Source organism: Nothoprocta perdicaria, unplaced genomic scaffold (genome assembly GCF_003342845.1).
Source record: "Nothoprocta perdicaria isolate Ctin4 unplaced genomic scaffold, notPer1 scaffold_69, whole genome shotgun sequence".
Lineage (NCBI taxonomy): Eukaryota > Metazoa > Chordata > Aves > Tinamiformes > Tinamidae > Nothoprocta > Nothoprocta perdicaria.
In genome coordinates this window covers 3,496,175-3,640,353 of record NW_020455965.1, presented here as the reverse complement: position 1 = coordinate 3,640,353, position 144,179 = coordinate 3,496,175, and the positions used below count along the sequence as shown (strand labels likewise).

Below are 144,179 nucleotides of genomic sequence, written 5' to 3'. Positions count from 1 at the left end.
ATGTTTAAAATATATGTTGCATCTACAAATAAAATGGTGAATCTGGCTGAATTTGATCAGTGGCTGAAGAGATCTGTCCATTTATGATCTAAGGGCAAAGATAAAATTTATGGTGCTATAAAAACCTTCTGAAAGACTATTAAGAACCCAAATATATTAACAGTGATATGGCTTGTTTGTAAGTACAGTTGGAGAAGGCTTCCACCTCCTTCCCTGCAAAGTGGACAGAGGGAGATTTGTCAATATTTGAATCCAATAGTATATCTTACTAAGGAAATTTTTTTTAAAAAAGTCAATTTAGCTCTTTTTTTAAAAAAAATGTATATACAGTCAGTATAGAAGAGCATCGGCTGGAGAAGTTACATAGGCTGAGCATAGGCTGTCCCAGTTACTTTTCACACTTAAACTGGGGTTCCTGGTGAATGAGAACAAAGCCCATTGAATTCAATCCTCTGGGGTTGTCTCTAAAAGTAACCTCTACAAGATGTACCGAAAAATTTGTTTTAGATTAAAAGGTCAGATGAATAGAAGATCTTTGGAAGGAGATTCTTACAGAAGCACAAGCCTTTCTGAGGACCTCTGGAGTTTCAGCATGGTCCCATGCCCTTATTTCACCTCCAGTCTTGAAACTGCAATGATTAATACTCTGCAGCCTTCAACTCTCCCCTCAACTATCAAGTCCCAATGTATAACTTCTCTTGGCCTCATATCTGATCTTCTGCAAGAATGAAGTAGCCCTCTGGTCTTATACTAGCTCTCATGCAGCAGTCATCCTCCAGCAGACCTTGGTTTCTCAATTCTGTTCTTGTCATCTCCCATTTGTGAAACATCCAAGTTGTCCTGAATCCTGTGCCATCTCACCCAAATCCTTTCCCAATTTGCTTACTTCGTCTGTTGTCTGAGGGCCATTGCAGTGGGAATAATGTGAATAGGTATGTTCTAAATCAACTGGTACTGGGGTGATCCATTCTGTAGTTTTTTTTATGCTGCCTCAAACTCCACTTTAAACTTAATGAATCTCATTCCACCTCAGATGCTGACTTTTGGAGAGTCTATACATCTGATGTGATCTTTGGCCAATGGGTACTCTCATGTCTGATATCATCTGGTAGCGGTTGGCTGAAAAAGGTTTTTTTCACTTAGAGGTCTATTGCAGTTAGACATGCTGTTTTAGCTGATAAGGTCAGCTTAAAAATCCTGATTTTTTTTTTATTCCATAAAAAGTTAACATTTAAAGCCTCATTGCAGGGCATGAAGGGACCCAGTGACTCAAACAAATTGAGTCACTTGTTGAATATACTGAATTCTTGCTATGTCTGTTTTGCTGGTGCTGGACTTGTCATAGTACAAACATAAATGGGTGAATTGATATGGTATGTCTGAAGTTGCTTTTTTTTCTAAAGAATATTCCTCTAGGGCTTTTATGCATGTCTGATCTAATCAGGTCTGTGAGATACATAAGTATCTCTACTATTGTGCCACTTAAAACACTATTTGTTGATTTATAGTCACAGTAATGAGAATTGAGTTTGAATATATCCATTGGGAAAGGTTATAATTGTTAATCTGCATTTCAGCTCCACTGCAGCAATAAAAGTGGGATAAAAAATATAGATTTTCAAACTAAATAGATTGTTTTCGAGTGGCTTAATAAATAATATTGCATGAACCTTGGAAACTTTAGGATTCAGATAATACCTCATATTTAATTCTATACTATGATTTAAAAAAACTAGTCATATAACTGAGTGGGATAGGGAAAATAAAAATGATATCCTGTCAGTCCACAGCTCTAAAATTAAACCTTAAAATGTTTATATTTTCTTGATATCCTAGTGAGTAGGGATCTTTCCTTTCTCAATCTCTAAAAGATAATAGTAATCAAAGTACAGACAGATTGTAAATCTTACTCGGGGTCAGAGCGAGAGCAAGGATTAGAATTTAGAAGTTCCTATTTCTCATTTCTCAGGTTACTTTTTAGAGTATCAACAGTAAATAAGCTTTGCCAGCAGGTATTTTGCAGATGTATATCCAGTTCTCTCTTATCTCCTGTCTATTTATTCTTTTGATAAACTTATTTGTTCTCAGTGCATCTTTCTTTCCTGCTAATAAGATATTCGATGCTGTGTCCAATACTCCCCTGCTTTCATGTGTGGTGCTGTTTTCCACAGTGGTATCACAGAGAACATAAGACTTCTAGCTCTGGTTACCAATACAGTTGGATTTTAATGCAGAGACCATAGTGATAGTTCACTGTCTCCAGCTAAATCGACTCATCATGAGCTATTAATCCAGAATCATTGCATTAACCTCCACTAAGAGCTGTTGTGTAAATATTGTTCTCATAATAAAATCTTACGGTAGGCTCAAACAAAAATAAATCTTGGAAATGTATAGGCAAATTCTTATTCTAGGAGAATATATTGTAGGTTGGGAGAATATTAAAAATAAAATTTAGATGGCCCCTTTAAATGACCAATTTAAACATGGCTGTGCTGGGAGATAGAAGAGATATATTGACAGTGTATCTCAGTGTATTTCAGAAGGCTTGGTAGTAGATAGGATGAGCCAGAAAGGCAGAATGATTGGTGGACACGTAGAGATTTGTTTGAATTTCTTATGCAACTAGCTGGGTCACTAAATACGTTGTCTTCTAGAATGAGGAGGTCAGTTAATGAAGTTGGAATTTCCCAGATATTTTAATGTGTGTGTTTTAATGAGTTTTCCCAGTGTTTTGAGATGTCATGTATGGTCCTCACTATGTTAGCAGACTCAGTCCCTGTGTGGATAGGTGAGTAGCTGTGCATCAAGTAACCTGGCAAATACTAGAGGTAGAACAGAAACCTCAGGTGCATTCCTGGAGATCTGAGGGTTCTGTAGTTCTATTGCACCTTCCCAAAGAAGATAAGACTTCAGGATTTACTATCCGCTTCTCTTGTTCAAGGAGAGTTGAGAGGGGCATTCAGCTGAGCCTTGCAGAGGCAGTAAAAAGCTTCTGGAAGAGCTTAGCACACGGGGTTCACTTCTGGGGTAGCTTACGCACTTCATGTTTAAACTACATGAAATGTATCCTGCACCAATTTTGATCAATAGACAGAATGCAGTCTGGCTTTATATATTAAGGTAACTTTATGCTGAAGGATGATGGGGATGTACCTGAAGGTGAAGACTCCTATTCCTATGGCACTGCCGGTTGGAGGTTACGCTTGGAGTTGTACAGTGGAAAGCAGCTGTACATCATGCTATACATCCCCACTATGGTCACATCTGGTGGCCTTTGAGCCTTCACAGCCATGCTTCGATAAACACCTGGCCGAAACTATGCTGGTCATGCAGAATGGAGTAAATCACTGTCAGACATGCATATACCTTTTTTTTAAGGTAAAAATAAACTTCAAAAGTAATTAGAGCAGTATTTAAAATAATCCTTGATTGACTGCAGCTTAAGTTACAAAGCTTATGTCTTTCTGAGCTTCCAAGCATGCTGTGTGGGTTCTAGATGTTTACAGAGCCCTGAGCAAGCTCTTTGCTAGCTAGGTGCTAGTGTACTCTAAAAAATACATGTAGCCTAGACCTTCTCAGTTTTTACTAAACAGTATAGCTGGATCTCCTGGGAGAAGTTTTTGAGGAAGATTTGAGTTGAGGAAGCCAAAGGAATGGAGGGCAGGAACAGAGTTAGTCTTGAAGAAACTTGCTTCCGTGTTTGTTCTTTTGATTGCAAGTGAATGAGCTTTCCTAACCCACTTATCTTTGAACTTCTGTTAATCTCTCCATTTCTTTTGGCTGCTCTGGCAAAATTCATCTCCATAGCTTCAGATGTGTATATTATAAGATACATCAACCTACAACTCTCTGCAATTTGTGAAAACAGGTGTTTATCTGCTCTGCTTACCATGTCTGCCTCCAGGTGAGATGAGCTCTGTCCTAGCAGTATCTGTTTCACATCTTTGATTGTTGTGGGAGTCCAGATGTCTCATACTGATGCAGGAGTGTCCATCATTTATGTGCTAGTCAGAAGAACTTCACCCCTTATTTGGATAGCTTAGTTATTTGACTCAGTTGGTTAAGATAATCCTTGTAGGCTTTAATACGGATTATATCAAAAGTCTTATAAGATAATGTTTTGCAACTTAATAATAGATTCCTATTTTTACCATTGGCTTTTGGTGTATTAATAAATAGCTCTAATTCCTGCTAGGCATAAACTTGCTTGTTCTTCTCCACAGCTCTAAAGCCATTGCTGGAGGCATGACAGTGTGCAGTGGTGTTCCTACTGCCACTTTTTTAGATCAAATACTTTTCCCTTTTAAGCAAAAGGCTGCATTTTGAATGCCCACAGGAACTCTGCCAGTGTTACAAATGACCCTGAACAGCTGGTGGGAGAGATTTCGGCAGAAGCTCCATTCAACCTTTGCGGTTCTGGACTGGAGATGCTCGGTCCAGATGGAATCTGCAAATTATTCAGCTGCCAAGCTCAGATAAACCTTTAGTGAATATGTGTAAACTGGGACTTTTCTAGGTTTGGAAACTGTCAAAATTTTGGCAGTTTTTCCTAGAAATAGGAAAACTTTAGCACCATTCCAAATAATTCAAAAAATAAGCAGACAGTAGAACTTCTGAATGTGTCACCTTGAAAGAACCTAATGTGGATGGCAAAACAGGCCTTTTCCTTATCGAAACAGCTATATGGTTGTAGGAACTCTCCAGAATTCGATATGAGGTAGATGCCCAGCAGGGAAAAGTCTCATAGCCCAAACAGGTGAAGATGTACAGGCCAAGTTGTGCAAAGGGAAATATCAGATACAGGCAACGTAACATGCACTGATTATACTGCGGGTGGTGCTGCCTGTGAGGATGTGCGGCTCCTCTCTCGTAATGCTTGTTCAGATTAAATAGGAGTTGCTTGAGTTTCCCTCTGCACGTTCACAGGTCCAGGACCTGGGGCTTTTCAGGCTTTGTCCTGTACCTGCAGCTTCTGCAGGAAATCTGCATATCCTGAGTGAATGCTAGAGTTTCCCACTGGAGTCTTCCATACCCTCTGCTCTTTCAAAAATGTGATAGGTGTAAATGAAGGCATAGGAGCACACGTAAGCGAATGATCTTTAGGACATCTCATGGCAGCTGGTGGTCATAATCATTTATGTATCTTAGTGACTGACACGGACTAGGCTGTTGTGTGCTGCGTGTGGTTGGATGTGAAAGCTGGCTGTGCTTTGCTGTGGTGTCATCTCCCTGGGTTAGGTGGGCATCCATCCTGTGCCAGGAAGGCAGTGCAGATCCCACCCGTGGGTGGCCAGGGTTCAGTGGAGAGGAGCTGCTGTGGGCTTGGGACAGGATCTGGGCAGTCATAGGGAAGATCTATTGTGTTTGCTGAGATGCCATTTCTCCTGCACCAAGTTGCTTTGTGTCCTTTGATGGATACGTGACTGACTGTATGGACCTTGCTGTCGATTTGTCCTGCATAAAAGGATTTGCGAGTGCCAGGGATGTTAAGGAAGTTTTGAAGATGTGATGAACTCTTCTGTAAGGCTGCATGACTTGGAGACAGCATCTTCCTGGGATATTGCCCTGCAGACCAGATAAGCACTTGGACCGATGGTGCAGTGTGGGATGCAGCGTAGCTGGAACCTGCAGTTTCCCAGCATCTTTGTGAGGAGGTGTGCTGACAACAGAAGAAATAGGGAGACCTTCTCCCTAGGGCCTCAGTCCTTATCCCTTCTCTGCCCTACAACATGTTTCCTGAAGCAATGTGTATATATTATAAATGTCTTCCCACTGTATTGCTTAGCTTTTTTTTATTGTGTGCAATTGTAACACTTTCCTGCACTCAGGGGACAGTGATCTGCCTGCAAATTACTTGGCTGCTGAGGAGAGCCAGGCAGACTGTCTGGTCTAGAAATAAAAAGGATGTCTGGAAGGAAGGGTAAGCTGGCTTATACATATATTTATATATATATATGTATATATAATTATTAAACCTAGCTTTTGCAGGAATAGCAAGCTACAGCTTGAGCTGTACTTTCACCATCACTAAGTGCAAATGCATACATTGAATGGGCTCTCGACTGCAGCCATGGCCAAGCTCTAGTGCCCAACAGCCTGAACCTGGCTGTCCCTGGCCAGGTTGTGACCCCTGGCTATGACCAGGACTTTCCACCTCTCTTGCATTGCTGCCAGGGCTCGATTTTGTTTGCAATCGCTCCCAGTAAATCTCTATTATTATGAAAAAGCAGCCTTCAGGTTGGCTGTAAGGTCAGTGGGCTGTATTGCCAAGCTGCCTCCCTGGCAGCCCCGTGTCCTTGTGCTGAGGTCTCCTCCAGGCGCTTCTGGTGATGCTGGTGCTGAGGCAGCCCCAGTGGTACCGAGGCTGCGCTTGCTGTGCTGTGGTAGCTAGTCCTGAAGGGTGGCTCGAGGGCCATGCAGTCCGTCTTAAGAGGAGCATTCCAAAAACAATCATTTACCCTTTAATTTCCCACTTCCTCACTGGTTCATTTGAAAATTTGACAGTTCTTATATTTAGAGATCTCTTAGCCAAAGCCAAATCAGTCTTTATGTACAGTTTGATTGCTTCTGGGGTGGCATTGGCACCTGAATGTAAACAATCTTGTGTGCCCTGGAGGCAGATTTGTGGTATATGTCACCCTGTTAAACAGTCTCCCACAAGACTAGAAATTATAAAAAGGCAATTGTAACTCGGAGCAAGTATCAGCCTAATTATTTGTGATAACATCTGTCATGTGTTTAAGGCAAGCCCCTGGAATAAGACAACAGTTTGATATTTTTTATCTTTTCTTATACTGTTCTTTTGATATTCTTGACCTCTTTGGTCAGAATCAATGAAGACATTGAAAAAGTGGAAAGAAATAAATACGCAGGGCTTCATGTTCCCCCCGAGATGCTTGTCTGTAGACTGACTTTTGAGGTGAGGCTGACTGACTGTAAAGATATTTTTCTTCAGGCTGATAACACTTAAACGCAGTGCAGGTTTCATGATGTATTTCACCTGCATGTTCATGCCCACTCACACCCCGAAACCTCAGTCTGAGGCCGAGGGTTTTCTGGAAGGCTGTTGTAATGAAAAGGAGGCCATGCAGTTTTACTGCCGCTGCGCAGTCAAGCACGGTTCCATCAGAGCCTTTTATCGGGAGTTCACAAGCGCAGCGTTACAAATGAGCTTGCTGGCAGGGAGCTGACCCCTCACTGTGGAAAGCAGAAACTAGTTGTATAATTCAAAGCATCGATGCCTGCCCTTGTGGGATTTCCACCTGAAAAAAGATTCTGCTTGGAAAGGGCTTGGAGCAGATAACTCTGCTGCATGCAGCACAGTTCACCCTGCCTGGTGGGCAGAGCCGAGTAAAGACCCACTTCATGAGGGCAACCAGACCTCCAAGTCACACGTGGAAGTTTTACCTCATAAGCTTTGCAGGGAGAACTTGCTAATTATCCCAAGTCACCACACAGCACTTGAAGGCTACAACCAGTGTGGTTGCATTTATGTGTTATGCTCTGCCTGCACTGATAAAACTTCACTCAAAATTAGGGCTTGCTGGTTGAGCAGAGCACCGGGGGCTGCAGCTACAACCTCCAGACCTGATCTGGCTCAAGTGCCTCTGCTCTTCTGCATCAGGTTCCCTGAACCTACGATTAGCCTGCTCGCTTTTTGTCAGCATAGGCATGACCTTAGTCCCTTCTTGTGTTAAGGGGAATGGTGTCAAATCATGCACAGGACCAGAGTCCTTTATTTTTAAAGCAAAGCACTTGAGGGTATAAGTTGCATTTAAAGGCACTGGGAATGTTACTAAATCTGAATTTTTGGAGGGGAAGTATGGAGGCCCACTGCTCCAATAGAGAATTGTAAGTAAGGAAAACAAAAGGAATGGAATAAACCTGAAAAGCAAATGTTTTCCTGGGACAGGCAGAGTAGAGCAGTGCGGGGAAAGCAAGACCAAGTAGCCTGAATACAAGTGATAGTCTGAGCTGTGGGCTAACAGTTAGTGACAAGTGCAAGCAGAAGGAAAGCAGAGTGTTAGGGGGTTTGTTGTTGCTTTTTCTTCATCCACTTTGGTGCTGGTATAATGGACTACAGCGCACAAGAAATGGAGAATCAGATCCTTTGTGGGTGGCAGAGTGACACACGACTATATCTGTTTGCAAGACACATATGCTCAATTCCTTGTACCTTGCTTGTAAGGTTTTTTGTTGTTGTTCTTTTTAGTAAGATGTTGCTAGAGATTTTTTTAACTCCCATGCAGAACGGATAGACCTAAGCGTTTCAAGTTTTCATTACAAATAGCTAAAATTCCTGGCTGGGAATTAGCTAACAGGTCCCATGAAAAGCCCCCCTCCTGTTCTCCATGACCTTTCAAAGGTGATGGGGGTGATATCTGCTTAGCAGCAGTAACACTGCCAGCTACCCCAGCACTTATGGGTGCATCCCATTGGGGCCCCTGGATTTGTTGGGGTGTCATGTTTGTCTGAATGGTGTCTAACCCAGTCTTCCTTGACCAAGGGAAATTCCTCCTTTCTCCAGACTTGTTCCCAGGGCTGAGGATTGCTGAGGGCTGTAGCAGAGAAAAGGTTGAAGGAAGAAGGCATTCGAAAATGCTGCCTTCCCTGTGTCGCTTGTCACCAGGGCACCCACCCATTCAGCAGTGGGCCTGGATTTTTCCTAGCATTCCTTTTGCTGCTGATGTATTTGAAGAAGCCCCTCTTGCTGTCCTATTTATTTTTAAAGTTTTCCAACTTTAAGTTTTAAAGTTTTCCCCTGGCAGGTACACAGTGCCCAGAAAGTGTCTACATTTCTGTGAGCTGAACTGTGTGTGTGATGCAGCACTGACTGAATAGCAATATATTTGTAATTCTCCCTGTGTATAAGGCAGGCATTTCTCATTTCATACATCAGTAGAAATTTGCTGCTGTAAATCTGAAAATCCAGATAACCGTATCTTACTTTTGAATGTTTATTATCACAAAGAATTTGAATGCATTCAAGTTTTGTTTAGGAAGTTTTCTTTCCAGCGCAGGCTGTGTATGTGGTGGTGCAAAGAGCTTCCAACTTCTGTGTTCATTTTGAGAGCCACACTGGATACAACCAAGGTGCTTTCTCCAGCTAGCTTTCAGATGGTTGCAGATAGGCAACAGCCCACAGAGGCTCAATTGAACAAGGATTCTGGGTTGGGATTTGAGCAAGGAATTTGTTTTTATTTATAGTGTAAGACTGGATCCTCAGCTGCAATTAGCATCAGTTTCTTGAGATTTACAGAACCTAATCTTGCAGAAAGCAGGAGAGGCTTTTATTCATGATTTGTTTTAGAAAACATTGCGTGCTGGAGGGGAAGGATCATCTCCTTCTCCCACAGCTCTTAGAGCCCGTGTCTCTTTACACCGTTACAGTGGAACTGAATTGGGTGTTTCTGCCTCCAGCCCTGGCTTTATTTATTTATTTATTTATTTATTTTGCATAGTGAAAGTATAAAAAAGACCAGTCCTGTTGTTTGATGCTTTAAGCCAACTGCCTCATTGTCAGTGTTCCCTGTCCCTGCGGGTGACCAGGTTTGTGAGACATTTCAAGCTCTCTGTTCCATCCTAGCTTTCTCCACCTTTAGCTAAAACTGGTCGTGCCTCTGCCCTGCTCCTGACCTTCCCAACATCAATCTTCTGGGGCAGTGATAGCCTCCAAAAACATGGTATTGTAGCTAGGCTTCTCTTGTAAGCGTACTCTAACTGTTCCTTCCTCCCCTGGCAGTGGTTGCTGCTCTGTCTTCTGGTTCTGAATGAATTAGCTTCACTGAATTGACCTACTTGAGCTGTCTCTCCCTTGAAGCATCAATGTGTTTCTCTCCTAACCATCCAGTTCTGCGCTGGGCAGTTTAATCTCGTGCTAGCAAGGCTTTCCATTCAGATATTTCTGGCTTATTATAAACACAGGAGAGGGGAAGAGCGGGACGGATTCATTCATGTTGTACAATCCTGTGGTGACGAGAGGGATGCTCTGCATCCTTCCTCATGGTTTGACCCGAGCAAACGCTGCCATGAGGGGCCATGGGGGGATGCAGGACCTTCCACCAGGAGCAGTTAACAGGACCATGCCCTAACAAACTGCTGGCGTGGTGCTGATGGGACTGCCGTGCTGTATTTCATCTTCATCTTTGTCATCTGCCCGCTTTTCCCAATCAGTGATATTGCTTGTACTAAGCTCTGTGACAGAGGAATCCTTTATGCTGTTCTCATTTGCCGTTGTATCTTTAAGTGGAGAGCACTGATATTTTTGTCCCATCTGTATGATCATAAGATTGAATGACAGCTTGATCTTGAAATTTTCTGTATTTTAGAGGGTCATATAAATATTCTTTAGTAACCAGCAGTGCTGCTACATTTGATTACCAGTCAAAGGGATCTAAACTAATGAAATTGGATGCTTTTAGTAAATCTATTTTGTGCAAAATCGAGTGCATTTTTAAAGTATACTTGAATATAAAGTACAAAATTTTGCTCTTACATGAAAGTATGCTTCTTGCATCACTTAATTCGACATTTTTAGGAAGACATGTTTTAATTTAAAAGGGGAGGTGTAGTAGCAGGGAGGTATACAGCAAGAATATGGAGAATTATGTCTTGCTAAAGCACTTACATCTGTTATGTTATTTTGGATGAGGTACGCTGTTCAGTTTTCACCAACTGTGATCAGAGATAATAGCTATCTTGAAAAGAAACATTACCTTAAGCACAGGATCTCAGATCACTTGATTTACAGTAAGTAATAACATAACAATAAACTGAAGATACTTAGCAGGGCTCAAACACAAGCAAGAGATTACAAAAGGTCTGTTCACATGATTCAAATGAAACACTGGGTCAATGTACCTAACTTGGCCAATATTGCAACAGAATGCAGAAGCTTTGCAGGGTCAATACTGTATTGTGGAAATTAAAACACAGTCTTATGCTCTCCAGGCATGATTTTTTTCCCTCTACTATAGAAGATATAGCTTAGAAACACACCAGATTTTTTTTTTCCAAAGATTGATAGAAGTATGGCTAAAGGGGTTGGCAAGAGAATGTGCTGTTATTACTTGAAAGAGACCCATCAGCTCACATGATGCCTTGTGATTAGCAAAAGAACCCAACCTCCTGCCCTCGCTTGCATGCAGATGGGACATCAGCTAAACCAAGGGGGGACTTCTGTCAGGAACGCTGTCAGAGGGCTGATTCACACCCAAAATGGGTCTTGAAAATTTCAAGAAAAGGGATTGTATGTATGATCTGGCTGCTAAGATCCCAAATGATTGGGATCATCTGACTCACAGGTCAGTGGGCAAAAGGCATCTCTTCCAACATCCAGAGGAGAAGATATGTTCAGGAAAAATGTGTAAGAGGATGGAAAAAAAAAGGAAAGAGTAGTGATTTGGATACAAGGACAGAAGAGTAAGCCTGTCAGTTATAGCCATATGTTCATACGATTTCATTTGTTTGTCCAAGATCAATGAAGTTGAAATCTAAGAATGATGTTTCATTGCATTTGAGAAATGTAGGAGTGGTGGAAGGCAGCAGATAGTCTCCCTGATTGATTACCATACTGCAAAGGATCTAAAATACAAAATATTTTACCCTCTCTCCAACCGAATAACTTCTCCTTTGGGGAATTCCTCCTTTGGGGACCATGCAGGATAGGGAAAGACGGAATAGATTTTATTGTATAAAGAAAGATTCAAGTTAGCTCTCTAATTCACTGCCATTGAAGTACATGTCTGAGTTTCAATTTGATGTTTTATTGCTCAGTGGGGTGTTAAATGATCTGTCTAGCCACCACAAAAAAAAAAAAAAAAAAAAAAAAAAATAGTAGTTAAAGAGTGATATTTGTCTTTAAATGAAGAAAATAGAGCCATTTTAGTGAAGGTTGACTTTCCTTTTATAGTAAATGCAGCATCACAGATGTCTTATGATAGATGGATGCTAGGAGAACACACTCCCTTCCTTGGCCCAAACTACCCTCTTCTGTCAAATTTTATTGTACTACAGGGAAGAGTGTCCTGGACAGCACTTGTTGCATAAGAATTTCCTTTACAGCTGTTGGTAGGTAAAACATTGCTTGTTGCAACTGTGTTTGTGCCTCCCTGAAGACTCATCTGCTCTAGATTCACCCAGAGTTAACTTAACTTTGATATCCAGTAGTCATTGCATAAATGACACAATACCAGTAAGCAAAGCAAAAAGACAGTCACTCCTCCTGTTTGGTTCTACCCTCAGATGTAAATCTCTGCCTTGAGACTGCTTCTGTACATAAGAATCTCCATAAGGATCATTACTTTATTTGCCAGTCTCCCAACAGCAAATTAGACAGGTTCTCTATAAACTGTGTGTGTTTTTTAATGCATTTTTAATTTTTTTTCCTTTCGTTCCTTTCCTTTCTTTGCAGCCAACCAACAAAACTGGGATAAATTAACCCCCCTCTTTTGGATGCACAGGAGTGTGTGGAAGGGAGTGTGTGGAAGTTCAAGCTAATTTGCTGACTTGTACTTCACAGAGTAGATGGCTTAATTTTTCATTCCTTTGCCTCTGTGGTGTTTTGTCATGTTAGGATGTTGGACACATTTATTTCAAATACATTTTCCTATTAATAAAGCATGAGACCCAAACCACTATTATTTCAGGGCTGAAACTGTCATAATTATTAAGCAAACCTCCTGCAGAACGTTGAGAAAGAGGTCATTTTGGAATAAGCTGCCATAAATAGTTGTGATGAGAAAAATGACATTAATCGGAATTCACTAAATGCAGTGACTGAAGGAATCATCTAACATTTCTGTGCAACTGATGAACCTCTTCTGTCAGAGCTAGGCTAAGTTTCCTACTGAAAAGTTTTCTCAATATATTATAATCCACCTACTTCTATTGGCTTTGCTGTGCTTCTACATCCTAACCTGAAATGAGCTAATGAGGCTAATGTTTCTTTTCCTTTCAGCACTGGATAAGATGAGGTTTCTTTATTTTTGACTAAATCCTGCCTATACTAAGGCTTAATTTTGTTAAATTTGCGTCTTACCGCTTTCTGGGTTGTTTTTCATGTCCTAAAAATGCTTTTACAGAGTCCATAACAATATCTAATATTTTATGTATTTTGTAAATAGCTAGCAGGGGAACTAATCTATAGAAAATAAAAAATAAAAGTATTTTTAATTATTTTCTATTAGTTTTATCAATGCAATAAGGGAATAATATTCCTATCCTGTTCACAGGGACTAATTTGCTTTAGGAACTTGTCTGCACCATGTAATTTACTGGAATAGCTATTATAGCAAAATGTATTCAGGGATGACTATTCTAGAAGAGCTCCCCTGTAAACACTTCTGCTTTATTCACGTGGGAGATATTCTGCCAGAGCTACTGTGCTGTGCCTTCTTATTGTACTTTAATCTGAAATAATGGTCCCATATACACAAGCCATAAGTGCAGTTTGGGTGTTCAGGTTGAACTGCCCTGGTTCCATTGACTCTAATGAAGTAATGGCATTTTATCTCATCTGAGAATTTTTTTTTCCTGGTGCTAAATGCAAAACTATGGAGCCCATATCCTCTTTTTAGACTTTTGAAGTAACTCTGCAACCTGGTTTGAAAAATGCTCCTATATCTTTCCATGGGCTGAACCAGGACTCCCCAATGCTGTATGGTCAGAACTTTTTGGAATAGCTGTGGTCTAAGAAGCTAAATCTGAATTTCGTGTTGGACTTGTCCCTAAAACTTGTGTCATCTTAACCTGCTGTGGGAGTTCTGTAATGCATTGGCTCTGGACGGGCAAAAGAGAAAAATCACAGAAGGGCTGAGGTTGGAAGGGACATCTGGAAATCAACTAGTCCACTCACAGAACGGCTGAGATTGGAAGGGAGCTCTAGAGATTTAGTCCAACCTCCCTGCACAAGCAGGAACACCTAGAGCACTGGCACAACATTGTGTCCAGGTGGATTTTGAACCTCTCCAAAGGAGACTCCCAACCTCTCTGGGCAGCAGCCTGTTCCAGTGCTCTGTCTGGGGACAACCCTGTTCCTTTCTCTTATCTGTCTCTCTAGCCATTACCATTACAGAAAACGTTACGACTCCTTTTCCTTTCGGCCCCTGTTGTGGGCACTGGCAAGTGTTTTGCCTTTGCAAGTTGGGAGCTCCTTAGTCTCCAAGGTTATTGATGTTTGGTGAGAGGCAGCTGCTCTGCATTTGCTTCACCTGCAGAATAAAAGGTAGATACATGAATATAGATAAACATACACACATGCAAGAATTTCAGTCTTTCATTTTTTGCTATTCTCTTGCTCTTCCTGTTTTTCCCTCTCTACCTCCCATAAAAGATTTAAAGTACTTGTGCTTTGCTTGTATAAGAGAAAAATTGATCAAAACTTGTGAGTGAAGAACAAAAGATTATGATGTGTATTACAGAAATGTGGCTGCTAATAAATGTGGCTCCTGGTTAATGCATAAAGGTGTATAGGGCTTAAGCCAAATTCAGGATTATTGACAAGACTGCCAAAGACAGCGTGATTTCAAAGCTGACATCTTGATTTAAAGTCAACTTAAGCATGCTTAAAGCCCCTCTTTATAGTGCTGCCAGGAGGAAGGCACATCCTGGAGCTATTCTAAATGTCAGCCTTGCATACTTGGGTTGCTTCAGCTGACAAAAACTTGATGGCCACTTGGAAAATTGACATGATAGAAAACACAGGAAAGGATACAGCCACGGCTCAATTAAACCTAAAAAATCTTTCCTGACGTGATTGCTGTCGTCTTTTGTACTAATAGAGAAAAAAGAAGAAAAGAGAAGGCGGGGCTTTTATATTCACAGGTTCATCAGTAACACTGGACATAATCCAAGAAGGCATGGCAGCAGGGCTTTTCTGTTCTCCAAAACAAATTATCTATGAAAAACTTCCAGACTACTACTTTCTAGCCCCTTGCCTGCCTTTCTCCCCTTTTCTACCTTCCCAATTGCTATTTTTTTTATCATCTCTCCTCTGTCATTTTACAAAGGTCTTTTTTTTTTTTCTTTTACTCTTCCTTATATTCCCTTTAATTTAGAAAGCTCTTCTAGTACATTTGTACCTCTCAATTGCTTTCAGTCATAATTAAACACATGACTTTGTACCTCTAATTTGTCTGGTACAAACAGCTCACGTGCTTGTCGGAGAGGACTGACTCTCTTTTTTTTTAACTGCATTTGTAAAACCAGCCTTGACTCACGCTGGAAGGTTTTGCTGGTCCTTTACCCTTGAGCAGGAAATGACATGAAGTTCTGTTTGAAGCATTTCATCTTAAAGCACAGCTATGCTCACATGGGCATGGTAGAAAGGAGTGGAAACACAAATCCTCAGCCTTGGAAAATGAACTTTCCTCCCAACAGGATAGCAAAGAGTGCACATCCCAAGGTAGTTTGGTTAGTGCTTGTCTTCTGCCCAGCAACCAGTTCTTGCAGAGGACTTGTCTCTGCATTCACACACAGCCTCTCATGGAGAAGCAAGAGAAACTTTGCACAAATTAACTATAGTCCAAAATGGCATTTAACATATAGAAGCCATGGGGAAAAACATGTTCTCTTGTGAGTGGTATAATCCCTTTGTAATGCACAGAAATACTTTGTTGAAGATCTTAATTCTAAATTTCTAGGAAATTATGAAATATTTACATGTGGTGAACATTGAATTTGAAGAAAATATAGCATCTATATTCTATAAATATAGATAATATACATCTTTTGTGTATATGTTAAATATAACATCTTGTTTCCAAAACTACTTTGATCAGTTTGATGAGAGTAGAATAATAGACTTGGGAGCTGGTTTGAACTCTCACAATATTAACGTGTTCATGTTGATTTTATGTATTTTGTTACTGGTATGGTTGTAACTTGTGATTACTCAGTGCATTGGTGGAAGACACATTATATCCACTGCAAATCCACTGAAAAGACAACTAGCAAAATAGACAGGAAGTGATCGGCGCTTTTTTCCTACAAAGAACTGATGTTAATTGGTGATGAAATATATTAGCATGTATTAATGCAGATTCCCAATCACAGATGAATATGAGTTGATGAAAGACACTGCCAAAACAGCTTATTTTACAGTAATTTCATTTCATTAAACTATGTAGCCAAAAGGTTACATAAAAATGCTTAACAGTCATATGTTCAAAATATAATGGAGGGAAGAACTGGATTATAATTAATTTAGTGTTTGGGTAGCTTGCTAGCTCCATAGTATAGATCTCTGTGCCTTACTGCTACACTAGCAGTGGCCTCTGTGTAGGTTTATTTTTGCAGTGTACAGCAATACTGCCCAATAGGTGCTCTTGTCTTTCACTGTATGGCGATTCTAAGATTGTTAGATGGCCTGGTCTCTTCCTAGATTGTGAGTTCAAGCTCTGCTTACAAAACAACCTTCATGGCAGTTATGTCAACAGTTATGACAGTTGTTTAGTTACTAACATCCAGTTTTATCTGAGCTTAACTTGCAATACATGCTTTCTCTGCATCTAGGATTTAATGTGCTAATTCTTTTAAAATGAAGAATGGAAACTAAGTTTTTGGTTAGTTTAGTCCCTGACTCACTATGGACTTCAGTAGCTTTATGGTAGGGACTAATTTATTCTGTTCAGTCTCATTGGGTCCTTACATTCTTCAGACTGTGCCTCTTCCTGCTTCTCCTCTGAACAGCAGAGCAGCAGATGGGAATCTGTCATGTAGAGTTCTCAAGGCAGCTAAAGCCTCAGTGAAGTGATCCAGACCCGTAATGTATGTTACAGTCCATTTTGTGTGAAACTCTAATCTTTTCTTGAGATGACCTTAACACGATAACTGATGTCCTTTGTATAAGTTCTATTCTACTTGCTTTATTATAGTCTCTTATAGTTGTGAAAAACGTAGGGTGGTGAAAAGACTCTCCTGCCCTACCCCCTTTGCACTCGGAAGTCAGGAAAGCCTGGCCAGTTCAATGTCAGCAACAGAAGATGATTAATTTGAAAGTCCTTCATCTCTCAATCAGGAAGCTTCTTTCATTGTTTCCTGTCTTCCACTTCTTCAATGCTGCCACTCAAATCCTCCATGACAGCGTTGTCTCTTCACATAAGAGTCACCCTGAAAAGTCTGCTTTTCCAAACAAACTTGTACTAAACGTAGACTTATCGAGGGATAACTCTTCTGACAGTGTCTCATACTACAACTGTTGATTCATTTTGGGTTGATATAGGAGTTATTACAATATATTTTGGAAAGTTAATGACTTCAAGAGGCAACTGGTGTCCTTATGGCTGAACTGATGTGTGATGTTTGGGCAGGCTCATTCAGCAACCGTTTGGGCTCCCACCTCACCTGGCTACGTGCTTGAGGATCTCGTTTCACATGCATAGATCTCGTAGGGGATCTAGTATTTGGCTTTTCTGTAAAGCAAGAGCAAAGAACATCTCCCCCTTATGTTTCTGAGAGATGCATCAAGAACTCTGAAGCACTTAAAAATCTGTAGAGGTATTCAAAAAATAGTTTATAGATGTATTATGTAAAATAGAATCAAAATGTTTAAGTGACCGCTTGTTTTCATATATTGCCCTCCTTCAGATCTCCCCACAGTAACCCCTTTCTAAAATACATGGCCTTGATGTGCCTTTCAAAGGTGAGTCCATGCTACAACCTGGTGTTATTTGTTTTTAAATTCCTTTATTATATAATTAAAGTGTATAATTACTCTCATTTAGAGTGCACCTTAATAACCATCATAATGAAGAATAATTAAATACATGAATTACCTTACATATTCCAATAACTGTTAAAGCGACAAACCATCAATTATGCTGAAATACAACCAGCCCCAAACACTGAGGTAACAATGTTGAATGGGTGACCCTTTTTAAAGGGTTATCTCATCATGCCAGTGTGAAGTTGATGGTCATTAATCGACTAGTAAATGTGATTTCAGGCTTCCTTCCTGACAGAATAAAAGTTCTGAGCTCCTGAAAAGAGCTGTCAAGTTAGACCCCTGCTATGAAGAAGCCTGTTCTGCTCTTTAAACTACAGAGAAAAGCTGCGTGTGTTAACACTAGGATGGGTCAATTGGTTATTCTTTCCCTGTTAGGAAAGTGAGGACATCAATATCAATGAAGCTAGTTAGTGACAGGCAAAAAAAAAAAAAAAAAAAAAAAGAGGAAGTTATTCACAATGCATTTATTGAAATTCAGGAGCCCTTTGCCAAAAAAAGGGTTACAGAAGCTAAATGTGTTTACAGATTTCCAGAAAAAAAGTCTTAGTAACTCATGGAAGAGAACTTCCTTCAGGCTTATTAGGAAACCTTTACTCCTGTCTGCAGGAGAGTAGCTAGAACCTGAATAATCTACCAAGGGAAGTATCGAAGTATTAAACTATCATATATAGTTGCTGAGTTCCCATGGTCTTTTGTAGATGCAGCTTCTGTGCAGTTGGTTATGATCTGGGCAATGAAAAATACACAAAGTGAGAAAAGAGGATGAAGTAATAATTGGAGGTTTTAGAAAGCACAAGTCTGAGGTAACAGAATTAATTCTGGAGACCCAAGAGACTTGGAAATCACAAAAGAAAAGGTTGTTTTAGTGCACATAACTAGTTTGCCTGAGGTAAGGGATTGATAATTTGAGAAACAAAGTGAGTAGGAAGACAGAAAAGGGATTGCACAGTTTAGAGGAGAAATTATGAAGGAAGGAGTATGTATCCTGAGCTCTGCTGAGGATCCTGACCTCAGTTCAGATTCTGAAGTAAATACTGAGCAAGAGATCAGCATATTTCTGAGTGGTAACCAGTTAGATGTAACATAACATGCTACATTTGCAGCTGGAGCAAATGAAAAACACTCAAGTATTCAATTACTGGGTTTAACTGATGCATTAATTACCTGTTAAGAACTGTTAACCTGTTTTCTTGTGATCACTGTGGTATCAAACAACAGAGTATATCACAGGTGACCATGAGCTTACAACCCTGATTCACAAGGGCAAACCCATCTTTCTATACCATGCCAAATTTGCACTTATTTTGCATTAAATTTTCCTGTTTGCAATGAAGGAAATGAAGATATATTAAGCAGTACCATGGTCAGGCATATCTTGTCTTTTTTGTTATTGTTGCTGCTGTTATGAATTCTTATTGGGATCTTAAGGAAAATATAATAATACCCAAGTACCATCTTTTAAGCCTTGCTTCACAAATCTGAAACAAATTGTCAGCAGCCTTTGGAGATGTTCAGGAGGAAGTCAGCTCTTGCTTTTCTCCAAAAGCCTGAAGGAAAGGTTGGTGTCTCCCAAGGAAATAAATATCCCTTGTTCCACAGATTTTTGAATACACCAGCACATGTGGAAAATGCCTGACAGTCCATATTCATGGTTCATGAAACATGACTTTGAACTGCAACAGCAAGCAAAAAGTTACTCAAAGTCTCAGCAAAGTAAAATAGTAAACGCGATGACTCTGGCTTTCTTCTGTGGCATTTTTGGAGCTAATTTGAAGCCGTGCATTCCCAATGCAGCCAAGGGCTACAAAATCTTAGCCAGCGTATTTTAAATGAGGCCTTTCCATTTGTGATAGTCCCTGTGTTGCACTCAACTGCAAAATGATTGACTGCATTTGCATCATTAACTTGCACAGAGCTCAAATAGCCAACTTACAAAAATACTGTAATAATGAGAAAAAGAGAAGTTCAAAGAAAGAGCCCTTAATTCTTGCTACTAATGTGACCCTATTTTCCCAGTGGGATCATTCCTTGAAACTTCTCTGGCATTACTCTGATTGCTGCATGGGAGTTAGATCAGAATTAGACCAATGCTGGTCCAAAAAGCAGAGTACTGTTAGGTGTGGATGAGCTTTGATCCTTCTGATCTGTTTATTCTCGGAAACGTTTCTGGTTTTGGGTACCTTTTGAATAGAAAGGCGAAGTGGACAGTTATTTTGCTCCTGCACATGGTCTTCACGTACATGTTGAATCTGAGCAAGTACCTGAGTACTGCAAGTCAAACCCATTGCTTTTCCAGAGTTGTCATTCTACCAGAATATCTAGTTATTAGAGAGATTTTCAAGGTTTCTTAGTAGTATGATAACACTTCCTATTTTAGCAGTGCATGAGGACCATCTGAGAAGAGCTGGTGCTGGGCTCACAGGTTTTCCAAGGAACTTGGAGTCCCAGCTGCCAAAACCAACATGGCAGGGGATGGGAGGGCTGAGTAGTCACTAGCAGAGTGAACATCAGGTGGCACAAATTGACTCCAATTTTTATTGTTGCTTTTGACTTTTTTGATTGGCCTGAGCTAAGTAAGGAGAGAATTGAAATGGAATTCAATCCAAAAGATGAATTTGAAAATACAGTTGTGTGAATGATTAATTTAACCAATGTTAGCTCGTTGTTGACATAATAGCACAATATAATTTAACTAGCGGATATCTTTTATTGTACACTTGCATTTTTTGGTTTTGTATTCCAATAGATTCAGGTACTGTTGCTTCACAGTGACCTACATAAATCTCAAAGGAGACTTTATGAATGATTGGTTTCTGTGTCCTGATACGTAAGAAAGAGTAAAATGTCAAATTTATGATATCACTGCTACCCCAAGATGTCAGTTTTGTTATCATTCTAGCCATGTTTGCCAAACGCATTTAAAAGTGCAGTTACATTTTTATTATTGTGAAATACAAGATTTATCTCTGAAAGATGTTAGTTGTGCTTATATATTTTTACATGCATCCTCCATTAAATAGATTATCTAAAATAATCTCTCTCTGCAAAGCTAAATGATGTTATGTAGTTACCAAATAATGCATAATAGTTCATTAGTGAAACTCTTGGCTTCAGGACACATGCTGTAGTTCCAGTGTAATGTCTGGAAAGTGGCACTCCAGTGTCCTAGCAGTAGGGAGCAAAACCTTTTGCTTTTCTCTTTGGCTTTCTGAGAGAGGATGGTTCACTTAATATGGAATAAACTCAGTGGTCACTCTGGTTAGGGCAGCTACCTTACAAGCCCTCATTCTATAATTAATTTTGACTTCAAGAGCTGGTTATTCCTTAAGGTTGCTTAAAGAGAAGCAAGCAAACAGCTGAAGAGCAGCAAAAGGGTGTGAAAAGAACAAGACTGGAAAAAAATGAGGAAAAGAAAGAAGAGGAAAAACACAGTTGTGAACTAAAAGAAGCATAATGGAAGGGGCATTGAGATTTTGTTTTGTTTTGTTTGTTTTGCTTTTGAACAAAGAAAATCTAGAGGTTTTGGAAGTTAGTCATCAAAGAAGCTCTAATTGTGTCCCTGATGATGATTGCCTTTGTCAGAGCACTGTTTCACCTCTGTAATTGAAGAGATGCTGGAAAAATGTTTAATTGCATCATCTCAGTGATGCTCAGGTGAGCATTGTGGAATGTGTTTATGCGGGATAGGATCCCAGGCCTGTATTAATACAGGTGCTCCTATGTGTTTTGTGGTTCCAGGTGCAGAACAGAGCCTTCCATTTTTTAAGTTGTTCCTAAGTATATGAATCTACCACATTGAAAGCATAAAATTCCTGTGTTTGGTACCTTCCCTAAGGTAATACTCCCCCTTAAAACCTGCTTTGAAAGAAAGTTGGAGAAAGACAGTTTCTCCATTTTACCAGGAATGGAGGAAAGTGTGATTTTGGTACTGGAGATAAACATGGCATTATAATGCAGCTAAGCAGACGGGTGTAAAAAGAAGTTTGCTTCTTGGTTGAGTCCTTGGTGAAATTCTCTTGTCCCTTGTTACTGTCACTGTGCCGTGTTCTGTCTCAATGAGGCACTTCCCTTGTCTGCACCCCTTCGTGCAAGGGATTGTTTAGAAACATGCCAGATACATGAGTCTGTGAATATTATTTCCTCAGATTTTGGGAGAAAAGGCACAACAAATTGTAAATATTGTTGGAACTGGTGATCAGGTGATGAAGGGCTGAGCAAACTGCTTTTGTATGATCATCCAGTGCTTTTGGACCTGTACTTCTCCAAGTAATTAGTGCCCAATATATTAGATTAATAGGCTCTCCTGTCCCATAACTTTTTTCATAATCAAATCAGCTTCCAGAAAAAAAAAATCAATTTTTTTTTTAATTTAAAAGCTTTTAAAAAGTTAAAGCTTTTTAAAAAGAGTTCTTTTTAAAAATACTTTAAAATGTGTACTTAGGAGGCAGTCACTGGATTTCTAGCTTTTGGGTTAGACAATTTGCCAACAAACACACCAGTTGAAACAACACATTTAAGTTGAATTTAAGTTGAATTTAAGTTGAAACAAACAAATTTAAGCATATCATGATACAACTTGTCAAAGGAGGGGGGAAAAAGAATTGTGAAACATGAAATAGGACATTTAGATAGGTGAATGACAATAGATGGATGAAGAAATCCCAGTTTCTAACACAGAAAAATTCCACAGAGGAGAGCAGGAGCTTGTGATTGTTGCCTCTAGAAGCAGGCTCTGAAATGCACTCAAAATATGAGTGTGTGGTAAATGAGGCAATGAGGGCATAATCTGTGAGCTTCTAGGCTGCTTGCTTCTTTACAGAAGAGAAGATTGGAACATTGTTTAAGAAGAGCTTTTTTTTCTTCTTCTTTTTTTTTTTTTTTTTTTTTTTTTTTTTTTTTTAATGCCCTAAAAGTATTAGAAAATATAATGGTCTGTACGTCACTTCCCAGTTCTGCTATCAGCTTAGTTCAGTGAATTTGTAGGAGGAAAAGGAGAGATCATTTTAAAAACAGGTGGGTTTGTTCCTTAGTCTGCTGCAGAGATTCACTGGGACACTGATAATGTTCTTTATTCTCCAAATTTTTGTTTTTCATCATGAAATGGGAGAGAGAACCTTTGTCTTTCTTGTGCTTGACACTGTCGTTACATATTTTGGGAAATCTGTACATCTTGGCTTCTTGTAACTGTATACAGTGTCTAGCCTAATGGTACCATTATCTCTATATTTATCTGGAAGTACCATTTATTAAATACAGATTTAGTACCAAGGTCTGTAAGAGAAATTTGTCCTTGTTGACAAATGTCTTTTATGTTTGACTTCTATTTGGTTTAAAAAACTCTCAAAGTTTATTGTAAATAAACTTCAGTGAAAAAAGCTGAATGATTATAGTCTGGATTCCCTTCAGAGTGATTTCTGGCATGCAGGAAATAAATTACAGAGTATTCAAAAAAAAACAGCTGCTTCTATTTGGGTAGAATATATCATGATTTAATGAAGACAACCATCTGCTCCTGAGTAAAATCCTAATTAAGCAATATATGAATCAGAACAAAATTAGCTATAAAGCAATTAGTATTTTATAACTGTTGCCAGCAATGTATAGCAGCCAATATGTGAAAAGTTTCCTTAAATATCAGTAGTGTTCATCACATTTTAATGTACTGAAAGAGCTATAAAGTTTCTATTGCCTGTAGTTGATACCTAAACAAAGTCTCCATAGTGAAATTTTGGATTTCATAACATGAGCTAAAGCATTGCATAGAGAACTGGTGTGTCCATCATGTTTTAAACTTACTAGCTTGGTATTTTTTTTTCCTATGTTGCTTAGCATCACATTTAATGAATTACACTGCAATTTTGTGCCTCCAAGCAAGGCTGTGGAAAATACAACTGTCCAAATTTTACAGGTAAGTTGAACAAATTGAACAGGCTGTATCTCTTTAGGAAAACCTTGCCTGAACACATTAGTGTTTCTGTGTAGAAATCTGATTTGTGACGCTAATGCTTCATTATAAAGGGAAACTTCCTAGTTTAGCTTTTGCAGTGTGTATCAGGCCACGTTATGTAACTGTGCAAGGACACCCGCAAAGTTGACTGAAATGGCCCTCAGCAACAGAGTTGAGATGGGTGAAGTGTATGGAAACCTGTTCTTCTAGAGACAAACTTTAAACATAACATGGCCTGGAATTTGACACTTAAACTAGAGAGAAGCTGAGAAAGATAACTGATCCTGTAGGTTTAACACAATTTAAGGGAAACCTACTTTTTTCAAGGGAAAAAGGAGTGATGTGAGTCCAATGTGGAGCCACAGTCTACACCCAGGGCGTGTGCCACCCCAGCTGCGATGCCAGTGCCGTGCCAGTCCTGGTTCAGGTCACAGGCAGCACAGTGTCTTAGCTAGCAGGCTTCATACCCAGAAACATGAGGTTTGCAGAAAAAGGCAAGAAAAGTAATGTAGGGAACAGACAAGAAATGTTCAAGTGCTCTCATGTGCTGAGATAAAGAAGGCCCTTGTGCAATGAGGCAACATTGTTGAATAAAAATAAAAAGTTATCTTTGTAAGCAGCACTACTTATGTATAAGCACCACTCTATCATTTTTGTGCCACGTTGCTTTCTTTCACCTGTATGTTTTTTTCCTTCATAATACTTTCAAGGAGTAGTAGAAGATAATATGCAAAGCAAACACGACAGCTTGCCTGACCATGGATATAAAATTTAATATCCACAAGAGCTCTCTCTGTTGTCTTTAAGTTGAAGTAACAGTCTGAACCAAACAATAACATAGAATTTCTTATGCCCGGGAAATTGGACAGTTTATTCACTGATCAGCTTCAGTATTTGTTCAGACCGTTCAAAGAGGACAGAGCCAGACTGAGATCACCAGGCACCCACTTCTGCCTTTGCCCAGTGTCTGCTGGGTGGAAGTGAGATTTCTCTGGGAGGCCGCGAGCTCCAGGGGCAGGGATGCAGCCTGCTCCATCCCTCTGGAGCTGCGATGAGTCTGTGCAGGTGTGGGTGATGCTGTCCAGGACACCTTGCCACCTGGCAGTGATAACGTGACTCATGGGTGGCTTCAGCTCTGCCTGGGCTGGCACAACCACCCTGCGGTCAGAGTAGCAGACCGAGTTCGATACAGGCTCGGGGTCCACACGTTTTCTATTATCTTTGCTATCCAAAGTATCTGATCCATGATGCAATCCTAAAGAACATTAAAATTTACTTTTTCTGTTGTTTGTGGCTTATCTCCAAGAACGCTTCTATTTTGCTCTCCCTCAGCAAACAAATCAGGTACTTCAGTCCCTCTATAAATTGTTCTGGTGCTCTGCTGAGCCAAGCTGCAAACACTGCAGGGAAATGTTTTTCAAGCCAGACTTAAAGCTGTCTCTTCCATGTAAACTGTTCAAATTAAGCTTTGTAGAGCATCAAGTTTTGTGTTTTGTTTTGTTTTTGCATTTCAGGCATTTGCCAATGCAACAGAATCTCTTAAAGATGTAATGCTCGTGAGGAACTGAATAGATGCACCTCAGGGATGCTGTTCAGCTGGGTCTCCAGGGTGGTTTTAATAAGCCTAAAAATTCTTTAATAACTGTGAGCTGTAATTGGCCCCAGTGGATGCATCTCTGTGGTCAATAGATCTTTTTGCAACATAGATCTTTAGTTCCATATATTTCATGTAAATTTCATGAACATTTGAGGAATGTTCACTCTTATTTTCTTCAGGCACTTTGCTTCAGTGAAGTTTAGAAGACCTAAGTTAGCTGCACCATGCACGTGCATTGGGCCGGTTGCATATAGGGGACTAGTTTGGTACATTACGGGTAAGGGTCTGAAGCACTTGCATGTGTGTGTTGGTTTTTTTGTAATTTCACTCTTAAGGAATCTGTTCCAACCTGGATTTTTTACGAATTTTTATAAAATTTTTATACAATATATATTTTTGCTTCCTTTCAGTTTTCTTCAAAATCAGATGCTATTATGAACCAGTGGTAAGTCCACATGCAGATGCATTATTCAGTCTTGGAAATTAAAGCCTGTATCTACACCACAGTTAACCCTTTTTCTAAAGAAGTGAGACTCAGCATTAAACTGGCTATAATAGCAAGAAAACATGGCAGCGAGGTACAGTGCCAGGGAACTTGCTCTTCTCGTGGTTGATTATTTATAGGCTGTGATGCAGAACCAAGGAGAATGGGAGATTGTCAGTGATGACGTAGGAGGGTTATCAACATTATTAACTTCATTAAAAAAACATACTGTAGCTTTTGTGCCGTAAGAAGCATGATTATGCTATGTGACTAAAAAAGGCTGAACTTACAGCAAGAGCTTTCTGTGCATTCCTAAAGATATGCTAATCTACGAAAAAAAGAAAAGCAAAACATAGATAATTATGATTATCCTGACTTGCCAGCTGTAGCTGACCTCTCTCCAAATGTTCTTAAACATCTATCTGCCTTTCCCAGTTGTCATTCTTTCTTTCTGTGGATAGTCTTATTAACTACTTTTGAATACAGCCAGTGAAGCCACTGAAGAAACCAGTGAGTGATAATTGCTGTATTTTGATATTTATAGAGTATTTGAGTCTATTTGAGATACACGTTTCTGCAAAGTAGTAGTAGTGTGTAACTGCCTCCCCCCTACCAAGTAGTTAGTCTTTCTATTTAACTTCTTTGGAAAAACAGGTCTGTTTAAAATTATTTTTATTGATTTATTTAATAGCCTGCATGCATTAACTTTCTGGTCATGCCGGTGAGGTCTTTCTGGTCATTCCTGGGCATGCAGGGTGAAGTGGTTCGGGGTGTTCTCCAGATCTTATCACCAGGGTGCGGGCCTAATTTCTACTCCCATTTTCTTGCCAGAGTTGCGTTATGCAAAAGAAGAACGTTTTCCCTAAGCACTCAGGGTTAGTGAACGGTGGTCCTGTTGCTTTATTCAGACTGAACTGATGGCTAGAATTCACCCCCCCTATACCCCAGCTGAATTTTGGACAGGAGCCCTATGCCTTTGCCCTGCTCTTGCTTCTCAGTAGAGGTGCTGGTGAGACCTGGATGCGTGGCGTCTGTGTGTTCTGTGTGACAACTGGCTTCATTCCTGCTCCAAAATCGGGGGCAGATGCAGATTTAATTCACAGGAGGAGCCAGGGCTGGAACGGGCTGTTCTGTTGCTGTGGGTCCCTGTACTGTCCCTACAAGCAGCGTGTGCCCTGAGGCAGGCGGTGCTGACAACGGGCTGCTCCGTGTTGAGGCTTCCCTCCTGCTTCCCTCCGTAAATCTGGGCCTCAGTTTGCTTCTTCCTTCTTCATTTTTGCTACATGTCTCCATTTTCAGTAGAAGGATAAAAGGACACCTTTGGGAGCTGGCAGACTCCAGAGATCCTGTGGCCAAACTTTGTTGCAAGGACACATTTAATAGGCTCCTATGGGGATGAGATGAGGTTGGCTAAGGACTGTCAATACAGTTGTGTCTGCAAGGTCAGAAGTGCTACTGGTGAATGCTTTTGTATCTCCTTTTTTTCCCAGGCTTTGGGAAGGGTTTTGTATCGCAAGGGGTGTTTATCAAGGATGGCACATTTGGGGCTTTAAGTCTTAGTTGAGGTTATTCTGGAGTCACAACTTAGTTGCCCAACATTTAGATGGCTTATGATGGTACCTGAGCTGCACTAAGATTACACAAAATGTCATTTTACTTGTTAGGATCATTTATTTGCTTAGTGTTAACAGTGTAATTGAAATAAAAATAGATCTTCTGCCTGAAAGAACCTGTGTGTGTGAGATGCAAGAAACAAGCAGTGTACTGGAGGGAGTGATAACAGGACCTGATACGGTTTTTTCTCTGAGCACAATTAGTTCTTGGTTTGTGCAAATGCTGCCAAGATTGGATTTTTGGTGGAGCAATGCAAGGAGAGCTTGGGGGGTGCTGATAATTAAAGAGGACTGTTAATTTTGAGAAGCCTTGGAAGCTGAGGAAAAGAAACACCTGGGACAGCATAGGGAGAACATTGGCATCAAGGGCAAGAGTTGCTGGGAAATGTCATGAGAGAAATTGGAGCCAACCATGAAAGCCAGGATGTGGATTTTAAACTTGATGCTTTAAAATTGCACCTTTTTTTTGGCCTGTCATTCCCCTGATAGCGTTTCTCTGAGAATATGCTCTATTTTCAGTGGGACTACTGGCAGGTATTGCTTAAGGCAAAATCTAACCCTTGCAGTTAGGAGCTTACATCAATAACTTCTGCACTTGCACTTTTACAGTTTAGTGGTTATTCCAGTTTTTACATAATGTGTTTTGCTCACATTCTGCTGTAAACAGTACTTAAAAGAATTTAGAAGTGGATCTGGCAGTTATTTTCAGCATACTGCTTTTGAAGGAGACATCTTCCTATGTGCATATCTCTATCTGCAAATGATGAAAAGCCTTTTGAAGAGTGGAAACCAATCTTAAATTAATCTCCCTTTTTGCAGCTCAAAGAATGAAGAAATATATATTTACTGGGCAATCTTACCTGTCACCTTCCAGACTGTGATTGACAATTTCTGCCTGAGATCAATAGAACTGTCCTGTAATTACAGTGTCAGTTTGCCTGTGAGACCAGGTCTGCCTTCAGCACTGAAGACAGCAAGTGTGTGCCCACATGTCACTCTTGACATTTTCTCTGAAGTGCAGCTGCCTCCCTCGCTCCCCTATCAAGCGTGGTGAATTGCATTTCTTCTCATTGATTACTAGCTTTCTTGTGCAGCTGAAAGCATTGCCAGCTCTTCCCTGACGTGATGTAAAATCAGTTGAATGCTTTGGCAGGTAGCTTGTGTTTAGTAATTGTATTTTCAAAGTGCCATTAAGTGGAAAATATTAACATAGCTTTCTCCATCTCATCCCCGGACAAGCAATATTTCTGTTTTAGTTTGTATGTATGGAGCCAGGTAGGTGTGTGTCTACATTAATGTTTTTGTATGTTGTAAGAGTATGCAACTCTGAACAGAGCATTCGTAAGTGATTTTGAAAGAGATCAATTGGGAGAGCAATTTATTTATCACTTTCACAAATCTTTAAAATCCACTGAGAGAATTTCTTGGAAAATGCCATTATAACTTTGCACACCATTCCATTGGCTAAGGTTTGGAAATCATACTTTGTCCCCAGATATGCTGAATATCCCCATGGCAAAGGTTGCAAGGTCACTACTCACTTACATAGGTTCAGAATGGTGTGTAAGGACTGTAATAGCCTTGTTGTAATAGCATCTATTCTATTAGATTTCGTAGGTCTGACAAAAAGTTACTAAAGGTCATTTATAGTATCAGGGAGAGCAAGCTCAGCCCTATACATGGTCTTGCTTCCTGGAATATCTGAGGCATGAAAAGTGTTCAGTGCTATTTCTGATTCACCTACCTTTTAAATAAAAGGAAGAATTTATTGAGAAAATAGTTTGGATGCCTGAATTCCTTTACGCAAGGAATTCTGCATGGGACCCAGTTCTGTGAGGAACACACATGACACCAGTCAAGAAATTGCCTTCTCTGGCTCAGTTTGGCCTTTTGCTGCTTTCTGGCCAGTTAGTTTGTGCCCCTCTGTGGATGGACAAATTTTCTCTGCTAAGTGAGAAGCTCTGCCAGGTAGAGAAGCTGGTCGGTTCAGCACAGCTGGATGGAGCTCACTGTGGGGGTCTGTGTAAAAAGGGTTGGGTGCCCTCTCTTGGCCATCTGCACAATAACATACAGAAGCTGATACCATATGGGAATGCAAAACCATCTCTGCTTCAGTAAAGGAACGAGGCTTTCAGGCTTGTAGCCAAATTGAGAGAATTATTTATTTAAAAGCAGACTCAAGACCTAAGATGTTAAACTAAACTAGCACTGCCGCTGTTAGCTGAGTGAGACAATTAGCTTCTTGGATTCTCTTAGTTGGTCCAGAAAATAGGACTAATGACACCTCTATAGTGTTCCTTAAGTACTGCTAATAGCTGCAAAGGAAAGAGTTGAAGTTCTTTAGGCCGATGTTGTTATGGACTTTCTTGCTTGCCATGTGCCATTTATCACAGTTGTGCTTTACCATATAATTTAAATTTTGATGAGACATTGTGAATATCATTTTTTTCAACAAGATTGCAACTGAGTGGAAGCTGGAGGGCTGATGCCTTGTGCCTGTGTGTCAAAGCACCCATTTATTAAGGGTCATTGCAGGCCCTTGTGAGATCATCCAGTTCATCACTATCCAACTAACCAGTTTTGAAATGACGTCATGGCAATCCTCTAATAGAACAGCATATTCTGACAGTAAACAGTAGTTTCTCCACGTGTAAGATGGATGATTTAAGATATGAATAAGGATAAGCTGGTCAAGTAAAAGAATACATGTTCAGTAAGTTAGATACCTTTGGTAATGAGCAAAGCCACAGTATGATGAAGGAGACTTTACCTACAAAAAGTCCTTATCATACCAACAAGTGAAGGCATTCTCCAGTGGATTTTAATGATAATTATGGACCTAATGAGCAAAAAGTGGCTTTTTATTTATGCTGTAGCCAGACCAGTTTTTGACTCAAAGGAGCTCAGCTGGTTTATGTCTACTGAGGATTTAGGCTTGTCCTTTCCCCATGTTAGTTTTCTTAGCAGCTTACTGAGGGGTAGAGGACGGTGGGGGGCAAATTAGAGCAAGACTGAGTTTGAACATTCAAACTGCATCCTGTTGCTATTCCAGGCTACATTACTTTTTCTGCTAAGATTAAGTAGCAGGTATGCAGTGTTAGGAGTTGAATGCAGGAATACTGTTTCTAGGTCTGATAATAACTCTAAAGAGATCACTAAACCTCATAACTAATACAGCTGTTACCTGCCAATAACTACCTCTTACTACAGATGTTTTTGCATCTGTAATTAAGCAATGATTTTTAAAACATTTTTAAATGCCTACTGGAAAAAATACTGTTTGAAGATTTGTTACTGGTTTGCTGGCACGCATTTATTATGTGGCATGGATAAAGGTACAATAGTTGCCATCACAGGACAAATGGCTGATACTGGTCGGTGACACTTGCGGTTCCCACACACAGTGTGGGAATGTCCCATTTTAATCTTTCATCTTAGCTTTAACTTTTTGATGTACGTAGTTAATTCTGGAACATAGATCACATCCCTGTGAGTCTTTTGAAGAAGTGCATGACTTTGTGCTGGATTTCCCCAGGCAGGAGAGGTAGAAGGATTCAGAAGAAACTTCAAGGCCAACGGAGTGTGTGTGTATATGTAGACAGAGAACAGAATAACGAGTTTTGGGCAGCAGAGTGAAAGAGGCAGAGGGGAAAGACAGCCAGGCGATAAAAGGGGAAATCACAGCTGAGATGTCTGGAGGGTTCAGGAAAGCATGGCAAGCCATGAATCAAAATCAATTGTAATGCACCACTTTCAATGTGAGCTTAGCTCTGAGCCCTTGACATTCTTTGCAGGTTGTGCTGTAAGAAGCTTATCAGATCTTATTGCAAATCAGTTCTTGTTTCTACTAATTAAAACCCGAATGCGTTTAATTCTGAAATGCAAAATACTCATATCATTCACTTGCATTCTTCTACTTCAGTTGGCAAGTCAAAACATCCATACGTGAAATGGGACTGTAATATGCTCTGACAGCATGTGTACAAAAGTCATGGATCAGACAAGCATTTCCTGAGATGAATGATAAAAAGCCATTCCTAAAAGCCTTGGTGCTCAGGACAGGCTGTGCAGACTGCCCATCCATTCTGTCATTCATTATGGAGCTATTTTAACTTATGACCCACAGGGGACCTAGTGTTGAATTTTCACATGTTTATATTAAAAACAGGAACAACATTTGAACAGCACACCCACATTTCCATACTTTTAAAGGTAGGTGCTTTCAAGGCACGTAGAGTTGATGGGCCTCATGGCTATACCTCATTAGTTTACTTATGTTGTACATCTGTACTTCTCTGGGAATGGGGTAGGTGTTCTACATACAAATAAAAGATGTGGGTGGAGGAGGGATGAGGGCTGAATTATTCACACCCTGCCCTTCAGCTTGTGTAATCATGTGTGCCATGGCAAAGTAAATGTAAAATACCATAAGCAAGCCCTGAAGCTGGTATAAATTAGTCCAGCCACTTTGGAGTTGACCAATGTATCGTGGGCAGAGTCTGTGAAGCATTAGATTTTTTTTTTTTTTTTTTTATCATTTCTGGGAAGGACTAAAGAATAATCAGGCATGAGGTCCCAGGTCTTATTTATTTTGAGATGCACAGGTTTCTCAACATACACACAGGTAATTGGGCTCCTTTGAGGCAGATTTCACTTAGCTTCTCAGAGATTATGGGAATTGGTGTGTGTAGAAGGATTCCTTTTCCAAACCATTAACTGCCCCAGTCTTTGGTACTTCATAAGCCAACTAGATTAGAAGTAAAACTCTCAGTCTGTATGACAGTTGCATGGGTTAGAATACAATACAAATTCTAGGAAAATACCACAGTGGAGAACCCGATACAGTTTCTGAGCAATTAATTGCTCAACACCAGTAAAGCAGTGTAACCATTCATTAAAATAGACAAGGCTTTGTGTGCTGTTTACAGCTGAACAGTCTGTGAATTAAGAAAGAGCTAATACTCATTTAGATAATACTCTGTCAATAATTGTGGACAAAGGAAAGTAAAATTTTATTAACTGAAGTGGAATGGATGACTTCTGGATATTGAAATCTGAAAAAAGAATACTGAGATGGAGATATCTTGTTAGTAAATGGTACTGGATGCTTGCTCTTGAGTGGTTATGTTCAATTAGACACCTGCCAGGACACTTTTCTCACATCACTCATCATTATCATCAATTATTTCTTTGTTGTGTATCGAAGAATATGATACAGGGAATGTTTGAAGTACACCTAGGGGAGTAAAGAGGATGAGAATAAAAATTTCACTGTGCTATTTTGTTTACCTACTGACAGAAACGCCTTACTGATAATACGTAGGATTCCAAAGAGTCAGCAAGTGAACATCCAGACCTCAGTGTTTGGGCTACCTCTAATAAAGGACTTTGGAGTTGCAGAACCTTCCTGGAGAGACTTACGTAGTGGGATTTAGAATGGTTTACTCGGGTATAAACGGCAATCCAAAAACAAATACAGAGTTGTGATCCATCAGCAGTAACAATTAATGCAGGGAGATCTGAAATACTTTGTATTTTTTCAGTGCTGATGCATCCATCGCCTTAGGTTTCATGAGCCATGAACTTGATTTTATTTTTTCAAAAGAGCAGATGAGAATCTGAGCAGATCTGTTGTATAACCAAAAGTAGCATTCCTGCCACCTTCTTCTACTCACAGGGAAAATAGGATATTTGGATTTTCCCTTCTCAGTCTTTACTTGTGTCTCACTGGCATATATGTGCTCAAAATTTCTCTTGGTTTTGCAAAAATTGAATGCGTTTTTTCAGGTCAAACTTTTTTGACCCTCCCCCCCCCCCTTCCATGGAATAGTTGGTAATTCGTGTATATAATGCATAACTTTAGGCAGATATCACTTTGATCCCAGAGTATTAGACATAAAACTATTTTTGTTTCTGATTGACTCCTCTGACCCATAGTTTTCTTCTGACTCACTCCTCTCAGTCCTCTCTAGCAAAGCTTTTCCTCTTTCTTTTTATGCCAGAAAATCCTATGCACTTTTTCTGTAAGCCCTAGCAATAAACTTCTACATATCTGATTTGAGAGATACGTGGTGTAGATTTCTGCTTCTAAGTGAGTCATTGAGATTCCCTTTATAGTCAGTGTAGAGGAACAGGACTCTCTTGAGTGGAGCCATATTGTACTGTAAAGCAGATGTGCAAAATAGATTGGATGAGATCTGCCAAAAATACATATTTCTCTCCTTTAGAGAGCTTAAGGTGACTAACTCAGGGTAGACTTCAAGAGTAGGGTGAATAGTATCAAGATGTTCAAAGGCAAGTGAGATAGATCCCTTCTTAGAGTTCCAAGTGACTCGCATAAAAAGTCATTGGGTAAGCGACGGAATTAATGCAGGGTGAGAAACAGACACCATTTGCTGTCTCCTTCAGTCTCTCACTCTCAGACCTCTGCTCTCAAACTTGCAGCAATTATACGTAGATGTAAACAGAAAATCAATTGTATTTTGTTAGTAGACTTTTGGCAAGTATCAACTTGCATGTATTCTGTTGCTTTGCTTTGCTAAGAGGCCTCCACAGGGAGCAACAATCACTGTAGCTCACTTTGGGTTATAAAGTGGCTTTTCTGAGATACTTGTTTTAGTTTTACACTGTCCTCCTTTTTTGAAGTTCATTGTCACTTTTGTTTGTTTGAAGTTCATTGGTTTTGTTCGGAACAATTTTCCTCCTGAGAACGTACTTTCCTCCTGAGAACATATATGTTCGGAACAGAATTTTCCTCCTGTAATTAGTTTTATAATCATGGAGGGACTGATAGGCACTTTGCTGTTTTTCTACTTCTCCATATCTACTTTGAACTGGTGATTTGGATTTAGGGACTAGTTTCTTGCAGACCTAGTGAAGATGTTCATTCACCATGATATTAAGACGTGACCTGATACAAATATAATTATCAGTTAATTTGGTTTTAAAACATATATTACATGACAATGAAAAGTTTTTATTTCCAGAATTCTTAATAGAGTACTATAATGATATATTTCAAAGTCCTGGATATCTTGATTGCTATAACACTATCAAAATAAATACCAAGTGGAAGGAAATAAATTGGTTACTGAAAAATTGTGTCAAAGCGGGGATCTGGTCAAGCTTTACTTCAAATACCGGTCTATACTGCCTTATCATCAAACAGGTAGGGATATATGTATGGTGAAGAGACTTCAGTCCAGAATGCATATTACCAAATCACTTTTTTAGGGTCAAGTCTGAGCAACTTTTCAAGACTGAGAGTGTTCTCTAAATAGTTCTACCAAAAAAAAAAAAAATTTCTCCATAAAAAAAAAAATGTTCCTGGACAGCAGACCATCTCCAAGGATGACATTGAACACAGAATAAAGAAAGAACTCAGGGGAGGTTGTGCAGAAACTGGTAATTTTGTATGTCTAAACATCAGATGAAAATAAACACAAACAGACCATAACCTTTTTCACATGATGATAAAAGAATTCTAGGTGTTCAGAGATGTTATATTTGTTACCAGACTTTTTTTCTCTTTTGTTGCTAAAGCAAGAAATAAAGACAAGAAAAACTAACCAGACAGATCTCTCTCTCCTGTTTAAATCACCTTGATGGTTGTTGTCTGTTCTTTTCCAGCTTTCCTTGGCAGTTTGAGATGAGTTAACTTTCTGTCCAATCCAGTTATTTGGACAGTTGTTCAGTCAAGCACTTTCTTGGAGGCCATTTACCCACAATATCAAGGCTCAGGCAATGCCATTTGCTACTGTTTTTGTAGTCATCTGAAAAGCTTTGCCATTCCTTTGGGTCTTACTGCTGTACAGACCTCCATGTAGGCTCATGATAGGTACCTAGGCTTGTTCCTCAAGCTTCACCTTCTCAATGGAGAAAAGTTTTATTCTCAGCTCTTTCTCTTTTCCTTTCTGGTTGTCCACATCCCACTGGCTGCTTTCTGGGCTGCTTTTCCGCTGCTGACACCCCTACTGCGCGTGCTCTGACATGCCCTGATGTTAACAACAGAGCCCTTGGCAGCGTCTTTCATTGCTGACGCAAACAGCTGACATTGGCTTTAGATCTTGCCCATTTGTGAGCATTGACCTGTTTTTGGAGACAATACTCCAGCCTTCTGGTGATGAACAAAGACGCTGTTAAATCTACTTGCACTTAGTTCACCTTCAGGACCATAGCACTAAGTTTCAATTCTGTTGGTTTTTTTTTTTTTTTTTCAGAGGCTTGTTTCCACTGTTGTAGTATTGGGAGAAGGTACTAAGTTCTCCCCTTTAATGGATACTTTCTGGATACTCCCCGGGTGATATATTGCCTGTAGTGTTGCAAGCAAGAGTAGAAGGTAGCCTAGCATTGATTGTACCTGCTCAGTGTTTACCTTCTGTATATTACAATAATAAATAGCTGCTGAGTGCTGGCACCTTGGTAGAGTGTCATGGGAACAACAGGCACAGTGTTAGCTGGCGCTAGTCAAAGACGTCATCCTGGGCCCTTGTCCTCAGCAGTGACATCTGTTCTCAAATGAGAACTGGACCCTGCTGAAATAGAGCTGGTTAAACACTAGGTCAGGGATGTTGAAGGACTGTAGGGACAGAAGAACAAACTGGGGAAAAAACTGCCAACAAAGCACACTAGAAATTGTAATTTCAGCCAGAAATCTTGGGGAATAACAAAATAGCAAGATTTAAAATTCATGTATAAGATGGCAATAGCTGAAGAGTAGTGACGAATGAGATGGTACTTGCTGAGAGCCATTGCCCTACACAAATCTGAAAATTGTTTCGTGGTTTGGATAGTCCTAGAGGGAAAATGGAATGTCAAAAGATAATACCTGGAGGGTCTTTGTGTTGGGGAACAGGCTTTATCCTCAGAAGAGCCTGTTTTCGCCTGATCCATGAAGTATCACTATGGAACACAGGTAAGATTTGGGGCTTTCTGTCATCCCAGTGAATTTGATTGAGAACTGGGAGCAGTGCCACTCAGTGGCGGTGAACCACTTCTCAGCCCGCCTCTCGCTGCTAGACGGAGCCTTTGAGGAAAGCCACTGATCACTCTCCTTCAGTCCGATGGCCTTTAGGAAAAAGGTGAGTTTCAGGCTTGCCGTCTGAGAATCCACTTCATATTCCTATCATTTCCTACACTGAATACAGGAGGGCAGGGGTGTCCTGGCAAAACTTCTGCAGTGTTTCTTCCACAAAGGTGACAAGTAGCTGACAGTGACCTGAAACATCACCTCTTACAGAGAGATGCCCAAAGCATAATCAACAGGCTGAAATTATAAAACCACTGCTGTGATACAGTTTACAAACTCTTAGTTGAGCTGTTTGTGCTTTGCTGTTTGTTTTTGTTCTGCATAGCAGCTTGTAATTAAAATATTCATATGCAAATTGAAGCCATTTAGGGGTAAATGCTGTTAGATGCTGAGCAAAATTTGGGTAATGCTGAGAGATCTCAGCTGCCAAGGAAGTGAGAGGAGACTCAGCATAGTCTGAGTTGCCCAGCATCTGGCACAGTGCCTTAACATCGATTTGTTCTTATGTTAGGATAAAACTGGCAAGGAATAAGGAAGCAGTTTAGGGCTCAATTAACAAACAGCCTTTAAAAATGTATTTTACTTTCTGCCCTAGGCTTTGCCTTAGGGCTAGACCATATTCACAGAACTAAGATTAAAGGAGAAAAACTGCTTATATGCTTATGGCTTCCTTTCCAAAATATGGGTGATTCAAAATATCTTAAAGGCCATAATTAATGTCACAAATACCTCTGAAATGGGAGTCAGGATGCTGTTAGCCCAAATTATTAGGTAGGATGTCTAAGATCAAATTACTGTTTTAATTTTAATTTTTTTTAGTGTTTGAACCAGAGCAAAGTAAATAGTAACTACTGTATATTATTGTATGTTACTTCCTGGGCATGAAATAAGCTGGGCTGGCTTCATATGTCTCCTGTGAAGGGCATGAGGGAACCCTTGTCTTGGCCTGGAAGGGCAGAACAAGATGCATGAAGGGGAGGTCCTAATAACCACCTCCATACCTAGTAATCATCTGGGTGCCAATGAATTGAGACTTTTTCAGCATATCCTTGTGCACAGCACTCCAGTAAGGGTCCTGTGGTCAACCGCAGTGCCACTCTTGGCTCAACTTACATTCCTGTGTTCAGCTCATCTTTAGACTTTCCATAAGTTTTTGCAGCAGTGCCAAAAAAGATCTGCTTTACTGTTCCTTTGATTTGGGAGAGTTGAGAGTAAAGGAAAAGTATGTCTGATTAAATACTTTATTTGCTTGCCTTGGAGAAAGGTACACTGTAATTTTCCTAGATCAAGCTGATTCAACTTTTGTCAGTGCCGTAAGTAAAATTGGATTTTACTGCCTGGGGGTTTGGTCCACTTCTGCTTTGGAGAAAAGAAAAAAAGGGGGAGTCAACAGAAAGGATAAGAAGTTCTGGCATAGAAAGAGAACAGGCACTGGGGAACCAGTCTTGCTATTCCTGCTTCTGCAGGAGAAGTGAGGTGCAGAACTGATTTTGGGGAAGCAGACACCACTGCTACATTCCCTGGGCAAGAAAAGTCAGCACAGTCAGTCTGTAGGGAATTTACTGCAGGCTGTAATAATTTTGAGCAAGCAGAGTAAGCAACTCCAGGAAATACATCATTTTCTCTTGCTTAGAGAAAATCTTGATTAGAGAGCATCTTCTGTGCTATAGGAAAGATGTAGCATGGGATGTAGAGTCAGGAACAGCATCCATCCCTATTCTGGTCTCTGCCATCTCGTGGTATTCCTGTTCGGGCCTGTAACAGAAGGAGCTGTTCTAAGGGTGACAGTAAAGAGAAAATGTACAACTAGGCACTTAAGGAGGTTAGACAAAATAGCTGATTTTGTTTGGAAATTGCACTTCAGCTGCACAAGCTGAGATTTAAAATCTAAAGATGTTGTTTATAAAAATCCTAAAAGTCAAAGTCCCTTTGGCTTTAATTGATTGTAAGCTGCTGAGTAACGTATATTTATGAAAGGTTGATTAATGGCTATAAACAAATAGAAGGTTATTTAAATCCATCCAAATGGTAGCCACAAATCTAAGTGCATAAAATACTAGTAATAACTGTGACAAATTCTTAAAGAAAACTTATTTTGAGGTCATGGTGTACTTTTTGGCACTCATTCTTGCTGGGGAATTGAAACTACAGTCATTATCTAGATTATGTAAATTCAGGTTTGCACTGGAAATTTCACTTTGTTGTTTGAGGCACGTATGAGATGAAAAATGCTTTGGTAATTCAAGTTTCCACCTGAGGAGCCTTTAAGATGTTAAGAAGAAGCTGCAATTAAATATTGCTATCATTTAAAAATGGATAGTAATTATGTTAATCTCTGCTGAGAGAGGTTTGTTACCTGCAGTTCAGTATACTTGAGCACTTTGGGCTCAAGTGTAAGCACAAAGTAAAGTCTTTGGGGACTTTTTTGGTGGAGGTAGTGTCTTTTTTTTCCATTGTGACGTATTTTGATGTGGCATTTGCTGCTGCTCTTGGGGACTGCTCTACAATCTAGCTTTGTGCATAGATCTAGTAACAGGAACATAGACTAACTTCCTTTTGCTTAGTCTTACTTCATTGTTTTGCTCCTATCATGTCTTATCTTAAGCTGATAACGCATGGAATTGTCTGCCAATTTGCTTGTGCTGTGCCTGGAGGGCCTGAACTCAAGCAGGATCTCTCAGTATTATGTCCATCATGATTAGCTGTTCATGTTGCATCAGCAGGAACATGTCTACTGAATTTGTGCAGAACCTTCAAACACTCTCATTTTATATAACCCTTCTGGTCCTAGACTGACTATACTGTATTTTACTGACTATACAGAGTCACCACATATATTCTCATCTTTTGATGGCTTTTTCAGCTCTGCCCGTGCTAGCTGTTCCTTTCATTTACCTCTGTTCTTCTACCCTTCCATTCTGCTTTAAATGTCCATTTATCCACTTCTCAAACAAATGTTCACCAGCTTCTGTGACACATCCCAGCAAGTCCCAGCTGGAAGCAGATCCTCTGTTTGGGGGTTTTGTTTGTTTAGTATTTATTCTTCTGGACCTTGTAGCAGCTGGGCAAAATCCTGCTTGGATTTAATAGTGTAGCTTGTAATAAGGATTCCAACAGAACTAGTCTGCTGAGCAGCAAAGTGCCAAAAAATGCTACATGAAAGGAAAAGCGGTGATTAAAAAGATCTCGGTCTTTTGGAAAAGTTGCACCAGTTTATTTACAGATCGGGTCAGAAATACTTCAGTAACAGCCCCCCCGGTACTTTGATATTTTCAAATACCGTCTCATTGAGAAACTGGAATGGCAAAGATACTTGCAGCAAAGATACTTGCAGAAGGGAACGTGGCAGATAAAGAAAAGAATCATTGCGACATTTTAGATCCTCAGGAAATGACTCCAGCTGAGTGTGTGTGTGTAAGGATGAGCTTGCAGTTAAAGCAGCTTGTAATCATAGCCTGTGCGCCCTTAACCTGCATCACAAATTTCCTGCCAATCACTTAATTTCTTATCTCAGCTTCAGCGCCCGTGGTGAGAGAGAAAAAAAAAATGCATTCAACTTATGCAACTTTACCTTTAAAAAGAAGTTATGAGGCACAACTTTTCGTTATAGTTGTTGCAAAGCTGTTTGGATCCATTTGTTTAGAAGCTGTTTAGGATTCATAGGCAGAAAGTACCTTTTTTCTTTTTTTTCCCTCCTTCCCATGCAAAATATTTGTACCTCCTGACCCCTCTTTCATCCACCTCATGTTCTAGTTGCTCGTATTAATATAAGCAATCTCTGAGCTGGCAACATTTCATGCAGGGCCACTGCACTACCATCAGCTTCTCTGTAATTAATATTCTACCCTGTCATTTAAGCCCAGCGCGGTGCTCCTGATGTCAGGCTGGCTTTGTTTGATGTGACCGGCAAGGCAGCACGTGCTTCTCAGTTGAGTCCCACTGCCATTTCTGGAGGTATCTCCCATTAATCAAACAGGCCACTTTGTCAGATAGTGCAGCTAATGTTATCAGCAAACTTTAAGTACCAAGGTGGAATGGTAATGGCTCCTGCTTCACTGAGCGGGGTTACACAGCGGCCTGGCTTCTCTGGGGCTTTATTATAATAATCTCTATTATAATAGTCTTGCAGAACACTAACTGATTTGTTGTTATTAGCAGGAAAGCTTTTGTCTTATGAAAATGACTTAGGACCTCAGGTCAATGTTTTTCATGTCACATCTTTATAAGAAATGCACTGATTTTTTATACTTTGTATTCTGCTGCTGCGTTCTCTATGTTACTTAAATTTATTTGTCATGATACGACTGCCAGGCTGCCATTAAATTGTTAAAAGAGATTCAGGAAATGTTGTTGCAGTAACCTTTAGAGAAAGACATATGGAAATGACCTATATCTGTTAATTAACTTTTAGATATGCAGTCCTTCCTATGTGTAAGGAATTGCTACTCATGAGCAGAATATTTAGGAACGATGGTTGTGATTTTTTTTCTATGAGGCAAAAGCAAACTTTACAAGTCTGATTCTGAGACCTATCTCTCTATTTAGGTGAAAAGGGTAATATGTTAAAAAACAAAAATGAAGTCCACTAGAGAGACCACAATACACATTTTTCTTTTTCTGGTTGCACTGGTTTCCAAAAATAAAATTGCCTGTGAAGTCTGTCTGCCTTGACAATGTTTAAAAATGGCATAGAAAGTAAGTAGAAAATGTAGAGAATAAATGGGACTCTAAGACGTGTTGACCAGAACCTGATGACACTACTGCTGAGCTGTGTTGGGTTAAACTGAACCAGGAATCTCAGGCTTGAGAGGAATCTCTCTAACTCTCTCTCAGGAATCTCTCTAACAAGGTCAGTATATTTAAAGGTATTTAAAATATTAATTGTTCACAGTTCAATGTTGCTCAGCCTTTCTAAAGCAAGGGTTTATTATTTAATACTGATACAAATTCACTTTTTATTTTATTTTTTTTTTCCCTTTTGCTTGCTAGGAAGTCTGATTCCGTGCATGTGGTAGGCTAGGAAATTGCTCCAAATGTTAGCTCGGTTTTGCAAACATGATGTTCTTTTGGGTTATTGTCTGGCACATGCAGTGGAAAACAAGTTATAGGAGTTGTATAATCAACCTGAAAATACAGAGAGAATGCAGCTGTGGCATTACATCCTTGACAGAAAACTCTTTAGAGACTGGGAAGGTAGAGAGCCAATATAATTATTGTTTCTGTGTTCACTGGTATCTCACTAGGCAAAAAAACCAAAACAGAGACATTAGAAAGAATAGCAGTTCATCTCCCATGCAATTTTGCATTTCATTACAGTGAATTTCAGTATCCAAAATTGCATTTCTGGAAAAGTTCTACCTACTGAGTTTGCTCTTTTCATTAAAGTTGCTCTTTTTTCATTATGGTTTACCAGGTAAGTGCTAGGTAAGTGCTAACCAGCGATTGCCAAAATTCCGTGTTTCGCTATTCCTAACATTGGTTTATTCTGTGAAGCACAGGCCTAGACATGGAGACATGCAAGTTTTACTTGAATTTGTGGGGCAGTATCAAACCCATAACCTGTTTAATTGTTCATGCTATTTACAAGGCTTACATGAAATAAAATGCAGTGTAATGTAGACATAGAACAAGAGAAATTGCTTTAAGGAATATTCCAATGCAGTTCACTAACCATTAAGTATCGTTCTACTTCTGTGAGTTTAAATCTCTACTGACATGAGTCTTTTATATCCTGCAGTGCAAGCTGTAATACTTGAATAACTAATAAAGTAAGAGCAGGTTTTCATTAGACCTGAGAAGGTTTGGAATTGCTCATGATCTTTCAGGAACTGAGTCTTGATTTTGTGCTATTTAAATGTTTGTATGTTTTAATAAAATAACTATTCCTGGGTGTATTTCTGAACTCAGTTTTAGCCATCAGTGATTAAAACAATCAGGTCATGTGAAATTTGGTTCAGAATTGTTTATGAGACCAGCAACATGCAGGTCTATTTTCTTATTATTGGAATATGTTATTTCTGTACCTTTTTTTATTTGTGTCTCTTTATGTGAGCTTATGGGGCTGGGAATTAGCATTAGTGACATTAAATAAGATGAAAGGGCAATGGCAGAGAATTAAAGTAGTATTGCTAGAATCACAGGGACATTTATAGGGAAAAAAAAAAAAGGAAAAAAAAAAAGAAAAAGAGTAGTCTAATCGTTAATGAACATACTCGGAGCCCTCCTGAAACTAATAATGTGCTTAGGCCAAACTGGGCTAAAATTTATGCATGTGTTCTGCACAGAACGCTGTTAGTAGCATCCTCCCGTCTGACTGATGGTTGTGTGATTGGGTCCGTCACTGAGATGTCCTGAAGGTCAGGTTAAATTGCCCAAAAGAGCTTTGAACTGCTGCTGTCTGAGTACCTCTGCAGGGCATGTGGAGGTTCTTTCTTACTTTCTGGTTTCTCCTGGATTCCAGTCTGCCCAACAGCAGAAGCTGAGAACTTCTCAGAGGTTGCCCGTTATTTGGGACACAACTTAAAAACCTGCAGTCCAAGCCTCTTCTGTCAAAGGCTTCTCATTTTGTTGCTGTCTCTTTGTGAGGTTCCCAACAAAGTGTTTCAAGAGTATCTTGCTGATAGCACCTTCCACAGTCTTTTTCTCAGAACAGAGTGATTCTTCCTTAAAAACAGCCCGAAATAGAAAATTCCATTCCGGCAGTCTGTTTGACTAAATTATAATCAAATGCACAAATGTAGGGCATTCTTAGTAAAATATAGTTTTTAGCAGAAGTATTATACTGTTTTTTAACAAGTTATTTTTCACCTTTTATCAACTATTTTTGGTGGGTCTGTGTTTATTCTTCAGTAATCTCATTATCCAGAGAGAACCAGCACCATGTAAGCAGACAATTGTACCTCTTCAGCTGCAGGACACTGCGGGGAATCTATAGTACATCAGCTTGGGAATCCTCTGCTTTGGACTCTAAACGATTCAACATTTATGTAAGTCAGATTATCATATGTAAGTCAGATTTATTAGTGGAAGTTTTATGTCCCTAATAGGTAATAAAAATGGAGAGTATGTATGAACTATACACTTATTTAAAATTTGCATGAAAAGCTGAGAGCTATTTACAGTCTAAGAAATCCAGATCAAATAAGACATGACTGTCTATAGCAACAATTGAGAAATTACATAATTTGCATTTTATGTGTAGGAAACTTTGGCCTTAACTTGTCTAGTTATTCTTGCTAAATATTAGATTGAAATGGCATGTAGGAAATACTGCATTGACAAACACAAAGAGAAAAATGTAATGTTGTCCTGGCCCATTTGAGTGTTTCAGGCAAAGACAAATCTCAATGCTCAGCTGCTCTGCCCTTTTTAAAATCCTTATAGTGATATGTCAAAATGCAAAGTGCTGTGCAATTGCTGGAGTTTTGCAAGGAGGAAACTGTTTGACTGATAGAGGTTGAAGTGTCTTACAAAGAGAATCTGGAACACAAACTATTGAGAAATCAGTTAAGTCACTGCTGAAATGCATTTGTTTCTGGTAATGCATAAAACTGATTAACAGTGCAGTAAACTGGAGGCAATTTAGAGAGAAATTATTATATGAAGAAGTACCAAAGAAAGTGAAATGTGTATCATCTTACTGAAAAAGGGTGAGTAAATGTCTACAAATGTCCATAAATCACAGAATCACAGAATATTCAAGGTTGGAAGGGACCTCTAGAGATCATCTAGTCCAACCTTCCTGCTCAAGCAGGCACACCTAGAGCATGTGGATAAATGACCTTGACAGACAAGAGGAAGAGTCTGGCTGCAGACATTGAACATGGGTACTGTGTCTGTAGGAAAAATAGGACAAAAGGATGGGCAATCAGGCTATGATGTAAAAGATAAAGGCCTTTTCAGTGCTAGTGTCTGGCAGATGCTGAGCCTACCTCCATATAGCCCCTAAATGCAAATAAGAAAACATTTTTATTGATTGAGGACACTCTTGCATATGCCCAGCTAATATAAGTTGAGGTTTTTGATTGTATTATATATGGGCTCTGCAAGTAGAGAACAGCAAAAGCCACTGAATGTTGAAGCCCAAGTTTGGATGTCTTTCAAAGCAAGGAGCAGAAAAAAACATTGTTTCATGCATTTAAAACTATGCTAGGAAAAATGCTGCTCTGATTTCAGGAACAGTCTTGGTTTGACAAGGAGGTGGACTGAATACACTTAAATCTTTTTACATTGTATTTATCATTATTTCATGACATAATTTCCTGCGGCCAGCTCTGACTGAACTGTCCCAAAAAACACTCACTTCACATATGCATTTGCATAGACCTTGTTGTTCTCATTCTGGGTTTTATTTTGTATGGACATTTGTGCATACAATGCTTTGTGGAAAATAAGCATTCAATATATGAGTGCTGATTGATGGCTGAATTTTCTTTCAATGAATTTTCATACTGAAAGCTAGATAAGTTTTGAGAATTCTGTTGGTGAGTGGTGGTAGTAACATGTTAGTGGTGAAATCAAGGACATCTAACATCCAAGACAAGCCTTAAATCTCCTTTTTTTGCATATCTCTGTCATCATTTTCTTCCTTCCTGTATTTTTAAACATTTTTCCTTGCTAAGGATTTTCCATTTAGGTTAAGTTTATTGTTAAATGACTGTCAGAATTTCAGGACTTACGGTTTTAGTCCTGTTTCTTATATTCAAATGGTAAAATGAAATAGATATATCTGCATCTTTCTTCAGGTTAAGAATAGTGTTCTGACAAATTATCTCCCTTCCACACAAGATCAATTAGTGCCAGGAGCTCTGTTTTTCTCCTGATATCCTGAATGAAAGTTTTATAGGGCTGCATCTTTTTTAAGTGGCATTGGAGAAACTCAGTAATTAGTCAACCTACCAAACTCTTCTATTGTTTAAAAGAATTACAAGGCAATGGGTTCACTGCTTGCTTGAAAGATTGGGACCATGAGGTCTGTTGCAACTGGAAGCAAAGCTGGGGTAGGTGGATAGCTTCACTTGGCCACTGTCACAGTGGTAGAGTCAGTGGGCAAAAGCAGCCCATTGAGAGCATTCTCGTTCAAAATGTGTCTATTTGTAGGTGTGCTGGAATTAAAACACAAACAGAAAAAAAAAAATCTACCCATTGCCCATCCCCAAGCAATTTTGGGGTGTTGCCACCAGGCAGTATTATGCATGGTACTTAATAATATATGAATTGATCATCCATGATTCGATGGAACTGAAGTAAGAGCATGCAGAAATAACAGGAATTATATTTAGGCATCATAAACTCTTTTTTTTTTCCAAAGAGTTTATATATGCAACAGCTAGACTGAGAAATTAAAGGGAGATGAAGCTGGTTTATGGGAGTTAAAAGAATTTGGTAGAATTCACCCACCAAACAAAATTAAATTGAGGCAGTTTTTAGTGATAAATTCATGTTTGCATCTCATTGATTACAGCTGGCTCAATCTTGCTTTATGCAGCACCCCTTAAGAAAGCAGTGCTGGCAAACCAGGCTGAAAGAACTTAAGCACTTTTGCACCTCATATGGTTCCTTCCCTGGCTTCGCAAGATTCAGAGAAGTGCCAGGAAAAACTGGAAGTTACTGCAGCTGGTCTTCAGTGGCTGCAGTGTTGCCTGGTCACTGGAGTAGCATGTTCCCCATGGCCTCGAAACCCGGGATGGGTCTTCCAGCCACTTTCCTTATCATTTCTACCTAGAGGGTTTTCCCTTGGCCGTTCCCACACTGGCCCCCCCCCCCCCCCAAAAAAAAAAAAAAAAAAAAAAAAGGAAAGACAGGATCAATAAAGGAAATGAGGTGAGGAAGGAATACATGAACGTGGCACACACAAGCCAGGAGAAAGCAAAGGAATGAGCTCCGAGTTCGCTCCTTGGTGCCTGCCATGGATTACCTGGGGAAACCAAGGCGTTCCCTGGAGCAACGTTTCTCTACAGGGCATTTTAGCAACATGAGGGTGTCTTCCCAAAAGCAGCTGTATGATGTGTGCTTTCCCTGAGCCTTCAAATTTAGGCCTTAAACGTGGGTCATGACTGGGTCATGACTGGGCTACGGATCTTAAGTGCTAAGAGCCACATATATCCTTGAAATTTGACTACAGTGCTCCCAAACGTAATTTATTTTTTTATTGTCTCCGAACCATTAAATTGCAGCGGAGTTCTGTAAGTGCTTTAAAGAAAAGGCATCTCCTCCTCAACACTGAGGGATATTGCAGAAAATTTGCCTTACAAGCACGGTTATATAATGCCCACTTATTTCAATTAGACTTTTGCTCTCACAGTCCCACTTTACCTAAGTGGCGTGATCACGGTGGAGATTTGTGATAGCAAACGAAATCTCTCTGCTCGTCTCAGCGGTGACTTGGCCTTTGGTGCTGTCTCAGGCACGTGAGCCCAGAGCAGCTAGTTACAGCGCTGTCTGGTTATTAGTGCTTGCTCACGATGGGTCTTGGTCCCTGCTAGCACAAGTGCAGGAAATGTCTGTGTAAGCATCGCACAGACTTAATTCTTCTGCAGAAGAGTTGTCCTTCGGGAGGAAACTCAAATAAAGAGCAACCTAACCTGAATTCCCTATAGCTGGAAACGAGGAACGGGACCAAACCCAATTATTCTAGATGATGCTGATGTTAGTCTTTTCTTAGCAAGAAACATCAAGTAGAAACTTTTTTTTGAGGTAGGTAATTTTCAACTAATTAAAGGTTTTCCTCTCTGAAGTCTTGCTTGAGATTTAAGTTTTTGGCAAGCACGAAAAAGATGGCATGGTTGTTTCTATTAACCCCCTGACACCTGAAGTCACCTGACTCTTCTTCCTAGGATTATGCAACATGATCTGTTGCAAAATATGGTTTATCTGGGGGAGGCACTGAAGACAATTTCAGTGTATAACCCAAAGAAAGCCAAATTGTACATTTGTCATACCATAAAAAGACAATTTGTGTATATGAGGGCAGCAATCCCTTTCTATTTTTTTGGCTCAACATTCTTGCACTTCTAACTGAGCAGACCAAACAATTTGTTTCCATGTAATTGCATTACGGCTGCAGGCATCTGAAATCCCTGATAATCGGGCTATGCTTTGTTACAATGATGAATTACTGTGTGTATTTTTGCCACGCTCATTAGTCTTGCTTTACAGTCTTCACCCTGCATGTGCACTGAGATAAATTGGACATTGACCCTAAGTGGCAGTGTCCTCATGAACCAAGGATGTTTTTAACATACATTGTTTTAAAATCACCATGTTTTACTTTTGAAAGTCAGTTGCTGTATTCAGTTCTAAGAATGGGAAATGTAATAGTTTTCTCTCACACTGTCTGGTTTAGAGATTGAATAATTTATAGAATATGTCATACTTAAATCAAAAAGTGGGAATTAATCCCAAGAATAAGTGCCTTGCAAAAGCAATAAAACAGCCCTGTGTATAGACATTGAGAACTCTTGTGGAAAAGAGGGAAAACAATCATGAAACAAAAAAAAGTGTGGTCTCTGACCTTGGAGAAGAAATAAAGCTGATAAAATAGGAGCATATGGTTTGATAGAATAATTTGAACAGAATTGTTTAGGGATGGAGGATGAGCAACATAATCATCCAACAACACATTCCACAGTGGGCATTTGCAGCAGTTTATTTTACCGAGTGGATTGTTTACCTCTCAGAGCAGTCACTGCAGTCAAGCAAGAAAAGAAGTGCAGCCAAGCAGCTGCTGCCTCCCTTATTTCTGCCCATGGACGCTGCAGCTTTTACCAGACACGGCCCAGTCTCAACAGGCAATGTGGGGGGAAATTCAAAGACCTTAGTCTATGAGCCAAGTGTAATCTTATAGAATAACTAATCTAGGGGGATGGATTTTATTAGTAAATGTACCAGTATCAAGTATGATCGGTTATTACTAAAACGCTTTAATGGAAAAGTTTTATTAAGAGACCAAAAGCACAGAAGTCACACGTATATTAACACTGTCTGATTTTTGTTTTTGAGAGAACTGATTTTCATAGAATAATAGGTTATTATTGGCTTTTTTCCCCCGAAATTATCTTTCAATGAAAGATGGCTTTTCATGGATTGTCAAAATGATGAAGTTGCATTTCTGTCTGAATGGGCTGCCTTCGTGCTCTGTGGGTCTAGTCTTTTCGTTCACTGAAATCTCAATTTACCAAGATTCCAGTAATTTTTAGTAGATATGTCAGCATCAAAGCCTCTGAATACAAGCCAACGTTTTTTAAGCTCCTAATCAGTGCAGCTCAGGCAAGGGCCAGCTGAGAAGTGTGAATTTCCAGCTAAAATACTATTCTGTGATAAGACATCTAGACCTGGGCTGATATGAACTGTAGAACAAGTCTCTCATGTCTATATAAATCTGACTATGTAAATATCTCAAAATGATACTTAAGCTCCCAAATCCCCCTTCTGTAATTCTTTTGAAGGTATTTACTGGTGCTTTCTGCTTTATCAGTTCTGAAGACAGCAAAGACAACATGTCCTCTTACATATATGTACACTTATATGAACATATATGAAAATTCAGCTGTGCTGCCTGTCTCCTCTTGAATTACAGGAGGGAAGCAACCAAAAGCCTTTCTTAGGTCACATTATGTGGCAGTAACTTTGCCAGTCCACAAAAAGGTCCTGTTTAAGCTCATAAATTCCAGGGATTCATCTGGCAACTGTATTACTTAAATTTTATGTTGTCACGTAGGAGTTTATTTGTGAGTTGGAAGCTACTTTGATTCACTCACATATAGGTGGTGCTTCTTTTTCTGATGCTTGTAGAATAGACTAGACATCTTGGTGGGTCTGAAGGTCCAAGAACAGCTGGAGGCCAGCTAGGTCATTCTGTGTTATCTCAAATGACACTATCTACCTCTATATGAGCAACTGGACTGAGACCTCAATTTCAATGCTGTTATTACAATCAAAGAAGAGCTAGTGTGGAGTTACTAAAGCTGAGAATGATTCAGCTGAACAGGGACCAGTTTTCTAGATGACAGTAAATCATGCTTTAGATTGCACTGGTTAGATCTCTACTGAGTAAAATGGGACGCTGAACAAGTAATGCATGTGTTGATGCCTACAAAGAGATAACTAAATTCAGGTATTGTAAACATCAAGAATGAACCTTTAGAATCAAAAAGGATGATTGCAGAATTTTGAAGTACTTGGCATTTTAGAGCAATTGGAGTCTTTGCAGAGTTTAAGGCCTCCCAGACAAATATCAGAATATCTGTAGAGTTTAAAGGTATCATGGAGACGTTCTAGGGAAAGTTATAACTGGGAAGAGAGGGGTTTTCTTGTATACAGAAATTAACATATAAGACTATCTAAAACATGACCTGTCAGGTAGGTTTACAAGGAGTCTTACTTTTAGATAAGATTTTTAAATTGCTAGGGGACACTCTAGTAATTGGCAGAATATTGGCAGAAGCCAGAGAAGGAACTAGATAGTGTCACCACTGTTTTTGATTGCTGTGATCCCTGTAGCTTTGTGTGGATGATTTCCCTTTCTTAATTAATGAGAAGATAACAGGTGAAAGGTGTAACATTCTTTCAGTAGCAATTTTTTTTTCAGGGAATAAAGGGCTGAGCTTTATGTGCTGTTTCTGTGTTATACAGCTGGCCACTGAAGACTGGAGTGTGGCAGCATTTGTATGTGCAAAATTTAATTGCTCTGATTTATCAAGCAGTTGGGGTTTTTTCTACTAGTTTTATTTAACTGTGGAAAATCTTATCCTTTCTTTGAGCAAAATGAGTGCATTTGCTCTAGGAGGTAATTTGCGATTCACAGATGATTTCTCTTTGATGGTCACTTTGTCTTTAATTTTCTTTTTCAAATGAAATTGCATTCTCAATTTGTTAGCAAATTTGAGGAGTAAATTTATTAATATGTGAGAGTGATGAATTCTTACATGGCATTACATTACATTGCATTATTCCTTCTTCAGGAATGTGAATTCCATCCAAGCCTTTCTTTGAGACAGTAACCTAAAGGGACAGAAGATGGAAATGGGGTTTGAACAATCATGGCTTGAGGTTTTGTGTTCACATATTTTGTTTCCTGTGTAAACGCACTTAAATATTAATCTATAGCATAAGTTATAATCACCAGTACCATTTTCTAGCCATATACAAAAGTTAGGGGTACTTATATTTCAAAAAAATGACTATGTATAAATGCTAAGATCCAGAACACAGTTTGAGTGATTCCCTCTTATTGGTTCTAAATTATTGTACTAAACCAGTCTTTATAACTTCCAATTATGTGGACTATCTCATGCTCCCCTCTTTACCAACCCTTCTTTTAGCATCACTGCTTATAGGCTAGTGTCTTGCAAAGTCAGTCACTATTCTTTCATCTCACCCATTTTCCACATGCTGACAGAAGAAAACAGTCTGATTTTTATTAGGAAAATCATCCAGTTGGAACAAAAATAATTCAGATGCAGGAAAAAAAATATCCATGTGGACCACAATAGGATAGAAAAATATCGTTCACATGTTTTTTGTTTTCATTCTTGAATGCTTCAGAGTTTTTGCTTGGTTTATCTGTAATAGATGTATTTAATGTTGCTACAATCTAGGATTCATAGAATCACAAAATAATTGAGTTTGGAAGAGAATTTTGGAGAGCATCTGGTCTAACTCCCTGCTCAAAGCTGGATAATCTAGAGCCAGTTGCCTATGTACATGTCCATTTGGGGTTTTAGATTCTGAGTATCTCCAAGGACAAACGCCCCACAATCTCTCTTTCGGCAATCTTTTCCAGTGTTTGACCATCCTCACACTTTTTTAAATTTCTTTTTTTAAAACAATTTTTAAATAATTTTTAAAACGAAATTTAAATGTAAGTTAATTAATTTTAAATTTAATTTTATTACATTTATTATTTTAAATTTTTTTTTAAATTTAAATTTAAATTTAATTAAATTATTTTAAGTCTGCAGGAGACAAATGATAAAGTCACTCTTGGTAGTTTCTGCATCAAGCCAAATATCTGTTGCAAGGTATTGTATTTCTCAGGAAGGAACCATATTACAAATGCAGCCAGAAGTAGTCAAGAATCTACTGTAGCCATTGGTGTGTTTTTCTAGGACTTATTAGCATTTAACTGAAAATATGGGGGAAAAAGCAAATCATTAATTCATAGAAAATATAGCAGGAAAGTGCTCAGGTTGCCATCACTGTTACTTGAAGCTGCTGTCATTTGTGTCTAAGCCTTTTCTGCCTAACTTTTTCTTGAGAACAAGTGATAGAGATATGACCAGGTTTAAATTTTCCATGTTGGTGGTTAAGTGCCCCAAGGGGTTGTAGAGAATTGCTTAGTAATTACGGTTACTATTTGTAAATTTGAAAACAGGTAAATGTCCTGTCAGATTTCTCTCCTTTAGATTAAATGATCCCTTGAACCTTTCTTGTACATTATCTTTTCTTGAATTGCTCTTTTCTAAGCTTCTTTTTCCAGAGTTCCAGTGTGTTTCTTGTGTCATGCTAATACTTGAAAACATACAGCAGTGGATGCCACACCAGCCCTTGCTGGCAGCCTTTCATTGAGGCACTGTGTTTGACTTTGACAATGTTATGGCCACACACCCAGGTTTGATCTTCTCTCAGACGTTTACAGCAGAATAGAGCTAAGTATATGACTACATTTTTCTCTTCCTAAATGTGGCTCCTTTTGCAGTTTTTCCAGCAGAGTTCTTGTTTGAAATTTAATTCTGGCCTTTGCAGTTCTTGAAGCTTCTTCAGTCTTGGAATGATCTGTGTATTAGGTAAGAATTTCCTATCAACATTATCATGAAAATTATTTATGAAAATATAGTTAGTGATCTACCAATGACTTCATGGAATTTTATTCAAAATTGCATCCTTCATTTTTTGAATGTAAAGTGCAAAAAAAATGTAGAGATACAACTTCCATCTCAGATGGTCATTAACTGCAGATTTGTTGAAGCCAGGAGAGTCTATTAAAGAAAGATAAGACTATACTTACCATATTTTTTATATTCTTCCATGACACTTGCTAGTGGCTACTGTCAGAGAAAGATGCTTGATTGAGTGAAGTTTTGTTTTGATTCATTATTGCTATTTTTGTATACTTACTTTCCACTCTTATTTCTCAGTAAATCTAGTCATTTTCCCATATAGAAAAATTAGATTCATTTAAAATTATTTGATATTGAATGATCTATGTCGGCAGTTACTCAACTCTTTGTTATCTTTTAGGTGTTAGTGGATAATTTGTTTGACTGTTTCAGGATCTTCCTGGAATTGAACTTAAGCTGGTTGTCTTATTTTCTCTTTCCTTTCCCCCTTCCTTCTTGGTCTTTGGAGCCTTTGTTATTTTTGACAAGTTTCCAAAGGATAATTTATTTGTCCTGAAATAAAAAGCTGGCTGAAACAAAATAACCTGTAGTGAATTTTCAGCAAGTCTAGCTTGTTTTAAAACCTGTGGTTTACTTATTTGCCAGTGCAAAGAAGTCATTGGAAACTGTCTTCCTCAGGATCTCTTTTGAGGAATAAACCACATTTTTTTCCTAGTCTCCTACTACTATTCTGTATGATTAATTCAGATTTTAACAACAGAGTTCTTCACAAATGCAGTCAATCTTTTGATACTAATATTGGATTTCAAATAAAATGTGCTTCCTAAAGTTGAATATAGGAAAAAAAAAAAAGATTATTCTTGGCTTCTCTACACCTATTTCATGTGATAGATATATGAAACTGAGATAATTTACAAGTTCCTTGGGCTGTGACAGGAAAAAACAAATCATGTGAATGGGGAGGAAGTTATCCTGGAATAAAGACATTTAAGAAGATAATGAGTTCACTACAAAAGGGTCTTATTTAAGTACTTGGAATGAATGATATAACATCACAGGATGGTGGAAAGCAGTATAGAAGAAGATTCCTTCTTCAGTTCCAATGACTTATTGTTGAAACATTTCTCACTGAATCCAAACAGAGATTAACATTAATAGTGACTTTATGGCTGAACTTGCATCACTGGTATTCATATATTCTATCTGGCTTTTTACAGAAATTGCTACGTATATTTACTTGTTAAAGCCTTTCTTTTTACGTACTAGTAGGGCTATAGAAAGAAGGCAAAAAAGTGTGGGTTTTTGTTGTTTTGTTTTTCAGTCATCTCTTATATCATCATTTATATCTCATGCTACTGAGGTATTGAGATATAACTTCCCAACATCAAAGAATAAAAAACAGGGAGAAGGCTTTCAAAGGTCATATTTCTTGAACCAGAATTTCAGTGCTTGCAAAAGCAGCATCACTGATGGGCAGAAGTGCCCTTCAGGCAGTCTTTCAGGTTTGTTTAAGTATTTGATTCTTATTGTTTAAAATCCATCCTGATAGGGTGAAAGTGATAAATCTCACTTGCTTTCACATAGAGTAATCTCAAAGAGTATTTTTTTACAACACAGCAAATGCCAAAATATAAAGCATCTTTGGAAAAGCTTATTTGAAAGTAAATCTGAATGAATTCCTATTGCAATGCATGTAGAAGGAAAGAGAATAGAATTTCACTACTAGCTTTTAGTATTGAAACTGAAAAATGAGAACTGTGTTCTCAGGAGAAGTGGGAAATTATCCCAAGTGTCTTTTGTGTACCTCTCTTTACATTAACTTAGATTTCTTTAAGCCAAAGAAAGAATTTGTTTTTTACCTTTTCTTAATGCTTTAATAAAAAAGCTCAGACATAACATTTGCCAAGGCCATGGGAAATATCAGGTTTAGGGCTGAGGAAAAAAAAAAACCCTCAGATGATGGTAATTACAGAATCACAGAATGTTCAAGGTTGGAAGGGACCTCTAGAGATCATCTAGTCCAACCTTCCTGCTCAAGCAGAGATAATATAAAATAATTTATAATCTAATCTAATATATGTTAATAAGATATTATAATAAAATAAAAAGATATTATAAGATATATAATAGAAAGATAATGTAATATAATATAAATATCGTCCTACTTTTCTGCGAGAAAGGCCAACGAAACTACTACATTAAAATTGTTTATTGCTTATTCTTTACATTATTCTCCTTTGGTGGGAAATCACACAACCTTCAAGTTTTTTGATAATTAAAGCATTTGCATTGGTGTATTGAGTAGGGCTGTATGTAATATGAGTTTGAAGACTGTTGGTTTGGTAAAAGAGATTCTTTTAAGTTCTCAGTTATGCTTTTTTGAATGGGAGAGTCGTTGCTTTTAACTAATAGATATTCTCTGATTTTTAAGAGATATAGAGCATCTGTTTTGTTAAAACTGTACAGAAATCAAGTGCTGTAACAATGAGATATCGCATAGAAAGATAGGCAAATATTTATGCAGATTCTTGTGGAATATTTGTATTTTCTGCCTTAATAACTTAACTAGTCTTGTAATTAGCCTTATAACATGAGCAGAGAGAGGTGAGGATAAAAGAGTACTGAGAAAACAGAAAAAAAAATGAAGTTTTAAATAACTTGCTGAAGGAAAAGCTTGAAAAGACTCATAAAAAAGAAAAAGGAGAAAAAAAAATCCTTAGGTTCAATAATGAATAAGACCATTATATATGAGATGTATGTACTTGAAATAAAAAAGATTATGAGATAAAACAGCTTTCTAGGTAGTGGGCATCATGCAGAAAACCCGTTTGTGTAAATGTGATTTGACTAAGGGTTTCTGTTGAAAGTTATTGTTCTGGATTTCATCATGAAGGCTTTGCATAATTTGACAAGATTGCAGTTTATAAAGTATTTTTTCATCAAAGTAAAAATGAGAACAGAATTTACCGTATTTTATTAAACTTGAACCTGTTTAAATCGGAAATACAACTCTGTAATGGTCACCCAGGCAATGCCATTATATTTTATGAGGATCAGTTGGGAGTTGTTACAATAGCTGTTTAGAAAGAGAAATAAAATGTAGTAGATTACATATATTATAGATCTAGGTAATTTCTCATGGTAAATATGCATTCTTGCTGAATTATTCCACAGTCTGTGGCACAAAATACATTTTTGTGCAAATGTTGCTAGATAGTTCTCTTTGTCTTCATGGACATGTGTAAAGTATATTATCTTTAAAAGAAAAACAAAACAAAATGATAAAAGAGCATTAAAGTAGCAAAGTCAAAATAAAAGCTTGAAAATTTTAGATTAAGAAAGGAACTTGCATATCACCTACATATACTACAGTTCCCCATATCCTCAGAAAAGTTAACTATTTAAGGTCGTATTTACTGAGGATGATATTTGACTTGCATTTCATGAATAATGTTTCACAGTAAATGGGATCCTTCTCAGAGGTTATCACTCCTCTAAGATATAATAATTAGTGCATTAAGAAACATCCTAGCTGCCTTCTTCCCCACAGAAATCACTCACATATATGGAAGGCTGTGACTTATTAAATGCACAAGATTTCAAAAATACACAAACAAGTTTTGTCTTATGTTATGCACTTTTTGAAAATATTACATGGGCTGTATTTAGTGCTGAGTTTCACATGCATTTTTAGGGGTTATGAGAAGCTAGTACAGTGAGGAAATAGTATTTGAAAATGGCATTCAAAACTGCATCTGCTCACAATTGTATTAGTGTTGTATACTCAATTATAATATTGTCACTCACTGAATAACATTATTATCCATAACTAACTCTAGATAAAATGTACACAGAAGAAAATTAGTCTTTGCAGATCAAAAGCACTTTAACAAACTTGTTTTCCAAGGAGACCATATTTCTTCACAAAGAAGTATTAAGTATTATAAATTACAGGAAAGCTCAGGTGTCAAGTATGGACACAGGGTAAAAATGTTTTAGAGTGTAACTTTAAAACATATAATTTCTGGGGGAAAATCATTCAACACAGAACTCGCACAAGTTTTTCAAAGAAAAACGGAATGAAAAATTAAGCGGAATGTTTTGATTTTTCAGTGGGTCGAGGAAAGTGTCTGTAAAACAAATCCATTAAAAGTGATTTAGTGTGACATTCCTAGTGCACCGAGCAAGACGACCACAACTGCCTTCATTAACAATAAGACTCACCCTGCCCAAGCTACCGGAACGGAGCTGTCTGGGACGAGGTGCCACGTCAGAAGGGGTCACTTCTTAGGTGTTGCTGATGGAGAGAGGCAGATAATGTACAATTATGAAATTGCTTTAGGACAGCAGGCCTGAATGTTGTTCTCGGGTGGTTTTAGTGAGCTAAGTGTTCCCAAAGCCTTCAGCCAGAATATTCACAGGTCCTTGATCCTAATCTTTCCCATTAATTTCAGATTCATAACACCATTTCAGCCTGATTCAGGGTCTTTACACTTTCAAGAGGCTGTAGATATTCAGCTATTGAGCGTTGTTCTTCATCTGAAAAATTCATGACTAGTTTCTAACAAGGAGACTGAGAAAAGAAATTTAGTCATTATTTGTATTAGAAAAGTAACATGAATAAGAAATTAGCATTGGAGAAATTAGAAGCAGAGTTCAGAAAATTCTGTTTTCAAATAAGAAATTATTTCTTTAAAATAAGATCAAACATAGAAAAACTTTTTTTTTTTTTTAGGTTCCTTTGAGCCCAGTGATTCCTAAAGTAATCTATAAAATTTAAATTTTAGAATTATTTAAGAAGTCTAAACTTGGATAAAATATGCCTATTACTGCAGAGTGTCCAGTAACAGGAGCTTATGATGGAAAGTGGAGAAAAATCTATTACTCTATTGAATCTATAGAAATAATTTGATGCGGTCATAAAAGGTAATTTCCTGAGTTGGATTTTGTCCAGGATTTTGAAGTTGTCACCCAAAGCTTATGGGAAGTGCCACAGGATCTTTCATGAGAACAAGTTATTGTGACCTTTGCTTTAATGTTTCAGGACAGAAAATTCAGGATGTTTTCTCTTGGCAATGTGCTGGTACAGTGCAAATACCATTTTGTATACCAGAAGAATATCACTTATTGTAATCTTGTTTCTAGTATGTTGTTATCCTTAAAAAAACCTTACATAATTATTAGTTAAGAAATGCGCAGTTAGGATTGCTGAGAGTGTAAATGATACATTTCGGCAATTGAAATTTTGCTTTCTAATGGCTTCATAAATTGGAGCTGCTGTTTGATGTTCAATTGGGAAAATGTGCAAAGCATTATGTCAGAACACAATGTCATCTCTTTCCGAGGATGAGGATGAAAGACCAAATAGCTGAAGATCTTATAGGAATAGTGAAGTACAAAATATATTAATGCCAGTCTAGAAGGGGAATGAAAAGCTAAAACTTACTAATAAGAATGACTTGACTCTAGATTGTGTTTTCCATATGTGGGAAATGTGTTTCTATCTGTGTTTTCTATCACAGTGTTTCTTTGTGGGAAGTGAATATTATGGCTGCTTTACATATGGGTAATGATGATAACACTAACTCAGTTTTCAAATGCTGCTCAAGAGCTCCCATCGAAAGCTGCAAGTTGAAATGAAACTGAGCTGTGATGATGAAAAAGAGGTAAAAATAACAGACTTTTTGGACTAAAATCCTAAAACAATCCAAAAGAACATGCTTACACAGAGAATGCTCCTTGCATCTGGTTAAGCCATTGTAATTAAAAACAGAACTACAGTCTCATTGTGATATTATATTCCTCTTTTTATGTAGCTTGACTGACGGTTATGTTGAGTTGATTTGAGTCACATGAGAAACAAACATACTCTTTTCTGTTCAAAGAGAGTTTGAAGCATGTTATGGAGATTCTGTTGGAAATGTTAAGTGGCTATGGTCACAGATTATCTCTTATTGAATGTGGTTAGGAATGGATGACTGGAACGAATCTTTCATATATTTTTCTTTTTTCATAAATATATAAAAAATCTTTCCTGTGTCTCAAATGTTTGCAACTGATGCAAACTATCTGCAGTTGATCTATCTGTGGTTTGTCAAGTTTATAGACTAACATATGGTGCGAAAGATTATAGTACGTTCATCGTATTCAAACAATTTCTTCTCTTGAGGGTATGAATTTTGAGAAAAACACCAGCAGCAGCCTATTCCTTTAGTTATTCTTGCAAGAAAGTGCAAGCTGGCAAACCTTGGTCAGAGCAAGTAGTTAGATGGCCTCCTGACCTTGAAGCCTGAGTTATTCTATGAGCTGGTATTTTTTTAAATGCTGTTTTTGTCCAGAGATGTGTTTCCTTTAGGTTTTTAGCTAAGCAGCACTGACATTCAGTAGGACTTGAATGAGCAATACTTTGTGGAAAACAATATATGTTGTTGGAATCAAAGCAATAAAAAGTATACATTAGTATGTTCATGTGGATCAGAAGAAATTAAAATTACTGCTGGATGTCAATTTTTCATTATTAGCAATGAGCTGGTATTTGCTCTTCTGGTCAGCTGCGATGCAGCAATTGCCCATAAGAGCATATTTAATCCATATCAGTGTAAAACAAAACTGCTTAAACTACTTTTTTGTCAGATGGTTGGTGATGGTTTTTAATCTATCAGTGATGAACACAGAGGAGTGGGGAACAGAATGGGACAGTATTTTCTTAAATAACACATGTCTGTTCTGAGTTATTTGCTTCCATGTCTCTAGACCCTTCATAAATGCTTCATAACTGAACGATGTGCTTGCAGATAAAATCTTACAGCCAATCTTAGTCTTGCACTGTTCCCTGGGGCTTTTTAAAAAGACAAACAAGCAGAAATTGGATAGTGACCACCTACTCTTTTCAACTATTGCCAGCGATTGGTTTCTAGATATTATATCACAAATGAGTTTGATCCAGATTGTCATGCTCAAATGTCAATTTAGTGGTTTTGTTTTGTTTCTTTTTTTTTTTTTTTCTTTTAATCTTTCCTCCTTATGTGATACTCCTAACAGGATCTGATTGAACAGAATATCTTTCTTCCACTTTCATTCCAAGCTATTGAAGTGTAGTTACAAGGATCACACTGTATTTCAGCTTCACGGAGGGAGTGTTTCAACAGTGACTTGGTTCAGAGTATTCTGAGTTGGGTGATTTCAGAGGGAGAAATACCAGGTGTCATGGTTTCTTGTGCTCTTCCCTGTGGGTAATATTATGTACACTACATTGAGCTAATTTCTGCAATTTATTCAGCCTTCAGAGTTGAACTGGCTGTTTTTGGTGTGTCCCTTCAAACTCCAACATATCCCCTCAATTAATGGTATTAAGCACATCATTTGATAACTAAAATCAGTGTTTGTTATGGCAATTCCTGTTATTGAAAAATGATAAATGTTAGACTAGAAGGATAGGAAAAAAGACTGTAAGAACAAAATGCAATCTTTAAAATTGACTTTGACAAAGATACTTATTCATGAAAAGCCAGCCATACTAATATAGGTTAGATACTTCCTGTATTTTCACAGGTCACATTGTGCAGTTTTTCTGGATGTATCAGTATGAGATATCCAGATAAGAGATTCCCAGCCACTGATTTCACACTATCATCCACTTGCTTGTGTTTTAATGCTGTCACACCCTCCTCGTTCTGATCCCTCTTTTTTCTTTTTTTTTCTTTTTTCTTTTTCTTTTCTTTCTTTTTTTCTCTTTTCTCTTTTCTTTTTTTCTTTTTTCTTTTCTTTTTTTCTTTTTTTCTTTTTTTTTTGTCCTAGTTTTTCTGTTTCTTCTTTGCTCATAGCCTTCCCAGCACTACTTTTATCCCTGAGTTGGCCTTTGATCATCTTTCTTCTTTCTGTGTCTTTCTGCATTTTGTAACGCATCTTTTATCCTCAGGGAGCTAAGGGGTGATTGATCGCTTCAAAGTGAGGTTTCTCAAGAACATATTGACCTAGTTCACTACTGAATGTGATACATACTTGGACCACATGCAGTTCATAAAACTCCAAAGAAAAATGGGCACTATATCGAAGTATCTTTACAGCTTATTATAGTATTGCCCATTTATGACACGACCAACTGCTGCAACAAGTCTGTTGCATCCTTCTCTTGAAGTGAAGGATCAAAGATATTTTGCTTTGGCTGAAGGTGGTGTAGTACAGCTTCATCTGTGGTCACAACGAAAAAAAATGCATCTTTCTCGTGCTTGGCTTAGATATTAGGCCACTGGCACGCTGCGAGAAAAGAATGATAAATAACAAGTTGTTTGTTTAAATTCATGTTTTCAAATGCATTGGCATGTCTTAGATGTGTTTGCATACATGTTCTACTCTTTTGCGGGGAACACAATTTGTCTTGGTCTCCAGGAGACTATGTTAAAATAGTCCTATAGCAACAAGTCCAGCTTCATAGTGTCAGTACTTAATTTTCTATCTGAACTAGAGGTAGTATTTTAGCAGAAAGTCGGACTTAATCAAAACCAAACACCATTTAAATTCCTGGCTGTTCTTAGAAGTGATCTCGAACAGTTTCTTTAAAATATAGCATAACTTGAACCATAACTGCATAATAAAGCTCACTCAACTTCCTTGATTCAAGGACAAGTAAATTTATTCTGGATATGAAAAAAAGTTTACTTTCCTGTTAAAAATAAAGATAGCCTAATCATTAAGATAAACAGGAGTGAACACTGGTTTCCCTCTGTTCCATGTATATCCTTTCCTTCTGTAAGGCTCTGCATGTAGCACACCCATAACTTTCAGTAGTTGTTATGTTTCCTAGCATTTTCTTTTTGATCTAGTGACTATTTTGCCATTTGATTAAACTTCACTGAAGAAATTGGTCATAATATAGTGTTTAATATAAACAACTGGCTAAGGTACACAGACAAAATTGCTTTGCCTGAGATTTTTTAGGACAACAAAAGGAAAAAAATATATATATTTGGAGGTCTCTTATGCTCAGGGAGATGCATCTAATGTTTAAAATGAATGAAAGGCATTTTCATGCTAGAATAGTATGGCACTAAATGGCACTGTAGAGCACCGTGCTTGCTAGGAGCCCAGCTCTTTGAGGGGCCCATACCCTCACTCAGTTTCTGCTGACTTTCAAGGGAGCTGAAGATATTCAGAGTTCTGGGACTCATAGAATCTCCGAGATTTGTAGTATGGGATCTGGAAGTGCTCTACAAGAGTAGTCTCATCTTCCTTTGCAAAAAGAACCCTTGGAACGGTTTCCATTTTTTACAGTCAGTATTGGAAATGACACATCTTCTCAAGGAAAACTCTAGGTCCTCTAGTGTTATTAATATCATAGCTTTGGGATAGGCACACATGACCTCTATTTCTAAAATGCATCTGTGAATATTGGAAGTGTTTTGCAGCATATTCATGATGTTATTAGGCTAGTATTTTTACTGAAGGATTATTCGACTTGACAGGAGAGGACTAATTCAGATATTTGAAATGATTTCAGGGGCAGATCCATTATGTATTCCCAAAACATGGAAGCTCCTGATGCTTAGCAATATAGTATCAAGTTCCTTGATAGCTGACCTCTATTTTTGCAAGCAGCTAAAGATACGTGGATCTCCGTTTTTCCATTTAAAGGGTATCTGGACATTCAGCATCAGACTCCTGCAAAGTTTGCTCAGCACAGGAACCCAAAATGCTTAGGTGTCCCGAAACACAGAATCTCTGACCCAGTATACTTAAAAGTCAAACTTGAGGTGACTGGGAGGGTGGCATGGAGGATTCTGCCATATAACACTACAGATCTGTTGTGGTTACAATGCTGGGGACAACTCTTCATCCATGGCATGAGTTTACAGCAGCTCGGTGGGCTTGTTAACGTCCAGATCTCATGGAGGCGCTGAGTCAAAGGCTGGTTTTATTCTGGGTGGCAGCGCTGCTTTTTGCTTACTTGTGTTGTGATAGATGGTATGAGTGTTTTAGCTGCTTTTTTACTGCAGGGATATTGGATGTGCTGCTCTGTGAAAGGCCTGGCTGGAGAGCAGCCTTGTGCAGGTGGCTGCCCTCAGGTTTGGAAGGCTCCGAGGGGAAGGAGAGCCAACAAGGAGGGACCAGGGCCATGGGAAGACTCCAGAAAGGAGTGGACACCCAGCCAAAGCTTTGAGCCACAAGGCAGAAACATCTTTTCTTAAGAACCTGCATAGGTCTGTTGGAACTGATACAACTCTGGATGCCCCTGAAAGCTGCTGCACTGGCAGCAGCAGGCTGGGATTTCCTCCATAGTACTTGCAGAATTGTCCTAGTAGAGGCTTTTCCAGGGGCGGTGGGTTTGCTGAGCCCTCAGCAAGGCTACTTTCCTTCCACCTGGTTATCAGAGTTAGCGAGGACATACCGAGGACATAGCGAGGACATAGGACATAGCGAGGCAGCATACCGAGAGCCTCAGGACATAGAGGTAAATTTGCTCCTGAACAGGATGCTTCCTCTGCCTGAATAACAGCAGCCAAAGCATTTTCAAAGGGCAGGCAGTTTTGCAGGCACCCACAAGCTTAGGATACTTGGATTGCAGCAAAATGTGGAACTGTAAATATGGCAAAGAAAGGGTCTTGCAAACTTAACCTAGAGCTATAGTTTTTTCAGGCAAAATCCTGACCTAGAATCACAGAATCATGGCCAAGGTTGGAAAGGACCTCAGAGGTCATCGAGTCCAACCCCCCTGCTCACGCAGGGTCACCTAGAGCACGTGGCACAGGGCTGCATCCAAGCGGGTTTTAAAGATCTCCAAAGAAGGAGACTCCACAACCTCTCTGGGCAGCCTGTGCCAGTGCTTTGTCACCCTCACAGTGAAGAAATGCTTCCTTAAGTTCCTGTGGAACTTCCGATGCTTCAGTTTGAAGCCATTTCACCTCTCCATTACTTTCTTCCAAGGTGAGGATATGGGATTTGCTGGATCAGTATGCAGTTTCTTAGAACTCAGACACGAGATGTAGTCATGTTTTTCTCCCCTCTTGTTTTGTATTTTCAGTGTACCATGCAGATGTGTGTGGGGGCCTGCGTCTGTCACAACTGTGATTAAGCATTTGTGGTTAATGCTTATTTTATTTTGTCAGAACGTAGTGTTTTTTTTCTGATCTGGAAGGGCTGGACCGAGCTCTTCTGTGGCAAAACAAAATAAAATATGGCAGGGTTAATAGCTAGAAAGAATATTTAAATTCAAGAAAATGGGATTCTGCAAGATTTGGTGGCTTAGCAGGAGCGGAGTATGGGTGGATAGTATGAAAGGTGGCAACTGGACTGTAAATTCCTGAAATTGAGCAGCTTCTTCATTTTATGCTTGAATAGCACCTTGCTCAGTGGGGTTTTGTCCATGACTGGACTCATAATACAAATAAATGCAACTTCTTCAATCCTGAAGAGAAGAGATTTATGCCTGTATTGCATATATTGGGCAACTTGAGACTCAGCTTTGCTGTGATGTCCATATGACTTCTGGATCAGAGCAGGATTTCAACCAGCTCCTTCCAAGATGATTGTGGTGACTTTGTGACCTGTGTAGTGATGACCATGGATGCAGGATCCAGCTGCTGAAAGACCTCATCCATAGTCTCTCAAAAGCAATTTTCCTGGGCTTCAATGGCATTTGAATCGGACTCTTTCAGGCTGAATTTTCCATTATTCTGTGCTAATAATTGGGTCAGCAGCTATTCAAAAGTGCTCAGCACTTACAATTCTTGTAATATCCCTTGTAGTCATATTTTCCAGGAATCCCAAAAGACCTGGTGTGTTTAGGCTAAAGAATAAGCATTCACAAAAGTTGTATCGAAAGGATTCAGCATTATTAAATGTTCTTCTTCCACATATACTCCAGATAATTCTGGAAATTATATGTTCTGTGGTCCTGATAAATGCTGCTTTCACATGCACAGCTCTGAAAGAATTTGGAGCTTTCTCATACATATCTGAAGGGAGCAGAAACAATTTCAGCAGTTACATAAACTGAAATTTCTTTTCAACCTCCTACCTGTTTGTTTCTAATAAACACAAAGCTTCTAATTTCCTTTGCATTCTGTCATGCTAGAAATTAGGAGAGAAATTAATTTGTGCTTTTTTTCTTTGGCAGAGTTTGGCTTATACAACAGATTTTTACTCTGTAAGACAGATTTTGCTGTATTTGTGCTTTTTTCATCTCCCCCTGAGGAGTATTAACTCAAAGCAATCACAAGACACCCATCCTTGCCTGCTGCTTCTTGAACTGTTATATCTTCTTTGCTGCCTGCTCCTGTATTTGAAGCTTTCCTTTAATAGGAAAAAGCCACGATCAAAAAAATTTGAGACTGTCTCCTTTCCTAATGGTAACTTTGATGTACGAAAGCTTAAACCTGTAAAAGCACTTTTGTTCCTATAGAATTTACTTTTCACAGCTTATTCTCATCCCTGAAATCAAGAAAGGTAGGATGATCTGTATCGAATCACGAAAGGAAGCTGTGTGCACCCTCGGAAAACGCTGAGCTGCTTGAGAAGCTGTAGCCAGTGCACGTTTATGGACGTGGTTTTCTAAGCAATCTCCAAAGCTTGAACGGATTACAGTGATATTTTAACAAGGCTGCTGGCATCTGTCACTAGCTTTCACCTACTGAGGAAGCTGAAAGATGGCAGAGTGCAATTATTTCCACGTAAGCTAAATTCTAGTGGCTGATTATCACAAGGACTTTGGTGCTTTAAACTTCTTCATCTCCTCCAAGTCAAGCAGGTAAGTCTTACAGGCTTCTCTTCTAGCTTTCTTTTTGGCTGGGGAGTAGGGCTCGCAGGGGGCTGGTGGTGAAGGAAAATGTGCTAGATACAAAGGCAAACTGCATTTCTGAAATAATGAAGATGCAATAGTAAAAGCATTTGCATGCTGTCATTTTCTGCCAGGTTATAAATCCACTAAAAAATTTCCATGGCAATGTTATTGCTTTCTTTAGCCAAGACCTGGCAATCTTTCCTTATTAAAGTGATCTCTAGTATAGGCAAATATTATATATGCTTACATATTATTGGAAGAGGGCTTACACATCAGTTATCTGTACTTATTAAAGTAAATCTGTTCTAAATCTGTTTCTGCAATCATATAATTTCTTCTAGATTAATTACTGTGGTTAAAACAGTGTTATTCCATGTTAGGCATAATGTGTTTAAAATTAACTTCCTCAAAATGATTTTGGTCAAACAGCCTTCCCCTGGAAACGCAGTTTGCTAAACTGAATCCCTGGGCAGCTTGCATTTCACGAGTCCTGCATCATTGTAGAAATACTGTGTAAACAAGAGGTTTCCTAAGCTCTCAAGTGGGAACGTAGCAGCATCAAAAATGGATAATTCTTTCTCTTTCACCCTTGAAAGAACATTTACTCTGTTTAAGTAAAGGCACTGCTAAGCCTCTTGAGGTGAAGCTTCCTATTTTAAGACTTTTAAGGTAATTATTATAATTTAGAAAAACAAAGACACTTTGACTGTAAATAATTTTCTCTTAATTAAGTTTTTCTGTCCTCTGAGAATGTGTACTAGAATTAAGAAAAAATTATTGTCGAAGGACAAAGATTTTACATAGTTTTCTAATATGTTTGTTTTTCAAGAATGACCATCTGCTTTAATATATTATGCTCAAATATAGATATACATATATGCTTTTTTGATGTTTTAAAATATGGTTGTTTACAGAAAGCAATTAATTTAAGCTCTATATTCCATCTGGCTATGATAACTGAAACAAAACCTTCTAGCATATGCAATTATAAATAAATTTCTAAGAATTATTAGATGTGTAATTAACAGAAGACTGAATTATCACTTTCTCCTCTGCATAATAATTCTGCATAAAAACATGAGAAATGACTCTCGTTAAAACCTCACAGCAGATCAGCCCTTTAAAGGAAGTGAGATATTAAAACAAAGCATTTAAGATGTGCAAACACTGTTATTAAATAGTGAAGAGAGGGCTGAAAACAAAGGGAATATTTAAGAAATAGATATGCCTTAAATACTTAAAATGTTTTGACTTCATTTTTTTTTTAGAAGGAAACTTTGGAGCATCTTGGGGATGCATTTGTACATTTTGCTTTGCCTTTTCTCTCCAAGGAGTCCCTGTGAAAACTTGTGCATTATTCATCTGTAAACTTTTCAAAATTCTGGTCAATGCAGTGATTAATTAGGGAGGATTCAAAAAAAGCCCTCCAGGACTGCTGATGGAGGTAGCTTTTCCCTAGGTAAGGTGCATTCTCCACGGAAGTTTAGGGACTTCGTGGTTTGTTTGCAGTGCCTTTCAGCAGCGGGGTGCCCCTAAGGGTACCGTCACTGGTGGCAAACAGAGAACCAGGCTAATCCCTCCACATCAGCAGAAATTTACTGCAGGAATTTTGCTTTCATGCAACAAAACCAGGTATGTTTCAAAAGGCTTTACTAGCAAAAATACTGGATTTTTTTTTTGAGAGCAATTGTATTTTTAGTAGCAACGTGAACAGATACTTAAACAAGGCTTGTGCCAAATTCCTCAAAATGTATCTACTCAGGTCTTGTGAAGTACAATGCCAGAACTCATACTCTGCATTTAGTGTATTTAATAATCTTTAGGACTACTTGGCTTCTATGCAGTGTTCATTCAGAGTTCTGTGTGCAGAGCAGTAATTAAGAGCTCTAGGCATGATTCATATGAATATATAGGTTACGACTCTTTTCCTAATGCTTGAAGTTATCCCAGGGTTGAAAGTCCCTTCCCCACCTCCTCTTGTTTTAAACACAGCTACAAAGAAAAAAGGGAAGAAATAACTTTTTGTTCTATGCTATAAAATAGTAATGTCATATAATACACACGCAAGAGCTTAACAGAGCTGTAACAGGACTGATTTATCCAGTCCTTGTCTAATCCTTCATTACCATACTGTTACGTTTCTTGCCCAGTGGGTATAGTGCCTGTTGAAAAATAATGTGAATATTTATCCAGCAGTAATAACTGTTGCTGCTTAGCTTACTTGAGAGCTTTTCTTTACCTTGGGTGAACATGCTTATCTGTAAAAGGATTTCAGGCAGATGATCACCCTTGGGATTTGATAAATTCCTGCATTGTATGTCCTATCTTATTATGTGAGTGTACAGCAAGATTACTGTTTTTCTAATGAGATTCTAGTTCAAACAGAGACACAGCAAACATATCGGCGCTTCCCAGAAAATGGTGTCTGTCTCCCAGAGTGGTTTAATGTACATGGAACCAGTTTATTTAAGCTGCATTGTAAGTGCAAGTCTGTCTTCATTTGATGCAACAGGCATTGCAGCTTGTATGAGAAGGACTGTGCTAGTAATAAGAGCAGAGCCCCATCTTCCTCTCATAGAAACCAGAGAGAGTTTGGCTGCTTAGGTCAGGAGGAATAGGATCTGACTGCTCACTTTGGTGTGTAACTTGCATTCAATATTGGTGATCCAGGATAAAAATATTACTGCTGCTTTGTGCTTGTACAAAACTGCATTTAGCTCAAGATACCACTTTTTAAACTCTGTTAAGGTTATTCACTCATATTTCACTTACATGTTTAGGGAATTTGTTTCAAAACCGTTTTTTTTTATTTTTCCAAATTAAAAAAAAAATGACATTTAGTGAATGTATTTCCTGCAGGGAGTATAGCTGTGCTACTATGCAGGATTTTAAACTTCTGTGCATACATTTTTGATTCAGCAGCAGTGAAATGCAACTCTTGGTGTTGGGGTGATGTAAGGAGAGAAGTGCTACATTACCAAAATAAAGATGATTTAAGTTAGCACAAACTCTGTACTGTTATTAGCTGCAATAATGTAAATTAAGGAGGTTTCCAATGAAATTAGGGAACATACATGAGGTTTACTTTGGTATAACTGAATCAGACTCATTAAAAGCTTAATTAAGACTAACTTGTAAAGGTCTGAGCAACCCCATCAACTATTAACTGCAAGCTGTAAACTTCCAGCTTTCATTATTCAGTTAGAGGTTAAGCTGAGGTAAACCACCATTTACTTAAAAAGAAAGAATAAAATCTGTTTTTTTTTCTGAATTTACTTACCTTTAGCTGTGCTATTTTCACAGTGGTATAAATCTTTGTCAGCTATGATAACAGCTGGTTACAGTCTGTTTTGCACTGCTGTGAGCTAGAATCACACCATTTCCCATATAGGATATTGAAGTAATTATTACAGTAATATTATCTTGAACACAAGCTATAAATATTTTATGGGTGTTAAATATATTGCAGATAGATAGAATTATATGTATATGTTATTCATGTTCATACAGACTTCTTTTGGAAAGAAAATCTATTTTTTATGGTTACATTTTCCAATTATTTCCTGATGATGATCTGGAAATGTATTCACTGAAGCTCAAATTCTCTTGCACGTATTGTATGATATTTAAATTAAAAGGCAAGAAATCAATTCAGTTGTTTATGCTGTAATTGACCGAGTAGTAACTGAGATACAGGATATGAAAGGTCAAAATGAGAAATGTTTCCAGAGAACTTTGCAAATTATTCTCACAGGCTTTTAATTAAAATTTACTTCATAATTAGATTTTACCTACTATTTCATACTTAATGATTTGCATGATCTGTGCAGATCCTTGCAAATGTGTTAGAATTATGGTGTCCTTTATTCCTGATATTGCTTTTAAAGGCCTAATTCAGTCTTCAAGAAATGGCAACTGTAGGAAAAGCTGCAGCTTAAGCAAAAAAAGTGGCGGTCTCTACTAAGTATTTAAATGTGGTTGGGATGATGGCCAATCTTTTGTGTAACAAGCTATTTCAGTTGCTCCTAGTGGCAAGCAACACGGAGCCTGGAGCTGGGTGACATTGGGAGAAGCCGAGGTGCAGAGACCTCTTGGTGATGGTCGCTGCTGAGGTGATCTTGAGGAGCACCTGAGGAGCCACACATCCTACCTCAGACTGACACAGTCCTGCTTCTGGCTCCCTCCTTTCTGACATTCCTGCGGGATGTCACTTCTTTGGCTTCATACAGCTCAAGCCCACAGATCCCTTTGCCCAGGGACCACAGCTCTGCTCCAGGGCTGTGGGATGGCTAGGCACCAAAGTCCCCTGTCCGATGTAATGAGATCTTCTTACTCCTGGGTATGGGGGCTGGCAGCGTCCTTGTGAGCTCCGATCCTTATGCTAACACTCGTGGGACACTCCTCTCTCTCAAAGAGGATAATGGTATTATAGAAAGGATGGAAATGTGAAAAGAGGAAAGATAAATAGAAAATGGAATAGGAATAGAACATTATGTGGATTAGTCAGCCTTTTGAATGCATGGTAAAAAGCGTTTTCCAAGATGGAATTCAAGGTTTGGGCAAATTATGCTATACTTGCATTCTGTCAGGGACTGCATTTTACTTAAGCCATTTTCCATTTTCTAAAAAGAAAATGGCACAAATGTTGACATCTCCAAAACTACCACTGCTACAATTACTTCTAATAATCTGATGGTTCCTTCTTATGTGCCAAATAGCTTGCTCTCAACTTGAAATTACCAATTGTTGACTTGCTTTCCTCTTTTGGTGGTTTTGTTTTATTGCTTTGTCCTTCAGCTGCCCTTCCCTAGCACTTTTGTTAAAATTCACTCCAGTACAGAAAGCTTAGCTGTTTGGTATTCCTCCTTGTAAAAAGAAAGCACAAAACAAGATATATTACAATATTGATAACTTATCAGCACACTCTTTAAAGATTGTGTTGTTGCGGATAAGAGCAGAAACCCACATGAATGTAAAGGGGGAGAAAATACAACAACTACAGCCTATCCTTTTGAAACAAATCTTTCTTTACAAGTATGATAAAATATGTTAGTGTAAATACAATTATATCTTTGTGAGAATTAGCGAAATCTCTACTTTTCTCTATTGCCTTTGTCTATACATTCATTTGCTTTATAGTCTTATTTCCCTCCCAAGCACATATTCCACTCCTAATATTTTTCTTTATGTCCTTCTGCATTTTCCATGTACTATATACCTGAGACCTGGCCTTAGCTTCCCTCTTCTTTTAGTATGTCATGAATCCTTATACAGATTTAAAGGAAAATACAGGAAAATAAATCTAGCCTTTTTCACAAGTTGAAATAAATCTTCTTTCACATCACATGTCGGATATATGATTTCTAATTATATTGTGTCCTCCTACTCCTTTATATTCAGAACGGAATAAAAGGAATATTGAAACAACATGTAACCTTACTGCTGCAACTCCACCAGGCAGTTTCCCCTTGTTTTGCTTCTCCTGCTTCCTAAGTGGGACATTGGCCCTTTGATTCCTTCTCCTCTTGCATGTGTTAATGTACAACCCTACCCTCGTATAGTTTCACACTGGGTTTTTGTGTACTCTTATGATCGGTATGTGACAAGCCATTACCTAAAAAATGATAGATGTGTAAAGCCTGAAATAACTTTTTAATCTAGAGAGCCATTGAGGAGAGACATAATGATCTTTAAATACATAAAAGGTAGTTACAAAGAGGAATAGAGGGGCTCTTTTCCTTGATCATTGCGAATAGGACAAGAAATAGTAAGTTTAAATTTGCAGCTATGAAGCTTAGAAATACGCTTTGTATAGTAGTGAGGCCCTAGAATAAATTGCCTTTCAGAAGCATGGAGCCTCCAGAACAGAGGCTCGTAAGTGCTGCTTGGAAAGTCATTTCCCAAGAACGGTATGTGCATGCTTGATCCTGCTGGGAGACAGTGATGGGTTAGCTCCCTTCCGGCCTTGCTTTCTGTCATTCCTCAGCACTTTACAAGCATGTTAACTTGTGGCATAAAGAGAGCCATGAAGGATGTGAGGACAGTGGTGCACAACAAAATGCCCTCTTTGCATCAACCACTGCTATGGAAGACCTATGTTGGATTTTTTCCTATAAAGTAGCATAGATGAGGTACTATTAAAGGTAGAATTCTCCAAAGTATCAGAAGAAAGGGTTCAGGGGAAGTGAGTGATGTCAAATTAATTATATAAATCAGTAACCATTCCGGGGCACTCAATGTTTAGTGACTTAATTAATAGTATGAGAGCTGGGGAGAAACATTTACCTAGAGGCAAGTAAAGTGCTTGCTGCAGGATCTCTTCCTTAGTAACATCTTTCTGTATCCTATTGCATACAGGATACTAAATCAACTTAATTTACTAAATCAGCACTGAAATTGTTTTATTTCTTTATATGCTGCACTGGGGGAAAGATTATAGGTTGTCATAGGTACTTTTTACTCAGTTCAGAGACAAAATTAGAACTACTAAAGGATGCTTTGGGGTTAACGTTTTCTTCAAATTCATGGTTGACGAATACTGATATGTTCATATCAGTAGAAATATTGGATGAAGTGAATATATTGTGACCTATTTTATACAGCAGCTCTCCTTCATGAGCTTTGAATCTTTGTTTTGTTAAGAAAATGAGGCTAAACCATAGAGCTTTCCTTGTAAAGCATGAAAGCAGGGTGAATTGAAGCCAAGCTGTTGTCTGAAAAGTTACTCCTTTATTTAACAGAATTTGTCTGGCCCCTTTTCACCAAGACCTGGTGTTTGCCATTTGCATAGCACACACAAGGCTGTAGTTTTTCCAAAGAGAGTTATCTGTCTATTTTTGTGACTGCAACTAAGGCAGTTCTCAGGGCTTTGCCCTTTAACTTGTCCTGACACTGTGACAGAAATAAGCTGCTGATTTAGCTCAGGATTTTGATGGCTAATACAAGTGAGTGGCTTGGTCAAGATCTGATGCTGCACTTGGTGCCAGGCAGCACAGGGAGAAGTCTTGAAGACCTTTTGTTTTCTCAGGTCTTAGCTGGGCAACAGAAAGACAGTATAGCCAGTGCTGAATGAGTGCTGTGGTCTGGCTAAAGAATTACCTAGCGTGACAGCACAAGAAAATATTCTTGTTTTGGACACCATTCCAGACTTTGTTTTTGTTTTTATTTTTTCAGCCTCAGTGGCCACAGGAGTCATTGGAAGTCCTGCCAAGATCTGCCATGGTCAGGCCCTGCTTTGGATTTGACCATGCACATCCTGTCCATCATTCCTCCAGTGCTGTTGGTTGTGCTGTTCTAGGATTCTCTTTGGACTAGATAACTGAACACTGTTTTCATCTCCTTTATAGGCTAAAAATGCATAGTGGTGTTGCTGCTTACCTCTTTTAAGCAAATTAAGCAGAACATCTGTCCAAATGGTGACAGGGGACACTTAGAGCTCTGCTTTGCAGCCTCCAAGGAGCACATCTGGAGAGCTCTTCTGGAGAGGAGCTCTGGTTTCCTTTGGGCTCTTTCGGTATGAGAGGGTGTCTGCTCTGTCTTTCTGAGGCACAGTCTGATAAAAAAGGTCAGAAATAAGGGGTACGTTGGCCCCCTGATTCCTGGGACAGAGTTTAAGCAGTCGCAGCTTTAACTATATGCTTGTTTTTGAACCCATACGTTGACATAGCTACGTGAGTTGCTTATGGTTTTGACATCACCCTTGCAACCTGGGTGGACAACCAGGGGGTTAATCCAGCTTCGTTTTCCAGAAGGCATCTGTGCTTAGCAGCTGTTTTGGCCCAGGTGGCTGCTCTCCTCCTGCCTGGGTGCCCAGTCAATGGTGGGGAGCAGGGATGCAGAGGCAGCAGCACCGCTACCACCACGAGGGCACCTCGCCTGAGCCCCTGTGTGCAGAGGTCAGCCTCATCCTCACCCCACAGCACCAATGGGGACATTTTGGTGTCCCCTGCCAATCTTCCCCATGGGGCAGCTTGTGGGGGAAGAGGAGCATGCAGGAGAGGAGGGGAGAGCCCGGGAGCCCTGCCCCGCGCATCGCCCGTGCGTCGCCCTGCGTGGGGGCTGCTCTTGCTGGAGCCGAGCGGAGCGGGTCCATGTGGCTCCCCGGAGTTAGTTGCTCAGCAACCAGGCTCAATTAATATGCTTTGCGGAAAGTGGAGGGGAAGCCCAGGCTGCCGTCAGCGAGGAGGCAGGATGCTGAGGGTGACTCAGGATCCCACTCCAGCCCGACACCCACTTAGTCCCCACCCCATCCTCTGCCAAGCCGCCTGCACCGCTCTGCATCCCCTTCTCCCTCCCTACCATGGCTTAGTGTGCGTGCCCCCAAATGCTTCAGGCAAGGTATCTCCTGCACTCTGCTGCTTTGAGGGCTTTGCTTTTCCGTTTAATTTGTTTACCTGTGTTATGTGTCGAGTGTTTTTGAGTTCTTATCTAGAAATTTTAATATTCGTGATGGGAAGAGAAAGGGATGGTTGGTGTTATGGTCATATGGCTTTAGAGATTCCTTAAGGTGAGAAGGGTTGCTTGGTAGCACACACTCGAGCAGTAGTAATGAAAATCCATCATGTGTGAATTGAGAAAGTTTTTTCTCTTTCTTTATTAAAAATAATCAGCCCTCTCAACACAGGAGATGAAGAAGTAGTACTGATCATTGTGAAACACACAGGCAGTAGAATAAATGCAGGTTGTTTTTTTCTTCTTTTCTGCATAGTATTTTCAGGGCTTCAGTAAGATATATTTTTTTCTTTTTTCCTTCTTTCTTTCTTTGATTTTCTTTGGAGTCCCTCTGATGACACTACGAATCTGGGAGTGAAGAACTTCTTAGAGCTGATTGGAAATGGCATTGCAGAGCTGAAACTTAACTGGAGGAAATATATCTCCTGAAGAAGAAAATATAATGCGCTTTAAGGATCTGACTTCTGGTGAAAAATTCAAGCCTAGAGAAAACTTGTCCTCTTTGTTAGGAAGAATGGGTTGGACAATTTTCTTCAGTTCGAAAGGATATCTGAATGCCATGCTGAGCTTAATCTCTGCAGCATGCTCTGTGCTTCTCATCTCTTCCTGATGCACTGCATGGTAAGGCCTTTTTCCTTCCTTAATAATAATAATATTTCTGGTATGATTAGGATTAAATAATAGTAGTGATAAAATGGAAATTGAAAAAAAAAAAAAAAGCAAAGAGACAACAAAAGAGCATTTGTTATTATGGTTGTTTCCAGCAGCAAGTATTGCTGCAGTAGCTTTGTAAGATCATTTCTTTTTCATTTGCTTGTGGATAGAATGTGTATGTATGTGTGTGTGTGTGTGTGTGCACCTGTGCTGTCAGTTGTACTTGGAGAGGAAAATCAGAAGCTGTATCACATATATTTCCAAGCTGAAGTGGATGTTTAAGAATTTATTTTGACATTTCTCTCTGTTTCTCTCTTCCTCCATTCCCTCCTCCTGCCTTCTCATTCTGTCTTTCTTTCTGTCTCTCTCCCTCGGGTCATGTGTGCTATACCTTTGCTGCACCTCAGCTGTGTGCTAGAAGGCAAGAATAGAAGGTGAAAGAAATTCTATCTGAACCCAAGAATGGTTATGAATAAGTATTATCTAAATAAATAAAAGCTATAGAGGTTTTTGAATGTCTAGTACTTTATTAATGCAAGATCTGCAGGTATCAAAGATTTACTTCATTTTCTATGGGAAACAAAATAATAAATACATAGTTAGATACTGTGATTAGCATAGGGAGAGAGACAACTCCCTTCACAAGTTTCAAAAAGTTAAAAATGACCAACGTGAATAATGATAAAGTTGCATTTGATAATGATTTGATAATAATTTGATTTAGAAACCTTCTATAAGGGGTTCCCATATCAAGTGATTTCTGTCATGTGTAAATGAGGTTGTTGAAAATGATTGCAAATGATTTCTTTGGTAGGTGTTGAAAAGTTTTTTATTAGTAGCTGCAACGTGCTTTCAGCTTCTTGGATGAAGCATTTAGGGTAGGCAAGGTGATGTAATTAGCTAACTATCCAACTTGCCTAAATTTAGATTCTGTATCAGGAAATTTCCAAGCAGATCAGGACTTAGAAAATGACTCTACTGAACTGTAAGAATAGGTTAGATTTCCAGAAAGCACAATTTACACGGATAGTTGTTTTAAAAGTTACCATAGAACCAAAGGGTGGAAGAGTGATGATGTGGATTATGCATATTTTCTTCTCCACTATTGATGATCTCCGAGTTTTGAAGAGAGAAGGTAAGTACCTCTTGAGCAACCTGTAGTAAGAGCTGCCCACTCCAAGGGGTTAATCCTTGGCAGGTCCTACAGGATTGGATGGGTCAGAACTACATCAGGAGCAGGTCTGTGGACCAATGACATGTCCAGCAGGGAACGGGAGTGATGGATTCCTGGAGGCAGGTTTGAAGTGTGAGAAGGATCTACAGAGCCAAAGCAGAACATCAAGCCAGGCAAGGCTAGGACAAACCGCTGCTCATGAATAAGAAAAAAAGGCTTAAATCCTATTCAAATTAATGCAAATGCAGAGGCAGTTCTTGACATATCTTTTTTTTAACAATGAGCAACATTTTAAGGTGGTTTTCAGAGAGAAAATGGAAATACAGCTTTTCAAATTACTGCAGCTGGAGGAAACTGAGCTGATCTAAACATATTCCTGTTGTGACAGAGTTTCTGGTTGAAACAAACCAATCTTCAAAAGTAAAGATATAAAATAGGCATTTTTTTAAAATTTTATCAACTAAAATGTGCAAACCAAACAGGAAGCAAAATTACAACTCATAAAAATAATCTTGCAAGCTTCACTGTTGAAATAAGCTCCTATTTACGGCAGTAGTCCTGCGAGCTCTTCCTTAAGTAAGAACTGCATCCTAAATTCAAGATTCCTATTGCAAATCATTCTTCATATCAGCAGTTCTCTTTCAATCAGTGGGACAACTCATATGAGTAGGAACTACTCATGTAAATAAACTAGGATTAATTTTGTAAGACTGTGCTCTTTCATTGCCATGACAACAGAATTAATAGGGTTTGGGCATAATTTGTATTTTTCCTTCTCAACAAAATGATTTTTCCTTTTACCCATGTGCATCCTTTTGCTTTGTAATTAGGACATGAAAAAAATAGGTTGACAACATTCTTAAAGATCACGCAACATACAGATACATGATGCAGTGACAAAATGCCAGAGTTTGCAAAGTTTACTTTTATTAATGGTCTCCAGATCTGAGAAATGTATCTTTTTCTGGAATCGTTCATTGTCTTATTTGTTGTTGTAACAGTATTAACATTATTACTGGGTATCATTGTCAATTATTTCTGTTGCTCATCAGAAAAATTAATTCCTTTATATCATCACTGAATTTACAAATAATAGCAAAAGCAGATGTAGCAACCTTTAAAATATATCTATACAACAATACAGCAATAGATTAATTGCATTTATCCCTAAAGGAGCAGTACATTCATAGCAAGAATTACTGTTTTCAAAGGAGTGTGAAATTTGTGAAAGAAGCATTTGTGCCTCATATAAGATATTTTAGCAGATGTTTGTTTTTAGCAGACATTTCTGCAAAGAATTTGCTGAGACTCTTAGAACTCTCTCTTTAGTAGCATTTCTAATCATTTGCTTTTAAATAGTCGCACAACAGCTGTATTTGGCTTTCCTTCTGTCTGTGAATTCTAAAGCAAATGAAATTAGTAATTTTCTTTCCTTTTAAGATATTATCCAGCCTGATGCTGCAAACGTATGTATTTAACTCAAATTAATCGAACTGTTTCATCGGATAAATGATGGAATTACAGCTTTTTACCATTTGCATTATTGGAGCAATTATAACTGAGTACTAAAAATACTTTTCATACTTGCTGCAACTATTCTATCCAAAAAAAACCCCAAAACCAACTAAACAAACAAAAATCTCTTTAATAACACAATATTAAGAAATTTCTCTACCTGGAATGCTCAGAGCAGTCATGATTTAAAACCCTATATATATATATTTTTTTTTTGCTAGGTCCTCAAAAAAAAAAAATATCCTGAATCTTAAGCTTTTGTTGTTTAAGCAGAAATAGCAATGGAAAATATATTCATCTGACAAGAAATGTCAGTAGTTCAGCATCTGTGTTTATGCTAGTACAAAAAAAAAAAGAAAATTGAAAAGTGAATTGAATTTTTTTTAAATGAAAAGCTGCAGTAATACATATGTATGGATTTTGAAATGACACAATGTTTCATTTTAACATTTGTAATCAGACTGCTTCATTTTTCCTTCAGGAAATTGCGTATATATTTTTTTCCTAGTGGAGTTGCAATTGTGTTAAAAATCTTTCTTTGTATTTTGAGAAGGAAATATTTTACTGCATATTGTCTGACTAGATCTGTTATAGCTACCCCAATATTTATGGTTTTTTTTTTTTTTTTTTTTTAAACAGGTCAACTCATTAGAAGCTCTTTAAAGGGCTGTCTTCAGCCTTTTGTATTGTATAGCCTGGTATCTTTGACAGGGAGCAGCAGTTCCTACCAGGTCCATGATAGATGCAAGTTCTGAATATGATTCCATCTTTTAATTATCCTTGTGTCTCCAGTTGAAAGCAGGCTTGCACTTTGCTGTGAGTGGTACGACTACCAGGAGACGCAGCTTCTACTGGAAAAAAACCCAAAACCTGCTTTTCAAAAGACATGAATGTAGAAAGTAGAATTAATTGAGTATTAATATCCCTATTAAATAGAAAAGGAATTGAGGGATAAAAAGAACTGCCCTAAGCTATACTGGGGGAAGAATTCAGAACTGAACCCAAATGTCCTTATTCTTAGTTCATCACTGTCCCTGCAAGATTATTCTTCATTTTATTTGTTTTTGCTTAATACCTTGTATTTGGGCTTCTAAGTTAATGTTAGTTGAGTATCAAATTTGAAAAGGAATTTGTGATGCGTACTTCCTTTCCAGGATTATGCAGTTGTCCTACAAATTCTTTCGTCCTTTCTGAGCCATTCTATTTGAATGTAGCCATCAAATGTATCCTAGATTAAACAGCAAATTCCAAATAGAGGCATCCTGAACATACCATGCAGATTTTAGGATGTATACGTGTGTCTGTCTTTACTGTCAGGATTAAAGATATTTGCGGGTGTATGTGCTGATTTTGAGGGCTCTTGGTAAATAAATTAAATATAAACTCATTCAAAAATCCCATTGTAAAGTAAAAAGACTGATGATTTCTTATCTAGAATGCAGACAGGTCATTAGGAATACAGCACTTGGGCACAAAAAAGGTGAAAGAGAATATGGTACCTGGTAGAGATTCTCATTAAGCACAGTATGACTCCTATGTCCAAGGTAATCTGTCAGCTTTTTAACCTCTTTATGAAATGGGAAAAGACAACTTGAGAAGAACACTTAGTTGCTGAAAAGACATCAGAAATTAAAAAAAAAAAAACAAAAAAAAAAAACAGTTGACCCTGGCATCCGGGAAAATATTGTACGGATTGAGAAGGAAGAGAAGCTTTGTGTAAATAAGCCAGAGTTTCAAATGAATTCCAGAGCAGTTTCCCAGCACTGGGCTGTAGGTTTCTGCCTAGCTCAGATCATCCTCTCTGGCCGTGGCACATTGTGGCATCTCTCTGGCTGTGGCGTGTTGAGGATGCTGAAGGGCTCTGTACTTACCCAATTGCCCAGTGACATATGAATGTATTAGAGTATGAAAATTAAGTTAAAAGCAGTATTTTTTTTCTGGAAATCTCATCTTCCAAAAGCACACGTTTCACTCCTGAAACATGTTAAGAAGAGCTTTAGAATGCATGCGAGTGCATCGCATACCCTTTTATTTTTTCTGATGTGAACTTTTTTTTGGCTCACGATGGAAAAGGATCAGAAGGAACTACTTCAAATCAGTAAATACTCTTCTATAGTGAGCAGTTGCATAACTTGCCTTGAAATAACATGTTCTGGAATAGGGACAGAGTTATCCCGTGGAGCACCGGGTAAGCAGGAAGAGCAGCTAGATCCTGTTTTCATTGGGAGTGAAGGCACCTAGTTTCATCCCCTGGCAGATGAGGGAATTTCTAACCTCAGAGCCCTTTTCTATAATGCAGAAATGTTATCTATGAATATGCTTAAAGCAGTCCTGAAAGACTTTTCCCTATTAAATGGTTAAATCTCCTGTAGATTCTTGAACATAGAAGTGTCTAAGCTCAAGCATCTAAAAGAATTTAAGAATTCAGTCTACCCTGTGGTTGCTCATTCTTATTTAAATCACCAGGCTAAGGGATCCAAATGTCTTTGAGGATCTGAGTATAGGGTTTTATGACATTTATATATTTCTGGTAACATTAACAGAACAATAAATTAAACCTAGTGATCACAGTAGGACAACTATTGAACTTTGGCTAATAAGGTGGATTTTAATTAGATAAGAAGTGTTGGAGAACTACAACTGAGGTCTATGAACAAAAATTAAGAATTTATTCAGAGAAAAATCCTCAGAAGCAAGAATGCTGGAGAAAGTTAATGAGCCAAATAAATCACTAGGTTCTGGTGAAGTAAGAGATTGCAAAAAGGGTAAGGATGTCTGCTGTAGCTCTTTATGAATAAACAGAATGGAGAAATACCTGTCCTGGAATTATTTTTAAGCTACATTAGATAGAAGAGAGTGGTGTGAGTAGAAAACAATGTTCTCTTTGTGAATTTAAATCGTACATTAACAATTATCAGTTTAATCACAAAATTGATGCATTGCATGTTCTTCATACTTGATTTCTGAAAATTCAGGACTTACTCTTTTATGCACATGCCCTTAGATATTGATAAGCATGAATTTATCCTTCGAAGAAAACTATACCTTTGATAACCAGATTAATCAAAACTTCACTATAACACATCCCAAAACTTACTAATGCTGTCTGTAAAGCGAGATGCTACTAAACTGTATTAAGAATACCAGAAACTTCCCCTAAGTCAAGCAAGTTTTTTGCTCGGAACACAAAACCATTTAGCATACAGGAGTGAGAGTGCAGATGGCAAGACTATTCGTTAAGATGTATATTGAGATATGTATTGTTGAAATTTATTTTTTAATTTGTACCTCACACAAGTATTGGTTGAGAGGATTTTGTTTGGTATTTCATTGCAAATGTACCATTTTGCTGATCAAGAAACAATGAATACTTAGCAGGAGAAGTCATGATTTTGGAAGAGCTTTTTAAGTATTCCAGAAAGAGCAGCTTTTAATGAATGCCCGTAATGACCCTCAGGATAGTATTGTTTCTGTGCTAGTGAACACTATACTTGTTCCCTACCTGTATTAATCAAAGCTGGAACACTGACCTTTCTTTAGAAAGAGTCCTCCATTTCCCTGATGTCATTCTCATTTGTCTTCACATTTCTGTGTTTTCACTTCACAGCAAACATTTCATATTACATCAAAGTGTCCTGGAGCTTTGCACAGTTGGAACCATTAGTTGGAAACATCGCTACAGAAGTGTGTGAAAGTACACATGGCACCTGCTCCTTTAGAGCCATTTTGAGACATTGCTAACTCAATGATTAGTATAAAACCAACAGAATCTTTGACATGATTTCCAGTATTTCTTGGTGTTTCAAAGTGTCATGTCCCTGAAATCATTCTGAGGGTTCAATGTGATATTCCTTATAATATAGTTTTAAAAGCAGTGTGTTCTGTTCCCAGTTAATGGACTCCCTCAATTTCTGCATCTGCTTTGTAATGGCACTGTAATGTAATGTAAGGGACACCACCTTGAGGCTACTCCCACCACACTCACCAAAAGCCACGCAATGTTTGTTTAATACAAAAGGGCCCAGAGAGCATCTGCTCCATCTGTTCATGCCCACAAAATAATTCAAATCCTCCTCCTTACTGAATGTAAGTGAACTAGTAAAAGAGCACAGGTTACAGCTACAGTGTTTCACAAGAGAAGACAGATCAGATTTAGAATAAGGATTACTAAAGCCTTATGCTCCTTAGATAGCAAAGACTTTGTCGTATGAAATGGTACTAGAAAGTGGACCGTGTCTGATATTACAGAGAAATTCAAAATAATCTCTTTGAATCTGCCCCCAAATTCCATTCTAAAATCTAATCTGACTCTGAGTAGGTTAAGAAGACACACCAGATGGGCATCACAGAGATCTTAACATCAGAAACACTAGTGCACTCTACCTTATATTCTTTTTCTACCCGTGGCCACTTCCAGAGCCTCAGATGCAGGTGCACCATCTCCCTGCAGAGGTCAAGTTATGTGTGAAGACAGAAACAATCTTTCTGGATCCCTGCAGATTAAGCATGTGATTATTACAGTGTGAATATGATGCAAGCAGACAGAATCGATAAGCAATTTCTTTTATAAAACAGAGGATTCTTTCCTGACATCAGTTTTTTAGTGGTAAATCCCAAAGCCTTTTTACCTAGATGAGTAACACATGAGTTACTGTATGATTCATGAGCTTAAGAATCTGGTGACATGTTCTCCATGCTGACACATCTGCACTAGATGCCCTTGGCCCCTTTTTATGTCTACTCCAGTACAAGTGGACACTCCTAACCTTCGCAACAGTATGCTGAGTGTGAATTTCCACTATATGTGTGTATAAACTGAGCCTCTCCTGCCATACATACATCTGTATGCAGCCTGCAAACTCCAGCACAGCAGTGGGTTTGTTCCCAGTCCTGCCTCACCAGGAGGTCTGTTCCTGACCTTTCTATCTCCTGGTTGACAGACAACTCTTCATTAGCCCTTGGGTGAAACTGTTGAGAACAGACTCATCAGTCCTGGAGTCTATAGGGAGCATAAATGGTGTCTTCCAGATGATTAAACAAAGCAGCTAACGCTGTCTCACCAGCCACTTCCATGTCACACTTTTGCTTTTGGGCTAGGAGCTTTGTCATTATGGCTTGTGGACTCTACATGTCACAGCTTCCCTGGTCCTCAAAACAAAGTCTCAGTCCCGGTTTCCACCCATGAGTTAAAGTGGGATGGCTGCTGCTACTTTTAGAAATAGGTCCCATTGAAATGAAATGAGTTGAGATATTTTGCGTGGCCACTTCGAAGTACTTATGTATGAAATTACACCCAGGACACTGCCACTCCAGCTGTCTGGTTTATACTATGGATCTGAGAAGAGGAGAACTTTGTATATGAAAGCTCCTGTGTCCCCTGTGCCAGGATAAGGGTCATCATCCTATCATGGATTGTCTCAGCTGGAGAGAGGAGGCAGAAAATCTGCTCTTAGGATAGTCCCCATAGCTCCAGTTCCCAGCAGACACAAGTGGCCCTGCTGGATCAGCTATTCTACTTCATACCTCCTTTTTCCCTGGACTGGAGTCATGAAGTCCCATCCCTTTCTCTGCTTATAAAAGATGTAAAGATGCTAAGTCCTCCTAAAACTCAGTTCTGTGAGTCATCTTCCAAATCTGCTCAGCAGGGCAACTGAACCTTGCTTGTCTGTCCCCAGGTGAGGATTAATCTGTTAACGTTTGTAAAAAGCTATGTAAATGCTCTGTATCATGCTGACAGGTCAGGTACTGCATTGCTTATTGGCTGCTTGTCCTGATGGTTTAAGATATATGCCAAACAAAGAGTGTGTTTCCAGCTGGTGTTTGCTGATGTATCTTGGCTGGCTCAACAGAACTAGATCAGTTTCCACCCTCTCAGGATATGACCGTTCTTCTTCTAGCTCACCGATGGGTGGTGAAGTACAAATATGTAAGGCTGCTAATTTTTCAAATAATCTAGATTATAGCAGATACATTAATTTATGTCAGCACAAAACCATGAGCTCAATGAAAACTGTATGATTTCTCCTGCAGAGTAGGTGCAATTCAAGGTCTGAAGGACACATGGAAAGCAAAGATCACAGAATCACAGAATCATTAAGGTTGGAAGAGACCTCTAGAGATTACAGAATGGTTAAGGTTGGAAGGAACCTCTAGCAATCATCTAGTCCAACCCACCTGCAGGGGACACCTAGAGCATGTGGCATAGAGTGGCATCCAGGTGGGTTTTGAAGACCTCCAGAGAATGAGATTCCACAGCCTCCCTGGGCAGCCTGTGCCAGGGCTCTGTCGCCCTCACAGTGAAGAAGTTCTTCCTCACCTGGAGATGGGTGATGCTTTAGAGTTCAGTCTTGTTCTTTTCTGTGAGCAAGGAGAAAACAGCAGAAGTTGCCTCTGCAAGCTGTTGGCAAGGATTTGGAACTGCTGCGCTTGTGGGGGATGCAGGTGCTCAGAACTGCAAAGCCCAAAACAAGAAACTTTGAACAACAGTACAAGAGTAGAGTGTAATTGAAATAAGGGAGCTTCTAGCTTTTTGCTTATGCTTATCTCAGTGAATTGCTGCTATTACTAGTTATTGAGACCAGGGCCTGACAGTGCTAAACATCGTACAAAGATGGAATAAGAGAAGGAGCATCCTGCGGAGGATTAAATTCTAAATGAATGCAACATCCATAAATCCAACTAATACCATAGTCACATAGAACAATAAGAAGTGGACGAAAAATGAGTAACTAGTCACTAGCTATTTTACTAAACACATGGGCCCAGTTATTAGTATTACATATGGATTTTTGTATTGATTTTTGGTATGAATGATTAACACTTTCATTATCCTTAATGATTTTTGCAGTGGCAGTCTTTTGCCACTGATCTTTCCTAATGTCTCTGTGGTCATGTCTTTTCTTTAAATGTATAAGCTAGAATTCAATGCTGCAGCATGGGGCAGGGGCTGTTCTCAGCAGAAGCTGTTACTGAATGAAGACAGGTTTTCAATTCAGACTTTCTGTGAATCTTTGTTTTTCTCACATGATCATCTTCTTTGAAGCTACTGGGGATAATAACTCAGTATTTGGGACATTTTCAGGGACTAACCAATGCATATAAGACAATTTCTGTGGGTAAGTTATTAAAATGTAATTTTTGTTTTTGCTGCTACTGCTTATCTGCTTTTAAGAGCTCAACTTATTCCTGATGGAGTCTGTGAAAATTGTGCTGTGGACACCATCCACAGCTGGATCACACCACAAACTGGTGTTACCACAGCAACCAGCAAGAACCTGGTGTGGTTGCAGAGGAATATGGGCAGACTATGGCTTTGCATCTTTTTTTTTTGTTTTGTTTTAACCATTTCCCTCCCTCCCTCCCTCCCTCCCTCCCTTCCTTCCTTCCTTCCTTCCTTCCTTCCTTCCTTCCTTCCTTCCTTCCTTCCTTCCTTCCTTCCTTCCTTCCTTCCTTCCNCCTTCCTTCCTTCCTTCCTTCCTTCCTTCCTTCCTTCCTTCCTTCCTTCCTTCCTTCCTTCCTTCCTTCCTTCCTTCCTTCCTTCTTCAGAGATATATTTGCTAACTACTTACAGCTTTGCTAAAGGCTCAGTCACATCTCTCTGCCTCTGTACAATCCCTTTGCATGCAGAGCTGCACTGGTATTAAGGAATGATCTGCTCTGTAACTGGGTATCTCTAATTTCATGGAATCTGATGCTTGCTTAGCTTCATTCAAATGGCTTGTTGTTCAATCATGAAGCTCCGTGAAAAAGATCAACAACAAAAAGAACTGATTTCTTATTCTTCTGCATAAAATGACAGCATATCTCAATTTAATGGCATTAAATGATTAATAATGACAGCATATCTCCATTTAGGGTATATATTTATACTTGTACTAGGCAACTTGTGAATGTACCTAGACTACATTAATCTAGCTGGCTTAAGTGACAGATACAGGAAAGATGGCAGGACGTAGGCTTTAGGGAACATCCAGTAGATATAGCAGGACTGCGGCTGCATTTTCAGGATGCTGCTCCTCACTGTATTTTGTATTTTTTGGGAGACTTCTCCTCCCATCTGGCTGCGTTGGAGCTAACTTGAGCACATCTATGCGTGCAGCAGTCCTGTGACTGCAGCAGAGATATAGCTGATGTCAGTTATAAATGACTGCAAGCTGGAGCAGCAGTAATTTATAAGCCAAATACTGGAGGTTTCATAAACCTTGTTTACTGTGGCGTTGAGAAAAAAAAAAAGTTTTCTAAAATTTTAAAAAATAAAACAAAGAAATAATGAGGACCAAACTGCTGTAAATCTTCCTTAGATGAGGTGTCTAGTGATAGTCTAGCGTTATAATTTTGACAGCAAACTGACACAGAAAAACAAAAATTAGCATTTACAAGAAGTCAGGAATAAGAAAACAGAGAGAAAACAGAAAACTGTTCTAACATGCTTTGTTTGTTTGTGCTAACAAAGGATTATGGCTTTGGAGAGAGGACAATGTGCCATCTATAAGAAACAGTCATTTTTGCAAATCCTCATTTTCCTAGGCAGCAATTGCCACCTGGCAGCTACTCTGTTGCCTGGAGAGGCAGCCCGCTACATGTTCTGCTGTGGTGGAAATCAGGTGCTTTGATAGAACATTTGGTAGTTGAGCACAGCATCCCCGGGGTAGAGTGTAAATGAAAAGGGAGGAGGGAGCCATGGATTTTCAGAGCCAGGTCCACACTTTGGCCTTTGGTGCTAACTAACTTCACAAGCTGCAAAGGGAGTCCCAGTGCCTCTGCTCGGAGGCCCACTGGAGGCCATAGTTTACCAGTTCTCATTTGGGCTTTGGCTCTTTGATCATCCTTCTCCCATCTGCTTGCAAGAGGCAGCAGTGTTTGATAAAAATGTTACTGTGATGGTAACATGGAAGAATTGGTGAATTTGTCCCTGACTTTAGGTGGAGTGTGTCTATGGTAGTATGGTTATTGTGCAGATAGGGCGTGGTGTGCAAGACGTTTTTTATGAGAAATTATTGCCCTTATTTATTTGTGAATACCTGCATGTAGTAAAATACTGTGCATTTGTAAGTCATGCACATTTTCTCCTTGGTAATGTTTATTTTAGTCCTAAGGAGACTGTGGGGAAAATAGCTTTGACCAGAGTGGCTGACTTCATCAGCAGAGGGGAGCTACCCAATCTTGCTGAGAGATTTTTAAGAAGGGCTTCCCAAGGCCAGCCTCCAGCAGCACATCATTGCAGCAATGGTTTTGACATTTGTAGTCCAGGAAGCAGTGGTATTCAAAGGGAAACACTGCCAGTGGGTTTTCATAAAAAGCTTGGTTCTTGGATTATTTGTGGGGGCTTGAAGCTTGTTGCGAGTTGTACAACCCTAAGCTTTCTCTTGGAAGGAATCCATCAGCCTACATGTGTCTTCCTTTTTCTCCCAAGGCACAACAAGCCGTAAGAACACTGCTTAGCTCTGCAAACTATCTGCAACCTCCCTTGCTGCAGCAGAACGGCTCTGGATCTTACCTAACACCCTCCCAGAACAGCCGTAATGAGGAAGGAGCTGGAGAGGGGAGAAGGAAATGGGGAGTGACGGGAATAAAGTCATGAAATTGGGAAGACGGACTCACTTGTTCTCTGTAATTTTCTTTCAGAAACAAACCAAAAATGCTGCTGGGCACACTGTGGCTTCATGAAAATTTGACAGAATTAGTTTCTTCTCTGTAACATAATTAATCCTTAGAGAAATAACTGGAGTCAGAATTTGTCCAATTCCAAAATCTCTCCTAAGCTGCCTCCATAGGTCCTTGTGTAAGTCTAGGCACAAAATGTAGGCAAGTGTAATTAGGATGCATGCAGATTTATGTCCCCAAGACACATTTTCAAATAACAAAATGAATATAAATATTGGATCTATGAAGAAAAAATGTCCATTATTAAAATCAACCCACAATCTTGTACTGTGAAAAAGCTTTCTTCTTCAATGCATCTGTTAGCCCTGCTGAGATTTTAAATTGGTGTTTGCCTAATGTAACTCTCAATTTCTGTTTAAAAAGAACATTCAGAAACATTAAACTTTTGTCTTGAGTTTTTAAAATACAAGAAAGCTAACATAATTGCAATACTAATTCAGAATTGTAAGCTTTTAATCTCTCCAGTAGTTGGCAGAGAAAGGTTATGTCTTTTCTACTCAAGTAGTAAAATATTTCCCTATATACATTTGCTTACATCTTCTCGACAGAAAAATCCTCATTCTTTCCTTTCCCTGGACCATTTGATATGGCTGTATAGCTTGTAACTACCTATGCTGTGCCAATTTGATCACCAGTCACTTTGCAGAGATTCTCTGTGAACTTCTTGAGTGTGTTAGAGGAATTTGGGAATTGAAGAACTTATGGAAATGGAATGCAAAGCTCAAATGTATGATGGTCTACCTTAAAGAACTTGTGAGATGCACAGGGAACAGTCTGACTGGGGAGATGTTCACACCAGGTTCAACAGAAAAATCCTCTGGATGACAAAAGGATGTCCTCTGTCAGGCTTGTGGTAGGAGCAAGTTGGCATGCAACTTTGGCATAAAAAACAGTGGATTAAAGGCCAACATCAAGTCCTATCTTGTGAAGAGAACAAGGCTCAGAGACTGCCTGAGGCAGTGTTCTTCGGGAGAAGCCAAGGACAGGATAATCAAAACAGGACTTAGCTGGAGTTCTTGAGTTAGGTGGGCTTATGTGAGCACAGTTACACATCTGGGAAGTCTGGGAAGAATGACTTCTTTGAACAGAAAGAGACTTTGGAGGGTTGCTCCTGCAGCAGAAGGAAGTAGTGAGGAATTTACATTAAATGCATTTTTGTGAGTTGTGTTAATTTATTGTAGTTGATTATTGATATTGCTAAACTGAATTGATAGGGCAGTCTTTCTTAGCACTCTTTTTCTTCTATTTCTTCAGCAAAATAGTAGGCATACTGGTGAACAAAGGAAATCTGCACATTTTGTTTGTACTTGTGGCTCTTCTTGCAGCGTCCAGAGCCATAGATCAGTTGCTCACGTTTAGTGACCTCCTGCCCAAGAGAGTAGGGCCTGTGGGTGGGTCCTCTATGACTGGCACTTGTACAGTGGTTAATCGAAGATGACACTGACCTGGCAGCCTTATAGGAATAGTATTTCCAGCAATTTGAACTGTTCCTGAGCAGTTTCTTCAATGTACTGTATTACATGTACAAACATTTTTCCATCGTCTTGAGCATATGTCCTAAATTTCCTCTCCGCTCTTTTTGTTGCATAGTTTTGATTGTAGCCAACAGCAAAGGTCAAAAGATATTTTACTGTTTCTTTTTCTGTGTTTATGTTAAGCTGAATCAATGGTACTGTAAAATGACTTGTTAAAAAGCTTATGCTACAAGACAACTGGTATAAAATGGAGCTGAGCTCCATCAGTTCAAAATAAATGGCCCAGGCAGGCCATGCGGTCTAAAGCACAGAGTACTGGCCTGGAATCCAAGAAGACAGAGTTCACATCCCTGGAGAGCTAGGACAGCTTTACTGGACAGCTTCATGAATTTAAATAATATGTTTCATCTTATTTTGCTTCATTTTTTTTTTCTGGGTGGGTAAAGTGATGCTGCATTTTAAAGTACTTCACACTTTCAGTTTTGTAAACATTCTTTGGTCATTCCTTTCACATCGAATATTAATCAGTGCAACTGACAGCTTAATTTACATTTTAGATTACACTATCTAGCAATAAAGTGTATCAGTGAACAGATTAATTAATTATGTTTACCCTGGATTAGAAGGTACCTTGTCCCACTACATAGTAGAACTAGCACTGAGTTTTGCTCTTATCACAGGGTTCAGTTTATTTCCTACATATGAAAGCAAATCAAATCTAGAAGTTGTGAACAGAATTTGGCTCTGTATTCATTAAAGAAAATTGCAGCAAAATAGTTATTCCTTTCTCTAAATCCTCAGGCAGTGCCAATATGCTATTAAATATTCTTAATATAAGAAATCAGCCCCATATTTTAGTTTTATGGCTATGTTCTTGGATTTATTCACATTTTATCTGGGCATTGTTTTAATTTCCTGGCAGTACATTAGAGTATGTCAAGATGCATCATATAAACACATACAGCCTACTATGACCTTGAGGCAACATGATGTGTATGTTGCATTGCATTAGCTATCAAAATATGTTCCTTATAGAGAACACTATCCACTACAGACAGAAAAATAGCATGGGTTGTTATGCATACTGTGCACATTTGGAAGCCATAAGCAAGCAATCTTGATAGATCTATAGCCAAATAACTTACATCTTTGTAAAGAAAATGGGAATAAGCTATAAGAGGAAAAAAAATCAAAATGGCTGTGCTCCATATGCAAGGTGACATCCGTTTCCTAAGAGCGAGTAGGAAATAGAGCCTTTTCCATGCCGCCTTCTTCAGCGTCAGATCTCATGCATGTGCCGCAGCATCTGGGGCGTTGATCGTGCCCCCCGTGCCCTGCAGACAGGAGTTGTCGCCTCGCTCAGGAGCGTTGCCAGCTCTGCTGCTCCTCACACAGAAGGGTTGCTGCAGGGGTCTGTGGAAGGGGCGCTCCCTCTTCCCCCCTTCCCACCCTTCCTACTGCTGTAATTTTGTGAGCTTCCTGGACTGGGTTCTGTTCTTGTTATCTGTGCCTGGTTTCTAGCCCAAACGTCAGCAGGGGTTGCCGCATGCTGCTGCAATATAAATGAGTAATGATGATAATAAAAGGTGTGGGAGTTGGTTGCCTGGAGTGTTATCCTAGTTTGCTAACTTTGTTTGAGAAACTAGTTTCTTCCTTGAATTATATGTTATTTTATGATATTAAGCCTAATGTTTTAAAGTGGCAAGGGCTTTCCAGCTGCCCCAGTTTTGGAAGGCTCAGCCCACGCCACTGAAGTAGGACAGGTTCCGCACTGGGATGGGGCTGCTGTCACTGGGAGATACAGGTTAGTGACACCTTCAAGAGGCAGCTGCAAGTGGATCCTAAAAGAGACATTCAGTAGGGGAGTGCTCTATTTTTAAATTTGGGCTGACATAGGTAATAATTGCACTCAAAACATTATGGGAGAAGAACATTATCAAGGTTGCAGAGCTCAGCACTCAAAGTTGGGAAGTGCTGCAGGTGAAGTTCTCTCTGCAACACTAGTTTGCTGCCTTCCTCAGGTGCATCAGTCGCAGACTATTTTTGCAGAGGACTTAAGTCGCACCTGGTGTTCAAAATGTATGACTTTAGTAAGTGTTCAGTGCATAGCTCAAACTCTGCAATGAAGGCAAGATTATTTCCCTGTGGGATTCTCCGTGGTATTCCACAGAGCAGGTCCTTACAACATGCATATACTGATTTATTTGTGTTTATAGCGCCCTAATAACAATTCTAGGCCTCATTACTTGCTGGTATAGGTAGAAAACTAAGGCAAAGAAGATTTAAGGTTATATACCCCAGAAATGGGGATGCCAAAGGTCATTTTTAATAGCACCTAGCAGCTACATAATGCAGATGCTGCTGACTTCCATTGCAATGGCCAGTGCTCATGCTCAGCACTTCCATATATTGCTGCCCCAAGGCTCAAGTCAGGCTCCCAGAAAATGAAGCCTACTCAAATGGACACCCTCAAAAAGCATGGTGGGAGTTTGCTGGCCCTTTCCTCAGGGCAACATCTAACAAAAAGACAAGACTCTTGTTCTTCATCTCAACATCTCCTGCTGCCATTCAAATTGCGCATTAAAAAACAGAATACTATAAGCAAAAGCCTTTTTCTCTTCTCTTCTCTTCTATGGCAAATGCACCCCAAACTAAATGAGGTAGGAATCTGAAGGACAGAGTAGTGCTCAGCTAAAGTATTCTTGATATACATTTACACAACAGGGCTATATTAACCCTGGATCCTATTTACTTTTGACATTTCCTAATGGATCTTTGCAATTGTAATTGCAAAAATGAGGTTTTTCTTTCAAAAAGCAATATGAAAACATTTTGCTATTCACATTGCTATGTGGTCTCATACTGGCAATATTCGATATCATTTGTATATTATATATTGAATATTATAGTTATAGAACAACAGTGCAGATTTTTTGAGCAAATATAGTAATTAAACAGGAAAAAATAAAGTAGATTAAACTGAGCAGTTAAAAGTTAATAAATTTTCAGATAAATAAGACCTTCTTCCAGTCTTGTATTTTTGGGCCATCTCAGCTACAATAACATTAATGCAGTGCTTGCTTCAAAAGTGACGTTACTCCAGCATTTTACAGAAAAGATTGTCAGATTTATATGTGGATAAAAAAAAGGTAAGCATCCTTCCTGAAAAGGGTAGAAATTGGTATTTAAAAAAAGTAAAAAACATCCTCCTGGGATAAATGTCTCTCATATGTCATGTCAGGCCAGATGAGGATTTAAGAAAGTTACATAGACTTAATACAGCTTTCCTAAATCGGAAAATACTGGTATGTTAAATTATGTGTAGTGTCACTTAATATTGCTGCAATTAACTTCCTGAGCGTTGATACAACTGGAAGTAAAAGCGAAGATTTTATGTTTTCTAAATATAGTTCTACCACAGGCTAACAGCTGCTTTTTAAAGCTTTATGTTCTTCAAGTATTTCAGTGATCTTCCAGTGAAGAAGGTTTTGTAAGGAAAGGTTACTTCTGAGCTCCATGTTAAGGGATTAATTCTAAAGATAGTTTTATCCATCACAGGCCAAATTACCTTCTGTCTGGACTGAATTTAGAGGTACTACCTAGCAAAAACTTGACACAAATCTACATAACTTTTTTATATTTCTTAAATGTATTCTGAGGCAACTGAGTTTCCATTACTACATGCAGTGGTGGAAGGGCAGCTTTTCACATCCTTTATCACAGATAGCTGGCAGATAACTGAGGCTGGTCTTTCACTGACACTTGAGTATTGTATTTTCCCTTTTTAAATCCTCAAGTTATTTTTGCTTCTAAAAGAGAATCCTAGCAAGGCCCTTGAAATAAAAAATGAGATGCTGAGATTCGAAATAATGGAAAGAGATACTTTAACGTATGATTCTTTCAGCTGGCTATACCAGTCAATTGCTACTTTTATTTACGCAAATAATACAGATTTTCAGACTTCTTTTAAGAATTTGTTTTCTTTCTCTGAATGGATGATTATCGGAATTGACACTGCTGAAAAGAACTGTTCAGAGATAGGACTCCAAGATTCCCCTGTACTGATCAGTTATCCACAAGTTATAAGAAGGGTAAGCATTTAAATATTCCAGCATCCAGATACAGTTGCTTTAGCACTGCTATGTTGTTTAAAGCTTAGGAAACATGGACCAAAGACTAAAGGAGTGAACCTCCTGACTTCACATCTTTATTCTATTTTAGTTCCTGGGATTTGTGTTGGAGAGGTAAAGGCATTAGCTGTTTTTGTTTTGTGAATAAAAGGTATCCGGTCTATCAAATCTGGTCTATATAATTATAAAATCTTTGAAATAAGGATAATACATCTGTAAAGTACATGGTACACTGACTCCAATTTAATACAATAAAGCTTTAAAGGTTGTGCTCTGTTGTTCAAAAAAAATTGTAAAAGCTCAGAGGAGAGCCAGAAAGATAACCAAATGCATGGAATGACTTTTGTATAAGGAATAAATAGATAGAATAGGACTTTTCAGCCTTGAAGAAACTGGGGATGTGATCCTACAGAGGTTATGATAATAGATTTATAGCATGGTGGGTGACCTGTGGAATAAAAAAACAATTATTCACTGTTTCTCAAACTAGGTAATGAGGAATCAAGCAGCAGGTTCAAAGAACCTAAGTGGCTGCTTTCTCAGATGCCCCTTAATTATCTTGTGAGCTCATTGCTAGAGGATAGTACAGAGAAAAAAAAAGTAAAAAGTAACATGAGTTTAAAAGCAGTTTGAGAGATTTAGAGAAAGCAAATCTATGAAGGGCTGTTAAGCCCGAAGATGCTACCTGTGAGGGAGGGAGACCTTGATCTGCAGTTTTCTGGAATCTAGTTGGGTAGACTGGGACAACTACGACTGGACATTCACCCTGTGAACCACTGGCAACAAATAATGGCAAAAGAATACCTGATTAGCTGGTCTTGTTCTGTTGGACCACTTCTGTGTCCTTTAACATTGCAATGTGGTAGGCCCTCACTGGACATCTCGTAAGGCAGTCTGGGGAAAATCTATTTTGTGCTAGTCCTGTCTGTCCCGACCCTGCTGATAGGAAAAGGAGTCTTACTGCTTCTCTGTGAGAGCCCAAAGATGGGATTGAGGTGGGTGTTTGGTTTCTTTTCTGCTGTTTTGCACCTGCTGCTGTGGAGGCAGGAGGTTGCAGAGCCCTGAGGGAGAGATTCAGCAGCTGCTGGGTAGATGGGGAGGGAGCTGGTCCCAAAAGCATATGTTCCCTGTCCTCGTGCCCACCACATGCATCTTCTACCAAAGCACTTCTGCTCTTGGCTGGCCTGGAGAAGTTCCAGCTCCTATCTCTGGCACCCTGTTAGGTTCAGCTGCTCCGGCAACGTGGATGCAGTTTTACATCCATATGAACACAGCCTCTCTTACTCAAGAGTTAAATTGTCTGCAACCAGCAGAACAGTAAATTGTCTGAAAATAGAACACATATTGTCACTGTCAATTTTTTAAACCACTGCATTTACACACATTGCAGAGGGCTTCATGTGAACAAAATAAATATAGACTCTGTCATTCTTCTTCTCTTGCTAGTAGTGGGTGATCAGAAGTTAAAATTCGAAAGAATGAGAGGGACAAAATATACTTCTGACTGAAAAGGTCCAAAAAGAAACACTGAGTATTTAAAAGGAGAAAAAACAATTGAGTGCTGCAGTACCAACAGAGAATCAAAAGCTTCTGCTTCTGAGCATTAGCACCAAGCAAGCACGCACATTGTGCTGTGTATCAGAAAAATGGATTGTGTACACAAATAGGCCATTCTAAACCAGTGAGCATTAGCCTGAAATTTCACCCTGCTTGGAAAATTCGTCATCTCTAGATCTGACAAATTTGGAGCTGGAATCATAAACACTCCCCGTCCTGTTTTAGATAGGCTGCTATTTTTGATCAATGGCATATTCATCTGAATGCGTCTTATATAGAGGGGAAAAGGCTGTGTATTAAAGGCTGACTTGCTGCTATTGCACCCAGGTTTGAACATATGCTGAGGCTATTCATTTCCCGAACAGCAAAGCCTGTAGAGAGCTAGGCTTGTACCTTAAACTTATATTTCTTACTGGGATTTCTGAGCCCTGCTAAGGGAGACTTTGTTATAGGTGGAGGAGCCAAAGGCTATTTATGAATCTATGGATAGATCTCTGAGTACTGAAGCAGTAAAGGAGAGTCTCTAGCAAAAGTTTGTTATTTATTTATCTTTTTTTCTGCTACAGATCATAACTTTTTTATGAGGATGGGGATACTTGTATTCAAAATACTCAATTTCTTTATAAAGAACTTAGGTATCGGGGATATTTCAGAGCTGTGCATTGCCCCAGAGACATAAATGAAGAGGGAGAAGGTAAATCGGCTGAGAGTCCTTTATGTCTCCTGCTTTCTGAGCTGCCGGGGGACAAAAACAGTTGCCAGGGCAAAGAGAAATGGGCTGGGGTGGGAGCCAGAAAGAGCCCTCATGTGCGCGACTGATTTGGATGCTGCCCTCTCAGAACTGCCCCTGTAATTCAGGGGACATTTTGCTGCTGCTGTTACTCTTGCCTCTCCATTATCCTGGAGGAGATCTCATGCTGCTAAGCCCTTTGCAAATATCCTCGCTCTAGGACTATAAATAGCTTGTATTTCCCACTGACTAAAACCTGCCAGCATAGCAACAGTCTGACTTGGTTTTCCTGCTTGAGGAATACATAAGTGTTTGTGTCTTCTCTCCAGTGAGATTTCACTTTGCTTTAGGCACTGGTTTAGGCACTAGTGGTGGAGTATTTTTGAACCTGACTCACATTTCTGCTCTTTCTGGTCACTTTTCTCCTCATCAAACCCCCTTCCCTGGGCACCTTTCTGTGCCTCCCCTCCCTTTCTCTTACGGAGGTCTCTCCCTTTCTCAGGTATCTTTGCTCTTCTGAATTAGTTTCCCCACATCCTATTTTGATTTCTCTGCTAGTCATATGCACAACACACTGTCGCAACAAAGTACAAGCTGCTTTGTTTAAATGCACCTTTAATGCAACTTCTAATGGTCCCAGGGCTTGTGTCTTTCTTTTCTTTCACTTGGTCTTACCTTGCATTTATATGGTGTCTTTCAACACCATGAAATCCATCTCTTTTTACAAATAAATGCAAATGTGTGTCCCTGCACTCGCCAGTGCTGCTGAGCAGCATCTTGACTGACAGCCAAAAGCATGCTGTGTAAGTACGGCTTAGGCAGAGCCTTCTCCGGTCAGAACTGCACAAGAATTGTAAATGGGTCCAAAGTCACCACACAAGTAAGAATATGCCAATATGCCCTTAAAGAAGGGCCCCTAGGATTGCTAACAAGCACAAACATGTTAGCTAAGCTTGCTTTCCTCCCACAGGCTGCCAACAGCAGACCAGTATCCCTGTTTTAAAGCTATCCTCCTCATCTTGCTTGAGGGGCTGTCCAGGACTTGAGCCAAGCACACAACTCTCCTTTTCTTCCCAGTCTATCCTAGCAGGACAAAGCTGTTAAAAGGACTTGTAATGAGGACAGGAAAATATTCCAATTGACTATCATGTTCAAGGGGAGTTAAATCCTCGAGGAGCTTCTCTTCCCTGCTCGGTAGTTTGAGCACTTTTTGTGAGATAAGGGAAGGCGTTGGGATCCAGCAGCATCTGAACTTACACTCTGCTTTGTGTGATTTCTGTGCCCTCTTCAGTTTGCTAATCAAAACAAGTTTCTGTTGTGTATTTCTTATCCCCAGAAGGTGGAACTATCCTCAGAAAATTAAAGCTCTCTTATCTGTTAATGTGTCAGCACATCTAATAGCCTGGGGACCGTAAACAACTTTAAATATCAAAACAATTTAGCTGGCGATTGTCTGCGATTACGGATTAAGAATACGAAATTTGTACGTGCTGATATCCAAGCTAGATTGAACACGGGGAGCCGGATCGTCAGCTAATGTAAGCAGGGGGAGCTCAGGGGAGGGATGACGCTTTGTACAAGCTGAGCCTCTGACCCTGGGAGCTTTTCAGAAGTTCTTGTTTCTTGTTTCTGAAAGCACCAGATAACACACGGCAGCAGGGAGATGATGTATGGAGGGTTTAGGGCCCCCGCAGAGCCCGGTCGTCGCTGGCTCCCCCGGGTGTGCAGGGACACCACGTTCTGCCGCGTGCGTCTTGCCGTGCAGCCTGCACAGGGACCTTATGAATAACGACTTAGGAGTGAAGGGATTTAAGATTACTTGGGAGTGAAAGGATTTAAGATTACAGAACTTTTTCAAGAGCAAGTCAAGGTGCCGGCATGTTCAAACGCTGTCAGATATGCCAGGGCAGGTGCTTCTTGAAGGATGTGCTTTGTATCTTCAATGTGACAGCGCCTACTGCAGTAAATTAACATACGTGCACTTGCTGCTGCCTTTTCCAAACCCTACCGCCAAGTGATCACCTTCAGCTCAGTCACTAGTCACCCCATGAGTGACCAGAAGAGTAGGAATTATTTCTTCCTCCCAGAAATACGCTTGACTGTTTGCAACAATAGTGACATGCAATAAGCCCTATAGACTGGTGGACATAGAGGTGGGTATGTTTTATAGCACTGTTGGATTTGGCGTTTTTTTCTTAACTAGTCTTTGCTGAAAGTATTTCTATGGCCTCTCTATTATTATAGGTCATTTTATGACATATACTAGACAATTATTCTATTAATATTCTATAATAATATCATACAGAAGAGAAAGTAGATTTCCCACAGATGCATAAGGAGACAGTAGTAGTGCAAGGAGCTGAATATCAGATATATGTCCTAGCCACTGAACTATCCTTTTTCTCCTCTGAGCATCACAAAATACATGCAATAATATATTTTTGAAAGATTGATATTAGGTTAATGATAAATCTTACAAAATGAATAAGATGGCATTACTTTTGATGTGGCAGAAGGGAACTTACGTGATGAAGTAGTGTTAAAAGAGGACACCTACTTAGAAACTGAAACAATTATTGTTGCTTATCCATTAGGGCCATATATTTTATTGGTTTTATCAGTAGTTCTGGATAAGGAAAAGGAATGTTTCTGGCAAATATGAAGTTCCATCAGAGAAATATGGAGATGTGTGCTACCGGAGTATTAAAAATACAAAGCAATGTCATATTAGTGAAATTACCTGAAAAGTAATAAAGGCTGAAAAAGATATCCTGAAAGCCAAAAGGTTTTTGTTTGTTTGTTTGTTTTTAAATTAGGATAATTAGACTAAAACTGACAGCAAATGATTTCTCAGCAGCAAGAAACATGCGCAAAATCAACCCAGCCAAAACAGTCCCCTAAGCATGACAGCATGACAGGCATATAGAAGGTTAAAGGCTCAAACTTGCCATGAGGAGAGTACTACTCTTCTCCCACAGTCAGTCCTTAAATGTAGAGAAGTTCTAGTCTAGTCCTGTCATGCCATGGGCTGAAATTATCCTTTATTGCTCATAGCACATGAGAGACTCTTGCAATCCATCTCCAGGTGTAGTTTCATCCAGAAAAGATGTAGGCTACGTCACCAAGTGAGCAGCACATAAATGTGGCTGGAGACAGAGGTAACTACCCAACAAACTGCACTGTGCGTTGTCTCCTCCTTGCTTGCAAGGCTTGCAAGCCTCCTCCTTGCTCCCCTGCCTCTCTAGGTCATCCTGACCCAACCCAGCACCTCATGTAAACGTTTCTGTGCATTAGGCAGAGCACTGAGGAGCACTGAAGACCTTCCCCTTCATTTAAGGATCCTTAGTGGGACAGAAATAACCTAGCAGCATGAGTCACATTGGTGTTGCTCAGATTTGAAGCTTCTCAGTACGTCTTTGCTAATAATTAGCACTTGCTAAGCGTATAAAAACAATTGTACCACATCACATCAGAGACTGGGTAGCCTGGATCCTCTCTGCAACAGTAGCCAGCAATGAGGGCTTGGGGAGCATTATACGAACAAGACAAGCACACTGTGATGCCCAGGATACTTTCTAGCTTCCAAAAATTGCACAAATGAAGGACTTCCTAAGCCAGAGGCTAATCTTTTAATTTAATCGTCTTTGATACCTTTTCGCTTTTGTGAATCATCTAGCTGCTCTTTGGATTTATGTTAATTTTAGCACCTACAGTGTCCTGCAGGAACATGTTCCTGAGTTTCACTGCATGCTGTGCACTCCTGATTTATTAAAAGATTGGGTATGTCCATTGCAGGTGTTCAGCTGCCCTTAAAGAGCCTCTGCTCACATTGATTTCAGAAATAGGATTACTAAGGAGTGTAGTGCAGAGGCACCGTATCCAAGTTATCAGTGTGAGTAGGTACAATGTGCATGCAAATACATCCAAACTGAGGCCAGACTTCTCTGTGTGAATTTACATGTGAGGACACTGGGATCCCTTCTCTTGCTCAAGTTTGGCTTGTGGAATCTTTGTGTTCCAGCCTGGGATTTTATTTGAATGTATTCGTGATTTTTCAAAAAAGCAGTGATAAGGAAACATTTGGCCAGAAGGCAGGCTTCTCAGTTACTGAAGAGGACGCAATATCCAAATGACTCAGGGGGTTGTGGGTGAAGTAATAGCTACACATGATAGCTTGGGATGTGGGTTTGTGGTCCGATGCCACACAGCCTCAGAGCTTTTGGCCTGTGAGGTTAATGTAAATGACTTTGGTAGGAAGCCTCCTGAGACTTTCCAGAACCACTTCTCTTGTTAAGATTTCAAAGATTGTGCAGTGACAACTAATAAACTAGGATTCCTGATAGATGTGAAGGTGCTGCGAGGGAGGTGGGACAGTCCTCCTCAAATGCTGCTAAGTGCAGAAATACTGAAGCCCTTCTGCTGCCAGAAGAGGTTCCACGGTGATGGGACAGGAGAGTTCCTGAAGACTGAAAGAAAACATGAAGTAGGACGGTAGGAATAAGTATGCCCTGGGAGATATGTAGTGCCTGGGAAGCCCCGCTCTGTTGGAGGAGGTTATCAGAAGACCTGCTGGATCAGTGTGCTCTGGTGTCTGATACACTGTCCATCTTGGTGCCCCCTGTTCGTGCTGACTTGTGTTTGCTATGAGTGTCCTCGGGTTACTGAATGTCTTGTTTTCTGCTGAATCACTTGATGATACTGAGACAAAATACATAAATGTCAATGCAAGTGTAAGTAAGAAGGTCAACAGCACCTCTGCACCCCTCCACTGCTACCTTACCACTAATCACTGGTACCTACTGGGATTCAACCATGAAGCCCTTTGGGAAGGTGTCAACCGTAACTCACTGCCTTATATAATGAAGAACTTGCAGAAGCTACAAAATATGGATTGATTCACCTGGATTCTTTTTTTTCCCTCTCATTCTCTGTTCTATAATTTCCTCACCTCCTCTAGACCTTTCCATCCATCCATCCATTTTTGTTCTCTGATCACTCTACTGCAGCTCTCAGCTGAAGGTCTCGGTGCAACTGCAATTCCTGGTTCCTGTGCTGTGTTGCCCATTGCAAGAGAGCCTTGCTATTCCATGCCCTCTCCTATGCCATGCCGTGTCGTGCCATAGGAGAGGGCGCCAGGGTCCCTTCTGTCCCTGCTCAGCCAAGCTGAGTGTAATCAAGGATTTTAATGCACAGATTAGTGGAGAGAGGAACTGGAGAAGTGCCTGCTCCCTCTTCGTCTTTGATTAAAACCTACCATGAGCAGGAGCTGTTTGGTGGGCTTTTTTGTTTGTTTGTTTTCTGTTTTCTGCTGCTGCTTCCTGCAGCAGAAAAGTCAAGGAATAGGGAGATAACAGCAGAGCTTGCACCCAGGGCCTGGCAGATTAGTTTGCTTTCAGAAACAAACCCAACTTTTTCACTTTTCTCGGCAGATTTGGATCTACCACTACATCCAAATTTTCAGGGTTCGTTGATGGCAAGCACAGTTGAACAGAGGTTGTTCATTTCTGAGTTGAACAGTCAAAGGTTTGCACAGGTTGTGGTGCCTTGCTGGAACAGCAGAGGAACTTCTTTATCCCTACAGATGTATCCAGAGACAGGGTGGGTCCCAAACTTGGTGAATCTTCCTAATTAAGTGGTTTGCAGGCAGGGGCTGCTGCTTAGGAAATGGCAGCATCCTCCCTGCAGGCAGATCAATACACTTTGGCTGACTGCACTGCAAGAAACTTTTCATCGTGCATTAGGAACAAGGAGAGTAAAAGCCAAGATGGATGTTATTTTGGGTTTGCTTTTATTTTGAATTATTTATTGGGAAGTCACTGTTGTCTTCCTTCTTCTCAGGAGACAAAATGTCTTTGTCTGCTTGTTTTACATATTAAAAAGAAGGAAAGTCTTCCTAGCTGTATTTCTCTCACTTGCTTCTTGGTAGTGAGGTATAAATCTAGAGTCTCCACAAGTTTATGAGAGTGTCTCCCGCTGCCCTAGTACAGGTAAAGTCCCCACTGACGCCACTGGGAATCACACTTTGTTGATACATTTCTACCCACTTTTATAACAGGCTTTGAAAGCACATTGCAGATGAATTATATGTGCTGTGAGTGACTGCTGGCATGTAAGCAGAGGGTATTATGGATGGTTAAAAGACATCTACAATCTAGCTGAACTATCACTTTAATTAAGAACTTAACAAATGTCTGGAAAAGATTATGAATCTCATTTTAAGAGAATTCTTTATATCAAATATTACTGGGCAAAAATTCTGCAACTGGCTCCTGTATTAAGATCATCGTAAAATGTGAACTAATAATCTGCTCTGATATTTTTCTTCCTAATTCTAGGTTATCCTGAAAGGGCAGATAAAGAAACTGGCCACCAAGATGGTAATCACTAGTGGAAATGATGAAGACAAAGGCAATCAAGAAAAGGAAAGCAAAGAAGAAACCATCCTGGCAATGCTTGGAATTATTGGGACAATCCTGAACCTCATTGTGATCATTTTTGTGTACATTTACACGACGTTGTAAACTGGAAGGAATGCAAATGGGACAGATAAAGTGGCCATTAAGGGTGTCAACAAACACTGCTGACTATTGACAAATTGTTTAATCAGAATTGACTCTGTATTATATTAACACATCATAAAAGCACTGCCTGCAGGCAGAAAAGGATGAAGCACAAGTAATTTAACAGGACTTTTTCACATAGAAACAAGCCAAACTCTTCTGTCCTGCTCTCTTCCTTTTGTTTTGGTCCTTGGTATGGGGGGAAATGATGACAGTTGTGTAAGTAGTAGCTTTGAAGAAATCCACCAGGAATATATTGTTTTAACACAATTAAAAAACAAAAAACAACAAAAAAATGTACACTATATACAATTAGAAATGTATACCATATATCTGCAAAGATCTAACTCAAAGATAGCTGCATAGCAGAGATTGTGTGTCCATTAGGTCATATGATTTTTTCTCTTGCTTTTTACTTTTACTTGCATTGAATCTGACAAGCTTTTTATTTAGAATGAACATATGGTGCAATCATGAAAAAAAAAAACAATTCCATTGAGCAAGATCTGCCTAAAACTGATAAAACATAGGGAAAAATACATTCCATGGTTATTTTTCCTTTCTCATTTGCTTAACATCTGTGTCTGTTAATACCAATGTTTATAAAAATATATTTTTAATAAATGTGCTATATTTTTAGCATGAACCAAATATTCGGAGACACTTGTATTCATGCAGCAAGATTTTGTTTGATGAAGTGCCCTTTTTTGACAATGGATGTTATTCTTCTCAGCAATTATATAGCAGTCGTGTTTGCAGCCCTCTCATTGTAGTCTGAAGCAAACTCACATCATGCTCATATGCACGACTTGAAGTTGGACTGTCAGCTGAAAAGCATTGCTGTTTAATATGGGAAATAGGAAAACACTGAAAGGTGACCTTTGGAGACTGATTGCAGAAAGAAGGCTCTATTTATAGAAAGAAAAAAGCAAATGAAAGGGATATAAAGGCGTCTTAAAAACAAAAATCACAGTATTTATGCCTTCCTGATCTGATCACACTCTCTAAGTACTTATATTTAGAGAAGCGAGCAAAGGTTTATGCAGCTGCACAGAGAGATTTGTAAGAACCTGTAGTGAGGAGCTTAAGAGAAATCCAGATTGTAAATACAGAGTACACTTTAGCTGTGAGGATAGGCAAGCATTTACACTTCTTGGACATGTGCTTTAACTGAGCAGGGTGCAGTGAAATTCTTTGACTTGTGTTTTTGTCAGGAATGTACAACGGGTGATCACCATTTTTCTTCAGAGTTTTAGTACATCTGAATATATGATGCATTAAAATTATGAGACCTCAACTCTGCCTCAAGGTGCCTAAATATGTTTCCTATTAACTCTGAAAGATCTTTTTAATAAAGAAGGGGCCAATTAATTGTTTGCTGACTTGTGGCTTGACCTATGTCCCCAGATGCCTGATGGGGACTGCCACTGAAGTCCACTGGAGTTGATCCAAGTCTGTTTCTGGTGTCGCAGTGATTTCAGTGATCAATCCTGTACCCCGGTAGCAGTAATGAACCTTTCACTGCTTTCCTGAGGCTAGGTCTGGTTTCAAAATGCAGAATTTCACTGAAGGACTTAAATGCAAGTCTGAAAAAACTCCGGGAACACCCCTCATAACAGAGATGTTTGGTTTCTTGTGATATCACACACTTGATACTAAAACCACTAGGAGAAAAGGTCAGTGAATAGATTAAAATGAAATCCAATACTAAACTGGGAAAAAAAAAGAGCAAAAATAATCTTATGAAAATGAAAACATGACAGAATAATAGATCCATGGAAATGCAAGCCGAAAAAAAAAAATGAGGAAAGATTTAGCAAGAAGAGAACAATGCAGAGAGAGGGGACGGAGCCCGCCTGAGTGTTCATTAATGTTCAGACACTGTCAGTAGAGCTGCAGGTCTTGTGGGGACAGTGAGAAACATTAGTGACAGCCCAGTGGAGCTGAATGAGGCTTGTCTTGCCTTTTTTCTTTTTTTTTCTTTCTTTTTTGTTTTTTTTTTTTTTTTTTAGAATTAAGAATCTCTGATTTTTGCTTATCCCAAGTAAGAACAAAATGAGTAAAATATATTTGCCTCCGTCCTGCAGTTTTTCTTCTGGGGAAACTACGACTATTTTCAGCACATGGCCCTGACCTTGGCAGTGATGTCCCAAAGCACACCTGAAAATATGCCTGACATCAGGGTAATCCCAGCCTTGCCCCTCATGCTGGGCAAGCCACTTGGCATAAGTTTCTCTTGGACCTCTCCACCTCCTGCTGCAGCAAGCACACCAAGAAACCCGTCAGAGCTTTGATGCTCCTTCTAGAGAGGACACTTGGGAAAGCAAGGAGCCACAGTTGAGAGACTAGCTCTGATGCCTGCTACTTATTCATCCATCGTGTGATAATACTCATCTTCTTCTTGTGCTTATGAAGGCGCTTAATGAATGACTGTTCACTGAGTATTTTTATTAATATTGCAAATTAACTCTCAATGTTGTAAAGCAGCATATAGCCCCTCATCCCACTAGCAGCTCTTGCTGTTCATTGTGCTGGCACTTCTTTGCACACTGGGCTGGCAACTGCACCCTACGAAAATACTAGCTACGGTCCAGACATGCCTAAGCCTGACTGATGGGTCAAGAAACCTTGAGGAAACTTCGTTTATTCTTCCTTTCCCAAAAGAAGACCCACTGGGAGAATAATTTCCCGTTTGGAGTGTGCTGCATTTCACTTCTGAGCAAAGGCTCCTGTTTACTACAGCAAATGCAGGGTGCCCAGGTGCCACACTGTGTGTTCAGCAACAGCGTGCTCCATGTCTTGCCACAGTGCTGTTATTACGCTTTGAAATAGGAAGAAAGCTTAATCCCATTCCATAAAAAGTTTAACACTTAATATTTTAATTTTACTGGTTTCTGTTCACAGATAGTTCTAGAAATATCCTGGGGCAAGCACTGCTTAAGTAGATTCATTAAGTATTCATTTCAATAAAAACAAAGGGTTTCCTTTGAGGACAATTTCTTTACCTTTTATTTGGTATTCATGAACACTGATATGGGAAAAGTATGTTTTCAAGAATGACTGTGAAAGGGAAATGTTTTATAGAAGAATCTGAAAGTACGTCTACTCAGGCAGATGCACACAGGCTTGTTTTCTGCTGCATGTCAGTGGGAGCCAAATTAGCCTAATGTCTTTTTATATGAGCAGCTGTCAGCATGCACTTACACGAAACGTTCAACTAGGTAACATATATACCAAGGGTACCTTATAGTCAGTAACTACAGTATAAATGGATGACTAAAACCTCTCATTACAGGTGCTGAATAGTAAATCTGCTTTGGCAAGTAAAAAGCTAATAGTTTCATTTCTGGCTTGACTTGTAGGTGATGCAAATGGTTTCCAAAGTAGTTTTTTTAATGAGCTATTGCTACGTCAGTAACAGGAATCTTTATGTCTGCATGTAACTGAGTAGAATAAAATGATTATCCAGTACCTTAATACGATATGAAAATCAAAATCTTTTTCCTCTGTAACCTAAAGGATATCATTGTATTCTTAAATTATCAGATACAGTTTGATGGTTTGTATTGTGAGAATGAAAAATTGTTTTCTGAAGGTCTGCATATGACCAAGAGGTGTCATTCTCCCTGCGAACGTCTGCTGTGTTGCCTGCATGGAACCATGAGCACAGAAGACTCAAATACAAGAAGACAAAATTATTTTAAGTATGTTATACACACAACTAAGGAGAAAGTAGAAAGAACAGCAGCAGCTCTCATCTCTATTTCCTATAACTACCACTAAAATTTTATTAAATCAGGATTCCTGCATTTTTATGGAAATAGACCTTCTGGTGTGCTGTTGCAAAGGTCGATCTCACCTACTGTTTGCTCCATCCTCTTGCACACCTGTACAAATACTTGGCCTGTTGAAGCTGGGGACATTTTTAATAAGCGCTCTGGTTAAGAGCTACTTTGGGATTCTGCAGACATGAAGCTGCTTTTTTTTTTTTTTTGGTTTACTGTGGTGTAAAATTCTAGAATGGGTCAGAGTTGTGTTATTTTAAGGATAGTTAGTAGTTGTTTTCGTGTTTTGGTCTGACAATTCAGGGGATGGCCAGCTGGTTTAATTCCCTTGCTCCTCTTTCTCCCCCCAAACTAAGATTTTCATTCAGCAGACATCCAAACAGTAAAAAAACTTGGGCCAAATTCTGATAAAACTTTGGTATGGAAATGTTGCTACTGTTCTTCATAGGATATAAAGCCCGAGGGTCTTATTCTTCCATTTAATCTGTATCTAGGAGAATCCCAGGTTCTTCAGTGTCTCATCCAGTGAACAGTTCTCCTATTTCTGGGTAAGAAGCTGACATTTCAGGGTGTTATGTGAGATATGCAGGGCACCTAGCCCATAGAGGGGAATGTGAATTAAAAAGTAACTGGTTTAAAACTCTAGAGAGGCAGCATTGCAAAAATTTCTAATTAAACATTGAAGATTTGACTCAAATGCTCTGTTTCTGGCTATGCAGTTTTTGGACAAAAACTGTTGTTCCTCAGAAAGTTTCTGAAAGAAATATGTCTAAATAAAAGAAAGAATCTCATTGAAAAAGTTTCAGGAGCAATTTCAGCAGCAGCCTTCCAAGGAAAACACTGACCGGGCCTCCAAGTGACCCTGGCAGGCTTCCCGAGAGCACTTTTTGGCAGCCTATGAGCACACTGCACAAACCTGTAAGCAGCTCTTGTCTGCTCAAGGGAATTTTCCTGCTTTGGAGAAGAATGGCACAGATTGAAGATTTACAAGGATTTAAGGAACAGTACATAATGCATTCAGCAAAGAGAATACTCTTCACCTTTATTTCCAGTCTACAGGCATTAAAGCAGATACCCTGCAGAACCTGCAGGGTTTCCATGAGTGGCTATGCACTGCGGAGGCTCTGCACAAAGGTCTTAAAAACCCATAATAGATTTCCTTCCTCCTTAATGATCCAAGAGAAACAATACCTGTGCAGTGTGGAAACCTCCTCCGAGCTTAAATTCCGCATGCATCCACAAATCTATCTACATGTGAGCTATATGATATCCAGTAAGACATTCCTAGTATTGAGCATTAGGCATCTTTTCTATGGCCAGTTATGTCCAGCCAGAAGGGCTAACTCAGGGGCTTTCAAGACCACCATGCCTGTGCAGCTGTGCTGGCTGAACTGGAGGACCAGGCAGATGTGAACCTTCCTAGTTTTGGCTTGCTACCCTTTCTTTCGCCACACTGGTGACAGTTCACATGTTCTCAGCATCTGAATCTCTGGCTTCTCAGCTCTGAGGCAGGGACAGCTTCACCCTATGTCCCCTCTAAGTGGGTCTGTCGCTCCCAGAGCAGGAAAAAGCCTGTGTACCACTGAGGATCCAGGAGAAAACTGCCCAGCTCCTGTCTTGGCTGTCACAGGGGCCAACACGGCACAGGGCTCCTCTGCAGGTTGCTGATGAACACACAGGCTGCCCTTGGTACCAGTGGGAAACTGGACGTGACTTCTGGGAATAGGCTGAATCTGGCCCCCATGGTAGGGATTTACTTGAAAGCCTGGATGTCAGCTTGAGCTATGGGAGCAAAAGGGAAACCTTACCTTGTTCATAGGATGTGCTTAAATATGTTCACAACACTGTGTTCCCTCCTTGTGCAAGCAGTGTAAATTCATATTAAGATGATCTGGGGCTCTAGACACACCATTTCTGACCTTCTTAGCAGTGACAGACTTTACTCCACAGGGATGAGGAAATTTGGGTTTGACTGCCTTAGTCCCCTAGTATAAGGAGCAAAGTCTGCTCTTGCAAGGCAGAGACTGCAGCAGGAGCATCTATTTCATGCTGCTGACAGCGGGTAACCTCTGACAGAAATTTTTTTTGCCCCTTGCCCTCCCATCATCCCAGATAATTTACTATTGCAATGGAAGGGAACTGCAAATTTATTGTCTGTTCCCTGCAGAGTCAATCACCAATTAGTCTCAAGTTGTTTCATGATACTGAGGTGCTGATACATGGACTCGTCCCCAGGAGCTGGGGGTTCAGGAGTAGCCCTGTCATCGTTCTCTGGTCTTGAGCCCATGGAGCTCCCACCACAACAAGAGCCTCAGTCAGTGTCAGGCTCTGGCACAAAGTTTAATGGATGAACACGAGGAATATGAAATGGGAGACACTGAGAGCCAAAAATGGGATAGAGGAGACTGGCATCTTTGTAAAGATAACTCTCCTTCAGGAGCAGTTGTCTTATGGTGGGTTGATATTGGTGGTGGGCTAACGTAATAAAATGCTTGTGTAACACAGGAGTGATTTCTCACCTATAGTTACAGCGTAGTAACTTAATGGGAAAGACTTTATAAATCTGCTTTTGTCAATTTAAGATATGAATTAAAATGTATTATATATATTTTCAAAATTTTAATGTGCTGCCTTTTTTACCACTACTAAGCAAACCAATAGCAGACTTGCAGGCATTATGCTTCCCTAGTTTAACGTTAAAGTGCTGGTACTGGATGAATAAGAAATGAATGAAAACAACATTGTCAGTATTTTTATTAATTTGTTATAGTGAGGAGGAAAATAAAGTCAGTGATTTTCTTTTCCTTCAGTTCACATTTCTGTCAGTATTTTATAATAATTTTACATAGGAACCTTGTGGAACAGGGATTCAGCAAGTAGAGTTGTGCAGTTTCAAATGCTCATCAGTGAACAGAAAAGCACATGAAATGTTTGCATTAAGGTAAGAGAAAATAGTGTCATACACAAATTGCTAGCACATTTGAACTTAAAGTTGCCACCACACAGCTATCGTTCCTGCACCTGCCTCTGACATTGCCAGATCCGCATTAGGACATAATGTAGAGAGTCATTCTGCTAACATTTATGCATGTGCATAACTCAGCTTAAGAGACTTAGTTCCTTTAGAGTCAATACGCATATGCATATGTATTTGCAGATTTGGGGAATTAGCTGACAATTTAGTTATAGCAACAGTGCAATTAATCAGATAGAAAAAGAAATTTGATTTCCTATACAATGAGCTATTTCTCTTTGCCTCATTGACCTTATTTCCAGCCAATCTGTTTGAAATTGCACAAGAATCATGCTAAACCCCATCTAGTATAATCAAGAAAATGAGGAAATATTCAACATATATCTTCCATTAGAAACCAGGCATCTAAATTCTCTAAACTACTTTGAAATCCCAGTGCTGAACATTTTACATTTTCCTTCACATGATTCACAGTCAGCCAATCCACTAGCTCATTAATGGCTTTATCATATTTCTATTTTACAATATAATAATATGTATGTACAGTTTCACTGAGCTGTGCAAACACTAGAAAATGTTTTTTGCATCCTTTGTTGCTTTTTAGGTATTATAAACCTCTTGCTAGTACATACTGAGCTCCTGTTTTAAAGATCACAAAGAGAAAGGGGATCACATCCTTGCATCACCGCAGAATTATGCAAGTCTTTCTACAAATTTAGCTAAAGATATTTTGCTTCTTACACAAAATTAAGGTCTTATTTCTTGAGTATTCACCTAGGTGGCCTCAACTGACTTCAGTAGTGGCCTGAGCATGACACACCTACAAGGTTATGTGCTTTTGATTTTGGAAGAGGTGCTGTGGAGCAAGCTGGAAAAAAGATCTTATAACCACAAAGCTTTTCAGTGCCTCAAGGCCATTCATCCTGGATCTAGATTTTGGCCTGGATCGGAACTCAGATCCATCAGCCTTGCTTCTTGCCTTGGCCATGGACCTGCCTCATTGTTGTGGCCTTGCTGGATGATCACTGACCTTGTCTTTGTCTCAGGACCATATCCTGACCTGGGCTTGCCACCCAGCAACCTGGCACCTTGTCAGTGGGGTCACTGCTGTCACTGGCTGCACTGACCCACTCACTCCCAGCTCACTCTTCTTTGCACAACAGCTGACCTAGACTGTAGAACTTGCTATATAAATCAGCAGCATGTTCAGAAATGAATGCAAACTGATTGTTTTTCTTAATGCATAAATGTCTTTTATAAACTGAGATCATCCTTCAACATGTAAATCGTATACACCAAACCACTTCTGCCACTAAGTGGGAGAACATGGCAATGAGGTAGAAAGAGACAGAGGCAATGAGATGTCCATTTACTGTTGACAATCCTGTAAGAAATCTTCAGAGATACAAAGTGTAGTCTGTGAACAAACAGCTGCCTCTTCCTGGGTCTGACTGTTTGCTGCTTTGTCCCTTGTGCTCTTGGAAGCTGTGAGAAGAGCTTGTACCTGTTCCCCATCTTAATCAAGTTACATGCCCTGCTGGCTTTGTTGTGATGGCAGCGGCTGTGGCAAAGGCCAGGACACTGGGGAGCCACAGCTGTGATATTGCTGCACTTTGAAGAGCATCAGAGAGCTGTGGAGGCCAGGGGCACCTCATGAGCTTGTCTGCCATGCAGTTGTACCAGAGCTCCAGCTTAAATGGCTAAAATGGCTGCCCACTTCATTATTTCAGAGTGAAAAATATAAATTAAAGGGAAAGATAAAAAAGAAAAAAAACAGTGTGTAGTATGTTACAGAAAAGTGGCTGGTGATTGGAAAAGCATTCAAACGTCCCTCCTCAAATGCATCCTTTTAAAGATGTGGCTTTCAGGAAGCTTGCAGCTCCTGAATGAGGGCAGCCCCTCATGTCACCCTCCTCACCAGGAATTCAACTCAAGTGCACTGAAAACCTGTCTCTCAAGACAGGACTGTCTTCTCCTGTGAGGACATGGTCCAATGCTGCCCACTCTCCATAATTTTCTTCACCTACACGTGCTGCTTCAGTCCTTAGCAGACACTGGAAAGGGACCAGATTTTTGCATTCTTGTGTTTTCCCATACTTATGACACCTTTCTTTGGCCCTGTGGTTGGGAAGGACCACACGATGAAGGCCTGGGAATCCATCTGAGACTTTCTTTGCAGGCCTTTGCAGGCCTTTTCACTGGTAACCCATTCTGGTTCTGAGACACCTCTGGATTTACCGGCCAAGCTCCAAAATCTCATATATCTTTTTGTTCCTTCCCAGAATATAGCAAGGGGCCTGAAAACAATGACCCTCGAGCTGGAATTCCACTGCCTGGAAACTAAATAAAGAAAAGAAAATCAATAAGCATGTAGACTGTTTCTACATCAGTCTGTGCTGGGTTTACAGGAAGATTTATTGAAGTGTGACTAACAGTAAAACAGAGCCTGACCAGCACTTTCGAATATCCTTTCAGATCAGTAAGTTTTTATTTATAGCCCTTCTCCCTTGGATAGAAGACGGGGTTTTTTTTTCCCTTCTTTCAACCAGATGGTTTCTTCCTTCTGTGTGTCTTTTTATTCATCAAATCATACATTTTATCATCATTACTGATATGCCATTGCAGAGCAGAAGCGGATTTAAAAAAGAAATTAAATAATCCAGGTGTACAAATTAAATATATGCCAGTCTCCGTCAGTCAGTTCAAGCTCCATGAAGCAAAACATATAGATCCACAATTTTTAACAACCATGTTTTCCTGAAGGGTGGCTGAAGCAGAGGGGTATACGGCATATACCTTAGAAGATGCATCATTACTGCGTAGAAGTTAAAAAAAAAAATGTATTGGTTCACTTGAACAGCTTTCATTCGTAGGTGCTGCTGTCACTATGTCCGAGTGAACATGGGGTGACATTTCTCAGCTGCCAGTCCAGCCACCATCGGAGCAGCGTGACTGGAGCTGGAGGCAGGACCTGGCTCCCAGATCTGGCTCCAGCCAAGCACCCCTGTCTGCATTTCCCTCAAAAAGAAGAATTGTTCATGTTCTCTGGGCTTTCCAGGCTGCCCATAAGCAAATATGTGCCCCAGGTTCTACTGGGGCTTGCAACATCGTGCTGCTGCACTGCCAATCCCCTCCACCCGTTTCGCTTGGGTCAGCACAGAAAGACCTCTGGGGAGAACGAACAAAAGCCAGTATCTCTTCTAATAGGGACTCCGGGGTTTTTTTATAGAGCTGCTTACCAAATGGAAATAACTGTGCTTTATTAGCTGGGACAATCTTATTCTCACTGCAATTGCAGTTGCAGGACTCAGAGCTTGTGACGGTGATCAAGTTGATTTCATGCCCGCGAGGCCCTCAGCTAATCTAACTGCATATTTGCAGGAAGCTGTAAATAAGTTGTTGTCCTACAAATCTGCTGATTTGTGAGTTTTTGAGCTGTTGCTTTGTTTTGGGGAGTTAGAAAAACACTGGCAAATATGGGCAAATCTCATAAGACAGTCCATGACTCTTAAGTTCTCGATCACAATAGATGCTGTCCCACTAGTTGTGAAAAGTATTTGTGGTCAGTGTGAGTGCTCTTAATGAAGTCAGCGTATCTACTTGAGCAAATGTACTCTTCTCAACATGAGCAAGAGCAAGCTTCAAAGAAACATTGAAAAAAAAAGCGATAAAGTATGAGTCATCTGTAAAATGTCAGGATGCATGATCTTTATGCAGCATGTAATTATTTTTATATACATGTTTAATTAACTTTTCTTTGTATTTCATCTGGGGCTACATTTGTTTGTCCTTCCCTTTGCTGAGTATAACGTCACACTGCTACAATGTCAATTACTATTTTGGCAGTAAAGAACCTTTGAGGAACAGAGCAACTAATGCATCTGCCTTGAAAAGTGATCTGAGCTGGAGTCTACAATCTGAAGGTTTTCTGCAGTGAAAATGATGTGTTCCTTAGCACAGCTTCCTCCTGCTCCAATATCAGCAACCCACAGCCGAAAGTCCTGCAGTCATCCTGTTGAGGGAGCACAAATACTTACTGTCATTTTCCTTCCTGCACTGAAGGAAATAAAGCCCTTTGCACGATAGTGCATTGATTTATCAAAAGCCAAAACCTATTTTCCTGATGATGAACCTCTGGCATCTAGCTAAGAGGACTGTGGAGAGGTACTAGATAAGATGAACACTCAAAGAAGACCAGTGGTTTTCTGGGCTGCATTCAGAAGAGCGTTGCTACCAGGTCAAGGGAGTTGATCCTTTCCCTTTGCTCAACACTGAGGCTGCACCTGGAGATTTACGTCCAGTGCTGCGGAACAAAGTCCAGTGCTGCCCAAAACAAGAGAGACCTGGACATCCTGGAGCAAGTTCAGCAAAGGGCTACAAAGATGATTAAGGATCTACCCCAATCATACATGGAGAGCGGGAGAACTAAGACTGTTCAATCTAGAGAAGAAAACACCTAGGGTAGATCGTATCAATAAATGGTGAGAATGTATGAAGAGGACAGGGCCAGACTCTTCTCAGTGGTGCCCAGTGTAAAGGCGAGAGGCAATGGACACTATTTGAAATGCAGGAAATTCCATTTGAACACAGGAAAACACTTCGCTGTGAGGGTGTCAGAGCACTGGTATGGTCTGTCTGGGGATGTCGTAGAGTCTCCATCCTTGAAGACATGCAAAACCTTGCTGGACATGGTCCTAGCAACCTACTTTAGGTGACCCTGCTTGAACAGTGGAGGTCGGACCAGGTGATCTGCAGAGGGTTCTCTCCAATGTCAACTATGCTGTGATTCTGTGAAATGGGAACCTGTGCACTTTAATGCTGTCTCCTCACGTCTGCTTGCGAAAGGGATTCTAGGAGAGGTGGTTATGTTTGCACTGGAATAGAGGTGCTTTGGAACCCTTTACACTGAGGTACCAAGAAGTGCTGTAGAAGATAAGATTATATGAAACCATCTTTTAATACCGCTTGTAGAAACACAGGAAAGTGGTCCTCAATCAGGAGGTTAGTGAGGATTGCACCTGGAGGTTATTGGAGGCAGCTGAGGAGGCAAAAGAGGCTGGAACTGGGGTAAGGGCAGAGAGTTTTTCCCCTGGTCTTCTGTCTCAGCAGATATAAATCCGAGACAAAGTTACTGAATTGTTTTCACTGGGGAGAAGAAAGAAACTCCTCTCCCTTCAGAGATGAAATAAATGTTAGGAGTTGCCTTTATTGCTAGGAAAAGTGTTTTAGATTTTTTTTTTAATAATTTTTTTTGTTAATTTTTTTCTCTCTCTCCTATTTACTCAAGAGAAAAGCTTAATGATCTTTTCTGGAAAGGTAAGGTGTAAAGTTGTGCTCTGAAGATATAGTTTACTTATGAAGGGTAAAAGAAGCCCATAGCTTTCCTATGTATTGGAGCTTGAGGCAGGAGGTAAAGAAGAAATTTTGCCTCCTTGTAATAAATTATAGTATTATGTTCAACCATTAATATACTTAATACTGTTGTATTAGAAGAGAGCTCAGTGAAAAGCTGTAGCATTTTCTCATTTAAATGTTCATGCGCTATTTGCATCTCCTGTGACTGCTGTCATTTGAATATGTTGTGCATGTGGCAAAGATCCTAACTCACCTGGATGGCAGGTTAGCCTCCTATCCTCACCTGGTTAACCCCTCCTGGTTAACCACTGTCTTCAATTATGTTTTCTGAATAACATCTGTGTTACAGAGTTTGCTTTTCTGAATTCGAGTGTTTGATTTCTCTTCCGACAATTTATTGGTCTCATTTTAGGCTTTTCTTTAGTGTTCTCAATACTTGCTTACTGACTGTTATAATCTTCAATTTACAGGAAATGTGAAAATTTTCATTCTTAACTGTCTAGTTTTGGTGTGTCTTTAGCTTTTGTGTCTTTTAAACATGAAACTTTATTATATGCATTCTTTTGCAGATGACTTGTGAAATTTAGGAGTTTTGACATTGTACCTGTCTTTGCCTAAGATGTCTTTCTTCCTGCTCTCTATGGCTATATCATGTTTCCTTTGTGTGAGGTCTTTTCCAATGTTTTACTAGTTTTAGTTTTTGAAAAGCAAAGTAACTCTTCTGCATGCGTGTTTGTTCACTGAGACTGGAAATGCATTGGAAACCTCCCTTTTTCTTGCTGTCTTGTGACAAAGAAGGAAAAGTATGAGGCAATTCTGTCTGTTATATTAGTGTTTCTAGACCTACAGCACAGAGAACTAAATTCACTATTACTGCTAACAAAACTATTTTTTTCTCTTTATATAGTGACTTTTATTGGCCTATCTCCATGTGTTTGTGAGATGAATAGTGTGCTTGGATCTCACCTCTTTGTATTAACACTGCGTACCATAAGTAATGACTTAATCTTTTTTTGGAAGAAGCTAACAAGCCTTTGGCAAACTGTGCCCTGCACAAAGATCTTTACTCTCACTTATAAGAAAGTAAATTAGGAATTTTGTAACTGCAAGACCTGAACAGGAAAAATGGAAGCTGTGTTAAACTTGCCAAGGTATCAGGAAGAACAATCTTTTTCTGCCTATAGAAACAAGAGAAATGATCAAATGAACATTTAAAAATTTCTAAATATCCCATGTTTACCAGTCTTTGGTTCACTGCTTCCTGAAAGATATTTGTCCTGTGCATTAGGCACTGTAGGAAGTTTAATAGAGGTTGAAAACCATTACAAAGCTGAGTGGGTGCATCTGAGTGACCACAAACAGGATGAAAGATAAGGTGTTGCAATTTCTCACAGAGATGGGAAAAGCCAGAAACCTTGATTTGAAAGTCAGTTGTTGTTTTTGAATTCAGAGTTTGGATCTGTGTTTTACATTTCACTCCACTGTACATTCAGTGTGTGCTTGATAAGATTTAGTCAAACCTTTCTTCAAGTTTAAGCAATTTTTTTGCAGTAGTTCTTCAGCTTTCCCCAAAGGTTTCACATGAGTTTCCAAAACTGGAAACAACTGTCCTACTACTCCTTTCTCTTCCCCTACTTTGCTTTGGGAGCATGTGGCTCTTCTCTGTGAGACATGAAAATCTGGGATCCTTTGCATGCAAACCTCTTCTTGAAAGCACGGGAACTCAATATTCACCAAGCAGAATACATCCTGTGAGAGCTGCTTGCTGAATAAGGTGCCAGGCAGCTGCAGTGTGCTTTTCCCCAACGGCATGAAGTATTGTCAGAGGAGGAATCTGTGGAGAATTGCTTGTCATCTGATTGCATTATTTTTCAACCACATGAGCAGTAAATATTTAAAATCTGGTTGTAGGCAATGTAACAGCTCCGTAAATCTGTGGTTTTGAACAGAAGTGAGAGGCTGATCTTAACTTTTAAGAGGAAACAAATACATCTCTATTTGCATAAACTGTCCTCCTCCCTGTTCCATAAGGAGGAATAGGTTGCAGCAATTCTGCTGCTATGAATGAAGGTGGAAACTAACAGGAGAAAAGTTGTTCTGTGTATTTATTGCAACTGCCTGGCTATCCACTATTCTTTTCCATATGTCAGATCAAAGTATTACATCAAAGCCCAGTAAAGAAAGGCAGGGCCTGAGAAAGGGGACTGAACAATTCAATAGCTTCTTCCTATTTTTTCCCCTGAAAGAGAAACCATGGATGATGATGGAGATGGGGAGCAGTCTGGGAAGGCCTTAGCATTCGGGCAGGTACTGCCCTTGGCGCCTGCTCTCTGTGGACCCCAGCTCTGGCTCCTGCTGAAGTCCACAAGTGAAACTGGCCGTACATTCCAGCTTTGCTCATTGGAAAGGATCCTTGGAAATAACATTTATGAACTCGAAACAGAAAAATCCCCTTCACCTCTGGAAAGCAAGAGAGTCCCATGAGCTGAGGGAATACTTTGCTTTTTTGCTTGTGTGCTTTCTCCATCCCTAGTAGCCTTTCTTTATAAGATTGGAAAGATGAACTGAGTCACTGATTGGCAGCTAATGTTTCACTGTTTTTATTCTTACTAGGTTGTTTGTTTATTTTCATTATAACATCATATCTAACTTGACTGGTTCATGTAATTTGGTTTTATGGGAGTATCTAAAATTGGTTAATGGTAGCCCAGATTCACAATTCAGACCTGAAGAAGCGAGGCTCATGAGTTGAGGCAGCAGTAGTGGAAGAAGTGCAAATGATCTGTGGAGGTGGTTGAAAGATAAATGCACTTTTGAATACAAATAGACTTTCAAGGGTAGGAATAAATCCAGTCCTACTTTGATGTCCTGTGTTATGATTAAATTAGATCTTGCGACTTTGGAGAGAGCTTTGAAAGAAAGAAGTACTCCTGGCATTTACTGAAGAAAGATCTAGAATCTTAAATTAAGTGATGCTGAGCTTTAGTTGTTGAGCAATGCAGGTAGGATCTAGTTTTAAATGAACCCAACCGGCTTTTCTGTTTAGTTCCAAAAGTGTTTTCTGTATTTTGTGCAAGTAGTTTTATGAAGTGCTTGCAGTTGAGAAGGGACATGGTGATTTGACCCGTGTGGCCTGTTTCTTCTCTGCGAGGCATAATTACTAAAGATCTGCAAACACAGAAATGATTAGCAAAATGTTATGGGGCATGCTGCAGATTATACCCTTGCTGTTTCTAAAGTATGTTTAGTGAACAAAATCCCTAGTGGTCATCTCAGAACAGGCTACTATCAGAAAATTCTTTACTTACTGAGACAAGTTTCCTTTTCAAAAACCAGCTGAGGCAGAGTAGAATATTTATTACGTGTTTGGCAATATCCTTCTGCCTGAGGGATGGACTGCAATTATAGTGTGGTAAATATTTCATTAGAACAAAGCAAAATGGCATGTGAAGTAGCCTTCTCTTTATTTAAAACGTTTATTAAAATACAATGTTAGAATCTACATGGGAATAATTCTTTCTACCCAATCTACCAACTTAGCTACAATTTTAGGCAAGACACTTTGATATTACAAAACCTTGCATATTGCTGTAATCAATCTTTCCCTCGGAGAAAGATGGATGTCTTAATACAAATAGATTAAATTTAGTATAGTCTAACGTCCCCTAGATCATTCCGATTGCAAGAAAGATTTAAAAGTGGGGTACCAGTAGAGTTTCGTTTCTGTGTAAAGCCTCTTCTCTTCAACAGAATTGGGCAAATGACTTTTAAACGCAAGACTTGTGCAAATGTGAAGTATTCATTTCACTATGCATAACGCTTTGTGCATTGTACTGGGGAATAATGCTCTACTTTAAGTACCTCCGACTTCCATTTATTTTAAAGATGAACTCTTTCTTCAGCATCCAGAGAGTTCTGGGGAAAGGCACAGTGGCAACCAGTTTTTGAGCACCTGCCCTACTGCAGGAATTTCCTTGCTGAACAAAGGCAACGTGGAAGAGCAGCTATGAAGAGTGAGATCCTATTGAATACTAATCTGGCAATAACTTTTTTATAAAGGGTCACAATTATTTGATTCTGACACTGTATACATGACATTTTCTCATGTACCACTGCTAATCTCTTAACTGACTTTCCCATCTTCAGTTGCCCCTGATGCTCAGGAATAAGCTTGCCTGTCCCTGGGCCAGATGCACAAGGACAGGCCTGTAGGAGAGGCTGCCAACCCCATTGCCATGACCTGAAAGGTGATTTTTAACAGAGAAAAATCAACACATAAGATTTGTCTCATGTTAGTAATTTGAGGATATTCTATTGTCTCATTCATATGCTTTGTCCTAATACTCATAAGAAAAAGAAGTCCTGTGTCTCATAGGATGCAAGTCCTGAGTTCTCATAAGGACTTCTCCAGCAACACTGGAAAACTGAGACACTGGAAAAAATAACGTATGGTGAAACTTTCCTCTAGAGAGCTCTTATTATTCTTGATATTACAAGCGTACAGATGCTGAAAAGCTGTGTCCCCTTTTTAAAGCCATAGCTGTTTTTCACTCTGACAAAAGGATGCAGCAGTAAATCTGCACTGGGGCATAAAATTGCCGTTCATTGCGTATGGTGAGAGATGGCTTCTGAAGATCATCCTCAGTACCAGTGTCTGAAATGCATATAGATTACATATTGAGTTTCCTTTGAGTGGCCTCCAAACTCTGAGGAGGAGGCTTGAGAGCATTCTGGTGCAAATCAGAAAAGCAAGCAAGTCTTCAGAGCGCCCTGGGGGACCACAGTGCAGAGGCCCTGACCAAACAGAAACCAGAGCCAGCACCTTGACACAGGACAGAACAACTGAGCCCACAGAGACTGCTGTGCTCCTGTTCCCAGCCCAACCAGCATGCTGGCAGGAGGGAAGCTGTGCCTTGCTCCCTGCTGTCCCCGCTTCTCGATTTAGCAAAGACAGTGCCATTTCAGAGACCTGCATAGCAGCTCTGAGCTATGTAAGACGATGCTCAAAGTGGTGCTGTAAAGCTTTATTTTGTTTTATTTTCTAATTCTTTCTATTGTGGGTGGGAGTGAGTCACCAAAGTAAAGCTCAGGAGTCTGAGTATGCATAGCTAGGCAATTGGGATGTTAGGTAATGCCTGAGAAAGGAGAGGTTGAGGGTTTGATGTGTGTAAATATGGTCTAAGTAACACTAAAATCGCATCAGAGTGTCTATTTCCTTGGAGAAATGTAATCTTTGCACTTTCCCTTTGTGGGTCGCAAAGGGAAAAATAGCAGCCATACAACCCTATTCTCCTTTATTGATAGATTATAGAGTGAGATGCTCTCTCCTGCTTCTCTTTTTGCTTAATACATGCAGTACTTCATTTGCAAATAGCTATTCTAGGGTTTGCATAGTGTCTTGTGTCGGACAACAAGCTATATAGCTCTGGCTTCCTCAACTTTCTCTTCTTTAGCAAGAAGTCAGAGAATTAAGTGAGATCTTACCAAGATGTGTCAGAACACCATGCTGTTGTATTTGAAAGCAGCAGTGTTTTAGGCAGAAGGGGAAGTACAAGTATGTGATGGCTGCCAGCTGAATAGGTAAAGTAGAGCTATAAGCTTAAGTGAGTGAGACAGTGAAATGTCAAAATAGTCTAGGCCCTTAGTGCCTCCTGGGAGCTCATGAGGGTGCCCTTCACACCATTACTATGATGGAAGAGGTCGTGGCAGGGCATATCTTTGGTTACTTAGGAGCTGCTTGATAGTTAGTCATAGGGATGTTAAGAATCCCTACAGATTTCCCACACTAGCAGTTTGCACTTACGCTTAATTCTACAAGTAGTTATTGATATTATGCATTTATTACCAGCATGTGATGAGGTACTCTCTAAATTGTATAGGCCAAAATCTTATCATTAAGGCAAAACATGTGAACAAATGCCTTTTGGAACAATGCCCCAGTTCTAGTTTTTGGTTGCAGATTTCTACCTTTTTAGCCTTGTCTGAATTTTGCTAGAACCATTTTTACATCCAAACTCACATGAAAGTCATCCATCAACCAATTACTGGAGGTTATTCAAAGGTTATGTTTGAAGTATTCATTTGAGATATAAAGTGAGCATTACATTCATTGATAAAGGTTGCTGAACGAAGGCTTGAAAATCCTAAAGGAACCATCAGAATAGATTTGAACTTCTGCACTATGGGGAGAGCTTCCTGAATTCAAAGTGTGACCTTGACAGAAACAGCGGTTAGCTGTGCTCGCATCTTCTGAAGTATGAGGGAATCGTTTGCATAATTAATTGAAGGTGCTTTTCATGTGACTGACATGTTGACAGTGATTAATTATTTTAATATTTGCCTGGGGTTCTGAGTCTGCACCAAGTGATTAATGATACTTTTGGAAATTAGTGGGTTTGTTTGCTCTCCTTTCTCTAATTGTTTGCTAAATAATTTACCAGCACTGTATTTTAAATCTCTGAGTACTGCAAATAGTATCTAAATAATATGCTTTAATACAGAAGGAAGTAAACAGAGGCATCACAAGAGCCTGTGGAAGAGCAGAGGGAGAAGTGAGTCACTTGGCCCTTAGAGGTAGTGTTTAAAAGGATCTTCCTCATCTGAACAAAACAGGAGGTAACAAAATAAAGAAATTTGGTACAAAAGAGATGTAAAGCTTCAGGCAGAACTGCAGAAGCTATCTTTATTAAGTGTTAATTGAAATATGAAAATAACTGGCAATTTTACTACAGCCTTTGTTTGCATATCTAAATATCAAGTAATGAAGCAAACTAGGTACTTGAAAAACCAAACTACTTACTGCTCCCCAGACAGCGCCTCCTCTGCACCCACTTGTTTTCAGTGGTCCTCATCTGAAAGTAATTAGGCATCTTTCCATATATTTCACAGTTTTCTGGAAGGTCTTAGATGCCTGCAGTGTTCAGGCTGTTCTGTGATGTGTGATAGATAACCATTCAGCACAAGTTTGCCTTGCCATATGTTTTGTCCTTTTTTGCCCCATCAAAAGACTGGCTCCAGTTTGTAAGCCTGTCATGCACTTCTGTCTTCTATTGAGCTGAAATAAAATAAATGATGCAATGAGGATATCGAAGCAAAAACTGAGATTTTTGGGGAAGAGTTAGTAAAAGAAAGTGCTGGCTTCCTGATTTCTGATCTGATTTGGGAAGTGAGCAGAAGGGAAGCTAGGGAAGCTCGTCTCTTGTGCTTCTGCCTATGACTGTCTTGCTTGATTCGCTGCTTGATCCACGCTTGGTATCTTAGATAACCCTACACAGTCTAGAATTTGATTCTAGAATAACTACCAGAATACATTGGTCAGTCTTGGATAGCTGCAATTCTTTCAGTTGTCACTGCCATATCTTGCTAAATTGATAACAAACTTGTAGATTAGAAAAGAACTCTGACCAGATTTGTGTAGTCCTGAGAATTATTTACTTTGTGTGTCTCAACATGTATGTGTATATTAGTATACATGCATGTATGTGTTTGATAAAGCTGATAACAAAAATGTATTGTAAGGTAATGGCTGAAAACACAGCTTTCCAAAAAATACTAACCAGCTTTGCCTCTCGTTGTATGGCAATGCTGCTTTTTATTAAACCCTGGCTGATCCTAGTACTACTATCACACAATAGACTAATGGATGTTGAATGCTTTTTTTAAATAGGTATCATTCAAGCAGTATCTCTCCAAAATCTTTGTAAACCCAAAAGAAAGGGGGGGGGGGGGGGGGGGGGGAAAGAGTAAAGTGTGAAGAAGGAAAGGATTGGGCTCCTCTTAGATTCATGAATAATCTATTCATCTGTATTCTTTGGGTGTGATTCAGCTAACCACATGCTAAACCTTTGGGAAATTTAGTTTAGCTCTGTGGAAACTTCTCAAAAAGCCTGAAGAAAAATTTCACAGGGACAACACAGTTGATGTGCAAAGATGCCACACACAAATCTTTGGAGTAATCCTGGCTATACTTATTCTTTCTTTGTTACAAGAAACTGGAGTGTGAAAAGTGTGGAGCGGTTCATGTCCCCAACATCCTCGTGGCCATTTATTTAGCCAGTCCTTGGCATTCTCAGCATGTATATTGATATTGTTGTTTACTTGGCCAACTCGCTGGCTATCTGTATGTTCATATTGCCTAATGCTGGATGACCTATGGACTTCTAGTAGTACATTAGCCTAAGTAAAGATTCTGATGTGGAAATAAAGGAGGAGCAATAAGATTGGATGAATCAAATGACGCTATAGTAAATAAATGGAATTTGCAGTATCTTAAAAAAAAAAAAATCCATTCACTCAGAGCAGCTTGTTTGGTACTGTGAAATGAGAGACAGATACCAATCATGCTTCCAGTCCCTGAAGGCTATTGGGAATTTCTAATTTCAAGATTTTATTAAAGCAGAAAATTCACACATGGATAACAGGGCCAACTGTTGGTGACAGAATGGCAGGACAAATTCTCAATATCAAATAACTAAATATCATTTTGCCACAAAAAATTGCAGTTATCTTGATGTATCATGTGCTGTCACTGCATCCTACTCATGTAATTACTACTGATCTAGGCAAAATTACTGGTACTGCTGGAAAAGCAAAAGCACACTTACTGCAGCCTCTTACCCCTCTTACATTTGAACACTGTATGTATTCTTCTCAACTCTGTCCAGGTTCTGAATGGCCAGCATATTTCTGATGGACCTGAGGCCAAATTCATTCTTTCCCTGCCTGGGAAATAATGAAATCCTATATGTAGGAAGGAACAGACTTTTTATGGATGTTTGATTGCATAGTAAATAGCAAAATTCAGAGTTCCTTGAGCTAAATTTGCTGGAGGAACCACACTTATTTTATTTTCTTCAAAGCACTTGCCTCCAGCTGCCTGTTCCAGACTTCCATTCTTTTTGTCCACTCTTTACAAAGGCATATTCTACATGATATTTATGCAGAAAGTAGTACTACTGCCATCTACTTGTTGAAGGAAACATCAATGTTTTTTGTAATCACGAACACAGCTCTGGTTATGTCACAGATCACATTTGTTTCCCTCAGGTCTAAATGTTTCATTATAATTTTTCTCACTTGTGCTATGCATCCATCAGACAATCTACTCAGGCATTTTCTTTTCCTTTAGCCCTCTCAACCAAAACAGGTAGTTATATGAACGCTGTAGTTTGATGATGGAGCAAGGCTTAGCAGAGCTTAACGAGACGTCAACTTTGACAGAAAAGTCTCCTGCAGTTGCACAATTACTAACATCTCAAATATTCTCTTGCTGGTTATAGAGCTGAACTCTTACCACAACGTGACCAACACCTGGCAGGTTGTCCTCACAAAACTTGCCTGTGATCTCTGCCGGATTAGTCCAATTTGATGGCTGGTGGTCAGACAATTGATCTTGGGGGATATACACTAATGTACACCTACTGTAAGCAGAGTTGCTAAATATTTTTTGCTTATGTGTTGGAAGACAGTTAGCTTTATCAAGGTTGCCCATTTGTAACAAGGGGAAGATTTGGTCCTATATGTCCAGATTACTGGGCCTCAAAATTGAAGTGAAAAGGCTGCCTGCTACTTGCTCAGTAGGGCTCCACAACATCTCAGTTCTTTTTGACTCGGGTTCAATGCTTTTTCTACTATATGACTTGCCTGCACAAACACAATTTTCTGGTTAGTCCTTCAGGGAATAATGTGCTGTTGTGAGTGTTATGCTGTCGGTGTGTTTGCTGGAGGAGTTCTGACATGAAAATTTTCTCTAGAATGATCTTGTATAAAAACAGAGCTATGGTTTTCCTATTCTTTCATTGCACTGGTTTTAATATTGTCAGCTAAGCAGCATACTATCAAATCATTAAAGAAAGAAAAAGTCTGCGTATCAGCTAAGCTACGTTATTTAAAGCACGAATCCGCCTATGTGATTCTCTCGCAGAGTGGGTATTAAGGACATGCTTAAAACATTTAAGGGATGTCTTTTTCAAAGTGTCTTATTGCTGAGCCTTTATCTGTCTGGGGAATTGCTACACATCAAAATTAATATTAACCAGCAAACTGTATTTTAGAATCATCAAAAAGATCAGTTTACAGATATTTGGGTTCTGGCAATGTTTGTGCAATATATAGATGTAGAGAAGTAAAGCTGACACTTTCTCATTTACAAGTTTAGCCACCTTTAGCAAAAAGCCTTAATCGTTCTTGTGATACTCTTTTCAAACGCCACAAAATTGCTGTGTCTAAAAACACCCTTGCTGAAAGTTTTATACATTGGAGCTTCCTTTCGGCCTCCATAAACGTCATTACAGCACCCAAAGGAATAGCGTGGTCTGGAAGCACTTCTAAAAGCCTAACGACATGAGAAATACGTTAGATCTTGAAGAAGTAGGAATTAATGAAAACATCCTATGTTCTCTCTTTCCTCATTCTCGTTTTTTGAAACCTTTACTTTTGGGACACGAGTTCCAATTGAGTTTAAAACGACTCTGACTCTTTCTTCTTAGAGATGTGCAAAGGATTGTACAGAAATGAGGTATCATGAAAGAGTCCATGGCCCAATTTCATTTCAGACCCTCTCCAGTGCTTGCAGCCAAAAGGCCTGAGCTGATCAGAGACAGGCTTCTCTAATTTCTCAAAAGTGTTAATTTGTAAGGCAACTAATATATTTATATTTTATATTTTAGGTATGGTGAATTCTAGTTAGTTATGGCAGGTAATGATATGCTTACTGTGGTGCATCTAAATTACTCGAGAAATTATTGCTGCCTCAAAGGGAGGCACCTAGGTGACATTTATCTGAGCACATTATAATTGCATCCACAAATTGCGCATATCTGGTTGCCTATTGATTTCTCTGACAAAGAAAAGAAACAGTGTGTAGCACTAAATGCTACTTCCAGTTCTCTATTCATGCCTAAATATGCTCTGGTGAGAAGTTAAAGCTTTCCTTCACTATGAAATCCCCAGGCAGAAAATTATATGAAATTTCAAATGATTACTTTACAAAATGCAACTTTTATGGTGATTAAATTGTAAATAACTAACTCTGCTTTACTTGTGCACTTTGAAACTAAAAAATATTTTTCTTTTTTGAGCTCTAATATGAGTAATTTTCTTTTTTTACTGATCATGTCATTGATCTAAAGCATCTTTCACACCTCTAAACTGAAATAAGATCTGCCTATTAATAGCAACTGTGCACTAGGGTCTTTCTAATTATAAATATTTTGGTATATACACTTCAGGAAGGGAAGCTCATAAAATCATAAGGAATTTCATAACACAATGGTTTAACACATAACACCATGTGCTAAACTACATCCAGATTTTAAAATGAGTGTCTGTAGACTGAAAACTCACCTTATGAATTGAGTTGTATTGGTGATTTTTAAAGAAAGAATTTGAGATAGGTATCTAGCAAGAAAGAAAAGGAAATTGGCAGCAGAAATAAACATTTGTTGGATCCTGTACAAGAAATCACACTTAACGGATACCCTTGTGCTTTAATAGTCGGCTCTACAAACATCTAAACAAGGTTCAGCTACATATTTAGTTCAAGACTGTAAGCTTCAGTAAATTGGTACATAGAGTAAGTCAAGTACATGAGGTACAGCACCTGAAATAAGCTCTGCTGTCCATGGAGGCCATCAAGGGTAGTAGGGAATTTGGACAAGCAGGGATTGTTTTGCCTTATACTGCCCATCTCATCCCATAACAGGAAAGCTGAGATCAGATGGAGCTTGGCCAATCCTAAGCTTGAACTTGGCTCCACAAGTTAAAACCATCTTGTTTAGATCTGTGGAGACACAGAGCATAACCAGACCTTTCACTCTACCACTGCAAAACTGCATTGTCCCATGGCAGAGCCCAGTCATACATCAAGTCCTCCTGATCTTCCCACCTACCTGAGTTTTAAATTAGGGTTGTTAAACTAGTCTGGTAAGCACAGATGTTAACTGCTAGTTTTAAAGCTAGAAAAGACCATTTCTGTGACATCACTTAAGAGTGTGGTTCTGTAAGGTGCAGATCCAGAGACCTTCAGCCAGGGAGAGGTGAATGAGTAGATGGGAACTGGAGCGACTGTGGGGAAGGTCGTGGATGGAAGGCAAAATCTGTGTCTGCTGAAGAGTTGCTGTTTGCAGCAGCTGATGTAGGTAGGAAGCTTCTCGCTACCTTCTTCTATACCCGCCGGTTTCCTCTCGCCTCCCACGCTTGGACAGCACAGTGCTGAATGATGGCTCAGGGAGCAGGAACAGGAAGAAAGCAGGGCTGGGTAGTGGCAATCTAATAAAACAAAATACAATAATTATTGGTTGCCAAGCCACCTCCTGTTGAGCATGCATTATCCCCCAAGGTGCTGTCCACTGAGTTTGAATCCAGGCACTTTTTCAGTTTCAAGTGTTCCTTTTGTCTATGGTGTGGAATCCTTTAAGTCAGAAAAAACAATGTGTTTTCATTTTTGTTTTATTGGAAAAGTATAAAAGGGGGAAAAAAAGGGCACCTCTGGAGTTGTGGGAAAGACTTGTCTGATAGCTGGAAGGCAGGAGGGTAGAAATGCGCAGAGGTCACTGTGCATCTCCAGTTCTTCTATGCTCTCCTCTAACAGTTGCCAGTGGCCACTGCCTGACACAAGCCACAGGGCTCGGAGGACCTCTGCTCCTGGCCTGGAGGGCTTCTTCCAAGGGCAAAGGGGAGGCGTTGCATGGGAAGCTGATGTGCAAATCCCCATCACACCAGCTACACGTGTGCTCCCAGAGACACTGAACAGGGGCAGAGCAAGAGCCAAGCACTGCATTCTGCAAAACAATTCACAACTGCCCTCAAATACTCAGATCCAGTCAGAATATTTTAATTATCTAAATACGTGTGACAAGAACAGTGATACAAAACCTTACTGTGTAAACTCAGAAAGGTGAGCACAACCTGGTCACTAGTGCACTCGCACGCTGCGGTTCTGTCACGGACTGCTTGGAGAGGCAGCAAGGATGCTCTTATCTGCACGTTACACAAACAGAGCCCAAAGTGTTTATTTTTTTTTTCCCCCCCGCAAGGTTCTGTCCTGGGTGGCGATTTCTTACGCAGTAGGGACATCTGCTGGTGCTAACCTAGCTCTGCAGAGCATCCCGGTGGTTCCAGGAACAGGGATTTGGGAGCCTGCATTGCCCTGCTGGGTGCAAGGCTCAGCTGACCACCAAGTGCTGCGCTGGGGCTGATGGACTGGGGCCTTGGGCACCCTTTGGGGAGACATAGAGCTTTTAAGAGAGTGAGTCAAAAAGCTGGATTTTTTATTTATTTATTTTTAACAGAACTGTGGTTTAATTTTAGGTCCTGCTCTGTTTGATTTTTATATACTTTGGCCATTTATGATCACCAAGTGTGATTTCAAGAGCCCTCAGTACTGTGCAGACAAATGATGAAGGGTGCAGAGCAGGACTGACTGGGATATTTTTCAAAAGAAAAGCAAGATTAGATAAAGCCAATAAATGGTTGGTTGTGAGAATGTGCAAATACTTGGTGCCAAGCAGCAGTGATTTGTTTCTATCATGTTCAGGCTGCAGATCTAAAAGCAAGTTTAGAAAAAGGAAAATTATGACTAGAAATAATATGGCCTTTTATAAATGTATATATTATATATATATATTATATATAGAGAGAGTTGTCATGAAGGAAAGTAGAGCTACTAAAATAAATACTAGTTGATTCTACATTAGGTGTTTGGGTGTAACCAGGAATATGCTTTTGAAATTAATTGCCTAGTAGCCTACAATTACCTTGCTTTTATTTGCATCACGATGTCAGCTTGGACTGCACAAACTGACTTATTTTCAGATGCAACTAGGCAATTGTAGTGTCCAGAATCTTACCTAAAGAGCTCCATATGGCCATAACCCCTGTGTAACACATTTGGCATGGAGTATGGGTCTTCAGCATCAGCAGTTTTGCTTGCAAATGCAGTTTCCCTGGGCTGCAGTGCTCCCTAAACTAGTCATAGCCAATGAATTTCATTGGGGTTTGCATGGTGCCTGACACCCAGGTGGCAGCTTGTGGTGCTTAAGCTTGAGGTGCAAAGATAGCCCTTGTTTTCAGTTTCTTCTAAGTTTTTTCTCATCTAGTGATGGCTCTGTGATGCTCATTAAAAAGATGGCAGATTATATTTGCCCTATGTTACTCGCTAAGCAGTGACAGTCTACAAGAAATACAATGCCTAAGCTTTTAAAAATATCGTAATTTGCATTGGATTAATTATGAAGGCTTTCTTGTCCCTTAAGAGACTGGAGCATGTAAACAACAAAGCCACTTTTACAGTAGATGGCTAAGGAAGAAGGAAATTGGGCATGTCAAAATACACTTTTGCACACAGAGAATAGGAATAGTGAGAACTTCTGGTGCCCTGTAGAGTGCCCTTTGAAATGCTGAGGGCAAGATATTCAGACGGTGCTTTTTTCAGGCATGCTTTTGGCTTTAATTGCCATTCCTTCAAAATTGGTGGCAATTTCACCAGTAATTTCAGTGAACAAATTTTAGGTCAGTTCCAAGCCAATGTGGAATCTGTCTTCTCACTGTCTGCAGTGCACCCAAAATCATCAGTATCAACAGGAGCCTCTCCTCTCCGGGCATGGGGACTTGTGCTGGAGGCTCCAGAAACAATTCCTAAGATTCAATTCAACATTTGAGTCTGAATTTCATGGATCAGGCAAAATAGTCTCTCAGCTGCATTTTTTTTTATTTCTGAAGAGCATAATAAAACTAGTTTAGAGTGCAATTTGTTTTGAGAATGAGTTTAAGATATTAAACATTAAGAAAATACTGTATAAATAATACACGTAATAGTCTGTTGGTTTAACGCACCCTGAAAATTAATTGGCAATTATTTATATAAATCATGTTTACCAAGCTGCAATGAATTATGTTATATGAGCAATATGTGTAAATAACTTACACAGCCAGAATAATAATACCAGTAGTTCTACCTAGGAGTAGGTAGAAATCCTTCGTAAAATACTTTGCATTCATATCGCCAATAATTTATCACAATAAAAGGAAATGTGGAACAAGTTAATGTTCGTATACTTGCAAAAGTCACAGAAGGGCAGGTATTTGTCATGTGCAGAGAGTACATCAGAGTATATGTGTTAATATGTCACGTAGTATAAGTGACAATATCCGCTCCCAACAAACCACATTCTTTAATGACTCCTGAGAATGATTTCTGTGCTATTGAAGGAGAGTGATTTTGATGCTGAGATGCCCAAACTATCTCTTTCCCTATCTTCATTCTAATTCTCCATGATTTTGTCATAGACAGCGGATAAGTAGTATGACTTGCATGTCACTAGTCCTTAGTTTACTCTGGCTTTAGAGAATCTCACAGGATAACAAAAACAACCATTGTGCCATGCCATTATGGCTTTCTGGATCATGTATGTATAACTGGGAGAGGAAGGAGAGGAAAAAGCTTACATAAAGACCACGAGACTAGTGTTTATGCAAAAAAATCTATCTTGCCTCTGAAATCCTACCTGTGTACAACACAGGGCAGGAGGGCTCTCTCCAGCAGTAACTGGGGGAAAATAAAGAAATTCTGCCTCAGAAAAAAATGCTTAACTTTTACTTTCCTACTTGGTTTAGCAGGAATCTGGTGTATTAAAGTAGCTTATCTTCTCTAGTATCTGTATTTATGCATGTGAAAGCTAATTGCACTGCAACTGAATAAAGGAAGGATAGAGGCATGTAAATGTTTATATATATACATATATACATATGTGAAGGGTTTTCTGAAGCTGGTGTGCTCTAGCACTGCAGTTTGGCCTCCTTCAGCCACTGCAGTGGAGCCTGAGGCGGAAAACAGCCCTTCCCCAGAAATCCTGATGAGAAAGCTGGTGTAAGCAGGAGCTGAGCAAACGCGTGAGCCAAAGCGTAAAGAGAGACTTTCTGGAACGTAAAAACAGCCTGGGCTCGGTTTATACGTGAGCTTTTGGTACTGATCAGCAAGCCTATGGAAACGCTCTGCATTGAAAGCTGCTGTGACCATAAAGACAGCTATAGCAAGGAAAATGTGCATGACCCAGTTTTCCCAGTGTCTGAAAGAGCCAGTAAAAGCACATCTGCCCTTTTGCTGCAGGGGGGGAAAATAACAATTTTCAGGTTAAATCAGAGTCTTGTTGCATGTTAATGCTTTTGGGTGTGCTTTTCTTCTCTTGGTCATATTTTTCCTCCATCTTCCTTTGTAAATAAAACCACAAGCTCTGCCTCCTGCTGCGCAGCAGGAGTGGGAGTCCCTGCCTTGGCCCCAGCACTCGACCCTGTCCCTGCCTTGCAGTAGGGCCAGACACTCTCCAGTGTCTTCCCGTGCAAAGCGGGTCAGCGCAGTCGCGAGGGGGCAGAAGCAGCCCAGGAGAAGCTCTGGCTCCGAATTTCCCACCTTCGATTCCTGCTTTTGGGTTGAAACCTCATTAAATCCTCTTGGAAGAAAAAATGTAAGCAGAGCACTTAATGCAGCTGGGTATAGCTGTGTAATTAGCTCAGTGTTGACTGTGGCGTTTGAGAACAGGTTTGTTTATAGCCAGATGAAGAGCTTAGCTTCCTTAGAGATACATCTCTGGAATGAGGGACTCTAGGGAAGTTAGACTTTAATGCTGTTTTTAAAAATTTCTCTTAAGCATCGAGTTACAAGACAAGTTCCCTAACTAGGTTTAAAAAAAAAAAAAAAAAAAAAAAAAGGCAGAGTGGTGGGGGGAGAAAGTGTTAGACCCCTGTATACATTGGGCCCCCGTGGAACCTGAGTGAGCAGTTTCCTATCACACAAGTCCAGGTCCAATGTTACTTTCATTTCTCAGCTGTGTGAGCTTCACTACAAGTTGGAGGTAGTCAGTTCTTGAATTAATATTGTAAAGGTCACTAAATGAAGAGGGACAGTGAATTCATTGGATGACATGAACAGAATTCAGAATCTTTGACAAATTGGAAAAATTTCTCTCTTCATCCTATTTTAAAAAGAAGGTGAAGACATGATATATAGGTAGGGATCAATCTCCTGCATAGATAAAGGACAGGGAATAACTGTGAGCTTGTCCTGAAGAAAAGAATCTGGGCCACTATAGGTCATAGCTGGCCTTTGGTCAACAATGGCAAACTATTGCAAAAGTGCAAAATGTCTGCTTGGGATGTACAGCGAAAGTAGAATATAGAAGAAAACAGAATAATCTCATCTGGTGTAGTATTCATCCCTAAAACTTCAGCTAAGGTATATTATTATTTTTAGTATTCTGCCCTCAGGTATAATGGACCAACAGGATTCACTTCAAAAAGCAAGGATGAAGGAGAGTTTTGACTCCTTGCTGTGATCTGGGAAAAACATTTCTTTACAACTGTAAAATGTTGTAAACTTTTTGTAAACTGTAAAGATTTTTTTAAAAAAAAGTACAAACCAAGGAAGAATAAAGAATAGTAAGAAATAATAAATGAATATGTAAAAAAAAAAAAAAAAAAAAAGATGAAAGAAAGAGATTCCTATAAGGAAAGGAGTCCTACAAGGGTACTTGCTTGGAGCACCATTACAAACCTGATATTTCCTTATTTAACATTTATTTTGCAATAAGTTCTTTAATATTTTTCCTCTTGTCTCATACCTTCAGTGAAGTTTGCATCATTGCAGTGTTCTCACCTCTGCTTTTGCTTTTCAATTTCTGTGTAAACGGTTTCTTACAGACTACTATTTGTTTGTCTGCCTGGAAGTTTTATTGTACTATCCATGTCTATTGCTGCTCTATTGTTGTGTTTACTGTATATAATCAATAGCAATAGTAGTCTCTAACAGACTTCATGAAGTATTGGACTTTTTTCTTTTATGACTTTCTAAAATAATTATATTTTGTACTTTTCTTTATAATATAGCATATATTTACTTGTTCTGTTTGTGCCATCTCCATGGTTGTTGTTAACAAACTGACTTTTTCTGAGTGTGGATATTATCCACTTTATTGCCTTTTCCATACCCCCTCCCCTTCCACTAAATCTTGTTAAACGGTCAGTGCTGATCACTTTTTGGACAGTCTACACATGTTGTTTGTGTTCAAATATTGCGTTAAAGGCTTGATGACTGCTCCACAGAGAGAAAACTAGTTCTCCATGGGTGAAATAATACTGGGTAAATAACAGTCTGTTCCTGAGGTACTCCACCTGTGAGCATCAAGAAGCAAGGAAGGCTTTTTGCTCTTCTTACTTGGTTGTAATGGCAGATGAGGGAGCTCTCTGCAGGTACCTACATCTCAGGGTATGTCCATGCAGCCCTTCCTCTAGGGTTGGACAAAACGCATATCACCCCTTTTGTGTTAGTATTCATGCACAGAAGCTTACCTGAGCACAGGAGAGTGCCCAGCCCCAGAAAAGCACAATCCACCTGCAACTCCTGCCCTGTAAGCCTGGACACAGCCTCTGCAAGTACTGCAGAAACATTACATCACATTAGAAAGAATCCCCAAGGCAATTAACTTTCTTGAGTTGCTGGCTAAGAGATAGATAAATCCCTAAAGCCAGGAATCTTATATGTAAACATTGTTGAAATAACTTCATTTTTTACCTCTCATTTCCTGCCTGTTTCATAAATGCTCATAAAGGTTTCTTAATGTGCTATCATGTCAGAAAGGTGAGAATTGGCTTCAGAAGACATCCTGGGTTTTAGAGAAAGAATAACAGCACAGCATACTTGCTGGGTCTAAAAGCACAGCTGGACTTATTGGGCTAAAAGGTTAATTTTAAACAGCTGTAATGAATTAACAACTCCTGTAGGCCATGAAGAAATTTTAGTGCCTTGTACATCTGTGTTTGTGTTAGGGGTTGCAATCCTTGTTACTGGGATAGAAAGGAAGAAATATTTTTTTTTTTTCAAAAATATATTATCTTGGCTCTCTAGTTTTAACCAGGCTGAAGAAAATCTTTGACATTTAAACTGCAGTACTGACTCATAGACTTTTAGTGTTTGAATACTAAATGCTTTTGTTGTCTATATTTTTTTCTGTAGGAAACAAGCTGTGACAGAACTTGCTCACTGAAGAATGAGATGACTTCAGGGAGTAGATGCACGTGGCTACTCTTCCCGATCCCAGATACAGCTTGTAATGCTCTGTGCGCCTGCAGGAATACATGAAAACCAGCATCAAAAACAAAGAAGTAGCTTTAGCACGTTGACAGTATCCAGCATGAGTCGTTAGAAGTGCTTCTTTCAGCATTCTTTTCAGGCTGCATCACCAAAAGTTTGCATTTGTAACTGCATGAGAGTGGGATGGATAGGGTGCATGAGAGTGGGATGAGCCATGCATGTGATACAGCTGTCTTGAAGAAATTGTGTTACTGATACCCTGCTGTGGTACCCTGGGCAGATTCTCCTGCTGAACTAAAAACATTGCAGGACTGCTGCTTTGCATGTTACCAGGCTGTTATTCATAGTGTCCATTGGAAACACCCAAGGCAAACACCAGAAACAAGAGTGAGGGTAAGATTGATGGCCTCACCTTGTACTGCTGTGAGCTTCCTGGCCATGAAGAGAATAAGAATGTACCTGAAAATATTATGGAAAAATAAGAAATGTAATCTGCATTACCAATTGGCTCCATGTTTATTTAGATATATTAAGCCTGAATCAAATGTACATTTATGCTGCTTTTTCTTAGGTTTGCCGTTTTTTTTTTTGAGGGTCTGATGGTTTTTGTGGGTCCAGTAATGCTGTTGCTTTATTGATATTTTAAATTATAATCATAAAATGTGTGAGATATATATTTTGGCAAATGGCAATATAAATATATTGCTTGGATGAATAAAAGCTTTTTAATATCTAGAAATAAGGCTTTTTAGTACCTAGAAATAAATTCACAGAAGGCTGTGATTGCAGTCACTTAATGGGCAACTTTGAAGAATGACAGCAAACAAAACGGGCTCTGGCATGCAGTGAACACCTACGCGTCTGCTCTATCCCGTGGCATTTCTAAGTGGGCTTCCTTACAACAGCGTTTGACAACTGATGAAACCTGGGCTGCTAAATCTGACAAGCTTTCAATCCTTTTCTCCAGGATACTTTCTGTTAAAAGGCCCTCAGCTGTGGGTCTTGCTTCCATAACCAAACTCCTGCTTTAATAATAGCACTGGTGTGTTAAGCAAGCCCACCCTCTTATCGTACCAGATTTTGCTGAAGGAATCGAGGATTTAAAGATGCCTGTCTGAGGTACCTGAAAAAGGACCTAAATTCTTGAAAAGTGGAGGCACAAATTGATTTATCACCTTTCTAAGAAGCTACTCAAGTGAGTAACCTAAAATATAAATGTGTAATATATATTAATGTTATATTTTAATATAGAATGTTAAATAGATACTATAAATAGGTTGTAATTATTGTATGAATTGATATAGTAAAATACAACTACGGGCTTACATTTTATTGTTAAAAAAAAAAAAGTGTACTGATATCTATTTAAATATAGCCTTTCATAGCCTTCAGCATTTTCTTCCTAAAAAAAAAAATAGTGGGCAGCTCTTATTTTTAAATCTGTTTATTTTAGTGTAGTTCATATTTGTCAGCATAACTGATTTTTGGTGTTTTAAAGCTGTTACTGTGTTTGTAGATATGTGGCATATATAATATGCACTGAACAAATGAGGAATGCCTCTTTCTTTTCATTTAAAAAAAAAAAAAAATCCTTATATCCGAATGAAATAAGAGCATGTGATCACCTTCAGGAATAGGTCATAGTCCAGCCATTTAAGGGCCTGATTTTGCCATCACGCAGTCAACAGCAATCTGTCCACTTTAAGAACAGCTGTCTCAGGCTTCAGCAAAAAATGAGCTAAAGCAATTAGAGTCTGAGCGTTATTTAAAATATTTAGCTCATTTATTGGATTGGAAACCCAGACTAAGGTCAGGGGTTGCTCATATGGCACAAGGGGAACACATGCCCTGCAGGAAAAGATGCAGAAGAGCCAGCAGCCCCGTGGGGCTGCCAGAAATCCTCTGCCCTGAGGCTCTGCTGTCTTGCTCCGTCTTGCTGACTGTGCAGAGCCATGCTCTGAAAACGTCCAGGGACTGTTGCGTAAAATATAGAAGCAGTCCTTAGCCCAAGGACTAAAATCCTGGCCTATCTGACCTTAGTCAGGCACCCTTTCATGCTCACTCTCTCCTTGCTTTGAGCTCTTTTCACATGGACCATTTTCAGGAAAAGTAGAGAACGGCCACCCAGAATAATTTAGTCAAATATTCAGGAAATTCTAACATAAACGAGAGACACAGGCTTAGATATAACACTATCTGACATCAACCCATATCCAAAATGTAGACCCTTAACACCCAGATTCCACATAACACTTCAATATCTGTCTGTTAGGAAACTGTTAGGCAAGTTCCCTAAAAATCTTTTTCTGGATATGTGCTGAAACACATCTCTTTTGACAGAGTGGAGCAGTCTGATGCCCGGTTCCTACATGGACTCACAAGCCAGATGTGTCCGTGTCTGTCAGAGGGCTTAGCTGTTCTTAGCTGTTTCAACCTGCTCCTACCAGATGAAATGCTGTATGAAAGATCGATAATTTCTTCTTTTCCTGAAATCCACCCAAAGAACACATCCTTCCTTGGTTGCTGGAATAAGTGCATATTATGCATCTCCCTGGAGCATTCCGTGACCAGCAGGGATGGTCTGTTCTGGCCTGTTCTTTCTGCGTCTCTGGGAGTATCAGCTTGCCCTATGAGTGTTTGGGAGTCAATATAAATCTACAGTTTAGTGATTATAGCACTCCCTGGGAGGGTAGAGACCTCATTTCTAGTTCCTATGTCAATGAATACTTAATATAAAAGCCCTGACTATCCAGGATTGCAACACTAGGATCCCCCAATGAATGCTTGTCAGACTGTGGGAGAGGGGCACAAACACTGAAGCACATATCAGGGCTGATGTATTCTTTGAGAAATAGTCTGCAAACACACTTTGATCTCTATGAAAATGATTTTTATGTTCCAAGTAAATCAGTGGGTAATCTTGTGAGCGGGCTGTGATCATCAAAGTCTTGGATATGAACAAATATACTGAAAGGTCTGAGATCCAAAGTAGTGGATTTCAAAATGGCTTATACTAGGAGGACAAGCTCAGTACTAATTTCAAATAATTGCAGTTAATAGTTGATAATGGAATAGGTCATAGTGCAAGAAACTAGCTAAGGTGAAGCAACAGATGTTTCTTGTGAATGGATTTTTTAATACAGCTGTCCGACTAATGCTTTATGGGAGAACTATGTAAATCCCATGGTAATAGAATTGCAACCTCTGTTGTAGATGGTCTGTAGCAGTTCTTGTAACGGTATTTTGACCTGGTTACTGTATTAATATCATTTAAAAGATAGCTACAGAGGTTGGGTGAAGGAAATTAGAAAGGTGATCCAAGAAGTGTTCCTTTCTTTGCAAACACCAGAGAGTTAGGAGAGAGTGCAAGGATGCAGAAAGGCAAACACTCACCTGAGGTGGTGCTTTCTATTTTTTTGATTATAAATAGTAGAGAAAAACAATATTTTTAAAAAATAATGCTATATATGTAGGTTTTCAGTCTTCTGAATAAAAGATCTATGTTTGAAATAAGGCAAAATCTCTCTACTACTCCTGTGGAGACCAGAAGCAAATTAGACTGGATTTACTGGTAAGCGAGACAATATTTTAGTTCATGAATCAGTATTACCAAACAAGCACTGAAAGTACTCGGAGTGGAGTATTTACTGTAGTTTTATTGTGGTTTATGAGGGGAGGACAGTTATGACTACTCTTTCAATCTGTCACAGTTCTCCCTGTAGAGAAAAGATTTGTGGCCTACTATTCCCTTTATGGAAACTGGGAGTTTATTAAGAGTTTCTGCTAGAGAGACAGACCAAAACAGAACTAAAAAATCAAGTTGGCTTTTCAGTGATTAAGATCCCATTCCTTAGGTCTTCAAGGGGAAATGGTTCATAAGTAAACAACGAAAAAGAAAACTGAGAGTTTCTCTGAGACTAAGAGTTGAAAGGAGACTAATGTGTGTTGACTATCACCTCTCAGAAAGACATGAGTTCAGAGAGACCTCTGATATAATCCACTTTAGAATGTTGAATATTCTAAATTCCAACTGACTGATATGGAAAGAAATAAAATCCTCCATAAAACAGTCCATAGAGGGGATTGTTCTGTTAATTGGACAGTAGCAGTCCATACTGCTCATATTCACGTACATACCTTTAACAACGATACCATGAATAATTTGATTACAGTTTTTGTGTTAAAGTGGTTGAGGCAAACATATGATGTAATGATACTGTATGATATGTGTATTTTTGCTTCCCATGTATTTCAAACATGTGTCATTGATATAGAATGTATAAAAAGTGAAAACACTTCTTTTACCTCAAATGAAACTGTTTTTTCCCCTATCTTTCCTGATGCAAATATAAAGCCCCGCATCTGGAGAGGAATAACCCTTTGCACCAGTACAGGCTGGGGACTGACTGTTGAGAAGACTGCTTTGTAGAAAGGCTCCTGCAGGCCCTGGTAGAGAGCAAACTCACTGTGAGTCAGCAGATTGCCCTTGCAGAGAAGAAGGGCAACCGTATCCTAGGCTTGCTAATGCAAAAGTGTACAAACAGGCTGGGAGAAATGGCCTATTCCCTCTGTTCTGCTCAGGGTAGATCACCTCTGGAGTCCTGCATCCAGTTTTGGGTTCCGCCAGAGACACCTGGTCATGTAGGAGTGGAGAGATTTCAGTAGAGGTTTTCCAGGATATATGGGGACTCTGAAGCACAGGGTATATGAGGAAAGGCTGAAAGAGCTCAGCTTTTTCTGCCTGGGGAAGAGACAGTTAGGGAAGAGCATAACAGAATCAGGTACTCAGTAGGAGTGTTGAGAGTTGTGAAGTGCAACTTGTGACGTGGAAGTCATCTTCACCCTGTCCTGTTGGTTAGTATTGGCAAGCAATGATGGATTCTGCAATACTCATCACAATATTGTTTACCATACAAATCCCATGTAGAAAAACAATGCCTCTCAATTATATATCTATTTTTATGGGATAGTTATAAATGGAATGAAAAACACTTCTCACTGCATGTTAGGTTACAAAAAAAAAAAAAAAAAAGGATTTTTCTTTTATCCAGTCAAGTCTAACCTTGAGTAAACAGTTAAGGGTTTGTTTAAGATTAGAACAAAACGCTAAACCTTAGAGCAGAAGACTTGTCACAGCAAAAAATTCTGTGCCTCTTGTAGGTATCTTAAAGTTTGTTCAGTGTCTGATTTGATAGGTGATTTGTTTCATTGCATAGTCAATATATCTGTTTTGATTAGATCATAGTTTATTTGACTTGATAGGTGCTAGGTATTGGTCCATAAAAGATGGATTTGTTTTGACAGGTGACATGGCTTGGTGTGCTATGAAAAACATAGAGTCTTTTGAGAGACATGCTCCCTTTGGATAGCAATGGACAGATCAGTACAGCTTACTATTTGGCTGCAGGCGTTAATATATAAAAGGTATTTTTGCAATACATAACATACTCGTTTCCAAGTGCTGAATTCTATAGCCTCAAAGCATCTTCCTCACAGTCTCTCCTTTTGTTTCAGGTTTATTGTCAGGAGTAATATCTAGCATGCTGTAAGAATGACTTTACTGTGCCGCTGGTTTGGTTATTACAAACTTTCCTAATGTTGTTTCTTCCCCTTGTTATAGTGCCCTGTTTATTTGTAAGCTCTTTAGGAGAAACTTTCAGTTACCACATGACTGTCTATTGCTTAGCTCATATGGCCTATTCTCCTTTTCATTACAAATATATTTTTGCACTACTTATAGGGCTAATATGGAAAAATTTCATTCATGTAAAGCTGTAGTTGGCATATAATATCCCATTTTTATGTCCCACTTTCAAGAGTGGTGCGGATAATTGGAGGAAATCCAGAGCAGGATGACAAGAGGTCTAGAAAATTTTGAGAGATCTAGAAAGCCTGACCTGTGAAGAAAAGTTGAAAAGTTTGAGTTTGTTTAGGTAAGGGAGAGAAGAAATGAGAAAGAAATTATAATGGTCTTCATACCTACAAATGATTGCTGTGAAACAAGCAAAGGGAATAAAGTATTTTCCTTATCAACCGAGAAGATGATGAAAGTAATGTGTTTAAGCTGCAGCAAGGGAAATCTAAGCTAGATAGTAGGAAAGGCTTACTAACAATTAAAGTAGTTAATAGACAAACAGGCTGCCTAAGAAGTTTGCAAATCTCCATCACATGACTTCCTCACTGGATGTTTTAAAGACACTTCTCAGGAATAGTCTAGATGTTGCTGATTCTGCCTTAGTCCAGGAGAACTGACAGGAGGTCCTCTTCACATGCTACTCAGTATTATTTCCTATGACTCTGTATTACCTCTGTCTATGAATTACCACAGAAAAAAAGTTTTATACCCCACAACAGATATTTCTAGGGCTTATGGTGCATTGCAGATTTTTAATATTCACAGGGAAGGAGCTAGCACAAAAGCTAGCTAGAAAAAAATTCTTTAATCATAAAGAGTGAAGAACTAGTAAGTAATATCTCTAAATGTTTTGCATCTCAAAACAGGGGAATAATTTTAAGGACATTGTGTGGTTTTTATTTTTTCAGGTATTCTATTTAAATTATATAACTAGCAAACTGAAATGTAGACTAAACTACCCACAGATTTTACAGATAATATGGAAAAATTCTTCAACAGCTTGCTGTAGCAATACAACCTACAGGCTAGCACTCTATCTGTCAAATTTTGCTTTCCTGATCTACATTACGAACATCACTTTGAGTCTGAGTTGTGTAATTGTAAAAGAGAGCCTTTCCTTCATTTAGAAAGCAGGAGAGAGAGGAGAGAATTCTGGGCCTATTAAGGGCAGCTCCTTTTTCAATGTTGAAACTTCAGACAGGTGAGAATGCTTGGAAGACATTAGGGTCACATTCTCGAGTGTTCCTTCCTTGCTCAGTAAATAGTTTTTGCCTGTGTTTCAAATCCTACCTGATTAGTTTACAACAGCTCTGTTTTATTCCTGTTAGAACTAGAAACCCAGCCACATTTTCAGATAGTGAGCTGGCCTGGATTTATTCAGGGACTTCTTCACTATTGGTGAATATGTGCTCCTAATACTAGCATATGAATGAAGAAGAGTTCAACTTGATTTCCAGCCTATATGGGACTCATGTTTGTCAATAGCAAAACTTAAAATGTGTTTGAAACCGTGGTGTTGTCATTTTGTGCTTCACAGGTTAATTTTTCCTGCAAATATGCAAAGAGGGGAAGGGCATCTTCGGTGGGAAAAGGAATCCATTTTGTGTGTTACTCTGTGATGGAACCAATTATGTACGACTACCATGAGTGGTACTCTAATGTGGAACCAGTCCATTGGTTTCTCAGGAAGATGAAAAGAGTACCTCAAAAACTGTCTGCAATGAAACAGGCCAATTTCTGCCCTTTTTTTGAAAAAACATCTAATGAAAAAGCTACAAAACAGGAGGGTGGCCAGATGCATCTTTTTTTACAAAGGTGAAAGGGAGAGAACTGACATGGGAGTAGATGCTACCTTTATTTGCATTCCATCAGACAGAAAGGTGTGACTTGGGTCACTTCTTTTTGCTAAGTGCCTTTAGAAAGATTTGGCTTTTCCAGATTCATCATGAGATCCTCTCCTGTTCTAATGAGGATACTTGATACTAGGTATGTTTTCATACCTGTGATAGTAGCTATGTTTTTTTGTTGTTCTTGTTTGTTTCTTAGGTGATTTAGCATTAATTATTTCATACCAGAGAGAATAGAAGAAAGAGAACCCACTAACAACCCTTTTTTTTCCTGTTGATTTTTAACTGTCTTTAGCCCCAGAGGATCAGCTCTGCCATTCAGGGAGCAGTAGCTTTGTGATCTACAATATTGGGGCATAAATAGACTGCAAACCTTGTTGATGGTATGAAGAGCTTTGTTTTTCAACAAGTAAGAAGCAATTGTTTGCTTCCATCCTTTGCTTTGGCATTTTTCATGGATTCCATCACTGGATCCCGCAGTTTCCTTTAATGCATTCACATTCTTTTAATTAAAGTAAATGAAGCTGGACATGATAAACATTGGCAAGTGAAAGGGAGGAAAAAACCTGATGTCTGCTTTTGTAAACAAGTTGTTTTGTGTTATTTAGATGTAATAGCACTGAAGTGTCTCATAAAATGCAGTGGGAGGCATTGATGTGTCAGGAACAGTAATTGGTTCTCCTGTAAATCAAGGCATTTGTCACAGTTGTTTGCACATGGGATAGTCATTTTCCTTATTACTTTATTTTTTAAACAAAAGAAAAGTAAAAATCCTTTCCATTTGTTTTCAAAGCCCTTACAGTGTTTGAACCATGACTGCATTTTCACAGGTGCTGTGTTAGCAGCAACAGAGAACTTCCCTCTTCTGCCTTTTACTGCTGTCAGGCACCTTAGATCTGGAAGGCTGAGCTTCCAATGATGGCCCAAATGAGGGGGCAATGCTTTTCTTCAGGTATTATTGTCTGAGGTGGGGAAGCTGATCAAATCAGTGAAAAGAGTGCTGTCAGAAAAGACATAGCAACTGCAAAGAGCTGCCACCCAACTTGCATCAACTACTGCTCTTAAATTGGTAGGACCCTGTCTCTAGGTGGGGTAGACATACCCCTAGCTGTCCCAGCTGACCACTTCTGCATCAGCACTGCAGACATGTTAGAAAACAGTCGTCAGAGCTGGACCTCTCTACTAGATCTGCCACTCCGTGCCAGATGTAGTAATGCTGTCTGTGATGTGGAGACCTCCCCAGAGAGGCCTGCTGTGCCTAAAGGTATCTCCGATACACTAAAGAGTTCCAGTTTTCTGTTTGTATCAAAGATGTATGAGGCTGCCCATACATTTTAGAAGGATGAAAACTATTTGAACCTCTGGAAAAAAATTGCTGATACAATGAGCAGAAAGAATGCATTCTTAGGTATTTTGGCAGATTCAAAGTTAGGAACATGCTTCTTGAAAACTTTTAGCTTGTGGAATACTATTACAAGGAATCAAGTGTTACACGCTGGGTGCAGTGCTTCAGAATGGTCAGTGAAATGATTCTCTCTTCTTTAGTCTAAAGGCAGCAGGGAAACTGCACAGGGGCTTCAGCCACGGTTAGGAGAACTCTTTCTGATGAAATGTTTTGAGTTGTGCCTATGAGTAAACTATGCAGACACTGTAGAAAAGCAATCAACAGACCGCAGTATTTCACAGGAAAATGATCTGGAGATTGCTAATGGAAAGCGCTAGGAAAGAATTTGACCTCTTTGACATCTTCCTCGTATTTTTTATTCTTTTTAGTATTATACTGTCTAAAGATAAGATTATCCTTTGATGTAGCTCTTTTGTCTTTCAGTGTTTGGAGAAGTGAAACCTCATTATGTTTTCCCCAATTATATTTTATGATGTTAAAGTCTCAGAACCTGTAAATAATTTACGCTTCTTTTGAAGTTTCTTTCTAAGTTTTACTTCAGCTATATCTAAACAGAGCTCATAGGCAAAAGGAATTTTCTTCCAATGGCTTTTGATTGCGTAGTCTCAGGACAGAGTATTTTAAATTTGATTTGAACATTTGCATGGGTTGAAGCAAAGTGCAGTATAACAATGACCACACTTCATTCACTACGTTCCCTCCCTTAAAAGATCCCTGTCTCTAAAGGAGAGAGAAAGCCTATTCCACAAGAGTACCGACACATTGAACAAGCAGTACATTGCTTGGAAAGATGTCATCATTAGCTTTGCCTCATTGGTATGTAAAACCAAATGGCTGATGATGACCCAAATTCAGCTCAATTTTGAATATCACAGGCCAGCTCATGCTACATTAAGAAACTAGCAGGCGGCAGAAATTCTAAAATTCAGTCCGAGTTTTTCAGGATTCATTCTAGGGAGAGGGAGAGAACAGATTTGCGCTGTATAAAACGAGTGTGGAGCTTTCCCACCCTGCCCCAAACTTCTCCAAACACAGCTTCAGGACAGCATGCAGAGCTGCTCCTCTGAGTGATGGCACCACAAGAACCATTTGCAGCCCCCTAGGAGTCTCCTTTGGCATTTACATTTGGCATTTCCAGTCCCAGTGGGAGTCTACTTAGGAGATTTCCCTAAGGAAGGAGGTAGAGACAGTACACATCAAATAAAGGCAACAGAGACTACCACATTAGGCAAGACTCTCTGCCAGTTAATACTTCCTACTTCCCAAATCCATCAGATTTCGTTTTTTCTTCCTACTTCAGGGCTAGAGACTGGATTGGATTGGATGTGGTGGGAATCATGCATCGATGAATGGGATGTGTGATGGAAAAAGGGGGTTACCAGCCCAGGCCCTTGAAATAAGGATCACATTTTCACAGACCATCCCTGACAGATGTCTGTACAACCCAGTGTCAAAACCTTGCAAGAGAACAGTCCTGTGTTCTCTCTGTCTCATCAGTGTTGACTTTCCTGAGCAATTACAAAGTTGATCCTATTGCAGTTGACCCTGTTTTCCAAGGGATTGCTGTTACACTTCATCTAGTGCTCCCTTCTCTGGACTGAACAAACCCATGCCCTTCATTTTCCTCAGAAATGTACATTTTTATTGCTCTCCTTGCACTGTCAGAGGGTCTGTAATCCTTCTGAATTAAGCCTTGTTGCCACCATCCTTATTCCTCCCTTGCTCCCTAGTCACTTCCATGCTGCCCCTGCGTCATCTCCTATACTTGTGTGTCTTTTGCTGTCACATCTGATGTACTTTTTTGCCATGCATAACTTTTGTAGTTTAACCTTGCTGATTTTTTTCCTTCTGTGTTTTTATTATACTTCTATGTTCACATTAGATGTTGTGATCCTTTTTTCTTTCAGCTCCTGATGCAAATATAATGACCCTCTGCTATGGCTCCTATCTTTTTCCTCAGTAGGATAATGTTTTTCTGTGCATCGAAATAGTGAAATTGTACTCCCTTATCCTTTTGATTATTTTCCCAATAGAGTCTTCCTACAGGCTCCTGAAACAGGTGGTCTGCTTTTTTTGGATGTCTATGGCCTTTATTCAGCATTTTTTCACCTCTTATTCCTTAAGTGAATTCCTTATTCCTGGGACACAGTGGAGGTGAGTTAGTATCTGACAGTATGCCCTATCTGCACTCCAGATCTTCACTCTAATACTTCAGCACTTTAAAGATAATGTCTTTAGATGGTTATGTTGCATATCAGAACATGACCGTTATCTTATCCTAATCTCTGCATTTATTATATTTAATTCTATCAATTCATTTTCTCTAGTCAGAACCAAGTCTAAAATGACTGTTCTGGGAAAGGCTGCTGAAAGAGAAAGTTGTCCCTAATGAAGTCTATAAGTTCCTGTAATGTTTCTCCAGTTTGTATTTAGGTAATGACAATCCACTTCCTTCCTCCATTACCACTATTTACTGACCTATTACTTACTTTTATTACTTGTTAAAAACGCTGCAGTTATCATCTCCTCCTGTAACTTATCTGCAGCAGCCCATTACCAAGATGTAGGTCCTTTTTTCTCTTTTTTCTCCCAGTTAGATACTATGTCAACACTTTTACCTAAGGGATATTACCATGTAGTTTTTTGCTTGCCTGTAAAATATTCTGGATTGAATTAAATAATCCCATTGCCATTTTGTATAACAAGAAAGTCCTTTGGACTGAATACAAAGATTATGCAATTTGGGGGATTCACTGTGAGTTTACAACTTGGCCTTCGATAAGTCTTTCACATTGTTTCTGCATTATGCAATGGTGTGGTCATCTCAAAGTCATTACCAGCCTGAACCAGTAAATCCATATGATACAGCATAAAATACAGCAAGGGCTGTCTTGGCCATTCTGCACGGGTATTTTTGAGAGCCTGGGACATGCTCCAGCAGACAATTCTTCTTAGGCAGGACCCTTGGGTACTGGGAGAAGCATATTTCAGCAATATATGCCATAGGATACATAGTATATTCCCATATGTGAATGCCATAGACACTGCTTCAAATTGTGTAAATTATGACAATGTCAAAGTCAAAAATTCAAATGTGCTATGACAGGAAACAGTGCAGAGCTCATTATTTGCCTCTAAAAGACTGATCTAAGGACAGGCGGAAAGTCATCCTGGTTG

The 144,179-nt window shown here is 39.4% G+C and overlaps 2 long non-coding RNA genes across 3 annotated transcripts; both read left to right on the top strand.

Moving 5' to 3' along the window:
* Positions 1–23,564: 23,564 nt before the first annotated feature.
* LOC112956958 lies at positions 23,565–102,278 on the top strand. 2 transcript variants are annotated; one of them, XR_003251133.1, is made up of 5 exons: positions 23,565–23,636; positions 43,247–43,383; positions 64,349–64,978; positions 73,789–74,083; positions 100,696–102,278. It is a non-coding gene; the product is annotated as an uncharacterized LOC112956958 (long non-coding RNA). The 2 variants fall into 2 exon arrangements; XR_003251134.1 differs by having other exon boundaries at positions 23,571–23,636; positions 64,650–64,978.
* A 10,595-nt stretch (positions 102,279–112,873) lies between these two features.
* Positions 112,874–132,699, top strand: LOC112956963. The gene is made up of 2 exons (XR_003251136.1): positions 112,874–112,995; positions 132,038–132,699. It is a non-coding gene; the product is annotated as an uncharacterized LOC112956963 (long non-coding RNA).
* Positions 132,700–144,179: the final 11,480 nt, after the last annotated feature.